Source organism: Saccopteryx bilineata, chromosome 2, assembly GCF_036850765.1.
Source record: "Saccopteryx bilineata isolate mSacBil1 chromosome 2, mSacBil1_pri_phased_curated, whole genome shotgun sequence".
NCBI lineage: Eukaryota > Metazoa > Chordata > Mammalia > Chiroptera > Emballonuridae > Saccopteryx > Saccopteryx bilineata.
In genome coordinates this window covers 360830845-360974488 of record NC_089491.1, presented here as the reverse complement: position 1 = coordinate 360974488, position 143644 = coordinate 360830845, and the positions used below count along the sequence as shown (strand labels likewise).

The following is a 143644-nucleotide window of genomic DNA, read 5'->3' as shown; positions in this document are numbered from 1 at the left end:
GGAGAGACAGTCAGACAGACTCCCGCATGCACCCGACCGGGATCCACCTGGCACGCCCACCAGGGGGCGACGCTCTGCCCACCAGGGGGCTATGCTCTGCCCCTCTGGGGCGTCGCTCTGCCGCGACCAGAGCCACTCTAGCGCCTGGGGCAGAGGCCAAGGAGCCATCCCCAGCGCCCAGGCCATCCTTGCTCCAATGGAGCCTCGCTGCGGGAGGGGAAGAGAGAGACAGAGAGGAAGGAGAGGGGGAGGGGCGGAGAAGCAGATGGGCGCTTCTCCTGTGTGCCCTGGCCGGGAATCGAACCCGGGACTTCTACACACCAGGCCGACGCTCTACCACTGAGCCAACCGGCCAGGGCGAAAGTTAAGGTTTTTAGAAGTTCAGAATTCTGATTAGTTAGAAAGAAATTGTATAGTTTTAATAATAAAAAGTATAAGTTATAGAGATACTTTTTTTAATGAAGAGGGTAACTTTTTTATTATTATTCACTTCAGACAGGAGAGAGAGAGAGAGAGAGAGAGAGGAGGGAGGAGCAGGAAACATCAACTCCCATATGTGCTTTGACCAGACAAGTGCAGGGCTTTGAACCGGCAACCTCAGCATTCCAGGTCGATGTTTTATCCACTGCACCACCACAGGTCAGGCTAGAGATACTTTTGAAAGAAAAAGGAAGAAAGAAAATAAGTTCTGAAAGCTAGTTATTTCTGAATAGATAAGAAGGTTTATGAAAGTTGTGGAAGGTTTGTGAGGGTTGTAGGTTTATTTGTACAGAAAAAAAAAAGAGAGAGAGAAGAAACTGAGAAAGTAGACAAAGGTGAGAAAAGGGAAAAAAGGAAGGATTTCTTAAAAGAAAAATAAAAAGGAATTTTAGGACATTCTCAGGGGCCTCAGGAGCTTGAGAAATTCACCCAAACTTACAGGTGCTGCAGAAAGAGCCAATAGCCTTCTTAAGCCCCAACTACACAAACAAAAAGGAGAAGTCGGGAGGAGAGACTCACCCCACAAGAACAATTGTACAAGGCTATTTTTGCTCTTAATTTTTTTAAACATTTTCTCATCTGGACTTACCACAGCTGAGAGGCATTTTATAAGCAAAGCAACGGCCTAAGCCTCTCATGTTGTACTGGGATATATTAGCTGCCCCTGAGTGGCAGAATCCAGTCAAATTACTAACCTGGGGATGAGGGTATGTTGCAATTTTGTCATCGACAGGTCCCCTTTGGATACCAGCGAGAAACGTGAAGTCTTATCATGAGTTGGCACCAGCCCCTAGAAAGCAGTGCAGTTCCAGAGATCCAGAAGCTGATAGTGAGTCCACCTCTGGAAATGAATCCATAAAAGAGAAGGACACCTAACTCACTCCCAAGCACTCAGGGAGCCCCTGACATCACCTGGGACACTTTAGAACATCTAACCAGACATGCTGAAAAGTTTTGCAAAATACACACTCACCTGTGACCCCTAAAAACCCATTTCTCTCTCCTCCCACTGCAACCACCTAACCATCTTACCCTTTGTTAATCTTTACTAAAACAAAAAAAGGGGGATATGTAGTAATATGCTCTGAAAATATGCAGTGTGAGGACAACAATTAGAAAGAGCAAGACACCCTAGGGTGAAAGGCCTGAGCAGACGAGAGTCCAGGGGCCTCTCTGACCCATACCGGAAACAGCAAAACAGCAGGATAAGATTCAGTAACAAGAAATACTTAGGCTCTCAGAATAGAGATTAGAAGTCAGCGTGTTCCTTGTCCTCACTCCATGAAAACTTCTGCTGTCTGCTTCCTTGAGTTATTTATACTGGCTAATAAATATCTGAGTAAGGCTGGGGACGGAGCTTCCGTCCTTCGGTCTGTCGATCGGGTCTGTTGCCTTCCCTCGGTCCCCAGAGCATTTCATCTGGTCTCCAAGTAGTTCGTCGTCACTGCAATAAGAAAGAAATGTAGATTTGTTGTTCTCATTTATGTATTCATTGGTTGATTCTTGTGTGTCTGTGTGTTTGTGTCAGAAACAGAGAGAATCAGAGAGAGGGACAGATAGGGACAGACAGACAGGAAAGGAAAGAGATGAGAAGCATCAATTCTTCGTTGCAGCACCTTAGTTGTTCATTGATTACTTTCTCATATGTGCCTTGACCGGGGGGCTACAGCAGAGCGAGTGACCTTGGGCTCAAGCTGGTGAGCCTTGCTCAAATCAGATGAGCCCGCGCTCAAGCTGGCAACCTCGGTGTTTTGAACCTGGGTCCTCCACATCCCAGTCCAATGCTGTATCCACTGTGCCACCGCTTGGTCAGGCCCTACTTTTTTATTGTAGTAAATATATATAACATCATGCTTACCATTTCAACCATTTTTAAATGTACAATTCAGTGGCATTAAATACATTCACAATGTTGTACAACCATCCCTGCTACCCATTTGAGAACTTCTTCATCATCCCAAAGGGAAACTCTGTACTCATAAAAAAATAGGCCCCCCCACCTCAAGCCTTGGTGATGTCTATTCTACATACTGTCTCTGTGAATTTGCTTATCCTTGGGGTTTTTTTTTAATGGGTAATATATACATATTTAGGGTAAAAATGCACAGAGCAGAAAAGTTTTTCTGTTTCCCAGCTCCCTTCCCAGATGAATTATTTTTTTATCAGTTTTCTGTTTATTCTTTCAGAGGTATCTTATGCACATAAAAAGACACATGCATGTATATGTTCTTTTTTATATATACAAAGGGACCATGCTGTCTTATGCCTCTAGCTTTTTTATTTAACAGTATGTCTGAGATGAAAATATTTTAGTTTGAGATGAAAAGATTTGGCAGGGAATGCCTGCCCTTAGTAGGAAAATAAATGCAACAACGCCCCATTCGCAAGAAGAACAAATTAAACACCGTATGCCCTTTCACACCTATCAATTCAGCAAAAACTCAAAGTCTGGCCCTGGCCAGCTGGCTCAGCGGTAGAGCATCGGCCTGGCGTGCGGGGGACCCGGGTTCGATTCCCGGCCAGGGCACATGGGAGAGGCGCCCATTTGCTTCTCCACCCCCCCCCTTCCTCTCTGTCTCTCTCTTCCCCTCCCGCAGCCGAGGCTCCATTGGAGCAAGGATGGCCCGGGTGCTGGGGATGGCTCCTTGGCCTCTGCCCCAGGCGCTAGAGTGGCTCTGGTCGTGGCAGAGTGATGCCCCAGAGGGGCAGAGCATCGCCCCCTGGTGGGCAGAGCATCGCCCCTGGTGGGTGTGCCAGGTGGATCCTGGTCGGGCGCATGCGGGAGTCGGTCTGTCTCTCCCCGTTTCCAGCTTCAGAAAAAATACAAAAACAAAACAAAAAAAAAACAACCTCAAAGTCTAGTGATACCAAGTGTTGAGGAGGATATGGAGGAACTGGAACTCTCAAATATGGCTGGTGGGAATGGAAACCATCGTAGCTACTTTGGAGAGCAATTTGACAATATCTGGTCAAGCTAAAGATGCAAATGTCTTCAACCCAGCAAGTCCTTGTCCAGAACGATGTAAAGAAACTCTCCCATATGTGGCACAGGAGACAGGAATATCAATTGCATCAGGTTTCTAATAGCAATGTATGGAAGTCATCTTCAATGTGCAAGAGTAGGGGAAAGGAGAAATACATTGCAATGTATTTAAAGTGGAATATTATATATACAGTGATGAAAACTATAGCTACATGAATTGGCAAGAGTGAATCACACAAACTATGGTAAGTGAAAAAAATCAGTTGAATGAGGATATGTACAGTATGGTACCATTTATATGAAGTTTTGTAACATGCAAAACAATACCATATGTCGTTTATAGATGCATACAAATGGAGTAAATGTAAAATTGAATGCATGGAGTGACAATCATAAAATTCAAGATAGTGCCTGCCGGCCTGACCAGGCAGTGGCACAGTGGATAGAGTGTCGGACTGGGATGCAGAGGACCCAGGTTTGAGACCCCGAGGTCGCCAGCTTGAGTGCAGGCTCATCTGGTTTGAGCAAAGCTCACCAGCTTGGACCCAAGGTCGCTGGCTCGAGCAAGGGGTTACTCGGTCTGCTGCAGCCCCACGGTCAAGGCACATATGAGAAAGCAATCAATGAACAACTAAGGTGTCGCAACAAAAAACTAATGATTGATGCTTCTCATCTCTCTCTCTGTTCCTGTCTGTCTGTCCTTATCTATCCCTCTCTCTGACTCTCTCTGTCACTGTAAAAAGAAAAAAAAGAAAAAGATAGTGACTGCCACCTAACCAGTGGTGGCACAGTGGGCAGAGAGCATTGACCTGGGATGCCGAGGTCCCAGGTTTAATACCCCAAGGTTGCCTGCTTGAGCGCTGGCTCACCAGGTTGAGCTCAGGGTCACTGGCTTGAGCATGAAATCATAGACATGACCACATGGTTGCTGGCTTGAGCCCAAAGCTTTCTGGCTTGAGCCTAAGGTCACTGGCTCAGCTGGAGACCCCCCAGTCAAGGCATGTATGGGAAACAACCAGTGAACTAAAGTGCCGCAGTTACAAGTTGATGCTTCTCATCTCTCTCCCTCTCTCTCTCTCTGTCTCAAAAAAAAGATAGTGATTTCTTCTGGGGAAAGCTGTGAATTGAGGAGGAGGAATATTGGGGGATGTCAAATGCATTTGTGATGTTTTGTTTTAATTGTAAAATATAACACAAGACTTGCTGTTTTAATCATTTTTAAGTATAAAATTCAGGGACATTATTTACATTTATAATATTGTGCAACTATCACTGGCATTTCTTTCCAAAACATTTTCTTCATCACACCTAATAGAAACTCTGTACTAGTTAAGCAATAACTCCCTATTCTCTCCTCCCCTGACCCCAGTCCCTGTCAACCACTCTTTCTGCCTCTATAAATTTGCCTGTTCTAGGTATTTCATGTAAGTGAAATAATATATTTGTGCTTTTATGTCTGTCTTATTTCACTTAACATGTCTTCTATTTTATTTTAATATATATATTTTTTAATTTTTTGACAGAGACAGAGAGAGAGTTAAAGAGAGAGATAGACAGGGACAGACAGACAGGAAGGGAGAGAGATGAGAAGCATCAATTCTTTCTTGTGGCACCTTAGTTGTTCATTGATTGATTTCTCATATGTGCCTTGATGGGGAGGAGGGGCTACAGCAGAGCGAATGACCCCTTGCTCAAGCCAGTGACCTTGGGCTCAAGCCAGTGACCTTGGGCTTCTAGCTATCGACCTTTGGGCTCTGGTTAGCGACCATGGGGTCATATCTATGCTCAAGCCAGCAACCTCGCGCTCAAGCTGGTGAGCCTGCACTCAAGATGGTGACTTTGGGGTTTTGAACCTGGGTTCTTCATGGCCCAGTCCAATGCTTTATCCACTGCACCACTGCTTGGTCAGGTTAAGCTGACCTTTTGAGAATCATGATGATCCTGGAAATTCAGAGAAGACAGTGCTGACCTCTGGAACAGACGGGGCTGCTGAGGAGCTTAAATGTCCCATGCTGATTTGGTAGGGGCAGAGCTGGGGAGCAGGAGGGCCATTTATATATATATATATATATATATATATATATATATATATATATATATATTTATATTTATATTTATATTTATATTTATATCTATCTATTTATCTATATTTTTTTAAGTGAGAGGAGGGGAGATAGTGAGGCAGACTCGCAGCCAGGATTAACCCAGCAACCCCATCTGGGGCTGATGCTTGAGTACCAGGCTATTTTTATCACCTGAGGCTGATGCTGTTCAATGGAGCTATCCTCAATGCCTGCGGCCATACTCAAACCAATGGAACCACTGTATGTGAGAAGAGGGAGGGAAGGGGAAAGGGGAAGGGGAGAGAAGAAGATGGTCGCTTCTCTTGTATGCCTTAACCAGGAATGAACCCAGGACATCCATACAGCAGGCCAATGCTCTATCAACTAAGCCATTGACCAGGGCTCATTTTAATATATTTTTAAATTTTAATAATTTTTTATTTTTCAATTACAGTTGACATACAATATTACATTACTTTCAGGTGTACAACCCAGTGATTAGACATTTCTATAACCCATAAAGTGATCACCCTGATATATATAGTTATACCATACATAGTTATTAGAATGTTACTGCCCATACTCCCTAAGCTGCACTTTACATCCCTATGACTATACTGTAACGACCAATTTGTACTTCTTCACCCTTTTCACCCATTCCCCCACCACACTCCCATCTGGCAATTGTCAAAATGTTCTCTGTGTGTATGAGTCTGTTTTTGTTCTGCTTGTTTATTTATTTTCCTTTTTAGATTTCATTATTGATAGATATGTATTTCTTGCCATTGTTCACATTTTTATCTTTTTTTTCTCTTTCTTTTTAAAGAAGACCCTTTAACATCTCATGTAATGCTGGTTTGGTGGTGATGAACTCCTTTAGCTTTTTTTTTTTATCTTTTAAATTCTTTATCTGTCCTTTACTCTAAATGATAATTTTGCTGGGTATGGAGGAACAATATAAAAAAATATATGAGTTTGAACTCAATTGAACATGAACAATAAGGGTCACAAAAAAAACATGCTTACAGGAATGATTGAGTCATTTACTCAGGGTGGGATGAGACATCCTGCTACAGGTTCCCCTGAAGCCAGAGAGGATGGTCTTAATCACTTGACTGCCAGCCTAGTTAATTACTCCGGAATGTGGTGACCTTTCTCTGTTCCTAGAGGCTATGCACGAAGGGCCCTTGTGCAATAGCCACCAGACAAAAATTTCCCATAAAAACAGATACAGTTGCCTGACCAGGCAGTGGTGCAGTGGACAGAGCATCAACGGAATGGAACACACAGGACCCAGGTTAAAAACCCCGAGGTCGCCAGCTTGAGCGCGGGCTCATCTGGTTTGAGCAAGGCTCACCAGCTTGGACCCAAGGTCGCTGGCTTGAGCAAGGGGTCACTCGGTCTGCTGAAGGCCCGAGGTCAAGGTACATATGAGAAAGCAATCAACGAACAACTAAGATGCCCAACGAAGAATTGATACTTCTCATTTCTCTCCCTTCCTGTCTGTCCCTATCTGACCCTCTCTCTGTCTCTTTAAAAAAGAATAGGTAGGGTCTCAGACTGCCCCTGCAACTCTAGATAACTCTTCCTCATTGTTGTGCATGGAGGGTAGCCCAGGCTGATGCTCCCTGGTCTGGTGATGTGTTCCTCCATGGTTTGGTAAGATATGTACACACTCATAATTCTCTCCCTTTTTTTTTTTTTTTTTTTTTTTTTTTTGTATTTTTCTGAAGCTGGAAACGGGGAGAGACAGTCAGACAGACTCCCGCATGCGCCCAACCGGGATCCACCCGGCACGCCCACCAGGGGCGAAACTCTGCCCACCAGGGGGCGATGCTCTGCCCCTCCAGGGCGTCGCTCTGCCGCGACCAGAGCCACTCTAGCGCCTGGGGCAGAGGTCAAGGAGCCATCCCCAGCGCCCGGGCCATCCCCGCTCCAATGGAGCCTTGGCTGCAGGAGGGGAAGAGAGAGACAGAGAAGAAGGAAGGGGGGGGGGTGGAGAAGCAAATGGGCGCTTCTCCTATGTGCCCTGGCTGGGAATCGAACCCAGGTCCCCCGCACGCCAGGCTGACGCTCTACCGCTGAGCCAACCAGCCAGGGCCTCTCTCCCTTATTTTTATCTATTGCTTTAACTAGCTTCCACTCTAAAACCCAGGCTGATGTTTCTTCATCTGGCGATGTTGTATAGCTCATCATTGCATTGATTCTTTTTCTTTATTCTACTTCAGGTTACGTAAGTTCAAACCCCTTTTGACTTTGCCTTATTTTTTATTGTTATTAGTCATAATAAATTTTCCCCTAAAATCAATCCATGAGTAATTGCAACACTGTATATTGCACCTCTTGCACAGCGCACTGAATAGAGTAATCTTGGTTGTAGGTCCTTGCTTTTCATCACTTTGAATATTCCTTGCCATTCCCTTCTGGCCTGCAAGGTTTCTGTTGAGAAATCAGCTGACGGTCTTAAGGGAGCATCCTTGTAGGTAACTAACTGCTTTTCTCTCACTGCTTTTAAGATTCTCCATTTGTTTTTTTGGGTTTTTTTATTTTTATTAATTTTAATGCAGTGACATTGATAAATCAGGGTACATATGTTCCGAGAAAACATCTCCAGATTATTTTGACATTTGATTATGCTGCATACCCCTCACCCAAAGTCAAATTGTCTTCTGTCACCTTCTATCTGGTTTTCTTTGTGCCCCTCCCCTTCCCCTCCCCCCCTCCCTCTCCTTCCTCGCCCCCTCCCCACCCCTCTACCCCACCCCCTGTTATCATCACATATCTTGTCCATGTCTCTGAGTCTCATTTTTATGTCCCATCTATGTATGGGTTCATATAGTTCTTAGTTTTTTCTGATTTACTTATTTCACTCCATATAATGTTATCCATTTGTTTTTAACCTTTTGCATTTTATTTTTTTTAATTTTTTTTTTTTTCTTTTACAGGGACAGAGAGAGAGTCAGAGAGGGATAGATAGGGACAGACAGGCAGGAACAAAGAGAGATGAGAAGCATCAATCATCAGTTTTTTTGGACACCTTAGTTCATTGATTGCTTTCTCATATGTGCCTTGACTGTGGGCCTTCAGCAGTCCGAGTAACTCCTTGCTCGAGCCAGTGACCTTGGGTCCAAGCTGGTGAGCTTTGCTCAAGCCAGATGAGCTTGCGCTCAAGCTGGCAACCTTGAGGTCTCGAACCTGGGTCCTCTGCATCCCAGTCCGATGCTCTATCCACTGCACTACCGCCTGGTCAGGCTAACCTTTTGCATTTTAATTATAATGTGTCTTGTTGCGGGCCTCTTTGGATTCATCTTGTTTGGACTCTCTGAGCATCCTGGATTTGTATGTCTATTTCTTTTACCAGGTTAGGGAAGTTTTCTGTCATTATTTTTCAAATAGGTTTTCAATTTCTTGCTCTCTCTCCTCCTTCCAGCACCCCCATGATGCGAATGTTGACACACTTGGAGTTATCCCAGAGGCTCCTTATACTATCTTCATTTTTTTGGATTCTTTTTTATTTTTGCTGTCTGATCAGGTGTTTTTTGCTCTCTTATAATCCAAATCACTGACTTGATTCTCAGCTTTATCTACTCTACTGTTGATTACCTGTGAATTATTCTCCATTTCAGTAGTGTATCCTTCATTTCTGACTGGTTCTTTTTTATGACATCTATGTCCTTTCTCATGCTGCTGAACTTCTAAGTTCCTTGAGCATTGTTATAACCCCTGTTTTAAACTCTGTATCTGGTAGTTCAATTGCCTGCATTTCATTTAGTTTCCTTCATCTGGGACAGGTTTCTTTGTCTCTGTATTTTGGCTACTTTGCTATGTCTGTTTCTATGTATTATATATTTAGAGCTGCTACATCTCCCAGACTTGGTAGAGTGGCCTCATATAGTAGATGTCCTGTAGGGCCCAGGAGAGGCCAAGCTGTGAACCAAAGTCAGCTCTTGCTAGGGCCACTTAGCAAGAGGTACAGGGTACACAGAGGTCAGATCCTGCTTGTTTGAGAGATTTTAGGAAAGTCCAAAGCATGAGGTAAGAGAGGCCATTTGTATGGAAAAGGCACTGGCTTGGGTGGGTCTGCAATTTGAGTGGGGCAGGGTCCAAGGGAATCACCTGGGCAGGGCCAACAGTGTGAGCCAGGTTGATAGAAATTCAGATATGACACCCACATACCAACTCTGTGAGGGGAGGGCTCAGAAAAGGAGCAATGGCCCCTATCAGCACTTTTGTCTGGCAGAAAGCTGCCCCCACAAGCTCTTCCCTGATGCCAAACAATCTGATTACTCCCACTATGTCCCTGTTTCTTTTCAAGCTGCTTCCCCAGTGCTGAGCTCAGAGGGAGTGAGTCCAAGTAAGTCCATGCAAAGGCCCATTTAAGAGGACTTGCCTGAGACTCTCACATACCTGTCTCACTCAGCCACAGTTATCATTGGTTTTTACAGCCAGAAGTTATGGGAACTTCTCTTCATGGCTCTGGAACCCTGGGCTGGGAGGCCTGGTGTGGGCCTGGGATCCCTCATTCCTCAGGAGCAACCTCTGCAGGCAAGATACTCATCCCATTTTAAGCCACCACATGTGGGTGTAGGACCAGCCTGTTCCGTATCTCTGCCCCTCCTACCAGTTTTGAGGTGGCTTCTTCTTTAAATCCCTAGTTATAGGACTTCCATTCAGCTAGATTCCAGGCAGTTCTGAATGATGGTTGTTCTGTAGTTTTGTTGTAATTTTTTTTTAAGTGGGAGGTTTTTATTTTTATTTATTTTTCTTTTAAAAATTTTTAAATTCATTTTAGAGAGGAGAGGGAGAGACAGAGAGAGAGAAAGAGAGGAGAGACAGAGAGAGAGAAGGGGGGAGGAGCTGGAAGCATCAACTCCCATATGTGCCTTGACCAGGCAAGCCCAGGGTTTTGAACCGGTGACCTCAGCACTTCCAGGTCGACGCTTTATCCCACTGTGCCACCACAGGTCAGGCCATTTTTGTTGTAATTTTGATGTGGTAATGGAAGGATTTGAGTACTGCAATTATGTATACTGCCATCTTGATCAAAGTCACTTAATATGTTTTAATGTCTATCTAGACTGCAGCATGTATCAGAACTTCATTCCTTCTTAGGGCTGAATAATAGTCCACTGTACTGATATACCTCATTGTTCCTCCATTTGCCTACTGATGGACACTTGGGTTGTTTCCCTTTGGGTCATTATGAATAACGCTGCAATGAACATGGGTGTACAAGTATCTGAGTCCCTGCCTCCAGTTCTTTTGGGCATATATAGGGGTGGAAAAAAGTAGGTTTACAGTTATTTGTATGGAAAGTAATACAATCATTAATAAATAATAATACAAAAATAAACTCTGGCCTGACCAGGTGGTGGTGCAGTGGACAGAGCATCGGACTGGAATGCGGAGGACCCAGGTTTGAGACCCCGTGGTCGCCAGCTTGAGCGCAAGCTTATCTGGCTTGAGAAAAAAAAAAAAGCTCACCAGCTTGGACCCAAGGTCGCTGGCTCGAGCAAGGGGTTACTCGGTCTGCTAAAGGCCCGCGGTCAAGGCACATATGAGAAAGCAATCAATGAACAACTAAGGTGTTGCAACGAAAAACTGATGATTGATGCTTCTCATCTCTCTCTGTTCCTGTCTGTCTGTCCCTATCTATCCCTCTCTCTGACTCTCTCTCTCTGTGTCCCTGTAAAAAATAAAATAAAATAAACTCTGCTTCACATACTCACAACTGTAAACCTACTTTTGCCCACCCCTGTACTTAAGAATGGAATTGCTGACTAACATGACAATTCTATGTTTAGCTTTTAGAGGAACATGTAATTTTTTTTTTAAAGTTGGCTGATGGATATGGGCAGTCTACATCATACCCTAGGAGTTTTTTATATGATAGAAATACTTCATAAATTTAAATAGTAAAATGAGTTAAAATTAGAGGCCACCGTTTGCAATGTTAATACCTTCTGAGTTGCATCAGTAATTCAAAGCTGTTTGAGGGAACACTTTCGGTTGTTGGCCTGCGTTTCAAAACTTTCAGTTAGGGCCCTGGCCGTTTGGCTTAGTGGTAGAGTGTCGGCCTGGCGTGCAGAAGTCCCGGGTTCGATTCCCGGCCAGGGCACACAGGAGAGGCACCCATCTGCTTCTCCGCCCCTCCCCCTCTCCTTCCTCTCTGTCTCTCTCTTCCCCTCCCGCAGCGAGACTCCATTGGAGCAAAGATGGCCCAGCGCTGGGGATGGCTCCTTGGCCTCTGCCTCAGGCACTAGAGTGGCTCTGGTTGCAGCAGAGCGACACCCCGGAGGGGCAGAGCATCGCCCCCTGGTGGGCAGAGCGTCACCCCCTGGTGGGTGTGCCGGGTGGATCCCGGTCGGGCGCATGCGGGAGTCTGTCTGACTGTCTCTCCCCGTTTCCAGCTTCAGAAAAAAAAAAAAAAAATGAAAAAAAAACTTTCAGTTAGATGTGCTTCCCCGGTCAGGGCACATGCAGGAGCAGCTCACTGTTCCTGTCTCTCTCACCCTGCCACTCTCAAAAAAACACAAACAAAATCTGCCAGTTAGAGCTCCTACCCAGCCTTACCCACTCATAACAGTGAGATGTTCACCCCAGTGCCAAAAACACTTGAACAAGACCCTGGGCTCTGGTGGGCCCCAGGTCTAACAGGGAGGGGGCCGGGGGACACACTGTCTCATTGATGCTGGTATCTAAGCCTCAGGCTAGACCCCTTGTCCTCCACCAGGTTATTTCCCCAGCTTCCCCGAACGATTCGGCATGATTCCTCCCTGGCACCTGGTCTCCGGTCAGAGGCAGCCTGAGCCTGGTCTGAGCCCCTCCTGGCAGGTGAGCCTCTCACCTTGGCTTCTTTTTGATCCATCAGCTTAGACTATGGCATGTGTAGTGGCAGAGAGAGCCATACGTAGTCCTTGCACTCGGCCCCTGAGTGTGAGTTCCAGGTCTTCCTCATATGACGTTGGGCCAGGTCCTCCATCTCAATAGGCCTCAGTTTCCTCATGTGGAAAGCCAGAGGGCTAGGGGAGGTAGGGGCTCACAGACATTAGATAGGTATCCCGGGGGGATAGTAGACTGGCATCCCTTGGAGCCATTTAATTCATCACAGCTGTTCCACAATCACTTGCTGTCTGCAAAATAGTGTCATTAGGTAAGTGTTAACTTCTCCCCACTGCACTGGTAAATGTAGTGTGACGAGTGTAATGCACATAATAAATTATCAGAAAGAGCTGCATTTTTAATATCGCTTAATACCTCATGTTTCCCTCTCAGCTGCCACAGGCTGCATTGCAAACTTTTACACTGACTTGCGGTGGTGTTCCGCCACGGTCTGCACCAAGGAAGAGGAGAGCTCCCATGTCCCCTCCTGATTTGCCCTTTGTCGTCAGAATCTAAAGGAAAATGGGGCTACATTCATCACCAGGTGCCCTGCAGAATACAGGACAGGGCTTGTCACAGTATAGATGCTCAATAAATACGTGTTAAATCATGGACAGGGTCTATGTTTTCATAAAGAAATGAGTGAACAGAGTCCTGTCTTCATTGGCCCCACCTTTGGGTTAGAAATTGCTGTTAAGCCCTGGCCGGTTGGCTCAGCGGTAGAGCGTCAGCCTAGCGTGCGGAGGACCCGGGTTCGATTCCCGGCCAGGGCACACAGGAGAAGCGCCCATTTGCTTCTCCACCCCTCCGCCGCGCCTTCCTCTCTGTCTCACTCTTCCCCTCCAGCAGCCAAGGCTCCATTGGAGCAAAGATGGCCCGGGTGCTGGGGATGGCTCTGTGGACTCTGCCCCAGGTGCTAGAGTGGCTCTGGTCGCAACATGGCGACGCCCAGGATGGGCAGAGCATCGCCCCCTGGTGGGCAGAGCATCGCCCCATGGTGGGTGTGCCGGGTGGATCCCGGTCGGGCGCATGCGGGAGTCTGTCTGACTGTCTCTCCCTGTTTCCAGCTTCAGAAAAATGCAAAAAAAAAAAGAAAAAAGACATTGCTGTTAATAGAGAAGGCTCTATCAGCACAGCACACTAAGAGCTCCGCCAGTAACCAGGGAAGGGTGGCAACTGGAGGTGCCCGTCAGGTCAGGGCAGGGAGGGCCCTTCCTCCTAGAGCACACAGACACCAGCCAAGTGCAGGGTAAAGGTCATTTCCTCTAATGCCTGTTGCCTACTGGAAGGAAAAGCTTTAACTGCTGGTTCTTAGCCAGGAAACAGGTCAGAATGCCCAAAGCGGGGTGTATCAGACTCTCCATCGGGACTTAGCCAGAGTGCTCTAGAGATACTGACTCACATGCCCCCAGGTGTTGCACATTAAACAGTGTGGAGACAGCAAAAGAAGTTAGAGTCACGGTATTAAACCATTAGCACCTTCTAGCCCAGTAATCTTTAAACATTTTTTTTTTAATTTTTTTATTTATTTATTTATTCTTTTTTTTTTTTTTTTTTTTTAGAGAGGAGGGGGGAGATAGAGAGAGAGAGAGAGAGAAGGGGGAGGAGCAGGAAGCATCAACTCCCATATGTGCCTTGACCAGGCAAGCCAGGGATTTGAACCAGCAACCTCAGTGTTTCCAGGTTGACGCTTTATCCACTGAGCCACCACAGGTCAGGCCTAGCCCAGTAATCTTTATAAAAATAATTGGGCATAAAAATAAGCCAGGGGTGGGCCCTGGCCAGTTGGCTCAGCAGTAGAGCGTCAGCCTGGCGTGCGGGGGACCCGGGTTCGATTCCCGGCCAGGGCGCATAGGAGAAGCGCCCATTTGCTTCTCCACCCCACCCCCCTCCTTCCTCTCTGTCTCTCTCTTCCCCTCCCGCAGCCAAGGCTCCATTGGAGCAAAGATGGCCCGGGCGCTGGGGATGGCTCCTTGGCCTCTGCCCCAGGCGCTAGAGTGGCTCTGGTAGCGGCAGAGCGACGCCCCGGAGGGGCAGAGCATCGCCCCCTGGTGGACAGAGCGTTGCCCCTGGTGGGCGTGCTGGGTGGATCCCGGTCGGGCGCATGCAGGAGTCTGACTGTCTCTCCCCATTTCCAGCCTCAGAAAAATACAAAAAAAATAAAAATAAAAAAATAAAAATAAGCCAGGGGTGCTTGTATGATGCTCCCAGAGTCTTCTTGAATATTTCTGAGTCGGTGGAAATGAGGTAGGGGTCTGAGATCTGCATTATTAATTGGTGTCCTGTTGGTACAGTTCCAAGGCCGTCCCTCCAGAACCCACTCCACTTCATTAGACAGGAGCCTTGCTGTGTTGGTGGAGGTGGGAGCTTAGAAGCCTGAGAGCAAAGCAAGTGGGGCCAGGAGGGAACAGGGCACAGAGTTCCTGAGGGCTCTGACCAAGGGCAGACTCTATCCACTCAACTTTGCCAAGGGCCGATCCAAAATGCCGTGCTGCCACCCAGCATGGGGACTAGAGGTGATATGATTGATGGGTTCTGGATATGTCCAACTTCTTAAAGATCCCCACACATGCCAGCTGGAGCCCCAGCGTTAGCAACTGCACTCACTTTCCAATGCACTTTCCCCCTGCTTCCTCACCTGGTCCTTCAGCAGACAGGGAGAGGGCAGCCAACTATACTTCACCAGTAGAGAAACTGAGGCAGGCACAGGGCATCTGTCGGTGTTTTGCACAAAGAAGGCAGAGGCAAGAGAGTTATAATTCACTGACTGCCTGTTGCATGCCAGGCACTGCGCAATGCACTTTCTATCCGTCTGCACCTCCAATTCTCATGAGGCTGTTCATCCACTTCACAGATGAGACTGAGGGCCTAGGGTAAGTGACTTGCCCAAGTCAGACACAGGAGGAGGGAGGCACTGGCTTTTGAATCTAAGTCTGCCTGAGTCCACAGCCGCATCCTTTCTAGAAACTGCATACCTGCCCAGATAACACCAATTCTACCCCTCCAGGGACCCTACCCCACCTCATCTGGGCTCAGCGCTAGATGAACTCAGACCTCAGTGTGACTCTCAACTCCACCACTTGCCAGAGGTTAGCCATACATATGCCCTGTGTTTCTCCAGACAGCATCCTAGAGTCCTCTGGCTCTATACTTTCGAGTCTCAGGCTTCTACTCCCCTTCTTCTAGACCCTCCCTAGAGTGAGCACCTGCAGAGCCAAGAGCCATGAGCTGATCTACCAAAAAGACAGATTCACAGGTCAAGAGGCCAGGATGGCTTTCAGCTCCCTTCTGTCCCCACCTCCAGTGAACATGGGCATAGCTTTTTACTTTTTTTTTTTTTTCCGAGAGAATAAAATAGAAATACCAATTTATTCCTGTATGTGCCTTGACTGGGGATCAAACCTACAACCTTTGCATATTGGGAGGATGCTCTTAACCAATCAAACTATCAGGCCAGGGCTGGGTATATATATCTTTGATGTCTAAAGAACACAGGGTCAGGGGCCAGAATCTGTGCTCTCACTTTCAGTCACTTAACATTCTAAAGTCTCAGTTTCTTCATCTGTAAGATGTTGACAATGTTCTCTTATGCCTCAAGTGAAAGAATTACAAAATGATGATTCAGTGTCTGTATTTTAATACCCTTTGTCATTACATAACCACTTAGTGATGCAGCCACCTCTGGCACAGAAGGAGTTATTCTGTGCCTATTAAAGGACTAATCCTCATAAGCATTCCTGGAAATGAGAAACTCATTGTGTTAGGTTTCCAGGCTCTCTGGTCCTTCCCTTGGCCTTTCACTCTTGGAAGACTGAATTTTTCTCCCATTAGGATCACAGATGGTCCTTAAGAATCAGGCTGGCTCATTTCCACTGTAACCCCTGAGCACTTGGCCCTTGCTCTACTCCCCTTTTCTTCCTCCTCAACTGAGCTTTCCCCATGCAAGAAGAATGTTTAGGAAACAAAGTTTTACCTGTTTCCAGCTGTGCTCTGATCCCTGAAGCTCTGTAGGGGTGAGGAGGGAGAGACCAGAGAGGGGGAGTGGAAGCCTCAAACAGGCAGTACACCTGGGTTTTAATACCAGCTCTACCACCAGCTAGCAGTCACCCCAGGCAAGTTACTGTATCTAAGCTTTCATTTCCTTAATGCAAAATGGGAACAGTAAACCCTGCCTACATCATAGGGCAGGATGAGGAATCGATGAGATGACATTATCAAACATCCTTGACACAGTGTACTGTAGTTTTCAACCACAGATAGTGACCATCACTGCCTAGTGCAGAACTTACCATGAAAGATACAGTTCATCATTCCACACCAGTGAGTCTCATCTCCCAAGGGAAGGAAGAGGAGACAGCAACCCTGTAGAGCATCTGTCATACTCTGTGATGGATGGGACCTCACCTTAAGGCTGTGAGGTTTGAATTAGCCCCGTTTCACAGATGAGGAAACTAAAATTCAGAGAGATCAAATGATCTTCCAGATGATGCAGCTGGAAGTGATGAGGACAAGGTCTCCTCTCCTTTCTCTTCACACCCCACCCCTCCACAGGGGTTATGGTGGAGAGAGGGACACAGGCTTGCAGCCCCTCATTCAGCCTCAAGGAAAGGACCCAGCCAAGAAGATAGGCATGTCTTATCTGTTAGTAGAAACCAGAGAGTAAATATGTCCTGTTTATATCCAGGGCTTTCCGGGGTCACACCTGTATAAGCAGCAGCCATTCCCAGCATTGCTCTGTTCCCGGAAAGCAGGACAGCAGCCAGGGCTGGGCTGTCTGGGATTTGTTTAGTTATCTGGCCGCGTGAGGCCTGAGCGGATGGGCAGTCCACACACCCTGCCACTCCACCTCTGCCTCCTCCATCACTCCTCTGGAAGGGCTTCTCTGGCCCTGGCCCTGCCTGCCCTCACCCACCTCCTGACCACAGCTTGTGATCGAGGTTCTTGTGACTCCATCTCCATGGGTCCCTTCAACTACTCACTAGCTAAGCAAGGGACTAAATTGAGTTTACAGTGTTTGTATGTGGCCTCAGAGGAAGTGTGAACAGACTGTGTCAGCAATGACCTTAGACAGCTAAGGACATATACGTCCTGTTAGTGTGTGAACAGCCTGTGCCCACACTCCTAGTGTGGCTGTGTATCCCACTGGATGTGTGTGTGTGTGTGTGTGTGTGTGTGTGTGTGTGTGTGTGTGTGTTGGGAGGGTGTCGGTGCAGAACCCCCTATCACTTCTATGGTGTGTTATTGTGTCCTGTTGGTCATGCTTGGGGCATGGAAGACTGTGCCCAATCCCCTGACTACCTCTATGCCTATGTGTTTGTGTATTGTTAGCGATGTACTCAACCAACCCTGTATAGATAGATATGTTTGGGTGTGTGTCCTGCAGATATGAGCCAGCAGACACTTCTACCAAGTGTCTACACGTTTGTGTGTGACTGAGGTGTCCCTTGCACAGCTGCATGTGTTCTGTAAGCGTGAACGGGACCCAGCAAGTGCTGGCACGGGCTGGAACGTGGGGAGTGTGCGCCCTGTGTGTCTCTGCTCAGCTCCTTGCTTGTCCTGCGACCGTGCGTGAGTGGAAAGCGCCCTGCCCTCCTGTGTGTGTGCGCGCGCGGGGTCCTGGGCCGGCGTGCGCGCGGGTGTGAGTGCTATTGAGTGCGGCGCTGCTCGGCTTGCTCGGTTTGCTCGGCTTGCTCGGCTTGCTGGGCTCCGCGCCGCCCGCGCAGCCCGCACACACACTGCTTGGTTGCTACCGGGTGACGCGGGCTGGGCCCGCCCCCTGCCTCCTGGCCCCTGGCACTCACTCGCGCCCGCTGCCGCGGAGCAGGTAGCAGTCGCGTCAGGGCCGTCCTGGGGGCGCCGCTGGCACTGCCCACACCCCCCGCCGCGCCCCGCCGGGCCTGCTGAGCCCCCCCCACCCCCGGGCCGGGGCTGCGCCAGACCAGGCCGGGCCGCGCCCGGGCGAGGCCGTGCTGCCTGCATGACCCTCCGGCGGCGCGGGGAGAAGGCGACCATCAGCATCCAAGAGCATATGGCCATCGACGTGTGCCCCGGCCCCATCCGGCCCATCAAGCAGATCTCCGACTACTTCCCCCGCTTCCCGCGGGGCCTGCCCCCGGCAGCAGGGCCGCGCGCTGCTGCTCCGCTGGACGCCCCCGCGCGCTCGGCTGTAGCCAGCGCTGGCCGCCGCAGCCCCTCCGACGGCGCCCACGACGACGACGAGGATGTCGACCAGCTCTTCGGAGCCTACGGCGCCAGCCCGGACCCAAGCCCCGGCCCAAGCCCAGCGCGGCCGCCCGCCAAGCCGCCCGAGGAGGAGCCGGACGCCGACGGCTACGAGTCCGACGACTGCAGTAAGTTTCCAACTCGCCGACTTCGCACCCCCTCCCGTGGCTCGGCATCTCGCGCCCTCCCCGAGGCGCTGGCCCCTTGGTCTCCCTACGGTCTCTCTTGCCCGTGGGCATGTACACCCTGCGGAGTCGCGGCCCCCTTGTCGGTTCCTCGCGCTCTCCGCGCGCCGTGCAGACCCAGCCCCACACCTCCCCCGACCTAAGCCAGAGAGGTGGGAAGTTTGGGGACGCCCCTGGGGGTGTCCCAATCTGAGGTCCAGCTCCCTAGAACCCACGCCGCACCCCCTCTCGGCCCGCCGCCTGGAGCTCCGGCGCGGGCGGCGGCTTTTGTTCCCGGGAAGGGCGGAGCTGCGCCCTGGGGAGACACCAGTTGCTGCCGCCCGCTCGGTAGCTCTCCGCCCGACCGCCGGCCGGCCTTTACGCCGAAGGTCGGAATGGAGCGGCACGGGGAGGGGGTCAGGGGCTGGGGCCGGGGCGGCCTCCGGGGTGGGCCCGGCGGCCCGCAGAGCGCAGTGGTTTTGCTGGCGCGCGGGCCGAGGACCAGAGGACTGCGGGGACGCTTGGCCTTTGGAAAAACCTTGGCGGTTCCTCCTCCCGTGCCTGTGGACCCCCAGCCACTGCACCCGCCGGGCCGCCGACCTTCCCCCACCTGTTACGTCCGATTTCCCAGACAGGAAGGGGCCCCAGCCCGCGCCTCCGCCTCCCGGGGCTGAGCCCCCAGCCCCAGTGAGTAGACGAGCCCCGGGGTCCCCTGGGGCCGAGGCCGGCAGGCGGGCGCTCTTTGGGCTAACCCTGTCCCTGAGGTTGCCTGCCCCGCCCGACCTGGGACTGGAGGGAAACGGGGGCTGAAGAGGATGCTTCCCGGTGCGGAATGGATTTGAGCGGGATGGGGGTGGGGAGGGGATTAAGCACTGCTTGCAAGGCCCCCAGACCAGCTGTAGCCCCAGCCGCGTCACTCTCAGACCTGGGAACAAGCGTCAAAGGCCAGCCCTGCCCGGGATGTTAACCTTTCGGAGCCGGAGTCACTCGCAGGCGGCGCCACGACTCATCCAGTCCCATCCCCCGCGCAGCGCAGCGCAGCGAGGTTGCCTGCGCTAGCTTTGAATACTCACAAGGGCCTCTGGCTGGAAGTCTGGAGTTACCCCAGCATAAAATGTGCCTCTGGAAGCTGATGGTGGAGTTATCAGCACCACTAGGGTGGGAAGGAGGGAGGGGGTAGCAGATCTCTCAACGCCCTACCTACGGAGGAGTGGGAGGAGGCCCATCAGCTGAGGTGGGTCATAGCCCAGGCCTGTGTGGGGAATCTGTCTGCTATGCACTTTCTCTGGGCCTGGACCACAGCCCTCTGGCCAGAGGCTGGCATACTGATGCCCTGCCCCCAGGGCATGGCGGTGGAGAGCAGTCCTCTCCCTCCACTTTCCTGCCAGCTTGGGGAAATTGGGTCAAGAGAAGTTGTTGGCCTCAGGGCTGTACCCTGGATCTTCCCCACCCCCGAGTTCCTGGGCCCCTGGGCAAATTGCACCCCCTCACTTGCTGTGCCTCTGGGCAGGCCCTAACTGGGACCTAAGTCACCCCTTTGGATGCCCTGGATCCAAAGTCACCTCCAGAAGACGGGATGGAGAACCTGCTCCTATTTACAGCATCCTTCCTTCTACTCCAAGGGAGTGAGGGGCAGGGCTTCTGCCTGAGCTTCAGGCAACCCTCAGAGTGCCACCAAGGGTCCTCTGGGTGACACACAACAAAGAGGTGAGAGATTTAGTGGTTTCTTTTGGCTGTCCCTGAACCCTTGGGCAAGCTGAGGACCAAAAAGTCCAAAACTCAGGCCAACTGCCACATCTCCAGTTCATCAACTCAGCAGTCCTTCGTGGAGCACTGTCCCAGCAAGAGAGAGCTCACGTGTCCTAGCAGGGGACAGACACACTTAGGGTCAGCAGTGTAAGACAGTCTGGGACACAGCCTTGCCTACCTAACTGTGGACTGGTCATGCCCCTATAACCAGGGCACTCTGCTGAAAAGAGCTAGGGAGGAGGGAGTGTGGCAGAGCCAGGGCCAGCTGGGGCCCCCTCCCCTCCTTCAAGCGGCAGGCCACGATGGGCTTGGGTCCCATCAGTGGCTGAGCAAACATCCTAGGCATGGGAGCACGGAAATCTTGGCACCTGCCCACAGGGGACCAAGTTCTGGGGCAGAACTGCTCTCCACCCAGTACCAGGCCACACCTCTCAGCTCTGACAACCAGATCCCCAGGATAAGCCTAAATGACTCAAGCCAGATGGTTCTTTACAGCTTTAGACAGGGTTATGCTATTTGCTGATTTGCTGCCCTAATTATTGGATTATCTCTCTTCTAACAAAAAGAAATTAGGGCGGTTGTTCTGTGGTCCAAGGCCAAGAGTGAAGTGCTGTTTATTTATTCAGACTTTTTTCTTTCTCTTAAAAGCTCTTTCTTATTAAGTCACCCCAGGGCACAAGCATGAAGTTGACATGTTTCAGACTGATCTAATAGAGGAGTAATGATGGGGAGAAAACACAGTGAATGTTAGAGTTAGAAGTATCTCGCCTGACCAGGCGGTGGCGCAGTGGATAGAGCGTCAGACTGGGATGTGGAGGACCCAGGTTTGAGACTCCAAGGTTGCCAGCTTGAGCGCAGGCTCATCTGGTTTGAGCAAAGCTCAGCAGCTTGAGCCCAAAGTCGCTGGCTCAAGCAAGGGGTCACTTGGTCTGCTGTAGACCTGCGGTCAAGGCACATATGAGAAATCAATCAGTGAACAACTAAGGAGCCACAACAAAGAATTGATGTTTCTCATCTCTCTCCCTTTCTAGTCTGTCTTTCTCTGACTCTCTCTGTCTCTGCCACAAAAAAAGGTACCCCCCTCTCCCACCAGTAGTCTACAATGCACCTGGCTAAGCTAAACTCTGAGGCTTGCTGCCCTCTAGATGGGCCCTAATACCCACCCTTTGCATGTACTACTCCCCTGCCTACCCACTCTCCACCTGTGGAGACCCAGTCCATTCTTCAAAGCTATAATAACTAGAGTGCTTTGGGTTGCAAATAACAGAAAACTCAAAGTGTGTTAAACACTGAGGACTGTTGAGGTCGGTAGCACTGGGATAGACTTAGGTAACAACTCATCAGTGACATCAATGGTGATGGTTCTGTGTCTCTTTCCACTTGGCCATGCTCCAGTTCCTCTTAGGCTGACCTCCATCATGGTCCAAGGTGGCTGCTGCAGATCCAGCCATCACATGTAACAATAAATCCTAACTTTGATAAGGATCAATTTCCTCTCCCATGACTGACTTTAAAAGTGAGGAAATTAGCCCTGGCTGGTTGGCTCAGTGGTAGAGTGTCGGCCTGGCATGTGGATGTTCCGGGTTCAATTCCCAGTCAGGGCACACGGGAGAAGTGACCATCTGCTTCTCCACCTATTCCCCCTTTCTCTCTCTTCCTCTCCCACAGCAAGTTGGCCCCGGGCGCTGAGGATGGCAGCATGGCCTCGCCTCAGGCACTAAAATAGCTCAGTTGCCAAGCAATGGATCAGCAGCCCAGACGGGCAGAGCATCACCCTATAGGGGGCTTGCTGGGTGGATCTGCCTCATTGACCAGAATTGCATCATTTGCCCATGTTGACACTTGCCCTGCAGGTTTCAGCCTGGGCTGGAGCAGGACTGATTCCCTGACGGCCTGGAGCAAGAAAGGAGTAGGAATCTCCTTGAGGCCTGGCCCCGAAGGCCCTCGGCTGGGGCCATTTCCTGGGCCCCAATAGCAGTGATCTCCCTTTCTCTGAACCAGTCATGTTCTGCCCGGGCCATACTTTTATGCACTGAACATTACAAGACCAACTCTGTTACAGGCACTGTGCTGGGCGCAGTGGATAGAGCATCGGACTGGGATGCAGAGGACCTAGGTTTGAGACCCCAAGGTCACCAGCTTGAGCACGGGCTCACCTGGTTTGAGCAAAGCTCACCAGCTTGGACCCAAGGTCGCTGGCTCAAGCAAGGGGTTACTCAGTCTGCTGAAGACCCACAGTCAAAGCACATATGAGAAAGCAATCAACGAACAAATAAGGTGTCGCAACGAAAAACTGATGATTGATGCTTCTCATCTCTCTTCATTCCTGTCTGTTTGTCACTATATATCCCTCTCTCTGACTCTCTCTGTCTCTGTTAAAAAAAAGAAAGAAAGAAAGAAAGAAAGAAAGAAAGAAAGAAAGAAAGAAAGAAAGAAAGAAAGAAAAGAATGCCCACAACACAGTTGCTGACAGCAAGAAATTCATGAAAATCAAAATGGCCAGCAGTGAGGACAGGGAGGCGGGCCCCCAGTGGAGAGCGCTGGCGTGCGGGGTTCACCCACAGAGCGGGCTCTGCTCAGAGGCTGCGGGGAGGGAGGAAGCAGACTGGTAGAGAGGAAGGAGGAAGGGAGGGGCGCCTAGCAGAGGGGCTGCCATGGGCACAGGTGCAGAGGTGTGGGCAACAACCAGCGGAGGCAGATCAGTCAAGTTAAGTGGCTGGAAGAAAGGGGAAAAAACTAAAGATGAGGCCGAAGCCATCATATCTCAGAGGAACTGAGGGCTTTGACTGCCACACTGAGGACGTTGAAATGAGTCCAGGAGGCCGTGGAGAACCTTTGAACAGTTTAAAGCAGGGGGACGAATACATTTATCAAAGTCCTAACCCTCTGCCTCTGAGCTCTTAGGAAGCAGGGGAATATGGCCATTCCCCTTGTATCCCCTGCAGTAAGTACCCAGCTCAGTGCCTCAGTTTCCCCAACAACAAAATAGTCTCTACTCAGGCTTGGTCATTTTTGTGGCTCCTGCCATAGATTTTTAAAACTACCTGAAGGGCCTCTGTTTTTCTTCAAAAAAAAAAAATTTAGAAAACAGTGTTGATTCCATATATCCAAGGGTGTGCGGGTGCCGAAAGTGCAGGTGCAAACCAAGGTCACAATGATACTGTCAGTCTTCAGCAGCAGAGCAGAGGGACGTTCAGCCACAGAGGAACCGACAGGGGCTTGAGCTTGATTTCCTCTGAATTAGCCCATTAAAGCTCTATAATTATCAACAAGCGGGTGACAACTCTCAAAGGCCCATTAGTGACCAAGTCTCATTATTTTTCCCAGGATGTAAACTTTAGCCAGGACATGTGATTTGAGGGACTCAAGGGCAGCACCCAGTGGCTCACACAGAGGAGCACCTTCACCTGCCCTGGGGGCCCTCCTCGCCTGCACCACAGCCCAGGGTGCATTTCCAACTCAGGGGCCCCTTGCAGGGCACGGCCAAGCCTTTCATGGTCCCCAAGAGCAGCTCTGCTTCTCTCTCCTTTGCATCCTCCTGAGATTTCAGCTAAACTAAATAGCAGAAAGGAAAAAAAGGAAGCCACTAGGCTTTATGGCAAGAATGATCAGGATGGAAATGAAGAGGCCTAGATTCTGTGTCCAGCTGTGCTGTGCCACCCTGACCAGGTCACCTCCCCTCTCTGAGCCTCATTTCTCTGAATGGGAAATGAAGGCTATTGGACCATCAGCTCCCTAAGCAAGCTCCACCACTGGCAAGTCTCTAAAAATGGTGACCAAGCTTCTATTTATAAACTATTATTTCTTACAAAACTGACATTGGAGTTCAAAGAAATTGGTCAGGCTCACCCTGGGGCGACAGTAAGCATGTTGTTCCTTCCTGGAAGGTAATAACAGGTGTCAGTTCCACTGAGCAGCCTCGGTTCCTTCTTAAACAGGGATGTCTGGAGACCCAGTGGAACAGTCTCTCTCCTCCGGGAGCTGTTTGTTTCCCAGTGAGAGGTGGGTAGCCCCTCCATCACACTGGCTTGGCCTTCTCTGGGAAACAGGGAGAGATCATGTAGTGTGCATTTAACATGCGGGCAGCACCGTACAGGGCAGCTGGAGAGAGAGTTGGTTTGAATGAACTGGCCGTGTGGATTGAATATCTGCTGATGTCCCAGGTGAGGCCGAGGCATGGTCCCTGCTCTCAGGAGTCTAATGTCCGGGGGGAACAAGCCACGGATAGGCCTGAACAGAACAGCAAAATAATGGACTGTTGTGTAAAGCCAACAACTTTGGAGAGTATTACTGTATTTCAAAAGCATGGAGAACCTCATTTAGAGCACCCCCACCTGTCCGCCTCCATTGGGAGTGAGGAACGCAGGCAGCCAAAAGCCAGACACAGTTAGCTTTAGAGCAACATAGTCTACTCAGGAAAAGGTCCTTTAGCATCCACTCAAGGCCTGTGGACTCTCAGCTTGGACACATTCGAACAAGAATTCTCACCTGGTTTCACAGAATAAACAAGGAACTACTGAATAGGAGGGAGAACTGTTTGTGCTCACAGAGGCAAGTACTCTAACAGGAGTTTCAAACTGATGGCAAAGCAGGCAGCAAAAAAGATGAAGAAAACCTCAAAAAGAGCAGCCCCCTAGGGTCACTGGGTGGAGGAATCATCTCACACCTCCTTTCGTGTCTGTGCTGTGATGGTGGCACAGGACAGTAATCATCTGCATGGCAATGACTCAGGTTACAGAAAAGTGTAAGGCACCGGTTGTGTGTTCTACTCACGGAGCCTGTGAGGGGAGCGATCCAGTTTGGAACGAGTTCATTCCAGAAGGTGTCTCAGAGGGCCAAGTACAGTTCTCTAGAAAAGTCACCTAAACAGGTCAACGCCGTCTATAATTATCTACTGAGCGCTTGCCGTATCCTGGGTGTGTTAGAAAGCAGGATGCTGTGGAGGGGATACTACTGCATCTCCATCTCGCAGAGGAAACTGAGGCAGAGAGATAAGCTGCCACAGGTCACAGCAAAGAAGGGCAGAGCTGGGATTTGAACCCAGGGTCATGTGCCCCAGGCAAGGACAGAGATGCTGAGCTGTGTGCCTTATCCTGTGTTAGAGCTGGGGAGCAAGACACACGTGACTTGGTGCCATCATGTCAGAAGAAAGGGCAGCTTCACATGCACATATTTTAATTTGCCCATTTCTCCGCAACCCCAGAACTTTGCCAGGCCTGGGCCCCAGGGATCATCGGGCGGTACTGTCCCTGTGACATCTACTCAGCTTTGCCATTGTTAAAAGTGAGAAGGCATCTGTGGTTCAGATGTGAATGGATGGGTGTGTCCGGACTTGGCCAGTAGTTTGATCTAGACCAGGGGTCCCCAAACTTTTTACACAGGGGGCCAGTTCACTGTCCCTCAGACCGTTGGAGGGCCGGACTATAAGAAAAAACTATGAACAAATCCCTATGCACACTGCACAAATCTTATTTTAAAGTAAAAAAAACAAAACGGGAACAAATACAATATTTAAAAGGAAGAACAAGTAAATTTAAATCAACAAACTGACCAGTATTTCAATGGGAACTATGGGCCTGCTTTTGGCTAATGAGATGGTCAATGTGCTCCTCTTACTGACCACCAATGAAAGAGGTGCCCCTTCCGGAAGTGCGGCGGGGGCTGGATAAATGGCCTCAGGGGGCCGCATGTGGCCCGCGGGCCGTAGTTTGGGGACCCCTGATCTAGACCCATGTTGGGTGCCCTGCCCTCCCCGAGCATCACTCCAGTTACTCAGCTGCCCACCCTCTACTTGGCCTGTGGTTGGAATGTCCCTTCCCTAGCCCCACTGTGCGCTAGCCAACTCCTACTGCTCCTTCATGGAGCAGAAGTATCACCTCCTCCAGGAAAGCCTTCCCTGATGGCCACACTTCACACCAAGGCCCGGCATCCACCCATCGCTTCCGGCTCACCAGACTCTGTTGTGGCACATTCTTTTCGTCTGTTTCTCCCATTAAGCTGTGCTTTCGCTAGGGCAGGAACCATGCCTTATTGCCGTCATCCCTACAGTCTGCATATTGTAGACACTTGGAAAGGAAGGAAGGAATTGGGTGCCAGTTGACCAGCCCAGCAGCCTGTGAGCACAATCTGGGCTCCTAATGGCATCCTGCGAATGTGCACTTCGCTGTCCAGAGACCTGCTCCAAAGGCTGCTCCCACCACAACTCTCATCTTCGTGCCGGGAGCCACGTTGACATGGGAGGCCACAGCTGCCATGTGTGACTGCCGCCAAGGGTAGCAGCTGCACTCAATTATTGCTGCTTTCTCTGCCCAGCCCTTGGGAATTGCCCGGTTCCCTTAAGAGGCTTGCTGGTAACAGCATGAGGACCCAGCTGACTCCTCAAAGCCTTCCCAGGCCCCCAGGGGACCAGAGACCAGGGAGCTGCACCCTGAGTGTTGCTGGAAGGTGGGTGAGTGGATCAGCCAATCAGCCTGCCAGGGCCTACCGCTTCCCAAAGCCCTGTCTCTTCTGCCTCCCCACACCATCCTTGTGACAGTTGACAGGTGAGGGAAACTGAGGCTGGAGCCCTGACTGTCAGTTGCTCAACAAGGGCAGGAAGTCCTTTAGCTAAATGCCCAGGACATGTGGGCACCACACTGGTCCAACCGCAGGTTAGGCACCAGAGTGCAGAGTTTAGAGGCCTGGGCTGTGCAACCAACCACCTACCTGGGTTTGACTCTGGGGTCTCCACTCATGGTGCCTGGAGGTGACTAACCTGTCCCCTCTGAGCCTCAGCCCCTCATCTAGAAAGTGGGGAGCATATTGCTCACTTCCCAGGTTTGGCAGGACTGGGAAGCTGGGTGGAGGGATGGGCTTGGAGTAGGTGCTCAATTAGTGGCAGTCACTGTGGGTATTGGCACCGTGTTCAACCTCACAGAGGTGGGTGACGCTTCTCCACCATGCAGCCAACGCATGACCTCAGACCTCCTCTGTCCACAGCCGCCCTGGGCACCCTGGACTTCAGCCTCCTCTACGACCAGGAGAACAACGCCCTCCACTGCACCATCAGCAAGGCCAAGGTAGGCCCCGGGCGCTCTCACTGTCCCCAGGCCCAGGGTCGTAGAGGAGGGGCTGAGGTCGGAAGGCCAGTCTTCCCTCTGTTTTCTGTCCAGGCGTGGTTGTGTCCGTGCTGTGCAGGAGCAGGGCAGAGGAGAATTTGTGCCTAAATCATCTCGGCTGCTCTCAGAAGCTCTGTGGAGAGGGGTTCTGGGGAAGGAGCAGAATGTCAGAGAGGGGAGGAGAATGAGAGGACGAGGGCCTGGGCCTGGGCGGGGCTTTCAGGGGACAGAGGCCCCCTGAGCCGGAGGGAGGTGCCACTGTCCCACTCTGGACGCCCAGGTCACTCCAGGCAGGGGATTCGTCTCTTAGAGTCAGGGCCTGAGCCTTGCTCTCTGGGTCGGGCCGTGAGTAGCCCTGTCCCTCGGGCTGGCACATGTCAGCTCTGTGTTCTCAGCCACGCTGTTCCCTTCATCCCCCACGTATCGCGCCCTCTGGGAGGAAGGTGCCGAAGTTGATGTTCTCTCGTGAGGTAAGGCCGACAGTGCAGCCTAGTAGAACCTCCCAGTAGAGTCGTGGGCCTGGCTCAGAGCAAGGAGCTGCCTGGCCCAGAACCCATCCCTAGTCCCCCAACCTGTGAGCTTCTCTGCCCCTCCCTCCCACCCTGCCGTGGCTCTGCCCACCCAGAGGGATAGGTTGTCTGCTATCGCCCCAGCTGTGCCCCACGCAGCGCGGGCCGCCACACCTGGACTGCCACGGCAGGGGTGAGTATCATCCAGGTTGGCCCCGGGCCGTAGTTGGGCACCTAGAGGCCTGCCCGTCCATCCTGACCCCTACCCCGTCCTCTGGGAGCTGCTTGGGCAGTGATGCAGGGCATGCCCTCCCCCGGGTACAGAGCTGAGAATCTGGTGACCCCCAGCTAAGCCAAGGTGGAGGGCAGACTGCAAAGTGCGAATGGATCCCTTCCCCTCTCCCTCCACCCAGCTTCACACAGGTCGTCCAGGCTTGAAGACAGAGTGGGCCCTGGCTGCCAGGTCCCTCTGACCAGAGCCATGCCTTCCCTCCCCATCCCAGACCCGGCGCCCTCCTGGGCTGTGTGCCGCAGAGGGGCTGTGTAGGAGTGGTGCGGTGTGGACACGTGTGTGCCTGTGTACAGGTCTCTAGGCACCTGTGTGTGCACACGTGTGCGTGTTCATTTAGGGATGTGTCCTCGAGGCATTGGGGGGGGGGTTGGAGGACGCTGAGCCTTGGCAGACCCCCCACTCTCCAGATCGTTCCCTGCTTGCACCCCATTCTGCAGAGGAGGGGGTGGCGCAGGCTGGGGAGGGGTGGGCTCTGGGTTGGGGTTTGGGGAGGAGCCCCAGGCATAAGGAGGCGGACAGGCAGGGCCCCTCAGAGGAGTCTAGGGGGAGGCCAAATGCCCTCGCACTGGACCCCAGTTTGACCACCCTCCCCCTGGGGAAGCAGAGCAGCCTCAGTTTGCTCATCCGTAAAAGAGGGTTGATCATCCCCACCTGTGTGGTGGTTGTGAGCATTGAATGGCAAGAGCTCAGTACCCAGTGCTGTCCTGGACGGTGCCAGGGGGCAGGCACCCACCCACAGGCGCACGGACACGTGGGCCCTCATCTCCACAGAGGATCTGAGGACACTGACAGACAACCAGTCTGGGCACATCTTGGGAGCAGGCAAGAGGCTGGATGAGGGGCTTGCGTCCGGAAGGGCCACGTCCTTGCCATGGTGCACACAGAGCCCCTGAGCCAAGCCTTGTCCCAGAGCCAGCCCCACGGAGCAGGGCAGGGCTCAGATGCCCCACTCCAGCCCTCAGCCATGTCTCCAGCTTCTTCCCAAGGGGCTAGCGTGTTGGGAAAGGGGAGCCAACCCCCCCCCCCCTCCCGCTGTCCAGGCCTTTGGTCAGCATTACCTCCTCAATTCTCACTCCAGCCCTGGGAAGTGAGAACTGTTAATCTCTTTTACATGATAAAGCTGAGGCTCGGAGGCCAAGGAACTAATCTCCTTACCCAACTCATAGGTGCAGGAGCTGACAGGCCAGGCTAGGCCAGGCCAGCCTAGCTCTAGAACCCGAGGGCCTCTTCGTGGAAGCGCCCCCCCTCCCCAGGAGCTCCTTTAAAAACCAAGGTGGGAGCGGGGGCAGGAGGGGAGCCTCAGCTCCCCTTAGAAGTGGGCCTGGTCACGTGCCACCAACTTGCAGTTCCCCTCTGAATGATGTCTCAGGGCTGCCAGCTCTGCCTACACACGCCATAGCTGCCTCCCTGCATCCCTGTGCACCGTCCTAGAAGAAAAAAATAGTTTTCAGAAGCAAGGGCAGGCATGAGGTCAGCTAAGTCCTGTCTGTTTACGGTTCCACTGGCTGCCTGGCCGTGCACACTGACTGCAGAGTGAGTGAGGGATGCCACCTTGTGGAGGTCCCCTCTGTCCAGCAGCTAGCTCTGTGGCCTCTATAGACACAGGGAGCTGTGACAGAGCCAGAGAGAGATCAGGCCTGGTCTCCTGGACATAGAACAGTCTTCTACAGCCACAGAGCGACGCAGGTGGATGAGCGGGCAGACGGGCATGTGGACTTAGGGTCAGTGAGGGAAGTTTCGCTTGGCGAGTGGGGGGAGGGCAGTCAGGAAGAAGGAAGGGCCTGACCAAAGCAGGATAATGAGGGCTCCGTTCAGAGAAAGGGGAGTCACCTAGTAAGGAGACTAGAAAGAGAAAGGCTGCTCTGACAAAGACGCCCCATGGCACCTGCCCTGGGCCAGGATATTTGGGGGAGGGGAGATTACACCAGCTCTGAGCCATCCTTACTCCCCCATTCTCAGAGTGTGGAGCCAGGGGTCTTCTGTGAAGAGGGTCTTAAGTGGACCCAGCCAGGCGGCCGAGGGGACAAGGGATGCCTGCTGAGCCAGGTGCCTAGAGGCCCTGGCTGCTCTGTGTCCCTGACCCCCAACTCATAGCCTTTGCTGTTCTCCTCTGCTCAGGGCCTGAAGCCAATGGACCACAATGGGCTGGCAGACCCCTATGTCAAGCTGCACCTGCTGCCAGGAGCCAGTAAGGTGAGGGGGTCTGCCCGAGGCCTGCTGACCCGCTCTGCCTGGGGTGACAGGGGCCCAGGCTGGGCTTGGGGGCACCCAGGGAGGCCCATACTCTCACTTCCCCTCAGAGCCCAGGCAAGCTGCTGGGACCTCAGCCATTGCCCTCCACCCAGAACACCCAGGCAGCCCCACACCCTGCAGACCTCCCAGGAACCTCAAGTCAGCACTACCTGCCTGCTGAGGCGGAGAAACCTGCCAGAGAATTTCCTGTCCAGCATTTTATAAGAAGCAGTCCTAGCTGGAGGTTCATATTATGTTTGAAAAAAACAAGAGTGGTTCTGTGGTCAAATAACATTGGAAAAGATTGTTAAACAGGTTTACTTTACTGCAGAACTTATCAGAGCCTCTTTCACTTTTAAAGACCCTGTGATTTCATTGGACCCACCCAGATCACCTAGATATTTCCCTAGTTTTAAATTTATTTTATTTTACTTTTTTAGCAAGAGAGACAGACAGGAAGGGAGAGAGATGAGAAGCATCCACTTGTAGTTGCATCACTTTAGTTGTCCGTCGATTGCTTCTCATATATGCTTTGACCAGGGGGTTCAAGCCAAGCCTGTGACCCCTTGCTGAAGCCAGCGATCTTGGGATTCAAGCCAGCGACCATGGGGTCATTCATGTCTGTGATCCCATGCTCAAGCTGGTGACCCCGTGCTCAAGCCGGATATGCCCACGCTCAAGCCAGTGACCTCAGGGTTTCGAACCTGGGACCTCAGCATCCCAGGCCGACGCTCTATTCACTATTCCACCACAAGTCAGGTGATAAGCTCTCTATTTTAAAGTCAGCTGATTAGGACTGACCTGTGGTGGCATCTGGAATGCTGTGGTCACTGGTCTGAAACTCTCATCAAGGGCACATACAAGAAGCAACTACAAGTTGATGCTTCCCACTCTCCCCCTTCTTTCTCTCCTCTCCCTAAAATCAATAAAGGAAATCTCTAAAGTCAGCTGCTTAACAACCTTACTTCCCCTTTGCCATGTAAGAACACATTCACACTTCAGGGGGATGAGGGCATGGTTGTCTTCAGGGACCGAATGCTGCCCACTGGACTCCTTCATGCTCAGAGGGTCGTTTTTGCTCTCTCCAGGCAAATAAGCTCAGAACAAAAACTCTCCGAAACACTCTGAACCCCACGTGGAACGAGACCCTCACTTACTATGGGATCACAGATGAAGACATGATTCGAAAGACCCTGCGGTGGGTGAGGGCCCCGGGCCGTAGGCTCCCTCCCCGCCCACACCTGCCCCCGTCCTTATGCACTCCCCAGCCCTTGCTTGCAAATCCCCACTGACTTTGGAAGCAAAGTAGGAGCACCTGGCATGTCTGAAGAGCTGGCCCTGGCGTGCCCTTGCCCCACAGGATCTCCGTGTGTGATGAGGACAAATTCCGCCACAATGAGTTCATCGGGGAGACGCGCGTGCCCCTGAAAAAGCTGAAACCCAACCACACCAAGACTTTCAGCATCTGCCTGGAGAAGCAGCTGCCGGTGAGTGGGCCGCAGTGTTCTTCTGCAGGTTACCCGGGTCCCTCCTAGCCATGAGCTCAGGCTAGCCAGCAGCATTTACTAAGCACCTACTATGTGCCTGGCATCATCGCAGGTACTGGAGAGAGGGACGAAACTGCCTGCCCTCCATAGAACTTGAGCAGGAGACAGACCCAAAAACGACATGTCACCCATTTAGATCATGTTAGACAATGATCAGGCCAAGAAGGAAAGCATGAGGGGTGTGGAGGGGTTAGATGTGTGCTCAGGGGAGGGCTCCCAGCTGGCTGGAATGTTCCAGGCAGAGAGCACAGCAGGTGCAAAGCCCTGTATGAGAAGTGCCCAGCCTGTAGGAGGCCTAGCAAGAAGCCCACTGGGTAGAGCAGAGAAAAGGAGGGGAGGGTGTCCTATGAGTTGAGAGCAGAGGTTGGGGGGTAGGGAGCTGGGGAGGACTCAGGCCTTCAGCCTGAGCAAGATGGGCTATGGGAGGGTCCTAGGCAGGGTTGGGCATCTGACTACATTTTAACACACTCTCTGGGCTCAGAGTGGGAGAAGAGAGGAGGGTGAGAGTGGGAAGCGCAGTGAGGAGATGAGTGTGACCCAGGCCTGGGCAGGGGCGGCAGGGGAGGGGAGGGGAGAGGTGCCGGGGCCTGGAGGAGTGTGCTGGCGGATCTGCATGCCTGGGCATGGGGGCCCAAGCCCCGGGAAGGATAAGGGTCATTAACTGTGATGCACAGGACCTTGGGAGGAGTGGCTGGGGACATGGGAACTCAACTGGAACGTGTTAGGCGTGAGGTGCCTGCGAGATACCCAGAGGAGACAGAAAATAATTCTTTCCTAGAAATTGCAATTGTTTGAAAATGATGTTGGAACTGATTTTGCCCCCGGGCCATGTGCAGCAGCTGAGCCCTCCCAGCCTTGGTCCATTTGTCTCTCTGCCCTGCCTCTCTCTATGGAGCCTCACCTTCCCCCAGTTCAGAGGGGCTGGGGGGGTTTGGCCAGGAGAAACCAGGGTCCTGAGAAACTAGGACCCTCTGACAGCCCTGTGTACAGGGTACAGTCCCCTTCCCGGGACAAGCCCCCCAAAGGCCTGGGTGAGGAGAAAGCCACAGAGGACAGAGTTCAGTGACTGTGCCTGATGTGCCCACCCCTGGTGGGCCCGGGGCCCTGGGCTGGGTCACACCCTGGGAACAAGTCAACCTGAGGCAGAGCTCCCCACCAGCGTCCAGCTGTTTCATAACTTGATCAAATTTTATTTCCTTGTCATGTTCTCTCCCACTCACAGACATTTGTGTGAAGGATATGACCTTTTTTATTATTAGTCACTAACCACAGGTAACCCAGTTTTTCCAAATGATCTCTGTCACTTGTAAAAGGCAGCGCCAACTCCTACCACACTTGTGCTCCTGGGATTTGATTCCTGGTATAAATAACTGTGTGGGGGCGTGAGCATGTGTGTGTGTGTGCATGTGAGTGTGAGAGCACTGTGTATACATATGTGTATGTATCCACATGTGAACAAGTGTACAAGTGTGGGCGCATTTGAGTGTGTGGAATGCGTGTGCGAGGATGCGTGTGCACATGGATGGGTGAAAGTGTGCGCGCCTGTACACGGGACGTGATTGGGGTTCCGCTGAGTTTTGCCTGAATTTGCTGGGAGCTCGTCAGTCCGGCGTCAGGGCCACAGGGTCACCACAGGAGTGCAGTTTGGAATCGACTGCTCTTGAAGTAAAGACACATTCTGATGCTACATTTTAGATTTTACATAATCTGAGAACTTACTTGTTCTCAGTAAATACTGAACAATACCCAGTTTAATGGTCTTCATATTAAATGACCCAAAGTACATACACCCCTGAAAAGACAGCTAAGAAGGTGCACGTCATTTATATTGTTTTGTTTTCATACATCAAACTAGCAGAAGAGCCATGGTTTAGTGAGGCCCTAGGCCTGAGTGGCAGACAGGTAACTCGTACACACCTAGTCTGGTCCCCACCCCTAGGCTGCCTGAGCGCTGTGTTGAGAAAGATGCTGAGGCTGCCTCTGAGCTCACGGTGAACGCTGGGTCAGTGAGCCTGTCGGCCCCGGGCGTGGGACTTGAGGAAGGTGGTCCTTCTTCACTTCACTGGAGCCCCATCTCCAAGGAGGCCTAGGCACGGCCCCTGCCTACGAGGGCCCCTGTGGGGCATCGCTTTAGGAATAGGCAGATTATACACGTGGACAAAGGGACATGGCTGAGACTTTGTGTGAGAGGAGCCTGGTCGGGAGACCCTTGGAGGTCATGGGGCTCCAGCTGGGCGTGTCTGGGTGGACAGAGGGTAAAGGAGAGGGGTTCACACGAGCTGCAGCTGGAATGTGGAAACAGGTGATCTCAAGAGGGGGAGGAGTGGAGGTGAGTTGGGCTGGCTGGGGTTGGGAAGCCAGCCATGGTGGCCTGTGGCTGAGGGAGAGGACGGGAGCAGGTGAGGACAGCCCAGTGACTGCCCGCCCCACAGGTGGACAAGACGGAAGACAAGTCCCTGGAGGAGCGGGGCCGCATTCTCATCTCCCTCAAGTACAGCTCGCAGAAGCAGGGCTTGCTGGTCGGCATCGTGCGCTGTGCACACCTGGCCGCCATGGACGCCAATGGCTACTCGGATCCCTACGTGAAAACGTGAGTGTACAGCCAGTCAGCCACCTGCGTCTTGCATTTCCTCAGGGGACAGCAGGTCCATGTGGCAAGATCAGTAGTTTATGTGGCCAGCACATGGGAGCTCCCACATCACAGTGGGCGTGGTGCCCACAGGCTGAATTCTCTTCTGTGTTCCTTTGGCAGCTCCATAGGTTGAGTCTGGCCAGCCCCATTTCACAGATGAGTAAACTGAGGCCTGTAGAAGTTGAGCGGCTTCCCAGGGTCATGCAGATAGAGACTAGTTATCTCCTGATGCCCCATTCAGGCCTTCCCAGGACCACAGCCCAGGAGGGGCCACAAGCAGATTGCAGGAGCAGGCAGGAAGGGGCAGCCTATGCCAAGAAGCTGGGGGATCCGGGGAAGGAACTCCACCAGAAATTAGTGCTGCCCACATGTGCCCAGCCCTGTGCTGGCGCCACAGGTGCAGATGAGGGTCCACCCAGGCCTACCAGCAGGGGCTCGTGGTCATGCTCGGGAGTGGCCTGGGCCCCTGAGTTGTGAGCCTGTGCCCAGCTAGTCTGTGATTCTAGCCCTGAGAGGCAGGAGGAGCTGGTGGCCCTTCAGGTAGGACGAAGCAGGTGTCACGGTGACTGCCATCATTGATTTGGGCCCTCCACAAACAAAAGACGGATATTAGTCTGCATTCCCAGTGAGACTCTCTTGAAGGGTGGGACTTGGGGAGGACTTTGGCTCAGCAGAAAGGAGGCGCTCCTCTTCAGTCGAAGGAACAGGAATTGAGATGGGTCTGGCCTCAGGGACAGTGAGGAGTGCCAGGTGACAGAGGCCACAGGATGTCTTGACACCACAGAGAGTCCTGGGCCAGTCACCACATGGCATAACTCTGGGGCCACAATTCCCACTGGTCACTGTCATATTTCTGTCAGGTTTTAAATCAGATGACAAAAATTGTGCAGATACTTTGGAAAACAGTCTGGTACTCAAAAGGTTAAGCATGGAGCCTGACCAGGTGGTGGCACAGAGGATAGAGCCTCGACCTAGGATGCTGAAGATCCAGTTCAAGGCTCTGAGGTCACTGGTTTGAGTGAGGGCTCATCTGGCTTGAGCACAACCTCACCAGCTTGAGCGTGGGGTCACTGGCTCAGCTGGAGGCCCCCAGTCAAGGCACGTGTGAGAAACAGCCAGTGAACAACTAAAGTGCTGCAACTATGAGTTGATGTTTCTCATCTCTCTCCCTTCCTGTCTTTCTCTCTTCCTTGCTAAAACAAAACAAAAAAAAAGGTTAAGCATAAAGTTACCATATGACCCAGCAGTTCCACTCCTAGGTGTATACCCAAGAGGACTGAAAACACATGTCCCCACAAAACACGTACATGAATGTTCATAGCAGCATCATTCACAACAGACTGGAGGTGGAAACAACCTAAATGTCCATCAGTCGATGAGTAAACAAAATGCGCTCCATTCACACAGTAGAATATTATTTGTCCATAAAAGGAAGTAAAATACTGTATGGACCTTAAAAATATTATGCTAAGTGAAAGAAACCAGTCACAGAGGGCCACACCTTGTCTGGTTTCATTTATATGACCTGTCCAGATAGGCAAATCCATAGAGACAGAAAGCAGATTAATGGCTGGGGGGTGGGGGGGCATTGGGGGAAATTGCTCATGAACTCTGGATTTCTTTCTGGAGTGATCAAACCATTGAATTGTATATTTTAAAAGGGTAGCCTGACCAGGAAGGGGCACAGTGGATAAAGCGTCGAACTGGGATGCCGAGGACCCAGGTTCGAGACCCCGAGGTCGCCAGCTTGAGCATGGGCTCATCTGGTTTGAGTAAAAAGCTCACCAGCATGGACCCAGGGTCGCTGCCTCAAGCAAGGGGTTACTCGGTCTGCTGAAGGCCCACGGTCAAGGCACATATGAGAAAGCAATCAATGAACAACTAAGGTGTTGCAATGCGCAACAAAAAACTAACGATTGATGCTTCTCAACTCTCTGTTCCTGTCTGTCTGTCCCTGTCTATCCCTCTCTCTGACTCTCTCTCTGTCTCTGTAAAAAACAAAAAAACAAAACTAAAGGGGTATCTTGTACAGCCTGTGAATTCTAGCTCAGTAAAGCTGTTATTATTATTTTTTAATCCAGCGCCACTAGGCTCTGGGAGCAGCACCCAGGTGTAACGGGAAGCTGACCAGGACCTTTGGGGAAAGAGGTTCCTGCAAATGGGGCAGGGGCTAAAACAAACAACAACAAAAAGTGAATTGGGCCCCCAGGTCATCTGTTAGCAAAACAATGATTTCCAGTGGATTAGAGACCACTGGGAGAGGGGTGCTGTAACTCCAGGTCAGAAGACAGGAGACTTGCTAACCGGCTGGAAAGTCAGCACTATCCAGTAAAAGAGGAAACTGTGCGCCCTGCGCAGCAGATTTCCCTTCTTCACATCCGAGAGACCTGCACGTGGGTGGAAAGCTGTTTATTGCAGCGCTGCTTGTTACAGTGATAACCTGGAAATGGCCAAGCATCCATCAGCAGAGGACTAGATTGATAAAACATAGCCCATGCATAGAATGGAGTACTGTGCCATTCAAATGAATAAATGAAGGCTGGATGAACATAGCTACACGAAACATGTTCAGCCCAAACGCAGACTGCAGAACAGTACACACACAGTGTGATAGTGTTTCTGGCCGTTTCTTGAACCCTGCAGAGTGTCTCACAGGTGGTGGTCCAAGGAGGACAGAGGGGCTGGGACTGGAAAGAGGAGCGCGGTGCCGCCACCTGTACCTGTGTTGCTAGCATTCTCTTCTGGCAGGAAACGCAGTCTGACGCCAGAATGGTGCATTTCAGCCCGGCTCAGTGGCTACTTGCCAGGTGGACAGGAACTCCAGGGTCCTGTGCTGGGTCATCCAGAAGTAGGGTCTCACCTGGCACAAAAGATAGTCCAGGCAACTCCCACAGCCAGGCAGAGGTGACCCTGGCAGGGCATGTCCACTGGGCCTGAGACGTCTCCTAGGGAAGTGCCAGGAATAGGCGCGCGGGGCAAAGCTGGCTGGCAAGGCCTTTCGTCGGCACCCTTGTTGCATTTTCTTTCTTGCTTTGTTTAGTGAGAAAGAGAGAGAAAGGGACAGACAGACAGGAAGGGAGAGAGATGAGAAGCATCAACTCGTTGCTTTGGCACTTTAGTTATTCACTGATTGCTCTTTCATATGAGCCTTGACTGGGGGGCTCCAGGTGAGCCAGTGACCCATTGCTGAAACCAGTGACCTTTGGGCTCAAGCCCGTAACCATGTGGTCATGTCTATGATTTCACACTCAAGCCAGTGACCCTGCGCTCAAGCTGGTGACCTCGGGGTTTCCAACCTGGGTCTTCAGTGTGCCAGGTCAATGCTCTTTCCAATGCACCACTGCCTGGTCAGGTAGCACCCTTGTTTTTATAAACCTCACCCCAGCCTGACCAGTAGTGGCGCAGTGGATAGAGCGTCGGCCTGGGATGCTGAAGACCCAGGTTCAAAACCCCAAGGTCTCCGGCTTGAGCAGAGGCTCGCCAGCTTGAGCGCAAGGTCACTGGCTTGAGTATGAGACTGTAGACATGACCCCATGGCCACTGGCTTGAAGCCCAAGGGTGCTGGCATGTAATTACTGTGTGTCAGGGGCTGTGCCAGGTCTCATTGAACCCTCTCAGTGGCCCCAACGCAGTTCCTTCTGTTACTGTCTCTGTGTTACACCTGCGGCACTGAGAAAGTTCCAACTAGCTGGGCCACCCGGGCAGTTCCTTCCTTCTCTGGCCTTCTGGATTCTCCTAAGCAGTAGTCACTGTGCTGAAGGGACCAGACGTGACATTGCTGGGGACACTGCCTGAGTCCTGCTGCAGGAGTCCCTGCCAGCCAGGGAGGGAGAGACCACTGGGCAGGCCTTGGAGACTTCGCCAGGACTCGCTCCGGCCTACACAGCTTGCCGTGTAAGAGCTTACCGGAGTGGTGAGGTGAGGCAGGAGGGTGCTCCAGGCACAGGACAAAGGCTGGCCAGGAGGCAGGACAGACGACAGCCCCTAGGAGAAAGAAGTGTTTGCAGCTGGAGGCTCTGAGGCTGGCGGCTGCCGTGGGGACCCGGGAGCCTGGTGAAGGGTCACTAGGTGGAAGGACACTGGCCATGCAGTATTGAGAACGTGGGGCTCCTGGAACAGCTTTCCTTCAAGGGGCTTCCAAAGGCAGGGATGGGGGACCCTCCCACTGTTTGGGGATCCCCTGTCCTTTCTCTTCACACCCAAAGAAAACCTGGCCAGTTGGCTCAGTGGTAGAGCATCAGCCCGGCATGTGGATGTCCCAGGTTTGATTCCTGGTCAGGGCACACAGGAGAAGTGACCATCTGCTTCTCCATCCTTCCACTTTCCCTTTCGCTCTTTCTCTCTTCCGCTCCTTCAGCTGTGACTTGATTGGTTCAAGCGCATCAACCCCAGGAGCTGAGGATAGCTCTGTGGAGCCTCCATCTCAGGCACTAAAAATAGCTTGATTGTGAGCATGACCTCAGATGGGCAGAGCATTGGCCCAGACAGGGGTTGCCAGGTGGATTCCAGTCGGGGTGCATGTCGGAGTCTGTCTCTCTATCTCCCCTCCTCTCACTTGGAAAAAGAAAAAGAAAAAAACAACAAAGCAAACAGGCAAAGGACAAGTCAGAAAACAAAATACCACTAAACAGCAAAATGGCCAACAAGCATATGGAAAACCTTGTAAGGAACTGAAGAAATTCACCATATCTGGGTAGGAGGTTTAAGGGAAACCCCCAACTTGTTTTTTTGTTTTTGTTTCTGTTTTCTTTTTCTTTTTTTTGTATTTTTCTGAAGCTGGACACAGGGAGGCAGTCAGACAGACTTCCGCATGCACCCGACCGGCATGCCCACCAGGGGGCGATGCTCTGCCCATCTGGGGCGTTGCTCTGTTGCGACCAGAGCCACTCTAGCGCCTGAGGCAAAGGCCACAGAGCCATCCCCAGCGCCCGGGCCATCTTTGCTCCAATGGAGCCTCAGCTGCGGAAGGGGAAGAGAGAGACAGAGAGGAAGGAGAGGGGAAGGGGTGGAGAAGCAGATGGGCGCCTCTTCTGTGTGCCCTGGCCGAAAATTGAACCTGGGACTTCCGCACGCCAGGCCGACGATCTACCACTGAGCCAACCGGCCAGGGCCCCAACTTGTTTTAAAAATCAAGTTTATCAAAGTATACTTTATACACAGTGAGTTTCTCCCCTTTTGAAGTTTGATTGATATATTCTATCTCGTTACCCATCACCATATTCAAAATAGAGAACTCTCACCCCAGAAAGTTCCCCCACCCTCGGCAACACTGACTTGTGTTCTGTCCCAATAGTTTTGCCTTTTTAGACCTTTGCATCAAGGCAGTCACGCAATGCTTCAGCTTTGGAACCCAGCTTCTTTCGTGTGGCACAGTACACTGGAGATTCAGCCACGTGCTTGCGTGGCTAGTCTCTTGGTCCTCTAGCTGAGCCACCATCTGTCGGATCACAAGCTGCTGACCCGTTCACGGGCTGAAGTGTCTGCAGTTTGTTTCAATTTTGTGTGGCTGTATAAAGCTGCTAGAGGACAGTGTTTTGTGTGGACATATGTCTTCATTTCTTTCCCCCACCCCCAGCTTTTGTCATTACATATTTTGTAAAGTTTCTATAATGAACCAGTATTATTTAGGTTAAAAAAATATCACAACCAAAAAAAGAAGTGCAAAAGAGAGCAACAATGAGATACCACTTTCCCTTTCAAACTAGCAAGGATTTTTTGTTATTAAATTTATGGGAGTAACACTGATTAATAATATTATATAAGTTTTGTGTACAGCTTTATAATATATCTGTTTACTGCGTGCTCTCCACCCAAAGTCTAGTCTCCTCCCGTCACCTTGTATTCAACCCCGTTCGTCCTCCTTGTCCTTCCCTCAGCCCACCTCTGGTAACCACCATTCTGTTGGCTGTGTCTAGAAGTCTGTATACTTTGTTAACTTGTTGCTTATTGTTTTGCACCCCACGTTGACTAAAATCATACCATTCTTGTCTTATTCATATGACTTATTTTACTTAGCATAATATTCTCAACAGCCATCCATGTTATCACAAATGGCAATTTTTCATTTTTATGGCTCAGTAGTATTCCATTACATACACACACATACACACACACACACAATCATCTGCTTTATTCAATCATCCATTGAAGGACATTTAGGTTGTTTCTATGTCTTGGCTACTTTACATAATGCTGCAATGAACATAGGGATATATATATTGATAGATCCTTTTTTATTTTTTTATTCATGTTAGAGAGAGAAGAGGGAGAGAGAGAGAGAGAAGGGGGAGGAGCGGCCAACATCAACACATATTTGCTTCCTGTATGTGCCTTGACCAGGCAACCTCAGGGTTTCAAACCAGCGACCTCAGCCTTCCAGCTCGATGCTTTACCCACTACACCACCACAGGTCAGGTTAGATCTTTATGAAAAAATGTTTTCAGTTTTTCAGATAGATACCCAGAAGAGAGATTGCATTTAGTAGCTCTATTCTTAACTTTTTGAGGAACCTCTATACTGTTGTCTACAGTGACAACAAATTTACATTCCCACCGGCAGTGTATAAGGGTTCGCTTTTCTCTACATCCTTCCCAAGATGTTTTTTGTCTTACTGATAATAGCCATTCTGATGGATGTGAGGTGGTAGGTATCTCATTGTTGTTTCAATTTTCATTTTCCTGATGATTAGTGATGTTGAACATAAAAATTTATCTGTATGTTGGCCCTGGCCAGTGGTAGAGCATCAGCCTGGTATGTGGCTGTCCCAGGTTCAATTCCTGGTCAGGGTACACAGGAGGAACAATCATCTGCTTCTCCCCCCACCCCTTCTTTCACTCTTCCCCTCCTGCAGCCATGGCTTGATTGGTTCAGCACATTAGCCCCAGGAGCTGAGGATAGCTCTGTGGAGCCTCCAACTCAGGTGATAAAAATAGCTTCATTGCAAGCATAGCCCCAGATGGGCAGAGCATTCATTGGCCTAGATGGGGGTTGCCAGGTAGATCCAGGTCTAGGATGCATGTGGGAGTCTGTGTATCTCCCCTCCTCTCACTTGGAAAAGAAAAAAATTTATCTGTATGTCTTCCTTGGAAAAGGGTCTCTTCAGGTCCTCTGCCTATTTTTTATATTGATTCATTGATTGATTGGTTTTAGAGAGAGGGAAAGGAGAGAGAAAGAGAGAGAAAGAAAACCATACACAAAATTAGATACCAGTCTAGTTTGTTCTTTTGCATATGGTTTTTCCGTTTTCCCAGCACCTTTTGTTATTTGTTGATTGATTTTAGAGAAAGAGGAAAGGTGGGGAGAGAGACATCAATTTGTTGTTCCACTTATTTATGCATTCATTAATTGGTTGACTTTTTAAAAATGTTTATTTTTTTTATTTTAGAGAGGAAGGGAGAGAGAGAGACAGGAACATCTGCTCCTGTATGTCTTGACTGGGGATCAAACCGGCAACCTCTGTGCTTCAGGACGATGCTCTAACCAACCGAGCTAATCAGCCAGGGCTCATTGGTTGATTCTTACATGTGCCCTGACTGGGGATCAAACCCAGAACCTTAATGTATCAGGACAGTTCTCTAGCCAACTGAGTTACCTGGCCATGGCACCTAGCACCATTTATTGAGGCGACTTTCCTTTGTATATTTTTGGCTACTTTGTCAAAAATTAATTGCCCATATGTGTGTGGGTTTATTTCTGGGCTCTCAATTCTGTTCCATTGGTCTGTGTATCTGTTTTTCTGCCAATATTATACTATTTTAATTACTGTAGGTTTGTAGAATAGTTTGAAGTCAGGTAGTGTGATTTACTGTATCTGGCTTTTTTTTTTTAATTATTGATTTTAGAGAAAGGAGAGAAAGAGAGAAAGGCAGGGGGGCGGAAGGAATAGGAAACACCAACTCACAGTTGCTTCTCATATGTGTCTTGACGGGGCAAGTGTTGGGGGGGTCTTGAACCAGCAACCTCAGCGTTCCAGGTTGACTTCTCCCCTGTGCCACCACAGGTCGGGTGAGGGTTCCTCTAGCTTTATTCTTTTTTCTCAGGATTGCTTTAGCTATTCAGTCTTTTGTGGTTCCATACAAATTTGAAGATTTTTTTGTTCTATTTCTTTGAAAAATGCCATTGGTTTTTTTTTTGTTTTTTTTTTGCATTTTTTCTGAAGCTGGAAACAGGGAGAGACAGTCAGACAGACTCCCGCATGCGCCCGACCGGGATCCACCCAGCACGCCCACCAGGGGCGACGCTCTGCCCACCAGGGGGCGATGCTCTGCCCATCCTGGGCGTCGCCATGTTGCGACCAGAGCCACTCCAGCGCCTGGGGCAGAGGCCACAGAGCCATCCCCAGCGCCCGGGCCATCTTTGCTCCAATGGAGCCTTGGCTGCGGGAGGGGAAGAGAGAGACAGAGAGGAAGGCGCGGCGGAGGGGTGGAGAAGCAAATGGGCGCTTCTCCTGTGTGCCCTGGCCGGGAATCGAACCCGGGTCCTCCGCACGCTAGGCCGACGCTCAACCGCTGAGCCAACCGGCCAGGGCGCCATTGGGGTTTCGATAGGGATTGCATTAAATCTGTAGTAGGTAATATGGCCAATTTAATCATGTTAATTCTGGCCCTGGCCAGTTGGCTCAGTGGTTGAGCATCAGCCCAGCATGTGGATGTTTCAGGTTCAATTCCCGGCCAGGGCATACAGGAGAAGCCACCATCTGCTTCTTCACCCCTCCTCCTTCTCTCCCTCCCTCTCTCTCTCTCTCTTTCTCTCTCTCTCTCTCTCTCTTTCCCACCTACAGCCAAGCCATGGCTCGATTAAAGCAAGCTGGCCTCAGGTACTGAGGATGACTCTATGGCCTGCCCCTCAGGGGCTAAGAAAAACTCGGTTGCTGAGCAACAACAGAGCAACACCCCAGATGGACAGAGCATCGCCCCTAGTAGGCTTGCTGGGTGGATTCTGGTCGGGGTGCATGTAGGAGTCTGTCTCTCTGCCTCCCCTCTTCTCACTGAATTTTAAGAAAAAAAAAGTTAATTGTTCCAATCCATGAACATGTAATATCTTTCCATTTCTTTATGTCTTCAGTTTCTTTGAATAGTGTCTTATAATTTTCAGTATACAGGCCCTTCATCTCCTTTTTAACGTTTGTTCCTAGGTATTTTATTTTTTCTGTTGCAATTGTAAATGAGATTGTTTTCTTGATTTCTCTTATAATATTTTGTTGATAGTATGTAAGGATGCAACAGATGCTTGTATATTGATCTTATATCCTTCAAGTGTACAGTATTTGTTTATTATATCTAATAGTATTTCTTTTTTGGTAGAGTCTTTAGGGTTTCCTTTAAATAGAATCATGTTGCCCTGGCCGGTTGGCTCAGCGGTTGAGCGTCGGCCTAGCGTGCGGAGGACCCGGGTTCGATTCCCGGCCAGGGCACACAGGAGAAGCGCCCATTTGCTTCTCCACCCCTCCGCCGCGCTTTCCTCTCTGTCTCTCTCTTCCCCTCCCGCAGCCAAGGCTCCATTGGAGCAAAGATGGCCCGGGCGCTGGGGATGGCTCTGTGGCCTCTGCCCCAGGTGCTAGAGTGGCTCTGGTCGCAACATGGCGACGCCCAGGATGGGCAGAGCATCGCCCCCTGGTGGGCAGAGCCTCGACCCTGGTGGGCGTGCCAGGTGAATCCCGGTCGGGCGCATGCGGGAGTCTGTCTGACTGTCTCTCCCTGTTTCCAGCTTCAGAAAAATGAAAAGAAAAAAAAAAAACTAAATAGAATCATGTTGCCTGACCAGGCGGTGGTGCAGTAGATAGAGCGTCAGACTGGGATGCAGAAGGACCCAGGTTCGAAACCCCGAGGTCGCCAGCTTGAATGTGGTCTCATCTGGCTTGAGCAAAAGCTCACCAGCTTGGACCCAAGGTTGCTGGCTTGAACAAAGGGTTACTAGGTCTGCTGAAGGCCCGCGGTCAAGGCACATATGAGAAAGCAATCGATGAATAACTAAGGTGTCACAACGAAAAACTGATGATTGATGCTTCTCATCTCTCTGCATTCCTGTCTGTCTGTCCCTATCTATCCCTCTCTCTGACTCTCTCTGTCTTGAAAAATAAATAAACAAATAAATAAGTAAATAAATAGAATCATGTTGTCTACAAATAGTGACAGTTCTACTTCCTTATTCTCAATTTGGATGCCTTTTATTTCTTTCTCTTGCCTGATTGCTCTGGCTAGGACTTCCAATACTATGTTGAATACCAGTAGTGAGAGTGGGCATCCTTGTCTCATTCCTGATAGTAGAGGAAAAGTCTTCAATTTTTTACCATTGAATATGTTAACTGAGAGCTTGTCATATATGGCCTTTATTATGCTCCTTCTGTACTTTTTTTATGAGTATTTTTTTATCATAAGTGGATGTTATAGCTTGTTAAATGTGTTTTTTCTGCTATGGCTATGATCATACGATTTTTATCTTTTCTTTTGTTAATGTAGTGTATCAATTGATTAATTTGAAGATGTTAGACCATCCTTGCACCCCTGGAATAAACCCCACTTGATCATGATATTTTTAACATATTGTTGTACTTGATTTGCTAATATTTTGTTTAGGATTTTTGCATCTATGTCCATCAGAGTTATTGGCCTGTAATTCTGTGTGTGTGTGTCTGCTGTCTTTGCCTGGTTTTGGTATCAGGGTAATGTTGGCCGTGTGAAATAAGTTGGAAAGCATTCCCTCTTCCTCCAGTTTTTGGAAGAGGTTAAAAAGGATTGGTGTTGAATTTTCTCTGAATATTTGGTAGAATTGACCAGTGAAGCCATCTGATCCTGGACTTTTGTTTTGGGGGACTTTTGTTTTTGATTATTGTTTCAATGCTCTTCCTAGTGACCAGCCTATTTAAATTTTCCACTTCTTAGTGATTAAGTCTAGGAAGTTTATATACTTCTAAGATTTGGTGGTGTATACCCTTTCATAGTATTCTCATATAATCCTTTGTATTTCTGTGGTGTCCATTGTTACTTCTCTTTGATTTCTGGTTTTACTTATTTGAATTGTCCTTCTTATTATATATTTGTGTGTGTGTGTGTGATAGAGACAGAAAGAGATAGAGAGAGGGACAGATAGGGACAGACAGGCAGGAACGGAGAGAGATGAGAAGCATCAATTCTTCATTGTGGCACCTTAGTTGTTCATTGATCACTTTCTCATATGTGCCTTGACTGGGATGGGAGGGGGTCAGCAGAGCAAGTGACCCCTCACTCAAGCCAACAACCTTCGGCTCCAGCCAGTGACCATAGGCTCATATCTATGATCCCACACTCAAGCTAGCGACCCTGCACTCAAGCTAGTGAACCCACACTCAAGTGGGATGAGCCCGCGCTCAAGCCGGCAACCTCGGAGTTTCAAACCTGCGTTCTCTGCATCCCAGTCCAATGATCTATCCACTGTGCCACTGCCTGGTCAGGCTCCTTAGTGATATTTCTATCTCTTTGTTTTCTATTTCATTTATTTCTGCTGTTTTTGTTATTTCCCTCCTACTGAGTTTAAGCTTCATTTGTTTTTCTTTTCCTAGTTCTTTAAGGTATAATGTCAGATTATTTGGGATTTTTTGTTTCTTGAGGCAGACTTATAAAGCGATCATATAAACTTCTCCCAGTACCATTTTTGCTTGGTTTCAAATTTTTTGATATGTTGTATTTTCATTTTCATTCATCTCTATGTATCTTTTGACCACTTCTTTTCTTTCTTCTTTGACCCAATAGTTGTTCAGTGTCGTGTTGTTTAATCTCTACATATTTGTGGCTTTTCCAGCTTTCTTCCTGTAATTAGTTTTCAGATTCATAGTATTGTGGTTGGAAAATATGCTTGGTATAATTTCATTCTTAAATTTAGTGAGACTAGAGTTGTGCCCCCAACATATGGTCTTTGCTTGACAATGTTCCATGTGCACTTAAGACTATGTATTCTGTTGTTTTGGGATGCAAAGTTCTTTAAGTACCAATTAAGCCATTTGGCCAAATGTGGCATTTATTGCCTTTCTGTCTGGACGAGCTATTCGTTGCTGTAAGTGGGGTGTGATTGGTGTCTCCCTTTAGGTCTGTGATTGCTTTATGTACTTTGGTGTTCCCAGGTCAGGTACATATATATTGGTAAGGGTTATGTCTTCTTGATGAATTTTCCCCTTTATCATTATAAAATATTCATTTTTGTCTCTTGTTACTATTTTATCTTGAAACCTATTTTGTCTGATATAAGCACTGCTACACCCACATTTCTCTGGATGCATTTGCTGGGAGTATCATCTTCCACCCCCTTTGCTTTGAGCCTCTGTTTGTCTTTGGAGCTGAGCCTCCTGCAGGCAACATATAGTTGGGTCTCGTTTTTAAATCCATGTCTCTCCTCTGTCTTTTGATTGGTGAGCTCAGTTCATTTACATTTAAGGTGAATACTGATATATGAGGAGTTACTACAGCCATTTTAACTTTTGTTTTCTGGTTGCTCTGTATCTCCATTGTTTCTTTTATTTAATATTTTATTTGTTGATTTTAGAGAGAGGAGAGAGGGGAGGGGAGAGGAGCAACTCAGTTGTTCTCGTATGTGCCTTGACCAAGCAAGCCCAGGGTTTTGAACTGGCAACCTCAGCATTTCAGGTCAATGTTTTATCCACTGCGCCACCACAGGCCAGCTGAGAATGGAGAGCTTTGTGAAAGTTAGACTTGCAGAAACCAGGAAAATCATCTTTCCTGGAGGGATGGGGGGATGTATGGTTAAGTCCAGGAAAGGGTATGTGAACAGAAGTCCAGGTGACAAAGGAACCACTTGCTTCTTTCTTGGTAGCTGACCACCCACATTGCCACTAAGTAGTGCTGGGGAATCTGATGATAAGGATGAAGGGAACTGGGGGGGGGGGGGCAGACACAAAGCTCTTCCAAGCCTGCGGGCTTTGTCTGTACCTGTGGCTTCTCCCCACCCTCAGCTTGCCTATCCATCGGTTATAATTCCAGATACCTGAAGCCAGATGTGGACAAGAAATCCAAACATAAGACAGCAGTAAAGAAGAAAACCCTGAACCCAGAATTCAATGAGGTACAAGGCACAGGAAACCCTCTCCCTCTCTCCTGGGACAGGGGACCCTGGGGGGACAGGGTTCTCAAGGGTCACAGCTTAGAGGGCAGGAAGGGCAGGGAGGGGCTGACAGGAGAGCCCCTAGCTGTGGGTGGCAGGGGAGAGGCTAGGGCCAAGCTGAACAAGGCCAAGGTGCTGCAAACAGAGGGGAGGGGGCAGCCGAGAAAGATCTTCAGAGGATGGAGCTGATGGGCTCATGGCCACAATGGATGTGAAGTTGAAAGTGGAGCAACCCAGCAACAGAAGTGGGAGGTATGAGGGAGATGGGGAAGCTCTGGTGGGACAGGATCAGGGCGAGGAGCAAGAGAAGTCAAGAAGCACAGGGACCTCAGGCAGAGCCTGAGCAACAGAGGAGACACTTCCAGAGAGTGAGAGTGTACCAGATGTGGAGCACCATGGAAGCCACTGGGAGAAAGGGTTCCCCAAAGAAGGGAGTAGTCAGCGGAGCCCGACCCAAGGGAGTCAAACACATCATGGCTGCCAAATGTGAGTTGATTTGGCAATAAGGAGGCTCTTGGGAATCTTGAGAGGCTTCAGTAACAAGGGGCCAGAGGGTTGGAGTGAAGGGGACCCTGAGACCCCAACCACACTCTCAGGCATACCTGGACAAGATGGATGAGAATCCACTATTGTCCACCTCCATGCACTGACCACCCTCCCATTCATTCACCCACTCCTCCCTCAGTTCATGCCCTCACCATTCCTCAGAGCCCTCCTGGCCATGTGACATTAGCCCTGACTCTCCCCTTCTGGCCACCAGGAGTTCTGTTATGAGATTAAGCATGGGGACCTGGCCAAGAAGACCCTGGAGGTCACCGTTTGGGATTACGACATTGGAAAATCCAACGATTTCATTGGTAAGGGGACATGACGAGAATGCCATTTGGCCACATGCCAGTCCTGACTTCAGTGAAAGATAGTTGCCCTCAGTCAGGCCATAGACCACCTGTCCCCACATGTGAGGGGTTGCAGACATTATCCAGCCTGACTGACTCCATGTGACAAAGGCCCAGAGATGAAAAGAGGCCGGTAGGGTCACATGGGAGTCTCTTGTAGAGCAGGAGGGAGAGGAGGTGATAGCACCTCGGGCTGGACTCGGAGCCCTGTGGCCCTGAATCCCTGGTGGGCTTGGTGGCTGTGCACAGCAAAGCTGTCCTGGCCCTTTCTTGCTCTTTTGTCCCCCTTCGTTGGCCCCTAACATGTGCCACTGCAGTCTACCCCAGCACTGCTCTGGTTCTGGTGAGAGGAAGGGCAGAGTCCCCAGGCCCTGCTCTGGGGAGGCAAGTGTGTGGCATGGTATAAAACCACGGTCCGCCCTTAGAGTCCCACGGGCAAAGTGAGGAGTCTGGCCTTGAAGCATGGAAGCTGGGAGGGGGTGGGCAGGCCCCAGTTCCAGAGGGATGGGCCTGTGGGAGCACCTGCCGCAAGGCCCCTGGCTGACCCTGCTTCCCCTCCTGAAGGTGGTGTGGTTCTGGGCATCAATGCCAAGGGCGAGCGCCTGAAGCATTGGTTTGACTGTCTGAAGAACAAGGACAAGCGGATTGAACGCTGGCACACGCTCACCAACGAGCTCCCTGGGGCCGTGCTCAGTGACTGACTGGCCCTCACCTGCCGCTGCACCTGCCCTTGCCTGTCACTGGGCCCAACACAGACCTGGCCCTGGGCTTCCTCAGCTGCCACCAAGGGCCTCTGCCCCCACCTTGGGGGAGATCCAGGACACCTGCTCAGACACAGAACCACTGCAGCTACCCGCTCAGAGGCCTAGAGGACCCAGACACTCTGAGGGACAACAAGGGCAAAGGGCCGGGCCTGCTTTCAGCTCCTGGGGCCTGTTAGGGCCAGAGGTAGGAGGAGAGGAGCTCAGCCTTAGCACCCAACCTGGGGCTGGGGCTGGGGCCGTCACGAGTGAGGACCCTACTAGAGGTCAGCAGTAAGTCACAGGGGATCCAGGCTAAGAGAACAGGAGTGCAGGGGCACCTTGGTGGAGCCAGTGAGAACTCGAGAGGGATATTAGGAAGAGGGATTGGGTGGGGGGGTGAGATTGGGAACAGGACTCTGACTACACATCCATTCATCTCTGGAATTACTGGGCAGGTGGGAAAAAGTTGACCTGAGAGCCAGGAGTCTAGTGAAGTTTTCAGAAACTCCCAGTGAACATGAGCACTTGGCAAATGCTTCACTCATTGATTTCACAAGCCCCAGAAGATGAATGAAACCCAGGGTGTGCCCTCAGGGAGTTCCCTATCTAGTCAAGGAGCCAGAAACAAACCATTACAATGGTGAGTGAGGAATGTCAAAGCCATCCAGGCCCACCTGAGTCCTATGGATTCTGCTAACTCTGCTGGAAGGGCAGGGAGGGCTTCCCAGAGGAGGTCATTCTTCAGCGAGGTCTGGAAGGGTGGTGGAGTGTCCAGGCAGACAAAGGGGAAGGGCAGTGCAGGCTGTGGAAATACTCTGCCAAGGCCTGGAGGGGGAGAACAGTGATTGGGCTAAGGGCACTATGAAGGACTCAGGATTTCTCTGGGGGCAGGGCTTGTTAGGACAGTTATGGGGCCCGGGAGTGAGGCACCCAGCCCTGCTCCCTCCCCATCTCTGGCTGTCAGGCCAGCGTGGGCTCACTCACAGCTGTGGGGGAAGTGATGGGCCCCTGTAATGAAACTAATGGTGGTGCAGAGTCTCACTCACAGCTGTGGGGGAAGTGATGGGCCCCTGTAATGAAACTAATGGTGGTGCAGAGGCTCACTCACAGCTGTGGGGGAAGTGATGGGTCCCTGTAATGAAACTAATGGTGGTGCAGAGGCTCACTCACAGCTGTGGGGGAAGTGATGGGCCCCTGTAATGAAACTAATGGTGGTGCAGAGGCTCACTCACAGCTGTGGGGGAAGTGATGGGTCCCTGTAATGAAACTAATGGTGGTGCAGAGGCTCACTCACAGCTGTGGGGGAAGTGATGGGCCCCTGTAATGAAACTAATGGTGGTGCAGAGGCTCACTCACAGCTGTGGGGGAAGTGATGGGCCCCTGTAATGAAACTAATGGTGGTGCAGAGGCTCACTCACAGCTGTGGGGGAAGTGATGGGCCCCTGTAATGAAACTAATGGTGGTGCAGAGGCTCACTCACAGCTGTGGGGGAAGTGATGGGCTCCTGTAATGAAACTAATGGTGGTGCAGAGGCTCACTCACAGCTGTGGGGGAAGTGATGGGCCCCTGTAATGAAACTAATGGTGGTGCAGAGGCTCACTCACAGCTGTGGGGGAAGTGATGGGCCCCTGTAATGAAACTAATGGTGGTGCAGAGGCTCACTCACAGCTGTGGGGGAAGTGATGGGCCCCTGTAATGAAACTAATGGTGGTGCAGAGGCTCACTCACAGCTGTGGGGGAAGTGATGGGTCCCTGTAATGAAACTAATGGTGGTGCAGAGGCTCACTCACAGCTGTGGGGGAAGTGATGGGCCCCTGTAATGAAACTAATGGTGGTGCAGAGGCTCACTCACAGCTGTGGGGGAAGTGATGCGCCCCTGTAATGAAACTAATGGTGGTGCAGAGGCTCACTCACAGCTGTGGGGGAAGTGATGGGCCCCTGTAATGAAACTAATGGTGGTGCAGAGGCTCACTCACAGCTGTGGGGGAAGTGATGGGCCCCTGTAATGAAACTAATGGTGGTGCAGAGTCAAGGTCAGTCCTCAGACCCAGGCTGCTCACCTTCATTCTCTTTCTCCTGAGGAACCTGAAGGAGGGATCCCGCCTCTCATTCTTTCCAGCAGAAGCATCAGTTCCGCTATAGTCAGGACAGAAAGGGGCCCCTTGTCTTGCATGAAAAGAAGAAAAATTCCTTCTCGTCCTCACTCTCTTCTTCCCTTTCTCTGCCCACCCCCCCAATTTAGGCCTTCTGGTTTGGGATTGGATAGGGTGTAGGGCCTCAGGTGATTGCCCATGCACCCTGGCCCTACGGTAGCCACTGATGTCCTTCTCAGGAATACTGGGCAGCAGTCCAGGACCTTGTTTCTGGGAAAGCGAAGAGGGAGACACCCTGCCTGGTAGGCCTGTCTGTACCCTGAGTCAGGGCCTCCAAAGAGGGGTTGAAGGGTTGGGGCCCAGGTCTGAAGCCCCAGACTTTTCCTGCCTTCAGGAATCCTGAATGAGCAAATATATAACCAAGGAATTTGGGGGTTTAACCCATCACTGCTCTGATGGGGAACAGAACCCAAGAAGGGAAGTGACCTGCCCAAGGGCTTGCAGCCTTACTGCAGCTGGAGTGGACCAGGCTCCAGGACCCTGCCCAGAGCTCCGCACCACACTCCAGGGGAAGTAGGGTGCTGGACTTACACACACAGGAATTGCTAGCAGCCTGCCTAGGGCTCTCTTCTGCCTGCTGCCCACACACACCAACAGCAGGCCTCACAGGGGCACAGGGGTGGGACCCTCTGCTGCAAACACAAAGCACACCACCATCTGAGGCCTGGGGTGATGATGTGAATCCCACCAAGTGCCCATCAGCCCTTTCCCAGTTTGCAGGGAACTCGGGACTCCAGCCCCCACACAGTACCTGGCAACCTTTGCTGGGCATGGAACCTTGGTTTTCCCATCGTTAAGAAGGCTTTGTGTGTGTTAAGAGTTTTACATGAGCTGTCTTAATGCATCTTCACACCCTTGTGTCTGGGTGAACTCTGGACATCTTCTTAACTTTGCCTTTTGGAGGGCCACATTCAGAGAGGAGATTCACAGCTTCTCTGTGAAGACATGGAAATGCTGAATGGCAAAGCTAGAAGAGGCTGTGAGCCCACCTGGTACAACTTCCTTATTAGATACACAGGGAAACAGAGGCCCAGCTGGGACAAGAACCCAGGACTCCTAGCACCCAATCCAGGGCCCTCTACTGCCCCAGGCTGTGCAAGTGTACACTTGGCCCTGAAAGATGGTCCCAGCTGACCACAGGCTGGGAAGCAGGACTTCTGCACAGCCAGCCCAAGTGGAGAATGAGGCACTTGGGCAAGAGGGCCCCCCAGGGAGTGAATGACAGAACCTTCACCAGAACCCTGGCATTGTTCTAGACCACTTGCAGATTGTATCTCTGTTAAAGAAAAAGCTCTTCGAGAAGCCGCAAAGTTCTGCCTTTGACCCCAAATTGGCATCAGACCCACAAAGATGAGAACTTTCACACACACACACACACACACACGCAAGAGATTACAAAGTCAGGTAGGTGTCAGTAACCAGGGCGTCTTTCCGATGCTCTATCCACCACCGCCTCCCTTCCTGGTCTCCGCCCCACCCACCACCACTAGCCAATCCCGGACGGGCTCGTCTTCCAACCCTGAAGCGGTAACCTCCTGACCTCTGGTGGCGAGAGCGAGGAACTGCGCCGCCTGGCCCGGCCGTGCATGTCCAATCTTTGTTCCTTCCCAACCGAGAAAACCTCCCAATGCATGGACTCTGGCTGTCGTCGACGCAGACTCGTGCACTGCTTAATACTGTTTTGCTACCATGTGACGGCTGCAGAAATCGTCCTTAAAACTGCAGCCCCCACACACAATTTTTGTACTTTCGTCTGACCTACCCGAAGATATCCTTTTTAAGTCTTATTTGTTAATATTTATAATGACATATAATCCAAAGTAAATGGAAACATTCATTGCGATCATACTGGCTTGAGAGACTCGTTTAATAGATTTGAATGGGTGGGCAGGAAAGAATGAGAGAATGGTAGCTGGGGCTTATTTAGTGCATTTTCTCATTTACTCTTCATCAAAAACCCGTGTTACAGTTGAGAAAACAGGTTCGGTGAGGTTGAACCTCTGGTAAGTGACAGAACCAGAATTCAACTCATGCCTCCCAAGACTTTTTTACACCAGAAACAGCATACCATGCTATGAACCACCTAAACCACCCATTCAACAAATAGCTGTGGAGTATTGACTTTTTTATTTTTAATCAGGAGAGACAGGAAGGGAGAAGAGAAGCATCAACTTGTGGTTACAACACTTCAGTTTTTCACTGATTGCTTTCTCATACATGCCTTGACCTGGGGGCTCAGGCCAGCGACCCTGCACTCAAGTTGGTTAGCCTGTGCTCAAACTGGCAACCTTGAGGTTTCAAACTTGGGACCTCAGCATCCCAGGTCGACGTTCTATCCAGTTTGTCACCACTGGCAGGTTAGAGTATTAACTCTAATGCCAGGCACTAATCTAGGTTTTCCAGGGCAGATTCATCAGCAAGACAGTCAATAAATAGTAAATATAATGATATGTTAAGAAACTTAAAAAAAAACAATGGGTATAAAGGAACCATGTGGACCAGGCTGGTTGACTTTAATAAGAAGATCAATCAGATGGACTTCTGGAAAAAACTACATCGTTTATTTGTTTGTTTTTTGAGTGAGAGGAGGGGAAATAGTGAAACAGACTCCCACAAGCACCCCGGCCAGGATACACACAGCAACACCCATCTTGGACCAATGCTCGAATCAACCGAGCTATCCTCAGCACCTGAGGCTGCCTGGGGCAATGTTCAAATGGAGTTACTGGCTGAAGGAGGGGAGAAGAGAGAGGAGAAGGAACAGGAAAAGTAGATGGTCGCTTTCTTGTGTGCCCTGACCAGGAATCGAACCCAGGATGTCCATGCCAGCAACCTTTGGGCTCAACCAGCAATCAGGGGGTTATGTCTATGATTCCATGCTCAAGCAGGCAACCCCACACTCAAGCTGGTGAGCCTGTGCTCAAGCCAGCAACCTCGGGGTTTTGACCTGGATCCTCAGCATCCCAGGTCAATGCTAAGTTAAGACTTGGAAGGGGTGGGGTAGGAGCTAGGGGGATACTTGGGGAAGAATGTTCCAAGTGAAGGGGTGGGGTCAGGCGTGGAGTCAAGGAGGCTCATGTGGCTGGAGCAGGGTGGGGCTAGGAAAAAGCAATAGATGAGTGCAGAGGCATACAGGACACCAGACCCAGAAGGATTTTATAAAGGCTGGCTTTCATGCTGCATGAGATGGGAGCTGTCTTTATTTCCAAAAGGCCATCCCAGTAAAGAACAAACCTGTGGCTCTTGGTTCCTGAGATTAGCATTGGAAGAGACAGCGGAGGACGGAGAGCAGGGAGAGGCCACGTGGAGGAGACCAGGAGAGGCAGCCAAGATGGCAGAGTGCTGAGGGAGGGGCTGGTTTGTGCAGAGTTTGTGCAGGGAGAAGGAAGAAGATGGGGAACAGAGGTGAATGGGTCTGGTGAGCTGGAGACCTTTGATTCTGGGAAACTCAGAGTCAGTGGCTTTGTGGGCGCTGAATGGGTGGGTTTTGGAGCCCAGTGCGTGTTTTTGCTTGCTCGCCGGATGCAAGCTAGGATTGAGGGTGGTGGCCCACCAGTTTTTGGCTCCGTTGTTTCTTTGCCATCTGTCCAAATCCAATGCAAACCTGCATGGGCTGGGCTGCTGCGATGGTGGCCCTGGCTACTGGCTTCACATCAGGTAATTTCAATTAAGTGACTAAGGAAGGCCTGTCTTAAAGATCTTTGATGGCAATGACAAGAGGGAAACTGGTATATGAAAATCAGAAGGGAAAATATCCCATGAAAAAAAGAAACTTTTCCTGTATGAGCTCCTAGGAAGAGGGATCCAGTTTGGGAATTTGAGAAACTGAAAGGGTACCACTGTAGCTGGGCAGAGCAGCTGGGACAAATAGTGCAGAGTCAAGTTTGTGCAGGTAAGCAAGAATAGAATCTTTGGACTTTGTCAGCAGAACTGTAAAGCCAGTGGCCACGGCCACCATCGCAGCCTCCTGGCCCGTGCAGGTTCACATTGGATTCGGACAGACAGTGGTGAGGCAATGGAGCCAAGAACTGGTGGGCTATCGTCTTTGATCCTGGCTTGCACCCGGCGGGCAGGTGGGAACACGCACTGGGCTCCAAGGCCCACTCATTTAGTGCTCACAAAGCCACTGACTTGTCTGAGTTTCCTAGAATCGGAGGTGTCTACCTCACAGGTCTTGTTCACCTCTGTTCCCCATCTCCTTCTCTCTACACAATTGGCTTCTCCTTCGGTGCTCCACCATCTTGGCTGCCTCTCCTCTCCTCCATGTGGCCTTTCTCTGCTCTCCTTTCTCTGCTCTCTCCTCTAACGCTAATCTCAGGAACTGAGAGAGAACAAGCTCCAGGTCTGCCCCACTTTATAGTGTAGAAATCAAAACCTTTAAAAAAAAAAAAAAAAGAAACCTGTGGGTCTGGGGTAGGTAATCAGTCCCTGTTTAGCGGTGCCTCTCATGGTGGCATGCCAGTGAGTCCAGGGTTCAAATTCTAAAAAGTCTCTGGTACCAGAGCAAAGGCAGCTGGGTCCTAACCAGAGTCAATGAGATATGACTTTGATCAAGGTTCTGGCCACCAGCCTCCCTTAGCAATCATCTCTGTGCTGGCCTAATTTTCCAGGCCTCCTGCCCATTCTCTGAACTACCTGATACCTTTCCAGCACATTCCCTTTCTGTTTACATTAAGCAATCAGATCTTACTATTTTCGACAAAGAACACAGCCTGGTATTCTGATGCAATCTGACCATCTAGGGCTCAAATGTAAACCTCTGTGTGAGACCTGCTCTGATAACCTCAGTCACTCTCTCCCACACCTCCCTGCTTTTTTTTCTTCATGGAACTTATCAACAAAATCATCCAGTGTATATGCTCATTCCTTTCTCCCCTCACTAACCTTCAGGAGAGTCAGGGATACATCTTCCTTACCCCAGTACCTCCAGACCAGAACCGAGCATGGAATAGCCCCACTGAATGAATGGATGAAAGCTGCTACCAAGGCCACTGTTTGAAAGGAGCGAAATCCATGTGTCTGGAGCATGTGATTCTGATATTTTGGGTCTAAGCCCAGATAAGTGCAAGAGACTCCTAATCAGCTCCAAATACCCCTGGGATGGAAATGAGGGCAGACCTCAGGCACCACAGGATTACCATGAGTCGAGAAAGGGGGAGAGTGAGAGGAGGAGGGGGAAAGAGGAGAAAGAAAGATGGAAAGGAGGGGAAAGAAAGAAGGCAGGCTGAGGGGACTGAGGAGGAAAGGAAGAAACGGGATGTCAGGAATGGGCCTGGGAAAAGCTGCGGAGGCGGGCGGGGTCAGGAAAGCCAGCCACTGCTCCACTGCACACTCAGGGCTCCAGGGGAAGTGACATCCCAGGATGACCAAAGATATGGCTTTCTGTAGTCCCAGAGAGAGTGTTCCTGGCAGGGGCTGAAGGTGCTCCACTGGTCTAGAAACAAATGACATCAGGAGGGGCATGTCCCCACATCCAGGGCCAGCAGCAATGGGACAGAGAAGCAGATTCATTGTCCGGTGGAGCCAGTGTTGTAGTATTAATCCCGATCGCTAAGATCCGTCGGTGCATAACCAAGCACTGTGAGACTGTTAAACAATCATCTCCCAGCCAGGAAAACTGTACAGAACAAGTGTAGAGATGGGTGTAAAATAAAGTGGTGCACTAAGGGCAAAACTGAAGAAGGCTCAGGGTTCAGCCCTCAGGCTGTGAAAGGCCTCAGATAGTGAGGCAGGGACAGGTGAGGAGCAGGTGGGCACACGTGGTTTCTGGGAGCGGCACCACCCTCTGTGGACAACTGAGGCCCGGCCAGGGCACTGCTTGTTTGCAAGGATACCCTGGAGCAAGGCCCGACTCCCAGGGATCTCTTATCTAGAGAAGATGTGAAACTGAGGTGCACCTGGACGGCTTCCCAGGGGCCAGGTGTGAGCATTCTATTTACTGCATTATGGGGATCACAAAACTGAGAAACCAAGATCTCTCAGAGCCTCCTGGCTCTCCTCTCCACTGCTCGGACCCTCCTCCACCACTTTGTCTCTCTCAGCACTCACTTTCCAGCTGATTCATTAGCACACAAATGATCCAAAATGGTGGCCTCAGCGCCAAGTCTGTGTGGCCTTTAGCTTGGCCCCCCACACTTCCCTAGGGATGTTCTCTGACTCTAAGTGTAGCTTCTCCAGAGAGAAATGGTTCGTTCCAGGTTATGACTCCCCTCCTGGGGTAAAAAGGCCAGGGAATGAGGTCACATGGTGAAACCAGGGCTGTGGGCAAGGCACACAGGATCAAATATGTCTTTCACATTAAGTCCCTGAACGGCTTTGGCTGCATCAATTGAATTTTTTTCCGCTTCATTCTATTAATGTAGAGTATTACATTGATCAATTTTCATATATTGAACTATCTTTGCATTCTGAGAGTAAATCTCACTTGGTCATGGTGTATAAACCTTTTTAGTGTGCTGATATTTTGCTAAGTATTATTGCATAAATATTCATAAGATATATTCATCTTTAGTTTTGTCTGACTTGGTATCAGAGTAATGCTTTCTCATAGAATGAGTTAGGAAATATTTCCTGCTCAACTTTTTGGAAGGTTTTGAGGAGTGGTGTTAATTCCTATTTAAATCTCTAGTAAATTTTACCAGTGGAGCAATGTGGTTCTGGACTTTTCTTTATTGGTAAGTTTTTGATTACTGACTGAATCTCCTTAGAAGTTCTATGGATCTATTTAGATATTCTATTTCTTCATGAATCAGTCTTGGTAGGTTGTATGTTTCTAAGAATTTGTCTATTCCAACTAGATTATCCAATTTGTTGGTGTATTATCATTCAAAATACTTTTATAATCCATTTATTTCTGTAAAATTAGTAATGTCCCTTCATTTAAGATTTTAGTTGAGTTCTTTCTTTCTTTTTTGAAAGAGAAGTGTGACAGGCAGGGGTCGAGAGCAGGAAGCATCAACTCATAGCTGCTTCTCATATGTGTCTCAACCAGGTAAACCTGGGGTTTCGAACCAGCAACCTCAGCACTCCAGGTTGACATTTTATCGACTGTGCCACCACAGGTCAGGCAGCCTTCTCTTTGTCTAAATGTGGGTAAAGGTTTGTCAATTTTGTTGATCTTTTCTAAGAAACAACTCATGGTGTCATTTTTTTTTTTTTTTTTTTTTTTAGTGAGATAGACAGGAAGGGAGAGAGATAAGAAGCATCAACTTATAGTTGTCTTTTTCTTTTTTTACAGAGACAGAGAGAGGGATAGATAGGGACAGACAGACAGGAACGGAGAGAGATGAGAAGCATCAATGATCAGTTTTTCATTGCAACACCTTAGTTGTTCATCGATTGCTTTCTCATATGTGCCTTGACCGCGGGCCTTCAGCAGATGGAGTAACCCCTTGCTCGAGCCAGCGACCTTAGGCTCAAGCTGGTGAGCTTTTGCTCAAACCAGTTGAGCCCATGCTCAAGCTGGTGATCTTGGGGTCTCGAACCTGGGTTCTTTTGCATCCCAATCCAACGCTCTATCCACTGCGCCACGGCCTGGTCAGGCTAGTTGTGTCTCTTTAGTTGTTCATTGATTGCTTCTCATATATGCCTAGACTGGGGCGCTCAATCCAAGCCAGTGACCCCTTACTCAAGCCAGCGATCTTCAGTTTCAGGCCTGCGACCTTAGGGTTCAAGTCAATGACCATGGGATCACATTAATAATCCCACACTCAAGCCAGCAACCTTTTGGTTTTGAACCTGGGACCTCAGCGACCCAGGTCAAGGCTCTATCTACTGCACCACCACTGATCAGGCTGCTTGATTCTTTATTATAGTTTTAATATCTCTGCTAAAATTTCCTTTTAATTTGTCAAAAACATATTTTTCTTTCATCCTTGAACAGTTATAATAGCAACTTAAAATTCTTGTCTGCTATTGTGTGGGAAAACAAAAACAATAAAACTCTTTTTGCTAATTTACAGGTCCAGGTCGCTGCAGGGACAATCTGTGATAGTCTCTTGAATATGGGCCACGTTTTCATGTTTCTTCTGATGAGAAGTTTGGCACTGTATCTAGGTTATTGTAAATGTTGAGACTCTAGTCATGGGTCTCAAACTCGCGGCCGTGCGGCCCGCCCACCAATTTTGTGCGGCCCGCAGACTAATCAAATTTCGTGGATTAATCTGCGGGCCAGTCTGCGGGCCGCACAAAATTGGTGGGCGGGCCCATGCGGCCCGGGGGCCGCGAGTTTGAGACCTCTGCTCTAGATTCTGTTATGTTCCTCTGAAGACACTTTATATCAGACAGTTACTTGGCTGAAATAAAAAATTCTGTCTCACCAGCAATAGGTAGCAGTTAAAATATGTCAGTTCATTCAGCAAAAATGATTATTAAATGAAAAAATTATTTGGGCATATTTTTAAATGCTGACTTTACTGTTTCAAAACCACATGACATAATCTGCAGAACAATTCTATGAATTCCACAGATGATTCATTTCCAAATGTTAGCCATCGCCTGCCCTATGGTGGTGTAGTGGATCAAGCGTCGACCTGGAACATTGAGGTCGCTGGTTCAAAGCCCTGGGCTTGCCCGGTCAAGGCCCATATGGGAGTTGATGCTTCCTGCTCCTCCCCCCTTCTCTCTCTCTCTCTCTCTCTCTGTCTTTCTTCTCTAAAAAAAAAAAAAAATGAATAAGTAAAAATAAATTTTAAAAAACAAAGAAAACAAAAATAAATGTTAGCCATCATAAAACAAAAGCTCCCAACTAACAAAATTACATCTTATTGCCTGACCTGTGGTGGCACAGTGGATAAAGCGTCGACTGGAAATGCTGAGGTCGCCGGTTCGAAACCCTGGGCTTGCCTGGTCAAGGCACATATGGGAGTTGATGCTTCCAGCTCCTCCCCCCTGTCTCTCTCTCTCTCTCTTTCTCTCCTCTCTAAAATGAATAAATTTTTAAAAAATTACATCTTATTGAGCGTTCAACCTCCTTGAAAGAAGAAGTGGCAGCCTCTCCTGACTTTTCTTGGATTAATTTTTTTTTTTTTTACAGAAACAGAGAGAGAGTCAGAGAGAGGGATAGACAGGGACAGACAGACAGGAATGGAGAGAGATTAGAAACATCAATCATTAGTTTTTCGTTGCACATTGTGACACCTTAGTTGTTCATTGATTGCTTTCTCATATGTGCCTTGACCGTGGGCCTTCAGCAGACCGAGTAACCCCTTGCTCAAGCCAGCGACCTTGGGTCCAAGCTGGTGAGCTTTGCTCAAACCAGATGAGCCTGCACTCAAGCTGGCGACCTCAGGTTCTCGAACCTGGATCCTTCCGCATCCCAGTCCGACGCTTTATCCACTGCACCACCGCCTGGTCAGGTGGATTAAATATTTTTTAGAATTCCATTTATATACATATTTTAGCTCTGCTTCTTGGCATTATTTCTATATTGTGCCTGCCCTAAGTATGACCATATATCTCTAATCTTTCAAGGTCTTCTTTGAGTTAATATTGCATTACTTCAAGTAATATTTAAGAAACTTGCACTCAAAAAGATCCATTTACCATCTCCTAGCTGCCTCTTATGCTATCATTACCATATATGTAATGTGCCTACAGGTCTAATTTTTGATTAAGCACTTATAAGACTTTTAAAGAAACTGGGAGAAGTAAGTCTTTTTTTATTTACCTTCATATTTACCATTCAAGTGTTCTTCTGTTCCTTCTTGAAGATCTATCATGAATGTCAACTGTTCTATCTTGTCCTTTAGCACCACAGAGGGGGAAAAAGCTTTTGGTATTAATAACATTTCATTACTTCAGAAATTTCAGGCATAGACCTATGAACATCAATGCAAAAATTTTTTAAACAAATTTTTAGTAAATCAAATCCAAAAATAATTTAAAGGATAATATATAACAGGTTTATCCCAAAAATGCAAAATTGGTTTTAATATTTAATCTATGTTCATTATATTAATAAACTAAAAATAAAAACCCATATAACCATTTCAATAGATGCAGAACAAGCATTTGATAAATCCAAGTTCCATTCCTGACAAAAACTCTCAGCAAACTAAAAATAGCAAATGAACTCCTCAACCTGATAATGGGCATCTGTGAAAAACTTGCAGCTAACATCATACTTAATAGTGAAAGACGATGCTTTTCTCTGTAAGATCAGGAACAATACAAGGTGTCTGCTCTTACCACCTCTAGTCAGCATTGTTCTGGAGGTTCAGACAAGATAAACAAAGAGTCTCCAGACTGAAGAAAAAAAGAGTTAAACTTTATATTCACAAGCAATACGATTCTCTATGAAAAAAATCTGATGAAATCTATAAAACAAACTACCACTACTAGAACTAACAAGTGAGTTTAGCAAGGTTGCAGGATACAAGATTAACACATAATTATTAATTTTATTTCCATATACTAGCAATAAGTAATCAAAAACTTAATCTTAAAAAGCAGGAATTTTACACAAACATCTAAAAGTATAAAATATTTAGGAATAAATCTAACAAAAGTGAAAGTACAAAATATTATTGAAATTGAAGAAACCTAAACTATTAGATACTATTCATGAATCAAAAGACTCATTATAATACACTTCACAAAATAAGATATACAGATGGCAAATCAACACATAAGATGTTCAACATATGAATCATTAAAAAAATAAAATGAGATGCCACCATACACCTATTAGAATAAAAATTTTTAAAGGATTGATCATACCAAGTGCTGTAAAGTATGTGGAGGAACAGGAGCTTTCAGACACTGCTGACAAAAATGTAAAATGGTACAATTACTTTGTCAACCAATTTGAATTTCTTAATGTTAAATATATACCAACCATACTACCTAACCATTCCACTCCTACTTATCCACCAAAATATATACATGTGCCCACATATCAAGACTTGTATGCAGGCCCTGGCTGGTTGGCTCAGCGGTAGAGCGTCGGCCTGGCGTGCAGGGGACCCGGGTTCGATTCCCGGCCAGGGCACATAGGAGAAGCGCCCATTTGCTTCTCCACCCCCACCCCCCACCCCCCTCCTTCCTTCTTCTCTGTCTCTCTCTTCCCCTCCCGCAGCCAAGGCTCCATTCGAGCAACGATGGCCCGGGCGCTGGGGATGGCTCCTTGGCCTCTGCCCCAGGCCCTAGAGTGGCTCTGGTCGTGGCAGAGCATCGCCCCCTGGTGGGCAGAACGTCACCCCTGGTGGGCGTGCCGGGTGGATCCCGGTTGGGCGCATGCGGGAGTCTGTCTGACTGTCTCTCCCCGTTTCCAGCTTCAGAAAAATACAAAAAAAAAAAAAAAAAAAAAGACTTGTATGCAAACATTCATAGCAACTTTATTTGTAACAAATTAAAAACAAGAAACCCAAATGTCCATCAGTAGGTGAATGGAAAAACAAATTATAGTACATCATAACAATGGAATACTTCCCAACAATAAAAAGAATGAACTATTGATATACAAAAGATAAATGAATCTCAAAAGAATTATGTTGAGTGAAAGGAGCCAGGCTCCATTTCTAATAAAAAGGAATGTACTATGTGATTCCTCGTATATAAAACTCCAGAAAATGCAAACTAAGGTATAATATCAGAAAGCCAATTAGAGGTTGCTTGGGGGTTAAGCAAGGAAATTACAAAGTACAATAAGGAAACTTTTGAGGGTGATGGCTGACTGTCTTGATTATGATGGTTTACAGGTGTACATATTCTAAAACAGTTTATATACAGTTTATATACATGCACACCACAATACATATTTTTTAAATTAAAAAGTTCTTGCCTTACCAGGTGGTGGCGCAATGGATAGAGCATCGGACTGGGACACACAGGACCCAGGTTTGAGACCTCAAGGTCGCCAGCTTGAGTGCGGGCTCATCTGGTTTGAGCAAGGCTCACCAGATTGAGCCCAAGGTCGCTGGCTTGAGCAAGGGGTCACTTGCTCTGCTGTAGCCCCCCACCCCCCACCCCTGTCAAGGCACATATGAGAAAACAATCAGTGAACAACTAAGGTGCTGCAACAAAAGAATTGATGCTTCTCATCTCTCTCCCTTCCTGTCTGTCTGTCCCTCTCTCTGACTCTGTCTCTGTCACACACACACACAATAGTTCTTTCAGAAATAGAGAATATATAGTATATATAGAAAGATGTACAATTGATGGGCATTTAGGTTATTTATAACTTGCAATTATAATACCAAAATGAAAATATATATTTTGTATATATTTGTGTGTATACACACACAAGCAAGGGGTGCATGCATTTAAAACTTTCGTTTATTGTCAAATAATCCTCTTTAAAACCATCTCAGAACCTACATCAAACTTAAAATAAATTAAATTAGCAAGGTCACAAATACAAAGTCAATATACAATAAAATCAATAAATATTACTATGAATAACAATTTGAAAATTTAAAAATCTAAATAATAGTTAACAGAAAAAAATCAAATACCTAGAAATAAGTCCAACAAAAGGCACCAGACCTCTCCAGAAAAACCTACAAAACATTACTGAAAAAAAATTAAACATCTAAATAACCTGGAACGCTGAGGTCACTGGTTTGAAACCCTGGGTTTGCCCAGTCAAGGGCACATATGGGAGTTGATGCTTCCTGTTCTTCCCCTGCTTCTCTATGAATTTTAAAAAATCATTAAAAAAACGGCCTGACCTGTAGTTGCACAGTGGGTGGAGCATCGACCTGGAACACTAAGATAGCCAGTTCGAAGACCAGGGCTAGCCTGGTCAAGGCACATATGGGATTCATGCTTCCTGATCCTCCCTCCTTCTCTCTCTCTCTCTTGCTCCTCTCCAAAAATGAATAAATTTTTTTTTAAATTTTAAGATCTAAATAAATGGTAGGGTATACTAATTGATTAAAGAACATAATTATATAAAGATAATTCTCAAATTTATAGTAAAATCAATAAAATCCTAATCAAAATCCCAACAGGTTTTGTTGTTGCTGTTCTATTATTAAAATTGATAAGTTGGCCCTGGCTGGTTGGCTCAGCAGTAGAGCATTGGCCCAGCGTATGGAAGTCCTAGGTTTGATTCCCACTCAGGGCACACAGGAGAAGCAACCATCTACTTCTTCACCCCTTCCCTTCCCGCTTCTATCTCTCTCTCTCTCTTTCTTCTCCTCCCACAGCCATGGCTCGAATGAACAAGTTGGCCCCTTGTTGCTGAGGATGGCTTTATGACTTCACCTCAGCAACCCAGATGGGCAGAACATCAGCCCCAGATGGGAGTTGCTGGATGGATCCTGGTCATGGCACATGCGGGAGTCTGTCTCTCCACCTACCTGCTTCTTCTGATTTTAAAAAAATTGCCTGAGCCTGACCAGGTGGTGGCACAGAGGATAGAGCATTGGACTGGGATGCCGAGGATCCAAGTTCGAGACCCCGAGGTCTCCAACTAAATTTCCGATGGCTTTAGGCGACCCCTGTGTTTTGGTCGTTCGACACCCGCCGGGGTCGTGACCCACAGGTTGAGAACTGCTGATCTAGACAATTCCAGATCTAGACATGAGAGGTCAGACAATGCTTTTAGAGAAATAATATAAAGATTAATAATCTTGGGGTAAGTGTTTTTTTTTTTAATTTTCCATTGATTTGAGAAAGAAAAGAGAAGGGAGAGAGGGAAAGCATCAACTCATTGTTTCACTTAATTGTGTACACATGCTTCTCCCACGTGCCCTAACCATGATCTCTGGCATACCAAGTCAACACTTTATAAACTGAGCCACCTGGCCATGGTGGGAAGTAATTCTTAAAAAGAACATATAAAGCACTGCATAAGCCTGACCAGGCAGTGGTGCAGCGGATAGAGCGTCGGATTGGGACGCAGAGGACCCAGGTTCAAAACCCCGAGGTCGCTAGCTTGAGCGCAGGCTCATCTGGTTTGAGCAAAGCTCACCAACTTGAGCCTAAGGTCGCTGGCTCGAGCAAAGGGTCACTCAGTCTGCTGTGACCCCCAGTCAAGGCACATATGAGAAAGCAATCAACGAACAACTAAGGTGCCGCAATGAAGAATTGATGCTTCTCATCTCTCTCGCTTCTTGTCTGTCCCTCTCTCTAACTCTCTCTGTCACTAAATAAATTTAAAAAAAAAATTTAAAGCACTGCGTAAATACCACACGATAACCAATTGTGCCACTGAAGCTCCTAAAGCACTTACCTTAAAGGAAAATATGGATAAACTGGACTGTATCAAAATTAAGAACCCCTGTTCCTCAAAAGACATCATTAAGAAATGAAAAATCAGGGTACAGAATGGAAGAATGTAATTGCAGTAACAACTCCAAAGATATACTTTCTAAATTATAAAGACTTCCTAAAAATCAGCAAGAAAATGACAACCCTACAGAAAAACAGGCAAAAGTGGGTATTTAACACAATATCCAAATGTCCAATAAATCTATTAAGCCTGACCAGGCGGTGGCGCAGTGGATAGAGCATCAGACTGGGATGCGGAAGGACCCAGGTTCGAGACCCCGAGGTCGCCAGCTTGAATGCGGGCTCATCTGGTTTGAGCAAAAGCTCACCAGCTTGCACCCAAGGTCGCTGGCTCGAGCAAGGGGTTACTCAGTCTGCTGAAGGCCTGCAGTCAAGGCACATATGAGAAAGCAATCAATGAACAACTAAGGTGTCACAATGAAAAACTGATGATTGATGCTTCTCATCTCTCTCTGTTCCTGTTGTCTATCCCTATCTATCCCTCTCTCTGTCTCTGTAAAAAAAAAAAAAAAGTGCCCAGTCTCATTAATCATCAGGAAAATGCAAATTAAATTCAGAATGAGATACTACTATATAAAGTCACCAGAATGCTACAGCTAAAAATAGTGAGCTGATCAAATGGGATTTTCATACACTACTGGTAGCACTGTAAAACAGTACCACTTTGGAAAATGTTTTGCAGTTATCTATCAAAGCTGAACACATGTATTCCCTACTACCCCGTAATTCCATTCTTAGGTATATATGCAACACTAATGTAAACATGCATATACCAAAAGACATGCACAGGAATGTTCAAAATGTTATTTGTAACATCTAAAAATTGAAAATAAGAGTCCATCCATAGAATTTATAGTGGTATCCTAATACAACAGAATACTATAAAGCCATGAAAATACACTATTATTAGGCAATGACATCGACTAACCCCACAAATATGTTGAGAGAAAGAAAGTTGCCTGATCTGTGGTGGCGCAGTGGATAAAGCGTCGACCTGGTAACGCTGAGGTTGCCGGTTCAAAACCCTGGGCTTGCCTGGTCAAGGCACATATGGGAGTTGATGCTTCCTGCTCCTCCCCCCTTCTCTCTCTCTCTCTCTCCCCCCCCCCCCCGGCTATAATGAATAGATGAAATTTAAAAAAAAAAAAAAAAAAAAAAGAATTATTAGGCCCTGGCCGGTTGGCTCAGTGGTAGAGCGTCGGCCTGGAGTGCAGAAGTCCCGGGTTCGATTCCCGGCCAGGGCACACAGGAGAAGTGCCCATCTGCTTTTCCACACACACCCCCTCCTTCCTCTCTGTCTCTCTCTTCCCCTCTCGCAGCCAAGGCTCCATTGGAGCAAAGATGGCCCGAGCGCTGGGGATGGCTCCTTGGCCTCTGCCCCAGGCGCTAGAGTGGCTCTGGTCACAACAGAGGAACGCCCCAGAGGGGCAGAGCATCACCCCCTGGTGGGCAGAGCGTCACCCCCTGGTGGGCGTGCCGGGTGGATCCCGGTCGGTCGCATGTGGGAGTCTGTCTGACTGTCTCTCCCTGTTTCCAGCTTCAGAAAAATACAAAAAAAAGAAAAAAAAAAGAAAGTTGTAGGATTCCACTTATATACCAAGTTCAAAATCAGACAAAACTAACCAATGTCAAACAATATACGGGTTTTGTTGCAGGGGTAGTAAATTACTCAAAGGGAACATAAAGGAGTTTTTTAGATTGATTCTTCTTTTTTAAGGGAGGATTGGTTTTTAGAGACAGAGAGAGGGACAGAAAGAGAGAAGCATTAATTTGTTGTCCCACTTAGTTGTGCATTACTGGTCACTTCCAACATGACCTGACCAGGGATGGAACCCGCAACATTGGCATTTCAGGGTGATGCTCTAACCAGCTCTGAGATAACTGGCCAGGGCTCTGTTCTTTCTTGGTATGACTGGTAACTAAATGGTGTGTTCCCTTTGTTAAAATTCATGAATAAATTGTACAGTTTTTATGTACTTTTTTTTTTTTCAGAGAGAGAGAGAGGGATAGATAGGGACAGACAGGAACGGAGAGAGATGAGAAGCATCAATCATTCATTAGTTTTTTGTTGCAACACCTTAGTTGTTCATTGATTGCTTTCTCATATGTGCCTTGACCGCGGGCCTTCAGCAGACCAAGTAACCCCTTGCTCAAGCCATCGACCTTGGGTCCAAGCTGGTGAGCTTTTGCTCAAATCAGATGAGCCCGTGCTTAAGCTGGCGACCTTGGGGTCTCGAACCTGGGTCCTCCGCATCCCAGTCCGACACTCCATCCACTGCGCCACCGCCTGGTCAGGCTATGTACTTTTTAATAATTAAATAAAACTTACTTGAAAATAAGCCAGCCCTAGCCAGGTTGCTCAGTGGATAAAGCCTCATCCTGGTGAACTGAGCTCACAAGTTCAATTTCCCATCAGGGAATGTATGAGAAGCAATGAGTGCACAAATAAATGGGACAACTAAGTGGAACAGTAAGTTGATGCTTCTCTCTCACTTCCTCCCTCTCAAAAATCAATGGGAAAAAATAAAGCCCAACAATGTATGTTTCTGCACATCTTCACAACATAATATAAAGCTGTTTGCCAAGCTGGAAGTATAATTTCTTGATTTGGCTTACATTTTTTAAATGCAAATGAAGTTGTATTTTTTTTTAATGTTTTTAAAGGTTGGTTGTTCCTACAATTTGTTGAAAGCAAATTCTGAGAGTTCTACAGGTATTACAGCCTGTTTAGCATGGCTACTAAAATGCCATTAATTAATGGGAAAGAAGTCTTCGATGCTGAAATAGCCCTATCCAAACCTATACCATATAGCATCAGAATTTTAAATGGCAGAGGGCCTTTGTAGAAAGCCCCAAAAGAAGCAATATAGGATGGAAGCATGAGTGCCAAGTGTTTTCAGCCTAACTGGAAAAATAGTGACAGCTTTAGACAGGGAAAGAAAACCCCTGGACATGATCACTGCCCAGATTGTGCAAGTACCATTCTTTTTTTTTTTTTTTTTTTTCTGAAGCTGGAAACGGGGAGAGACAGTCAGACAGACTCCCGCATGCGCCCGACCGGGATCCACCCGGCACGCCCATCAGGGGCGATGCTCTGCCCACCAGGGGGCGATGCTCCGCCCCGCCGGGTTGTCGCTCTGCCGCTACCAGAGCCACTCTAGCGCCTGGGGCAGAGGCCAAGGAGCCATCCCCAGCGCCCGGGCCATCTTTGCTCCAATGGAGCCTTGGCTGCGGGAGGGGAAGAGAGAGACAGAGAGGAAGGAGGGGAGGGGGGTGGAGAAGCAAATGGGCGCTTCTCCTATGTGCCCTGGCCGGGAATCGAACCCGGGTCCCCCGCACGCCAGGCCGACGCTCTACCGCTGAGCCAACCGGCCAGGGCCACAAGTACCATTCTTAACTTAGACAATTCATAATCACTGATTACCTACTTGTCCAGGATAACTTGTTGCTCCAACTGTAAAAAATTACTCTTTTTTATTTTTTCTTTTCTAAGTGAGAAGAGAAAGACATACTCCCACATGCACCCCGACTAGGATTCACCATGCAACCCCCATCTGGGGCCAATGCTTTGGCCATTTTGGGCCGTGTTTGTAAACTGAGCTATTTTTAGCACCTGAGGGAGGCTCCATGGAGCCATCCTCAGTGCCCAGGGCTGATGTGCTCAAACCAATGGAGCCACAATTGTGGGAACAGAAGAGAGAGAAAAAGAAAAAGAGAAGGGGAGGGGTGGAGAAGCAGATGGTCACCTCTCCTGTGTATCCTGGCTGGAAATTGAACCCGGGGCATCCACACGTCTGGCCACACTCTAGCACCAAGCCAAGCCTCCAGGACCTAAAAATTTACAAATTAAGCTACAGGATTTTTTAAAGAAATGCTTTTTTTTTCTTTTTTTTTTTCATTATTCTGAAGCTGGAAACAGGGAGAGACAGTTAGACAGACTCCCGCATGCGCCCGACCGGGATCCAACCGGCACGCCCACCAGGGGCGACGCTCTGCCCACCAGGGGGCGATGCTCTGCCCATCCTGGGCGTCGCCATGTTGCGACCAGAGCCACTCTAGCGCCTGAGGCAGAGGCCACAGAGCCATCCCCAGCGCCCGGGCCATCTCTGCTCCAATGGAGCCTTGGCTGCGGGAGGGGAAGAGAGAGACAGAGAGGAAAGCGCGGCGGAGGGGTGGAGAAGCAAATGGGCGCTTCTCCTGTGTGCCCTGGCCGGGAATCGAACCCGGGTCCTCCGCACGCTAGGCCGACGCTCTACCGCTGAGCCAACTGGCCAGGGCTTTTTTTTTTTTTTTTTTTTTTTTTTTTTTTTAATTTTATTTATTCATTTTAGAGAGGAGAAAGAGAAGGAGAGAGAGACAGAGAGAGGAGAGAGAGGGGGGAGGAGCTGGAAGCATCAACTCCCATATGTGCCTTGACCAGGCAAGCCCAGGGTTTCGAACTGGCGACCTCAGCATTTCCAGGTCGACACTTTATCCACTGCGCCACCACAGGTCAGACCAGGATTTTTTAAATTGCAAAAACAATTTATGCGGTAAGCCTTTCTGACTCTTCCTTTTTTGACAGTAGCCACCTCAGAGCTCTAAATATATTTATCACATATTCTAATTCAATTCTAATGATTAACACACATTACAGCTTTGCATAAGCTTACCTCAGAAATGTTAAAAAAAATGGGTTTTTTTTAGTGAAAGAAACAGAAAGGGGAACAGATAGAGACAGACAGGGAGAGAGATAAGCATCAATTCTTCATTGCAGCTTAGTTGTTCTTTGATTTTCTCATATGTGCTTTGACCAGTTGGCTCCAGCCAAGCCAGTGACCCCTTGCTCAAGCCAGTGATCTTGGGCTTCAAGCCAGTGAACCAGGCTCAAGCTGGCGACCTCAGGGTTTCAAACCTGGGTCCTCTGTGTCCCAGGCTGATGCTCTATCTACTGGGCCACCGCCTGGTCAGGCAAAAAAATATGTATCTTAAATGGCTACTTTAGGATAGAGAAAATAGTTTCAATAAAACACTGAGTTCAACTCCCTATTTCAGTTTTCCTACTTGCAAAATGCAGGTGAAAATTCATGTATTATCACTTATATGCTACACTGCAGATACACTTAATAATGAGCACATTGCCTGGCACACAGCTAATACTCAGTGTGAGCTAATTATTGTCAATATCGTTTACAAGCCCAGTAACTCTGGGATGTAAAACAAAATAGGCTTTAATTTTGCTTATCTGGTTTGATCCAGCATTTTGATCCAGTATCACTTCCTCCAAAAATCACAATTCCTTTAATCATACATTTTAAAATTTTATTTATTTTTTTGTATTTTTCTGAAGCTGGAAACGGGGAGGCAGTCAGACAGACTCCTGCATGCGCCCGACCGGGATCCACCCGGCACGCCCACCAGGGGGCGATGCTCTGCCCATCCGGGGCCTCGCTCTGTCGAGACCAGAGCCACTCTAGCACCTGGGCCATCTTTTTTTTATTTTATTTTATTTATTCATTTGAGAGAGAGAGAGAGAGACAGGGGAGAGAGAGACAGGGGGGAGGAGCTGGAAGCATCAACTCCCATATGTGCCTTGACCAGGCAAGCCCAGGTTTCAAACCGGCGACCTCAGCATTTCCAGGTCGACGCTTTATCCACTGCGCCACCACAGGTCAGGCCACCATCTTTTGCTCCAATGGAGCCTTGGCTGCAGGAGGGGAAGAGAGAGACAGAGAGGAAGGAGAGGGGGAGGGGTGGAGAAGCAGATGGGCGCCTCTCCTGTGTGCTCTGGCCGGGAATTGAACCCGGGACTTCCACACGCCAGGCCGACACTCTACCACTGAGCCAACCGGCCAGGGCTCATACATTTTAAAATTTTATCAGGAATCTGTTAACTATCACTTGTAACAATTTTCAAAACAATCTTTATGCCAGTTTTTCAGCACACTCACTCTCCTCTCTGTTGTAAGATCAATACCACAGCAGCTAATTTATAAACTATTAAGTGGCATTTATCTGGGGCAGGAGCCAAGACAGATGTTTACATATTATTTCCTGACTTCCCCTTAGAATAATCTATTCTAAATTCTTTCTCATCTTCCTAGAAGCAAAATGTAACATTGGAGATTTGTTTTTCTGGCCATCCATCCCAGAACCCAATCTATTCACTGGTGCAAACATTTTAGGAAGTATCTGTGTTTAAAACTTTTTACAAGTCAGCTCTCTGGTCAGGTTGCTTAGTTGTTAAAGCGTCGTCCCAATATGCCATGGTTGTGGATTCAACTGCAGTAAGGGTACATACAAGAATCAACCAATAACCCTGGCCAACTGGCTTAGTGGTAGAGCGTAGCCCTGGTTGTGTGGATGTCCCGGGTTCGATTCCTAGTCAGAGCACACAGGGCAAGCACTCAACTGCTTCTCCACTCTCCCCCCCTCGCTTTCCCTCCTGCAGCCATGGCTCAATTGATGTTGGCCTCTGGTGCTGAGAATGGCTCCATGGCTTCCGCATCAGATGCTATGAGCTAGGTTGCTGAGCAATGGAGCAATGCCCCAAATAGGCAGAGCATCGCCCCCTAGTGGACTTGCTGGGTGGATCCCCACTGGGGAACATGTGGGAGTCTCTCTGCTTGCCCTCCTCACTGAATTTTTAAAAATAACCAGTGAGGGCCCTGGCCGGTTGGCTCCGCGGTAGAGCGTCGGCCTAGCGTGCAGAGGACCCGGGTTTGATTCCCGGCCAGGGCACACAGGAGAAGCGCCCATTTGCTTCTCCACCCCTCCGCCACGCTTTCCTCTGTCTCTCTCTCTCTTCCCCTCCCGCAGCCAAGGCTCCATTGGAGCAAAGATGGCCCGGGCGCTGGGGATGGCTCTGTGGCCTCTGCCTCAAGCGCTAGAGTGGCTCTGGTCGCAACATGGCGACGCCCAGGATGGGCAGAGCATCGCCCCCTGGTGGGCGTGCCAGGTGGATCCCGGTCGGGCGCATGCGGGAGTCTGTCTGTCTCTCCGTTTCCAGCTTCAGAAAAATGAAAAAAAAAAAACAAAAAACCAATGAATGTACAATTAAGTAGAACAATCTCTCTCTTCTCCTCTCTAAAAATCAATAAAAATTGAACTTTTTACAAATCAAAGATTTAAGAATTATACTTAAAACAAATTAACTGCATCAAATTATAATAGTAATTTGAATTTTTTTTTTAGAGAGGGACAGATAGGAACAGACAGGAAGAGAATGAGATGAGAGGCATCAATTCTTCATTGCATCACCATACTTGTTCACTGATTGTGTCTTCGTATGTGCCTTGACTGGGGGACTACAGCTGAACCAGTGACACCTTGCTCAAGCCAGCAACCATGGGGTCATGTCTATGATCCCACGCTTAAGAGTAACCCTGTGCTCAAGCTGGTGAGCCAAAGCTCAAGACAGCAACCTCGGGGTTTCAAATCTGGGTACTCTACATGCCATGCTGATCATCTATCCACTGCTCCACCACCTGGTCAGGTGTAACTTGAATTTCTGTGTAAATCAATTGATCCTCAAAAATGACTAAACTAAGAGCTAAAGAACACCTTTCCTGACCAGTTACAGGAAAGTGGGAGTGACACTGTCCTTACATCCCTTTCTGCAACCTTCCAATCTTTGACAGGGATCTTTCTGAAGACCAACCATCACTCTCTCTAGTACCCCACTGGTTTCTTTGGGGGGCAAGTTTTCTCTCAATACCAAGATTGCCACATCCTTAAAAATCCTCATAGCACTGTTTGCTGAATAGTCTACACAACCAAGGAACCCTTTCACACTAAATTCCTGATATAGATTGATCTCAACTAAAATATCTAAAAACGGGGTCCTTGGGTTATGACAGTCTCTACGTTTCGAGTCTACGACACTCACTCCCATAAAAACTTTTAAAAATTGAGACGTTTCGGCTTACGCCATTAGCATCATTACAGAACAGTGTACAATACAGTATGTATTTATGTCCTTTCCCTTTTTCTGTGGCTTAGTTGTATTTTTACGTTCTACGTTATGATTTTACAATTGTGTTAGGCTAGGTGAGTGATTTATGCTAGGGTGTGTTTCAACTTAAACCAAAATTCAGGTTACATCACTGTCGTAGGAACGGAACTGTGTTGTAACCTGAGGACCCCCTATACGTTGATGTATAGACAATCTCTGGAAGAAAACATGTTTCTAGTAAGAGGGTCCCAGTTATACTACTGTTTAACCATGAGCACATGAACAACTGAGAATTTAATTATCTTCTTCTCTGTCCCTGCCATGACCTTGACAGTGACAGCAAGGGAGTGTGGGGTGGGGTTATTTCTACCTCAGCTTGAGGATTACTCTGAGATATTCAGCTATATTTGGTTATTCAACCCAAAACCTCATGCTAGAAAATAATCCATAATCATACTGTGCATTTAATACACGTTTGTGCTTTAATGATTAAAATAAATTCTGTGTTGCTACCTGGTTTAGAAGACAGGACAGGTAATAAATTGACCTGGACTACTTCAGTGTTCTTCAGAGCCAGGTTACAGGTCGTCTTTCTTTTTTTCCAAAAACATACATCATCTTTGGGAAACAGACAAGCATATATAAAAAAGAGATCTGATCTTTTCACATTCAGGCAAATAATACTATCAATGTGTTTAGACTAAAGCTTTTATTTTAGAAAGATAAAAGATGGAGGCACAATAATATTTGGCATTTTTAATTTAGGTTTGTTTTTATTTAAGTTTAATGTTAATTCCATGCTGTGTTTCAGTAAGAACAATACAGATTCTGTATCTGTGGCTCCAGTCAGATATCCAGTAGTACAAATTAGCTTCAAGTTACACATACTGAACAAAAGAGGTTGAGCGAGCGAAGGAGGGGTGAAGGGAAAGGGAAGGAGAAGAAACAAAGAATTGAACACGCATGCAGGCTTTTCCATACCACCTTCAATGCTAAACCTGCTTCAGAGGGAGAGTAAAAGTAGGCAAGAATGAGCAGCCACGGACTATTGAACTGTTACCAGCACCATGCTTTTCAGCAACATTTCAGCAGAGTTTGAAACACTTTTTACAGCAAAACCATTACAACAAACTCCCCAAACAATCTCTCACAACCTCAAGGTAACGCCCAATCAATTTTAAACATTGGTATAAAATTCAATTTAAACAATTAGAAAAAGGAAAGATGATATCATGTGTGCCTCTATAGTGTGATTAACCTCTCTTAGATGCTTGCTTCACCTAGAAGTCTAATGGCTTTCAAATGTAACTCTCAGTTCTAAGGTGACCTTGCCACATCTGGCAGGAGACAATACAGTAATGCTGAAAAAGCCTCTATGCAGTCCTGTTAGTGTCTTAAAGAACCTAAAAGCTGGGACCAGTAAAATCCACAGAAATTCACTCTTGCCTTTAAGAACTTTTGAAAACTGTTTTAAAAAAAACCAACAGGGCAGGAACCTAAATTCTGAGACCAAATGTAAAAGTCAGATTTGGTGGTTCTCAGTGACAATGGGGAAATTTCCAAGGGGGGGAGGGATGGAAAGGAGTAGGGTGGTCAGAGATGGTTTCTCTTGTTGGCTTTTATGTCTCACTGATTTTCATCTTCCACATCCTGCAGCGCTTCTTTATTCTGCTCTTCACCTGCAAAGAAGGGTGACAGTTAATTACTTCATATTGACTAAATTAAGCTGTCATGGTCACAAGCACAGGTATCATTTCAAGCATAAAGATTCCTTGTATTTGCTACAACTGGTATTAAACACAGACAAGAAAAGAACTTCTACCGTCCTTGACACCTGAGATGCCTAAGTCAAGAGGTATTGCTGATCAAGGTCCTATATACTCAAAAGTCAGAATAAAAACAAAAGCAAACCAAAGAAACTGACACAGTAACAGTCAGTGTTTTTATGCTAAGTAAGCTCTTCAAGTTGAAAGCCAGGGTAACTATATTATTAAAATGATTTTCAAGCTTTCGTGTATATTGTGTCAAAATACCCTTTGTCAATAACGTTACCTTATCAAGCATCAGGAATATTATACTATTATTTACAAAATCTAATTTACTCAAAAGCTTCGTAACAGAAATACTCCAATCAAGATAACTGAGCAGTAAAATGCTCCAAAAGACTTCTACAGTTCAGAAGAAAGGGTTCTGCTTTTATAAATATTTTATATTTTGTCTCTTGGCCAGTCACACCAAACCATACCCAGATTTTTCACTCCAGAGTGAAACAAGCATGCTCAAAGTAAACCAGACCGTTGAGGTTATTAAAGAAGGGCATTTGGACGTGTTCTCTCATGCTATTTTTTTTTCTTTCTGAATATGATGAATTAACCTGAAGAGGTTTAACTGCACTATGACATGCAACAGAAAGCCAGCCTATTCATCTACCTATTAATAAGCGCATTAAATAAGTCAGCCATAATAAAGAAACATGCAGGCTTTTACTAAAAATTAAAGCACGTAAAAGTTACATTCTGTTGTGCTTTTAACAAACCACTAATAATCCCTACATATTACTAGTTTGAATCAAAATTATTGAAAAATTTCAATAAATTCAACATTCATAAAATTCAAGTTCAGACCATCCATCCATCCATTCATATTGCTTGTTAAAATTACTTCATTAGGATGGACAATGGCAGTAAGTCTGGTTGCCTACAGACTTAAAGCATTTAATTTACCCTGAGGAATGCTTTTCAACAGTCTTAAAGACCTTGGTATGCTGAACGTTCAATGCTGTCATGGCAACAAGGGTTAAGTAAAGACTAGTTTGTCATTTTAAAATTTCCTTTGTGATAAAAACATCGATATGTGACTCTAAAAAGTATTTGAGGTAAAGATTTTTGATTCATATACAGAAAAAGATACACAAAGACAAAAATACTCATTTAATGAGAAAAGAAATGATGGACCACCCAACTATTATTCCCCAAAGAACAATAATGTATTCAAACGTAGGAAATGACAGGAACATTCACTCTCATTTTTTACAGCAATATAACTGCCAAAATATGGTTAAACATAAACAACATTACAGCACACTCTAATTCACTCATAAGCAAACATCAGGTTTGCCAAAAGTTCCAAGTAACTTTGGCATAAAAATATTGCCAGATATATCACACCCAACCAAAGGTGATGGGTGGGGTGGGAAGTGGGGGGGAGAAACACATCATCAATGTCTTGGGTTTTACATCCTGGAATGTAGAACAGGCAGTTTTGTAAGTGACAGGATGATGATATGCAAGCATGATTAGTGAAGAACCAAAACTAAAAGCAGAATTCACTGTGCCATGATAATGACTTACAAAGTAGTTTTTAGGAAAGGAAGAGTTGGATTTTCCTTTAGGAATCTATATTGCAAGGAGAAAGGGAGGGAGAACAATCACATGAAAGCAACATTACAAGAAAAATAAAACGAGAGCAGACAAAGGAAAACATCAATGATTTAGAGGAGTCAGATTTTGGTCTTTTTGTTAAACTTAGCTCTAAGAAATACTCTATTTCTTTTACCTTGAAGAGGATGAAATAACATCCTGAAAAAACTGGCAAATAATTTCCCAGTACCCACAATAATGTATAAATACAGATTAATTTTACTAAAAAATATTAAGAAAGTGCTTGAATTTTCAAGTGTTATCCTATGTTTCATAATTCCAAATATTTTATAACAAAGCTCATAAATGAAAATTACTTTGTTTCAACCAAATTTAACCAACTCTTCAATTTACAAAGTAAAAAGGAATTGAAATAACTAGATTTCACTAGATTAAAAGAAAACAAAAATCTTTCAGTATTACTCTGTGCTAATGTAATAAAATGTCTTTGAATAAAGAGACTTCCCAACTATAAAAACACAAGCAGTTTGTTTATAAAGAAAATATCCTATTTGGCCCTGGCCAGTTGGCTGTTTTCAGAGTATTGGCCCAGAATGAGAATGTCCTGGGTTTGATTCCCGGGTCAGGGCACACAGGAGAAGCAACCATCTGTTTTCCTACCCCTCCCCCCTTCTCTCTCCTTTCTCCTCCCACAGCCATGGCAGCTGTGGCTCAATAGGTTCTAGCTCATTGGCCCCCGGCACTAAGGATGGCTTCGCAGAGCTTTTCAGCACCTCAGATGCTGAAAAACAGCTTGACTGCAGGCACGGCCCAAGCTAGGCAGAGCATTGACCCTACATGGGGCACATGCAGAAGTCTGTCCTCCCCTGCTCTCACTAGGAAAATAAAAAGAAGAAAAAATATATATATATCCTTTTATAAATGATCCATTTTATAATATGACCAAGAAAAAGAGTGCATGGTTCTATATAAAAAATTGACATTTAATTAATCTGTGATTAATAAATTTTTGGTTATCAGTGATAATAAACAATACTCTACCACTAGAAAATATAAGCTTTATTTCTATTTTTTAATTTAACAACTTAGTTATAAGAGCTGGCATCGAGAATCTTAAGAAAGAAAAAAAAAAAGAAAGACTCGAAAAACAAAAAACAGCATTTCCCTCAACTGGTGGTGGCGAGTGGCTGAAGTATCGACATGGGATGCAGAGGTCCCAGGTTTGAAACCCTGAAGTCTGACTTGAGTGTGGGATCATTAACATGATTCCAAGGTCGCTGGCTTGAGCCTAAAATTGGTCACTGGCTTGACTTGAAGCAATCAATGAACAACTGAAGTAAAGCAACTATAAGTATATGCTTCTAATCCCTCTCTTCCTTCCCTCTCAAACCATCTAAAAAAGAAAAGAAAAGGAAAGAAAAAGGCATCTCAACCCAAGTCACCTTCTTTGTTAACTTGAGTGCCTGCCCTGTGGTGGCGCAGTGGATAGTGTCAACCTGGAACACTGAGGTCCCCAGTTTAAAACCCCAGGCTTGCCCAGTCAAAGCACATGCAAGAAACAACCACTATGAGTAGATGCTTCCTGCTCATCCCAAATACCACCTTCTCTCCCCTCCTCCTCCTCCTCCCTCCTTCCCTTTCTTTCCAAAACCAATGAATTTATTTTTAATCTTGGGGGAAAAACAAAACTGTCCCCAGGTCAGAGAAGTATAGTTTACTTATTAGGTCAATACCGCTAACCAAACTTTCCTCAAGCTTTCCTTTTACTCCCACAAACAGGCAGATATATTAGTTTACTCTGAGCTGAGTGTGACTATGAAGAGTCCACAGCTATTTGGCCAATTCTTAGAAGTTATTGTTAGAATAATATAGAATTTTACAATTAGAAGAAACCTAAGTCATTAGTTCAAAGATGGTAAATTGGTCTTGAGTCCCACAGATTGGTGGTACTGGTTGTCTAAAGTGCTGTGTTGAAAAATAATTGGTGCCCTGGCCAGCTGGCTCAGTAGTAGAGCATCAGCCTGGCATGTGGATGTCCCGGGTTCGATTCCCAGTCAGGGCACAAAGGAGAAGCAACCATCTACTTCTAGCCCCCACCCCCCACCCTCGCCCCCACAACCATGGCTCAATTGGAGTGAGTTGGCCCTAGGCACAGAGGATACCTCCATGGCCTCAGCCTCAGGTGCTAAGAACTCAGTTGCTGAGAAATGGGGCAATGCCCCAGATGGAATAGCACAGCCGTCTAATGGGTTTGCCGGGTGGATCCGGTTGGTGCACATGCGAGACTCTGTCTCTGCCTCCCTCCTCTCATGGAAGAAAAAAAAAAAAAGTAATCAGTGACTCCATCTGGCTTTGTTGGAAAAGTATGCAAGTCAGTCACATAAGCTACGTATCTCAAGCCAATCCCTGTCATTTAAATACTTCACAGAGCTGGTAAGCTCTAGAAGCTGAGTCACTCAATTCTCACTTTAGCACCATAACCCAAGATAAGTCTAAAAGCTTCCTCTATCCTACTAGAGTTAAGGAAACTGACAATTTATTATTACATGCCTTGAGAACCATTCTAAGGAGCACCTTTAAAAAATATAATGTGGCCTGACATGTGGTGGAGCAGTGGATAGAATGTCGACCTGGAACACTGAGCTCATCAATTTGAAACCCTGGGCTTGCCTGGTCAAGGCACATATGTGAGTTGATGATTCCTGCTCCTCCCCCCTTCTTTCTCTCTCTCTCTCTCTATCTCTCCTCTCTAAAATGAATAGTCTTTAAAAAGTATATACAGTAATGCTTCTAAAGACACTAAGCTATGTCGGGTCAAACGAGACTATACAGCTAGCCTCATGAAATGCAACATATGCTTCAATTTGGAGAACATACCCTTAAAAGGGCTGCAGCTAAAGATGCCAACAAACTTTTTGCTTCTGCTTCCTATCATCACCTCCACCAACTGTAAAACTATCTATAGATACATCATATGATGTAGTTTGTCCTCCCCTGTTCAATGATCTGAGAATGAAAATGACTCTTTGGAAATAGGCAGAATAGAATCAGCTTTAAAATTTTAAAAAGTCTGGCCGTACTGGGGGTGACACAGTTGGCATCAGCCTGAGTGAGACACTGAGGAACCAGGTTCAAAACCCCAAGGTTGCCAGCTTGAGTGTGGGATCACTGAAATGATCCCATGGCCACTGACTTGAGCAAGGGGTCACTGGCTTGGCTTGAGGCCCCCAGTAAGGCACATACAAGAAGCAATCAAAATGCCTAACCAACATGGGGGGTGTTATATTGTGTGAGACACTTGAATCCATGTAAACAGAATAAATTAAAATTAATTTTAAAAAAAGTCTGACCAGGCGATGGGGCAGTGGATAGGACATTGGATTGGGACGCAGAGGACCCAGGTTCGAAACCCCAAGGTAGACAGCTTGAGCATGGGCTCATCCAGCTTGAGCGTGGGCTCATAGACATGACCCCATGGTTGACGGCTTGAAGCCCAAGATTGCTGGCTTGAGCAAGAGATCACTCTCTCTGTTGTAGCTCCCACCCCCTGTGTCAAGGCACATATGAGAAAGCAATCAATGAACAATTAAGATGCCGCAACAAAGAATTGATACTTCTCATCCCTCACCCTTTCCGTCTGTCTGTCTCTATCTGTCCATCTCTCTGTCTCTATGCTTTATAAAAAATTAAAAAATAAAATAAGCCTGGCCTGTGGTGGCTCAGTGAATAGAGCAGGGGTCCCCAAACTACGACCCGCGAGCCACGTGCGGCCCCCTGAGGCCATTTATCTGGCCCTCCACCACACTTTCAGAAGGGGCACCTCTTTCATTGGTGGTCAGTGAGAGGAGCACATTGACCATCTCATTAGCCAAAAGCAGGCCCATAGTTCCCATTGAAATACTGGTCAGTTTGTTGATTTAAATTTACTTGTTCTTTATTTTAAATATTGTATTTGTTCTCGTTTTGTTTTTTTATAGTCCGGCCCTCCGATGGTATGAGGAACAGTGAACTGGCCCCCTGTGTAAAAAGTTTGGGGACCCCTGGAATAGAGCATCAATCTGGAACTCTGAGGTTTCCCATTCAAACCTCAGGGCTTGCCCAATCAAGGCACATACAATAAGCAAGCAATGAACAAGTAACGTGGAACAACTAAAGTGAAGCAACCATGAGTTGATACTTCTCACTAACCCACCCTTCTCTATAAAATCAATAAAATCTTTAAATAAATAAAATGAATGTAAACTATTTGGGCTTTTACTACACTTAGAAAAAACAGCAAAGCCTCCACCCTTTCATAACATTCAAGTTCTATAAACTACTCTAAACTGTTTACTACTGAAAACTATAAAAAATAAAAAGACTTGTCTGACCTGTGGTGGTACAATGGATAAAGCATCAACCTGGAATGCTGAGGTCTCCCGTTCAAAACCCTGGGCTTGCTCGGTCAAGGCACATACAACAAGCAACTACTGTGAATTAATGCTTCCCGTTCCTCCTCTCTTTTCTCTCTCTCTCTCCTCTCTCTAAACTCAATAAATATTTAAAAAAATAAAAATAAAAAGACTATACCAGACCTCTTAAACAGGACCTAAGAGTAAGACATTCCATTTGCTATACAGAATCAATAAAAAAAAGATTTTGAGAAAATGTTCCATAAATATCTACTGATACCATCTAGTTGTTTGTTTTTTTAAACGAGGGGGTGGGCAGGCAAGAACGGAGAGACAAGAAGCACCAACTAATAGGTACAGCACCGTAGTTGTTCATCAATTGCTTTCTCATATGTGCCTGGACTGGTGTCCATGGGGTCATGTCTATGACCCCACACTCAAGCCAGCAACCCAGCACTCACGCGGAATGAGCCTGTGCTCAATCCTGCAACCTCAAGAGTTCTGAAACCAGGTCCTCGGCCGATGCTATATTCATTTTTCAAAACATAATGTGAGAGAAGGTAAACTAAGTTTAGTAAACATTAACTAGGGGTAAAACTTAAATCTTTAAGTGTAAATAAAAGATCTCCTTTTCCAAACAGGTCTTTTATCATCTATGGAAAACTGCACTTTATCATTTCATGAAAATGTAGTAATTAAACTTTGGTATCTTGATAGTTTAGAGAAAATTGTAGCTTGATGTGAAGAAATACCAGGAATTTCTTCTAAGAGTAAGAGATTCAGTAACAAAGAGAGACGTATTTAACTTCAGTTTCCTTACCATCACCCTGCATGTCTGAAGTCCATAGTGTCAGATTATCACGTAACAACTGCATGATAAGTGTAGAGTCCTTATAGCTTTCTTCACTCAGCGTATCCAGTTCTGCAATTGCATCATCAAAAGCTGCTTTTGCCAACCTACAAGCATTTACATAAATGTATTACAAAAATAAAGTCCAAAAACAGAATTAAGAAATTGTTAAATTAGATACTGCTTTATTCTTTAGTTATCCCACAATATGTAATAGTGACACTCAGTACTTAGATTTACGTGCTGAAATAAAGGAAAAGCATGTAACTAATCAAAATTAACTTTTTTTCTTTTTCCATGTGAGAAAAGGGGAGATAGACTCCCACAAGCGCCAACCAGATCCACCCGGCAACCCCCATCTTGGGCCATGCTTGCAATCAAGCTACTTTTAGCATCTGAGGTGGAAGCTTCATGGAGCCGTCTTCAGCAGCCCAGGGCCTATGGGCTAGAACCAATAGAGCCATGGCTGCAGGAGGGGAAGAGGGAGAAAGAAAAAGAGAAAAGGGAGGGGTAAAGCAGATAGATGGTTCCTTCTCCTGTGTGTCCTGAACGAGAATCGAACCCAGGACATCCACATGCTGGGCGACACTTTACCACTGAGCCAACAGGCCAGGGCCCAAAATTAACTTTCTACTTAAGTCTGTAATCTAGCAACTTTAGGAGCATCACTTCTTACTGCACTTTCAACGAGCCTATCAGTATATAGACCACATTCCAAACAAAAGCACCACCAAAATATATACAGCCCTGGCCAGTTGGCTCAGTGGTAGAGCATCGGCCTGGCGTGAGGAAGTCCCGGGTTCGATTCCCAGCCAGGGCACACAGGAGAAGCGCCCATCTGCTTCTCCACCCCTCCCCCTCTTCCTTCCTCTCTGTCTCTCTCTTCCCCTCCTGCAGCCGAGGCTCCATTGGAGCAAAAGATGGCCCAGGCGCTAGGGATGGCTCCTTGGCCTCTGCTCCAGGCGCTAGAGTGGCTCTGGTCGCAACAGAGCGACGCCCCGGATGGGCAGAGCATCGCCCCCTGGTGGGGGTGCCGGTAGATCCCGGTCGGGTGCATGCAGGAGTCTGTCTGACTGCCTCCCCGTTTCCAGTTTCAGAAAAATATAAAAAAGAAAAAAAAAAAAAATATATATATATATATATATACACATAATAAAGGCATTTCCAAGTTCCAGTCAATAGCTCTCTTTAATAGTTTTTTTTTTTTTTTTCTGAAGCTGGAAACAGGGAGAGACAGTCAGACAGACTCCCGCATGCGCCCGACCGGGATCCAACCGGCATGCCCACCAGGGGGCGATGCTCTGCCCATCCTGGGCGTCGCCATGTTGCGACCAGAGCCACTCTAGCGCCTGGGGCAGAGGCCACAGAGCCATCCCTAGCGCCCGGGCCATCTTAGCTCCAATGGAGCCTTGGCTGCGGGAGGGGAAGAGAGAGACAGAGAGGGAAAGCGCGGCGGAGGGGTGGAGAAGCAAATGGGCGCTTCTCCTGTGTGCCCTGGCCGGGAATCGAACCCAGGTCCTCCGCACGCTAGGCCGACGCTCTACCGCTGAGCCAACCGGCCAGGGCCTTTAATAAAGTTTTAATGAGAATAATAATTTTTAGACAGTACCTCAGTTTAATTCATAGAATTAAATGTTACTAGAAGCCAAAAAGGGGTCAAACACAAACTCATGTACATGTAATCATTAAGGTCATTTACTATTAATTTAATATATTTATTTTTTGTGGCAGAGACAGATAGGACAGAAAGGCAGGAAGGGAGAGAACTTTTTTTTTTTTTTTTCTTTACAGAGGCAGAGATAGACAGGGACAGACAGACAGGAATGGAGAGAGATGAGAAGCATCAATCATCAGTTTCTCTTTGCGCATTGCGACTTCTTAGTTGTTCATTGATTGCTTTCTCACATGTGCCTTGACCGTGGGCCTTCAGCAGACCAAGTAACCGTTCCGCATCCCAGTCCGATGCTCTATCCACTGCGCCACCACCTGGTCAGGCTCATTTACTATTAATTTAAAAGAAATCAAAAACATGAGCAAAGGCATGGAGGTAACTTAATATGAAGCCATGTATGGGATACCTAGACTTAATAACAAAGATTTAACTAGTATTATCAGCTGAACAGATATCTATAGTCTTCAGTTAAAACCTATCTGTTTTGCCTGACCAGGTGGTGGCGCAGTGGATAAGAGCGTCAGACTGGGATGCGGAAGATCCAGGTTCGAGACCCTGAGGTCGCCAGCTTGAGCGCGGGCTCATCTGGTTTGAGCAAAAGCTCACCAGCTTGGACCCAAGGTCGCTGGCTCGAGCAAGGGGTCACTCGGTCTGCTGAAGGCCCACAGTCAAGGCACATATGAGAAAGCAATCAATTAACAACTAAGGTGTTGCAATGCACAACGAAAAACTAAAGATTGATGCTTCTCATCTCTCCGTTCCTGTCTGTCCCTGTCTATCCCTCTCTCTGTCTCTGTAGAAACAAAAACAAACAAACAAAAAATATCTGTTTTGACAAAACTAACTGGCCACTTAAAGTATTTTTAAAGAAGAGTTTGCATTCAAATGAATCTATCTTATGTCAGGAAAAATCTCTCCTTTCATGAACTATTTGGTTCCCAGATACTCAAGAATACTAAAGTTACAAAGGACAAATATAGATGGCCCTTGAACAACATGGGTTTGAACTGCATAGATCCACTTACACACTTTTTATCAATAAACATATTGGAAATTTTTTTTTAGATTTCCAACAATTTGAAAAACTTACAAACTGCATAGCCCAGAAATATTAGAATGCATTTAAGTTTATCATAAATACATGTATTTTCTCTTCCTCATGATGTTCTTACATTTCCTTTTCTCTAGATTACGGTAATACAGTATACTTACATATATATATAAAAATGTAGAAAACACATGTTAATCAACTGTTTAGGTTATTAGTAAAGCTTCCAATCAAAAGTAGGCTATTCGGGCCTGACCTGTGGTGGCGCAGTGGATAAAGCATCAACCTGGAAACGCTGAGGTTGCTGGTTCAAAACCCTGGGCTTGCCTGGTCAAGGCACATATGGGAGTTGATGCTTTCTGCTCCTCCCCCCTTCTCTCTCTCTCTCTCTCTCTCTCCCCTCTCTATAATGAATAAAATCTTAAAAAAAAAAAAAAAAGGCTATTCGTTACATTTTTGAGACATCAACAGCTATATGCAGATTTTCAACAGTGCAGGGGGATAATCAATGCCCATAAACCCCTGCACTGTTCAAAGGTCAAACATGCTTATTATTCTAATTATATGAGGTGCCTAAAATAGGCAAATTCATAGAGAAAGTAGAAATTACCACAAGGTAGGGGATATAGAGTTATTGCTTAGTAGTTACAGTCGATTTCAGATGATGAAAATGTTTTCAGAGGTATAGGGGTACTTGTGCCAACAAAATTGTACACTTTTTTAAAAAAAAGACTTTATTTATTGATTTTACAGAGATAAGGGAGGGGAGTGAGAAGTATCACTCATAGTTTCTCCACTTTAGTTGCTCATTGGTTGCTTGTTGTATGTGCCTTGACCAGACAAGCCTAGGGGTTTCAAACCTGTAACCTCAGTGTTCCAGGTTGACGCTTTATCCACTGCGCCACCACAGGTCAGGCTAAATTGTACACTTAAAAAATGATTACAACAGCCTGATCAGGAGGTGGCACATTGGATAGAGCGTCAGGCTGGGACACAGAGGACCCAAGGTCGCCAGCTTGAATGTGGGATCATAGGCATGACCACTGTGGTCACTGGCTTGAGCAAGGGGTCACTTGCTCTGCTGTAGCCCCCCAGTCAAGGCACATATGAGAAAGCAATCAATAAACTAAGAAGCTGCAACAAAGAATTAATGCTTCTCATCTCTCTCTCTCCCTGTCTGTCCCTATCTGTTCCTCTCTGCCTGTCATACACACATACACAAGATTAGAATAAACTTCATGTTATATATATTTCATTAATTTTTAAAAAGTGAAAAGCTATGTACAGAAAAACAAATTTTAAATTGGTATGTATATAAAAAATTGGAGACAGTTAACATACATCAATGAGATGGAAAACATTAAACTAGAAAATAACAAAACTATATAGAGCATAAGCATAACTATATTAAAAATATACCTACAGGCCCTCGCCAGTTGGCTGAGCTGATAATAGAGCATGGGTCTAGTGTGTGGACACCCCGGGTTCAATCCCTGGTCAGGGCACACATGAGGAGCAACCATCTTCCCCTCCCTCACCCTCTTCTCTCTCTCTTCCCCTCTAGCATCCAGCGGCTCAACTAGTTCAAGCATCAGACCCAGGCACTGAGGACAGCTCGACTGATTCGAGCACCATCCCCAGACAAGGGCTGTCAGGTGGATCCCCGGATCCCGGATAGGGTGCACACAGGAGGTCTAGCTCCTTCCCTCTCAGTTAAAAAAAAAAAAAGACTACAAGTATTGAAAGCTTATATATAAAAACAAAGATAATTTTATTATAATTCCTCATTCCTTTTTTCTTATTGTATAATAAGAGATTCTTTTTAATCCACCAACAAAAACTTTCCCCATCAATCTAATTATCCTAACTGCTCTCCTAGTGAAATGAGGTAGGTTTGTCTTGAACTGAGATATGTGTGGCTTTATATTATCCAAAGCATTTTCCTTGAGAGCAAAGAGACTGCTGTACTACATGGTCAAGCCTACAAAGGCAGCACCAAGTAAGACAGAAAATCAAGTAATTATTCTCCTTTGTAACCTTTTACACTTTCATAGTGAGAGGTTGTTTTCCTACCATAGCTTACCTGCAGGCACGGTCAGGGGAATTAAGAATTTCATAGTAGAATACTGAGAAATTGAGAGCAAGACCTAAGCGAATAGGATGCGTTGGTGGAAGTTCTGTCATTGCAATATCACTAGCAGCCTTATAAGCCACTAGACTGTTCTCTGCAGCTTCCTTCCTGTCATTCCCTGTGGCAAATTCGGCCAGATACCTGTGGTAGTCCCCTTTCCTAAAATAAAAATAAATAAATAAAAAGGCAAAAAACAATTAGAAATAATGCTTTTTAAATGAAAAATTAACAAAATTTTTCTATCTAAAAAAATGTATTAAACTGGTATACTTTAATAATTTTTAAATGTCTTTCAGTAATAACTTACTTGCTTACAATTTTTACCTCCTTAGAGATTTCATATTGTCAAATATAAGCACAAACCTAGCAAAATTCACTAAAAACGTCGAAAAAAATTTCAACAAACATCACTTAATTGACTAGAATATCAAAAGTGGTTCTAAAATATAGCACAACAGTTTGTTAATCATGAAGTAAAACTTCCATATAAAAATGTTCACACTGAACTATACAATGCATTGCAACAGTTTAGGAGAAAACCTCACACAGGCAAATAAATGTAAATAAGCAAAACCTAGTGCATTTTTATAATAGTCTAACCATCTTAAATGAAGTAATATTAATATTTCATTTGCAGTGAGTTAGCATATGAAAACTAAAAAAATTAATTTGTTTTGAGAATCATGCCTCTCGTGTAGTTTATCCTATTAACATTTAAAAGTATTCTTAAAAATTGAAAACCTACATAGAGTAGGTGATGATTCTAAGAGGGCCAACATTTAATCTGACATTTTCCCTTCTAGTATAGAACCTACATTTTATAATAGAAAACCTTGGACTCGCCAGTGTTAGCTGCTGGAATGAGGTGTTTGTCCAGTACATCCAGAATATCACAACAGATTAACTTTAGTTCAGTCTCAACCTGAAAAAAAAGTCGAAAATTGTTTAAGTCTAAGAAATTACAAATTATCACACATTCTACCTCAGGTTTTGAAGAAGAGAGCCATATTAAACAGAATATACATCCCTTTCCAAACTCCCTTTCTCCTCTTGATAAAAAAGCATAGAAAAGTTTGTCTCCAGGTTATAAAAATTATTTCTATGTGTTATTAGTCAAGTGCTTTTAAAAAATTCAGACAACCCCAGTTGGATAGCTCAGTTGGCTGGAGTACCGTCCAGGAGTGCAGAGGTTACCAGTTTAATCACCAGTCAGGGCACATACTGGAACAGTTCAATATTCCTGTCTTTCTCCCTTCCTCTCTCTCTAAAATTAATAAAATAAAACATTAAATTTTTTTTCTTTAAACAAACAAATACATAGTTCAGGTACAGAGGAGTAACACTGATTACTACTTACTAAAAGCTGTACATTTATATTAACTTTTTTTTAGAGAGAGAGGGGGACAGAGACAGGCAGGGAAGGGAAAGAGATGAGAAGCATCAAGTCTTCTTTGCGGCACCTTAGTTATTCATCGATTGCTTTCTCATTTATGCCTGGGGGGGGAAGGCTATATTAACTTCTTTTTTAAATTATTTATTCAGATTTTATTTGTTTTAGAGAGAGGAGGAGGAACAGGAAGCATTAACTACCACATGCTTTGACCAGGAAAGCCCAAGGTTTTGAACCGGTGACTTCAGTGTTCCATGTCGATGCTTTATCCACTGCACTACCACAGGTCAGGTCTAAAATTACTTATTGATTTAGAGAAAAGAAGAAGAGGAGGAGAGAGAAACATCAATTTGTTGTTCTACTTATTTATGCATTCATTGGTTGATTCCCCTAAATGCCCTAACCAGGGATTAAACCTGCAATCATAGTGGTGTATGGTAATGATGTTCTAACTAACTGAGCTACCCAGCCAGGGCTTTCAATTAACTTCTTTAATGAGAAAGCATTATCTCAATTTCCATGGGAAAAGAAAGATTACAATATTTGCCCAACAGAGCTAGGATCTGAATCAAGACAGACTGCATGCTTACCATCACAATTTCTAAGGGAGAAATTAAAAATTGAAACCGAGGCTAACTGCTTGCTTCCAATGCTCACATTCCTAACCACTATGTTCAATAGCCAATCACTTTAGCAGTAAACATCCATAGCTGGTTATGACACCAAATGTCTATATGCCCCCCAAATTTATATAATATAAATACGTGGCCTCTCAATTCACTTACTATGCCAAAAAAGTACACAACCCTTAAACACATCTACATATCTTGCACTCCATTTTATATTAATTCACAGTGACACTGTTAACCTCTTCAAGTTTTTCTCATACCTTCTGTAACCTTCTTTCCTTTGCAAATAATTCTCCTGCTTTCTCCTTTCCTATCAGCTAGCTCATCCTAACCCTAAGTAAAATTAGCTCTTTCCTGAATAATAAAATACCTCCCCTTCTGGCTTTGTTAGATTGTTCTATGAGAAAAACGATTTCTGAATCCTCTTAGATACATACTCACTGACTTGGTATGACTGCTCTTTTATTACTACAAATCCTTGAAGTTCATCCTTCTAAGTTCCAATTTCTCAATTTTTATAATCAACAGAATCTATAGCCCCTTAATCCACATTCACTGAGTATCTTTTTTTTTCTCCAGAGACAGAGAGAGAATCAGAGAGAGGGATATATAGGGATAGACAAACAGGAACGGAGAGAGATGAGAAGCATCAATCATCAGTTTTTCATTGTGCCACCTTAGTTGTTCATTAATTGCTTTCTCATATGTGCCTTGACCGTGGGCCTTCAGCAGACCAAGTAACCCCTTGCTCGAGCCAGCAACCTTGGGTCCAAGCTGGTGAGCTCTGCTCAAAGCAGATGAGCCCGCGCTCAAGCTGGCGACCTCGGGGTCTCGAACCTGGGTCCTCCGCATCCCAGTCCGACGCTCAATCCACTGCATCACCACCTGGCTGAGTATCTATAGCCTGCTTCTCTAATTCCAACCATCATACCAACATATCACCCATGTTCCTTTCAACCCAGTTCCTTGATCTCAAGGTCCATGATCTTCATTTGTCAATATCACTAACTGTGGCTGCTATCCCAGATGTCTTAAATTCTAATATTTCACTACTGAAATAATAACTTCATTTTTTAGTTCCTTCACTCCCTAATATTCCTACTTAGGGACACATCAAGACATCCAGACTCTTGAAGACTTCACCTCCCAATTTATCAATCCCTCTCTTTGCTTTCTGCTTCCTTTCTTACTTAGCCCCAATCTGAATTCCAGCACACAAGGCCTCTCTCTCTCTCTTTACTTTCAACTTTCTCATTTCCTCATCCCTAAGGTATCAAACTTGTCTACTGACAACCCATATTCTTTGTCCCAACATATTTGACGGTAATGGTCACACTGATAACCAGCTTATTACCTTCATCTACATGACCCCAGATAAGTTAATCACTCAGAACCTCAGCTTTCCCATCTATAAATCAAAATATTACTTTCCAATTATGCAGGGCCATTTAAAGATTAAATAAATGCACTATCTTACACAATTACCCATCCCTCCACTCAAAACAGTGCCCAGAAGAGCTGAAAATAGCCCATAAATGTGGCTTCCCCTCCCTCCCCTTAATAAACTCACTCCCAATGCCACTTTGTGAGTGCTTCAATAATTTCTCTCGCTGTACTCTGTTACATGCCCCTCTCTTCCACCAGAATCAGTTTCTTAGCAGCACTATCAACATTTTGGCCTAGATAATTCCATGCTGTGGGAAGTGGTCCTATGCATGGAAGGATGTTCAGCAGCATCCCTGTCTCTACCCATTATATGCCAATAGCAGCCTCCAAGTTTAACAACCAAAAAATGTCTCCAGTGATTGTCAAATGTCCTGAGAAGCAAAATCAACCTCTGGTTAAGAATCACTACATAAATGGCTAACAAACATCTTTGACTAAAACCCACAGTAAAAATGTTACATTTTTTAAAAATTTACATAAATATATGTATGCATATATAATATCTGAAATAATACCTTCATGAAATAATGTCCAATGCCCTCTGATGGGGTTGGAAGGCTAGGTGAAAAACGTGAAGGATTTAAGCAAAGAAAGTAAAAACTCAGATACAGACAACAGTATGTAGGGATTATAGGAGGAAAGGAGGGTAAGGGGAGGAGGAAGAAGGTAAAGGGGGCATAAATGGGGATGGAAGGAGACATGACTTGTGATGAACACACAATACAATATATGATACATACAATATAATACAGAAGTGTACACCTGCGACCTATAAATTGTACACCTGAGACTCAGTAAATTCAATTAAAAAACAAACAAACAACCAGTAACTAGACTGAGGATACATAAAGACAGTACTATCAGTCTCATCTTTGCACCCACAGCACCTAGCAAATTGTGTGGTGCAGAAGAGGCACAAATATTTGTTAAATTGCCCTGGGTGGTAATTTAATTCACTCTATAAAATATCTTGCAGTTACCACACACACACACACACACACACACACACACACACACACACACAGAAAAACAGAGATTAAATTCAAATTAGTTCTTTACTTGTGTGGTCCTCAAAATTGAACATTACTCTCTGCAGCTTCCAAGGAAAAAGTTCACCTCTATCTTGAAATACTGAATAGCATATACTTCCTAATCCAGGTAAGCAAAAGATGCAAGTAAATTAACATACAGAATGTTTATTAAACACATATATACAACACATCTGTGTACTAGGCTGGCATCTAAAATACCCAAAATCTAAGACACCATTCTTCAAAAATGTGTACGATATAAGAATCTCACCATTTGCCGATATTCCCGAATCATTTTTAGTTTGTCTTCTCCTCCTTTGTTTTCTTCTTTCTGTTCAATGCTGCTGATTATTCTCCAGGAAGCTCTTCTAGCTCCAATCACATTTTTATATGCAACCGATAGAAGGTTTCGTTCTTCAACTGTTAACTCCACATCCATCCCTGCTACTTTCTTCATTGAGTCCACCATTTCTGTAACAGAAAAGTAAAATCAGACCTTACGAACTTTTGTTTATACTTCACAGGTCTTTTCAAGCTAATGTAAAATAAAAAAAAACATTTAAATTAAAAAAAATACCTTTGCAATCATGAAAACTAATCTGAATAAAAAACTAAAAGCAAATGAAAGTAAATAAACTAAGCCTAGAACAAGAGTTTGTTGTATGGAGTCAGAACAACTTCAAACTCTACCTAATACAGTTATGGTTTGAAGGAATTCCTCTCATATTAATAAACAAGGTAACTAGAACAGATATCTACCCATTTCCCAGTAAGAATAATTAAGCTGGCAAAGATTAAAACAAAGATTAAAAATCGACAGGCTCTGCCTGACCAGTCAGTGCTGCAGTAGATAAGTGTGTCAGCCTGGGACGCTGAGGAAATCAGGTTCAAAAAACCTGAGGTCTCCTGGCTTGAGCACAGGCTTATCTAGCTTGAGCATGGGATCAGAGACATGACTCCAAAATCAATGGCCTGAGCCCAGCGGTTGCTGACTTAAGCAAGGGGTCACCGGCTCAGCTGGAGCCTCCTCCCCAAATCAAGGCACATATGAGAAAGCAATCAATGAACAACTAAGGTGCTGCAATTATGCGTTGATACTTCTCATCTCTCTCCCTTCCTGTCTTTGTCTACCCTCTGTCTCTCTCGTAAAAAAAAGGCTCTGAAGTATATTTTCTTACAAATAAATTTCCAAATAAAATAAATTATAATACCCAAATAACAGTCCTGAGAGAGAGGGGAATTCATCCAAATAGCAAACATCAACGAATATTTCCATCCATCCTAAGGATACTGTCGACTATATGAATTCATTCACGGGCAAAACTTTTGATGGTTCCCATTTACTACCACTAGGTGGCAAGCAAAGAAAAGGGACAGAGATAAACCTTGGGAGAGCCCAACCAAGTCAGGAAAAAATAGGTAATATAATGCATGGTGAATGAAAATGAAGAACCAGAAACAGCTCAATAAACAGTAAATAAATATATTAATAAAAACTACTTTTAGAAAAAAACTAAATGCCATATTACCATGTAGCTCTCCAACTTTACTGATTCAGATTTTGGTGATAAGACTCACAAATCTGTATTTTTTTTAAAATTATTTTTATTTATTCATTTTAGAGGGGAGAGGGAGAGAGAGAGAAAGGGAGGGAGGGAGGGAGAGAGAGAGAGAGAGAAGGGGGAGGAGCCAGAAGCTTCAACTGCCATATGTGCCTTGACCAGGCAAGCCCAGGGTTTTGAACTAGCGACCTCAGAGTTCCAGGTCAACACTTTATCCACTGCGCCACCACAGGTCAGGCCAAAAATCTGCATTTTTATCAAGAACTCCTAGTATACACTGACACTCTAAGCCAGGCGTCCCTAAACTGCAGCCCCCTGAGGCCATTTATCTGGTCCCCGCCGCACTTCCGGAAGGGGCACCTCTTTCATTGGTGGTCAGTGTACTGGAGTACTGTATGTGGTAGCCCTCCAACAGTCTGAGGGACAGTGAACTGGCCCCCTGTGTAAAAAGTTTGGGGACCCCTGCCTAAGCAAAAGCATACCTTAAGGAACGATGCAGATAAAAATACATCTTCACAAAGATTTTTTTTTTTTACAGGGACAGAGAGTGTCAGAGAGAGGGATAGATAGATAGATAGATAGATAGATAGATAGATAGAGATAGGAACAGAGAGAGATGAGAAGGATCAATTAGATCGTTGTTCGCATCCTTCACCAAAAAAAAAAAAAAAAAGGATCAATCATCAATTTTTCGTTGTGACACTTTAGTTGTTCATTGATTGCTTTCTCATATGTGCCATGACCGTGGGCCTTCAGCAGACCAAGTAACCCCTTGCTTGAGACAGCGACCTTGGGTTCAAGCTGGTGAGCCTTGCTCAAAGCAGATGAGCCCACGCTCAAGCTGGCGACCTCGGGGTCTCGAACCTGGGTCCTCCGCATCCCAGTCTGACGCTCTATCCACTGCGTCACCACCTGGTCAAAGATTTTTATACAAGGTGTTAACAGCAACTTTCTTCCCAATACTCAAAGGATAAAAACCACCCAAATGTTCATTTATATGATGGACTAAAACTCAAGAATAAAAAAGAATAAACTACTAGTACTTGAAAGTAACAACATGGATAAATTTCAAAATCATCATACTAACTGCCTGGCTGGGTGGTGGCACAATGGATGGAGCGTTGGACTCAGATGTGAGGAACCCAGGTTTGAGGCTCCAGGGTTGCTGGCTTGAATGTGGGCCCATCTGGTTTGAGCAGTGCTCGCGGGCTTGGCTCAGGGTCGCTGGGTCTGCTGTTAGCCCCCCAGTCAGGGCACATATGGGAAAGCAATCAACGAGCAGCTAGAGTGCTGCAGCAAGGAGATGGTGCTTCTCGCCTCTCTCCCTTCCTGTCTGTCACTGTCTGTCTCTCTCTCTGTCACCAAAAAAAAGAAAAATAAAAACACATCATACTAACTGGAAAAAGCCTGACAAAAAAGAAAAGTCTTTGCCTGACCAGGTGGTGGCGCAGTGGAAAGAACGTCGTCGGACTGGGATTCAGAGGACCCAGGTTCGAGACCCTGAGGTTGCCAGCTTGAGCACGGGCTCATCTGGTTTGAGCAAAAGCCCACCAGCTTGAACCCAAGGTCGCTGGCTCCAACAAGGGGTTACTTGGTCTGCTGAAGGCCCGCAGTCAAGGCACATATGAGAAAGCAATCAATGAACAACTAAGGTGTTGCAATGCGCAATGAAAAACTAATGATTGATGCTTCTCATCTCTCTCCGTTTCTGTCTGTCCCTGTCTATCCCTCTCTCTGACTCACTCTCTGTCTCTGTAAAAAAAAAAAAAAGAAAGTCTTTTTCCACTTAAATCAAGTTATAGAAAACACAACTATAGGCCCTGGTTGGTTGGCTCAGCGGTAGAGCGCCGGCCTGGCGTGTGGTAGTTCTGGATTCGATTCTAAGTCAGGGTACACAAGAGAAGTGACCATCTGCTTCTCAACCCACCCCCTCATCCACTCCTACAGTCATAGCTCAAATGAATGGTTAGAGCAAGTTGGCCCCAGAATTGCTCAGTTGCCAACTAACAGAGCAGCAGCCCCAGATGGGCAGAGCAACTCCCAGTAGGGAGCTTGCCCCTGCATCCCCGTCTTGCACATAAGTTTTAAAAAAAGAAAAAGAAAACACAACTATAAAGACAGAAAGCAAATTAAGTGGTTACTAAGGTATGGGGGTGAAGTGAGAGGCTTGTGTGCAGACAGTACAAAAGAAATTGGGAGAGGGGGACAGAATTAAATGTTCTATGTTGGTGTTTATACAACTTAGTACAATTATCAAACTTATAGAACTGTACGTTTAAAAGTGGTATCTTTTATCATGTATAAATTATACCTCAATAAAGCTAAATTTTTTTTATTTATTTTATTTTTTCTTTTTCTGAATTTGGAAACGGGGAGGCAGTCAGACAGACCCCTGCATGCACCCGACCGGGATCCACCCAGTACGCCCCACCAGGGGATCATGCTCTTGCCCATCTGGGGCATCACTCTGTTGCAACCAGAGCCACTCTAGCACCTGAGGCAGAGGCCACAGAGCCATCCTCAGCACCCGGGCCAATTTGCTCCAATGGAGCCTTGGCTGAGGGAGGGGAAGAGAGAGACAGAGAGGAAGGAGAGGGGGAGGGGTGGAGAAGCAGATGGGCACTTCTCCTATGTGCCCTGGCTGGGAATCGAACCCGGAACTCCTGCACACCAGGCCGATGCTCTACCACTGAGCCAAACGGCCAGGGCCAATAAAGCTAATTGTTTAAAATGCAGTTGTGAAACAATAAAAATAAAGAACTATTAGGGAGTATAATGGTAAGATCATTAGTTTGTGAAAGCCTAAAGGCATTCATTCAAAACATCCAATTTTTTAAACCCCAGTCATGAAAAAAGACTAAATTTAGGGGCAGTAAAGTGAAAAGGTACATTTCAAACTCACTTCTATACTTACTAGTTTTTTTTTTTCAGAAACTAACAACAGGCTTTGACTAGATAGCTCAGCTAGTTTGAGAGTCATCCCTACATGCCGAAGTTACAGGTTCTATCCCAGTCAGGTACATACAAAACCAATGACAGCATAAATAAGTGGACCAACAAACTGATGTTTCTCTCTCCCATCCACCTTTCTCTTAAAAACACACACACACCCAAAAAACCCTAACAACAAGCAAATCAAATATGCCTCAGAAGTAAAACAAACTCAGATGCAGAGAACTGATGGCTGCCAGATGGGAGGAGATTTGGGGGCTGAGTAAAAAGGGGCAAGAAATTAAACAGCACAAACAGGCAGTTACAAAGTAGTCACAGAGATGCAAAGTGCATACAGGGAATGGTCAATATTGTAATAACTACCATACTTCCCCATGTGTAAGAATGCATCCTTTAACAAAAATTTTGGGGTCTAAAAACTGCGTGTGTCTTATACAGTAATTGTAGTTTTTTACTTGCATTTACCGCTCTTTTGTGCTTGTTTTGTCTTTGGGCTCATTGTTTAACGATGAATAAACGAGTTCAATAACTACGTATTTTGGGGGGTTTTGTTTGTTTTATGGCAGAGACAGAGTCAGAGAGAGGGACAGACAGACAGGAATGGAGAGAGAAGAGAAACATCAATTCTTCGTTGTGGCTCCTTAGTTGTTCATTGATTGCTTTATCATATGTGCCTTGACCAGGGGGCTACAGCAAAGTGAGTGACCCCTTGCTCGAGCCAGCGACCTTGGCCTCAAGCTGGTGAGCCCTGCTCAAACCAGCTGAGCCCGCGCTCAAACCAGCTGAGCCCGCGCTCAAGCAGGCAACCTCTGGGTCTTGAACCTGGATCTTCCACATCCCAGTCCAACGCTCCATCTACTGCACCTCTGCCTGGTCAGGTGAGTTCAATAACTTTATATAATACATCCCTCCTACCAAAAAAAATTTCGGGTCCCAAAATTAAGGTGTGTCTTCTACATGGGGAAATACAGTATGTATGGTGCCAGGTGGGTAGTGGTACTAGACTTACGGGGAAATCATTTCATAAATTATCTAAATGTCTAACCACTATGCGTAAGTACCTAAAACTAATACTGAATGTCAACTATAACTGAAAACTTTTAAATTCTTTTTAAAAAAGTGGACCAGAGCTCTGGCTGGTTGGCACAGTGGTACAGTGTCGGCCTGGCATGTGGATGTCTCAGGTTTGATTCCCAATCAGGATACAAAGGAGAAACAACCATATGTTTCTCCACCCCACCTCTCCCTTCTCTCTCTTTCTCTCTCTCTCTCTGCCCCCCTGCCACAGCCATGCACTGCCGAGGATGGCTCAATGGAAGTTCTACGTCAAGTGCTAAAAAATAGTTTGGTTTCCAGCATGGTCCCAGGTGGGCAGAGCATTAGCCCCAGACAGGGTTTGCCAGGTGACTCCCAGTTGGGGCATACACGGGAGTCTATCTCCCATCCTCTCACTTGGAAAAAGAGGGGAGGAAAAAAAAAGTGAACCAGTAATTTACTTTTCCAAATTGTTCCTAATAAAGAAATGGGGGGGCACCCAGCTACACAAAAAAGAACATTAATTCTTTGGCCCTGGCTTGGGGGCTCAGTGGATAGAACCAAGGTCACAGGTTTGATCCCCCAACAGGGCACATCTGAAGAGCAACCAGTGAGTGCACAACTAAATGAAACAACTAAGAGGAACAAGCCGATGCTTCTGTTTCTTCCCTCCTGTCCCTCAAATCAATTGGGGGGGGGGGATATTTTTAATAAAACAAAATGGTAATAAGGGTTTGCAACATTATATATGAAAAACCTATATACAAATATCTAAAACTATCAAAAATTTAACAGTAAGCCTGAGCAGTGGTGGTGCAGTGGATAGAGATTCAACCTAGGATGGTGAGGACCCAGATTTGAAACCCTAGGCTGCTTGATTGAGTGCAGGCTCATCTGGCTTAAGCGCAGACTCACCAGCTTGAGCACAGGGTCACCGGCTTGAGTATGGGATCACAGACATGACCCCATGGTCATTGGCTGGGCTGGAGCCCCCCAGTCAAGAACACATGAGAAGCAATCAATGAACAACTAAGTGGCGCAACTAAGAATTGTTGCTTCTCATCTCTCTACCTGCCTGCCTGCCTCTCTCTCTTAAAAAGAAAATTAACACCCTAGCCAGTTGGCTCAGCGGAAGAGCACTGGACTGGTGTGTGAAGTACCGGGTTCAATTCCTGGTCAGGGCACACAGGAGAAGCGCCCATCTGCTTCTCCACCCTTCCCCCTCTCCTTCCTCTCCATCTCTCTTCCCCTTCAGCAGCCAAAGCTCCATTGGAGCAAAGTTGGCCCGGGTGCTAATGACGGCTCCATGGCCTCTACCTCAGGCACTAGAATGGCTCTGGCCGCAACGGAGCAATGCCCCAGCTGGGCAGTGTCACCCCCTGGTGGGCATGCCCGGTGGGTCCCGGTTGAGCACATGTAGGAGTCTGTCTGACTGCCTCCCCGCTTCAAATATAGGAAAAATACCCCCCTCAAAAAAGAAAATTAACAATGATGTATCTGGGTAGCATTCCAGATGATTGAGATTTTCTTCATATTTTATGCTTTTAAATCTTTCAACAATGAATATTCCATATTTTTACGATATGATGGGAGAAATATATTTCAAACACTCAATGATCTAATCCAGATTCTACTATATATAATCCCCTTCATTTAGAAAACCACAAAACAATGCACAAAAACAGTCGTACAACTACAGAAACAGCATCTATCCACTTTTATTAAATAACAGCTTTGCCTGACCAGGCGGTAGCACAGTGAATACAGCATCAGCCTGGCACGCAGAATACCCAGGTTCGAAACCCCGAGGTCTCTGGCTTGAGTACAGTCATATCCAGCTTGAGTGCGGGCTCACCAGCTTGAGCAGGGATCATAGACATGACCCCATGGTAACTGGCTTGAAGTCCAAGGTTGCTGGCTTGAGCAAGGGGTCACTGGTTCAGCTGTAGTGCCCACCCCACCATGTCAAGACACATATGAGAAAGCAAACAATGAACAACTAAAGTGCCACAACAAAAAACTGATGCTTCTCATCTCTCTCCCTTCCCATCTGTCCCTATCTGTCCCTCATTTTTAAAAAAGCCAACAAGTTTCAGCATATTCACAGGACTGTGCAACCATTACCACAATCAATTTCAGAACATTTTCATCACTTGATAAAGAAAAGCTCTAGCTCTTTCCAGACAGCGCCAAGCCATCAGCATCTCTCAGGACAACTGGCACAAGACCGGGGCAAGAGAAAGATCTACCTTAAGAAGCAAAAATATGAGCTAGGGTGCCCTGCTGCCAACACTAAAATTGGCCCCCATGAAAGAAAGCCAGAGACAGTGCCTTGAAGCTGGATGTGGGGAACTTCTGGGAGTCATGGGTGATATACAAAACAAGGATTACTGATGCATCCAACAAAAAAAACTGGTCTGCATCCAAGACCCTAGCAAAGAATTGCATCATGCTCACTGACAACTCTTTGAATCCCACTAGAACCTGACACAGAGCTGCAAAAAGAAGGCCAAGCTGACTCCTGAAGGAGGAAAAGACTTTATTTACTGATTTTAGATAAAGAGGGAAAAAAGCATTTATTTGTTTTTCCACTTAGCTGTGCATTCATTGGTCCCATATGTGCCCTGACTGGGGGGTCAAACCCTCAACACCTTGGTGTTTCCAAACAACGCTCTAAGCTAATTAGCAAGAGATTTAAAACAAAACACAATATAAGAAAATTCAGAAGAGGCCCTGCCCTGGCAGGTTGCCTCAGCGGTAGAGTGTCGGACCGGTATGTGGAAGCCCCAGGTTTGATTCCAAGTCAGGGCACAGAGAAGTGACTATAGGCTTCTCCCCACTCCTCTCTCTTTCTCTCTCTTCCCCCTTTCCCCACCCCTTCCCACAGCCATGGCTGAATGGTTCGAGTCAAGTCGGTCTAGGCGCTGAGGATGGCTTCATGGCCTTGCCTCATGCACTAAACTCGCTTGACTGCCAAAAAACAGAGCAGTGGCACCAGATGGACAGAGCATCAGCCCCAGACGGACTTGCTAGGTGGCTCCTGGTAGGGGCGCATGTGGGAACCTCTCTGCCTCTCACTTTAAAACAAACAAACAAAAACTTTCATAAGAAATATGAGACTGCCTGACCTGTGGTGGCGCAGTGGATAAAGCATCGACCTGGAAATGCTGAGGTCGCCGGTTCGAAACCCTGGGCTTGCCTGGTCAGGGCACATGTGGGAGTTGATGCTTCCAGCTCCTCCCCCCTTCTGTCTCTCCTCTCTCTCTCCCTGTCCCTCTCTTTGTCTCTCCCTCTCCTCTCTATAATGAATAAATATAAAAAAATAAAAAAAATTAAAAAAAAAAAAAAAAGAAATATGAGACTGACCAGGCAGTGGCACAGTGGATAGAGCGTCGGGCTGGGATGCGGAGGACACAGGTTCAAGACCCCGAGGTCTCCAGCTTGAGCGTTGGCTCATCAGCTTGGACCCAGGGTCGCTGGCTTGAGCAAGGGGTTACTCAGTCGGCTGCAGCCCCACGGTCGAGGCACATATGAGAGGGCAATCAATGAACTAAGGTGTCGTGAAGAAAAACTAATGATTGATGCTTCTTATCTCTCTCCGTTCCTGTCTGTCCCTATTTATCCCTCTCTGACTCTCTCTGTAAAAAAATAAAAATAAATAAATGAAAGACCTTTCATCATGCCCATCTTTAAAAGGGAGGGGAACCCCACGCCCATTAACAGTCACTCCCTAGTTATCCCCAACTATCTCAGCCATAGAACACCACCTAAGTACTTTGTCTCTATGGATTTACCTAGTCTACACATTTCATATAAACTGAACCATATAATACAGTGTGTCCGTAAAGTCATGGTGCACTTTTGACCAGTCACAGGAAAGCAACAAAAGATGATAGAAATGTGAAATCTACACCAAATAAAAGAAAAACTATCCCAGTTTCATACCTATTCAGTGGAGTTCGATGTGAGCTCACGCACAGATTTTTTTTTTTTGTATTTTTCTGAAGCTAGAAACGGGGAGAGACAGTCAGACTCCCGCATGTGCCCGACCGGGATCCGCCCGGCACGCCCACCAGGGGGCAATGCTCTGCCCCTCCGGGGCGTCACTCTGTTGCGACCAGAGCCACTCTAGCGCCTGGGACAGAGGCCAAGGAGCCATCCCCAGCGCCCGGGCCATCTTTGCTCCAATGGAGCCTTGGCTGCAGGAGGGAAAGAGAGAGACAGAGAGGAAGGAGAGGGGAGGGGTGGAGAAGCAGATGGGCACCTCTCCTGTGTGCCCTGGCCGGGAATCGAACCCAAGACTTCTGCACGCCAGGCCGACGCTCTACCACTGAGCCAACCGGCCAAGGCCACGCACAGATTTTTTAGGGCTCCTTAGGTAGCTATTCCGTATAGCCTCTACAGACTCATCACTGAATGATGGCCTACCAGAACAGGTTTCTCCACCAAACTGCCCATTTCCTTCAACTGCTTATCCCACCAAGTAATGTTATTCCTATGTGGTGGCGCTTTGTTATAAACGCGCCAATATTCACGTTGCACTTTGGTCACGGATTCGAATTTAGCGAGCCACAGAACACACTGAACTTTCCTCTGTACCGTCCACATCTCGACTGGCATGGTCATGGGCCACTCCGCTGTATAAATGGTGTTACGTCATCATCTACGCATGCGCACATGCTGCCACTTCATCCTACAGAAACTGGGGGGGGGGGGGTCCTTTTATTTGGTGATTTCACATTTCTATCGTCTTTTGTTGCTTTCCTGTGACCGGTCAAAAGTGCACCATGACTTTACGGACACACTGTATATTGCTCTTGTGATTGGCTTCTTTCACCTAGCATGTTTCAAGATTCACCCATAGTGCAGCACCTATCAATACTTGCTATAAAATATACATTTGAATTATTCATCACTTAATAGACATCTGAGCTGAACTTCCTTTTGTCTATTATAAATGCTATTATGAACATTGATATATTATTCTTTTGAGTCTCCACTTAGGAGTAGAAATGCCAAACTGTTTTTAACAGGGGCTACACCGTTTTTACATTTCCACCAGCAATATATGAGGATTCTAATTTCTCCATACTCACACCAACACTTCTTAAGTATCCCTTTTTTTAAAAATAGTCATCCAGGCCCTGGCTGGTTGGCTCAGTGGTAGAGCATTGGCCTGGCGTGCAGGAGTCCCAGGTTCCATTCCCGGCCAGGGCACACAGGAGAAGCACCCATCTGCTTCTCCACCCCTCCCCCTCTCCTTCCCCTCTCTCTCTCTCTCTCTCTCTCTCTCTCTTCCCCTCCCACAGCCAAGGCTCCACTGGAGCAAAGTTGGCCCGGGCGCTGGGGATGGCTCTATGGCCTCTGCCTCAGGCGCTAGAATGGCTCTGGTTGCAACAAAGCAACGCCCCAGATGGGCATAGCATCACCCCCTGGTGGACATGCCGGGTGGATCCCAGTCGGGCGCATGCAGGAGTCTGTCTGACTGCCTCCCTGTTTCCAACTTCAGAAAAAATACAAAAAAGAAAAAAAAAAAGTCATCCAAGTGGGTGTGAGTGATATCTCATAGAAACATAAAAACAGAGGGAGAGAAAAGAGGGGAGGGAGAAAGGAGGGGGAGAAAGGAGAGGGAGAAAGGAGGGGGAGGAAAGGAGGAGGAAAGAGGAGAAGGAAAGGAGGGGTAAAGAGATGAGAAGATGATCAACTCTCAATTGCTTCACTGTAGTTGTTCATTGACTGATTCTCATGTGTGTGGGATGGAGATCTCAGGCAGAGTCAGTGACGCTTCTACCTCAGTCTCGGTCTCTGGTTCAAATCCTTTGAAGTCCCTGTCTGCAACAACATCAGGCCATAACTTTTTCCATGCTGAGTTCAAGGTTCTTGTAACCTCTTGCCATGCCAAGTCAATAATGTGTAAACATTTCACGATGTTGTAATGATCTTTCCAAAACTCTCGAAGGGTTAGAAATGTATTCTCAGTCACCTCAAAGCAGGGGCGGAACAAGTGCTTTGTGTAAAGCTTTTTAAAGTTGGAAATGACCTGCTGATCCATAGGTTGCAAGACTGAAGTTGTGCTGGGTGGGAGGTAGAGGACTTTCACGAATTTGAACTCATCAAGAATGCCATCTTCAAGACCAGGTGGGTGGGCTGGGGCATTTTCAAGGATTAGTAATGCTTTCACCGGGAGTTTATTTTCTTGAAGCTATTTCTTCACTGAAGGACCAAAGACCAGATTTACCCATTCAATAAAAAACTGCCGTGTAACCCATGTTCTAGCATTGGCACGCCACATAACCTGCAGTTTTTCTTTAAAAATCTTGTGAGTCTTAAAGGCTCGAGGATTTTCGGAATGATACACTAGCAGTGGCTTTACTTTTACAGTCATCGCTAGCATCTGCACACAATGCAAGGGTCAGACAGTCCTTCATGGGTTTATGGCCTGGCAGCTTCTTCTCCTCTGTGGTGATGGAAGTCCTCCGGGGCATTTTTTTCCAAAACTATCCTGTTTCATAACAGTTGAACACTTGTTGGGGGATGTAGCCTTCCTTCGTGATAAGCACAGCAAAACGTGCAATGTACTCCTCAGCTGCCGTAACGTCAGCACTCACAGCTTCACCATGCCTCACCACTGAGTGGATGCCAGATCTCTTCTTGAAATTTTCAAACCGCCATGACTTGCCTTAAACGTATCTTCTGCTGCCTTTTTTGAGGTTGATGGTTCTTTCTTCTTCAAGTCACCGAAAATAATACATGCCTTTTCGCATACAGCTAGTGCTCGACTTAAGACCACGATTGGTTCCAACAGACCGGTCATAACACGATTTGGTCGTAAGTTGAGAAGGCTATATGTACAGTACTGTGAAATGATGTTATAAAAATCTTTAAGTCAAAGACAAAGACAATTTCCTCTTGGGAGGGGTCTGATGAAAAATATCCAAGACACAAAACACAAATTGCTGTACCGAGTCTGGGATAACAGTTGAAATGGTGCACGCAGAGATGGTAGTAGTGCTGGAAGCTGGTCCACACTGGCATACGCCCAGCTGGGCAACACTTGCGCTGCCAGATGCGGAGCAGTCGTGGCTAGCGATTGTGGTCGTCAAGTCGAATGGTCGTTAAGTCGATCAATATTTGTATTACAATCTCCATCACTGTATCTCCTGCCAGCTCTTTCTCTTTCACCCACACCAGCAGAAACTTCTCCATTTCTTCATGGATATTTGTCCTTAATTGGGACAGAATTGTAGTTCCTTCGCTGGATTTGCACTTTTGAGGGCATCTTTCTGTTTAAGGATGGTACAAACTGTAGATGTATTGCGGTCATACAGCCAGCCTTGCCAGATCAATCACCCATACAACACACTCATGGTTTTTTTTTTGGTTTTTTTTGTTTTTTTTGTTTTTTTTTACAGAGGCAGAGATAGACAGGGACAGACAGGAATGGAGAGAGATGAGAAGCATCAATCATTTCTCGTTGCGCGTTGCAACTTCTTAGTTGTTCATTGATTGCTTTCTCACATGTGCCTTGACCACGGGCCTTCAGCAGACCGAGTAAGCTGGTGAGCTCTTTGCTCAAGCTGGCGACCTCGGGGTCTCGAACCTGGGTCCTTCCGCATCCCAGTCCGATGCTCTATCCACTGTGCCACCACCTGGTCAGGCGGTTTTCTATTATTTCTTGCTTTACTTCTTTCGACATCATTCTTTTCTTCTCATCACTGTCATTTACACTCACTTTCTTCGGCCTCATGATAGCACACAAAACAAGATAGTAAAAAATGCAAAAATGATGCAAGAACAAGTACAGCACACGAGATTCGACTTGATTCTGCGGGTAACACATGAGAAAGAACGAGATGCTGGTGTTGTGCTGTCAATACTGGACCTGTGCGCCAACTAGGGGCAGCTTCCCGAATCATTTGTATCTCGGAATTTTGCTCAGATCTGGAACAAAAGTACGAATTGAGTCGCAGCTCATATCTTAAAAAAAAATTTTTATGTTGGTCTGCTCATATCTCAAGGTACCACTGTTTATGCTTTGCTAATTTTAAAACTGAATAATTTGCCTTTGTATTAATGAGCTGTAGGAATTATTCAGAAATTATTGGGGGGTGGAGGGAGGGGAGGGACATAAAACCAAAGAAAAGGTGATGAGGACGATTTGACTTTGGGTGATGGGTATACAACATACTAGAATGTCAAAATGACCTGGAGATTGTTTTCTCTATATCTATGTACTCTAGTTGACCAATGTCACCCCATTAAATTATCTAAATAAAAAGTTAAAAAAATTTCCTTTTAAAACCCCAACTATGCCTGACCAGGCGGTGGCACAGTGAATAGAGCGTTGGACTAGGATGCCGAAGACCCAGGTTCGAGACCCCAAGGTCGCCAGCTTGACCGCAGGCTCACCTGGTTTGAGCAAAAGCTCACCAGCTTGGACCCAAGGTCGCTGGCTCAAGCAAAGGGTTCCTCGGTCTGCTGAAGGCCCGCAATCAAGGCACATATGAGAAAGCAATCAATGAACAACTAAGGTGTCACAATGCGCAACAAAAAACTAATAATTGGCCCTGGCCGGTTGGCTCAGTGGTAGAGCGTCGGCCTGGCGTGCAGAAGTCCCGGGTTCGATTCCCGGCCAGGGCACACAGGAGAAGCGCCCATCTGCTTTTCCACCCCTCCCCTTCTCCTTCCTCTCTGTCTCTCTCTTCTCCTCCCGCAGCCGAGGCTCCATTGGAGCAAGGATGGCCCGGGCGCTGGGGATGGCTCTTTGGCCTCTACCTCAGGCACTAGAGTGGCTCTGGTCGCAACAGAGCGATGCCCCGGAGGGGCAGAGCGTTGCCCCTAGTGGGCGTGTCGGGTGGATCCCGGTCGGGCGCATGCGGGAGTCTGTCTGACTGTCTCTCCCCGTTTCTAGCTTCAGAAAAATACAAAAAAAAACCAAAAACTAATGATTGATGCTTCTCATCTCTCCATTCCTGTCTGTCTGTCCCTGTCTACCCCTCACTCTGACTCACTCTCTGTCTCTGTAAAAAATAAAATAAAATAAACCCCAACTACTCAGCCTCTCATCTTCAGAAATTTCTCCATTCCCATAAGTAGTAGATTAAGGGATAGTATCACGAGCCAGAAGAGGAAAGAGCCTTCCTACTACCCCTAAAAGTTCTATACAATCAGTGCTTAGTGCCAATTATAACTATAACAACACTATTATAACATTGGTGTCACCTTTAATCTTTTAATACCAGCAACAGAAACATAACCTGAACTATAACATACCCTAAAACTATGTAAAAGTGCTGATTTATCCAAAAGTTTAGACCAACCACACTCTCAAAACCTCCATCAGCAAAGAATTCACTTCAATTATAGTCACATAAATTTCACACTAGTTTTTTTGTTTTTTTACGAGAGACAGAAGGGAGAGAGATGAGAAGCATCAATTCTTCACTGTAGCACCTTAGTTATTCATTGATTGCTTTCTCATGTGCCTTGGAAGGGGGAGGGGGCAGCCTCCAGCCGAATCAGTGACCCCTTGCTCAATCAGCGACCATGGAGTCATGTCTATGATCCTGCGCTTAAGCCAGTAACCTCGGGGTTTCAAACTTGGGTCTTCAGCATCCCAGGAAACACTCTATCCACTATGCCACCACCTGGTCAGGCAACTAGTATTTCTTTAAATCATCTTTGCAGCAACTGTTTCATGTGATCCAAGCATTTCTCAGATGGAGAAAACTATCAAACTCATTTAAAGCAGGTATAACTATAACTTACGAAGCAGAGAACTGCAGTGACTCATACTCGAATCACTACTTGTGGATTCAGAGGCAGTTTGGTACATGAAATCTGGACAATAAAACAATTTATGGGACTCCTGATAGTTTGGGGCGAATGAGTAGCTGGCTGAAAATCACTATTGTTACAGATAAAGCCAGTCTGATTCCAAGTCAATTTTTCTTCATTGTGAGATAATACACTAGTCAGACATTCATTACATTACACTAACTTGCCTCTGTTAGTGAGCTACCAAAAAAAATTAAATGTTTTTCACCCTTACTTTAAATTTTGGTTCTTGATTTTGCTCTTCAAAGTATTCAGACATTCATTCAATAAACTCATTCACAGATAAAACACCTCATGCCAGGCATTGTTCCAAATGCTTTTCATGTACCAATGTACTTAATCGTCTCAACAGATCTTTGAAGCAGGTACCAATATTATCCCCATTTTATACAAGTAAAACTAATGAATTAAACTTGCTCAAACATCATAAATTCTGTAGATTACAACTCAGGCAATCTGACCTCAGTACTGTGCTTTGATTTAATCATATTGCCTCCTATTTTAATTCATTTTTATGGGGATGCCTTTGAGTGCGTAACTTGTATAAGAACAGATGCAAGATAAATGGTTTCAATAACAAACACAAAAGCTTAAACTATTATCATGTGGTTTGTTTGTGCTTAGAACACATCCTCCACCTCCAAAACGGTTACTACCACTGCCAAAAAGAGAATAAATACTTGAATGCCACTAATATCTCTACATCAACATCCCAGTAAACTTGATTCTCCCAATATTGTCCGTCAGCTGGTAAAACAAGTATCTGCAGAGTTTCAAATCTTTTTAAAAGAGTACAAGATTTAAAAAAGGAGCACATTTCCACCTGACCAGAAGTTACCACAAGGCCCAATTCTATAGTTCCTAATAATATCCAGGATCAGGATGAAAGCAAAATGTTCAGAATAGTGGTAAAGGCAACAGGCTCTGTACAAGATTACAAAATTAATGTACCTTGTCTGTACCAGAGCATACTGGGTCATAACCACAATCTCTCCCAACATGAAAAAAAAGTTTGGCAGTTGTTACAAGTAATCCAGACTTAAAAGACAAAAAACTGCCCTGGCCAGTTGGCTCAGCAGTAGAGCGTCGGCCTGGCATGCGGGGGACCCGGGTTCGATTCCCGGCCAGGGCACATAGAAGCGCCCATTTACTTCTCCACCCCCCCCCTTCTTCTCTCTCTCTTCCCCTCCTGCAGCTGAGGCTCCATTGGAGCAAAGATGGCCGGGCGCTAGAGTGGCTCTGGTTGCAGCAAAGCGACGCCCCGGAGGGGCAGAGCATCGCCCCCTGGTGGGCAGAGCTTTGCCCCTGGTGGGCGTGCCGGGTGGATCCCATTCAGGCGCATGCGGGAGTCTGTCTGACTGTCTCTCCCCGTTTCCAGCTTCAGAAAAATACCACAAAAATAATAATAATAATAATAATAAAAATAAAAAGACAAAAAACTGAAGCTAAGAATAACTTTCCTGAAGTCACACAGAAAATCAGTGTGGTAAAACCGGAACTCAAAGTTAAGACAATCAAACTTAGCCCTGGCCAGTTGGCTCAGTGGTAGAGCGCTGACCTGGCGTGCAGGAGTCCCAGGTTCGATTCCCGGCCAGGGCACACAGGAGAAGCGCCCATCTGCTTCTCCACCCCTCCCCCTCTCCTTCCTCTGTCTCTCTCTTCCCCTCCCGCAGCCAAGGCTCCATTGGAGCAAAGTTGGCCCAGGCACTGAGGATGGCTCTGTGGCCTCTGCCTCAGGTGCTAGAATGGCTCTGGTTGCAAAGGAGCGGCGCCCCAGGTAGGCAGAGCATTGCCCCCTGGTGGGCATGCCGGGTGGATCCTGGTCGGGCATATGTGGGAGTCTATCTGACTGTCTCCCCGTTTCCAGCTTCAGAAAAATACAAAAAAAAAAAAAATCAAAAATATCCAGGCAAAAAAAAAAAAAAAATCCAGGCAGGGGCATCATGGATAGAACGTCAGACTGGGATGCAGAGGACCCAGGTTTGAGACCCCGAGAGGTCACCAGCTTGAGTGTGAGCTCATCTGGTTCAGTAAAACTCACCAGCTTGGACCCAAGGTCACTGGCTCAAGCAAGGGGTTACTTGGTCTGCTGAAGGCCCAAGGTCAAGGCACATAATAAGAAAGCAATCAATGAACAACTAAGGTGTCACAACAAAAAACTGATGACTGATGCCTCTCATATCTTTCCATTTCTGTATGTCTGTCCCTATCTATCCCTCTTTGTCTTTGTAAAAAAAAAAAATCAATAAAAATAAATTCTTTTTTTTTGAGAGAGACAGGGACATCAAGTTGCTCTTACATGTGCTCTGACCGGGAAATCAAACAGGGATGAAGCTCCAAGCTCCAACCAACCCAGTGATCCAGCTATGGCTCTTTTTTTTTTTTTTAAGACATAGAAAAAGAAAAGGGGGAGAAGCATTCACTTGTTGTTCCACTCAGTTGTGCATTCATTGGTTGCTTTCCATGTGTACCCTAACTGGAGAACCAAAATGCAACCTTGTCCTTTCAAAGAACAATGCTCTTAACCAACTGAGCTAATGCCAGGGCCAAAAATAAAATAACTTTTAAAGATCAGAGATACACACAGGAACTATGGGCAGATAACGCATACCACAGAGACAGAGAAAGGAACAGACGTGAAGGGAGAGGTGAGAAGCACCAATTATTCTTTGCAGCACCTTAGTTGTCTATTGATTGCTGTTTCTTATGTGCCTTTACCGGGGGACTACAGCCGAGCCAGTGACCCCTTGTTCAAGCAAGCAACCCTGGGGTTTTGAACCTGGGTCCTCCATGTCCCAGGCCAACACTCTATCCACTGCGCCACAGCCTGGTCAGACCACAATTTTTTTTTAATGGTTAATGACATTGAAGCAAGACCTTAAAATATCCCAAGTTAGGCCCTGGCCAGGTAGCTTACTTGGTTAAGAGCATCATCCCAATCAACCAAGGATGTGGGTTCCCCAGTAGGGGTATGTACAAGAATCAACAAACAAAAAAGAATCAACCAATGAGTGCATAAATAAGTGAAACAACAAATCTCTGTTTCTTTCTCTCTCCTCTCTCTCATTCTCTAAAATAAATGTTTTTAAAAATATGCCCCAAGTTAATAGTTTTAAATTCTATATATTTAGTGATATTTTTAGAAAGAGGATGGGAGACAGAGACAGAGAAAAACATCAATTCATTGTTGCACTTATTCATGCAGCCATTGGTTGATTTTTGTGTGTGCCCTGATCAGGGATCCAACCTGCACCCTCACCTCAACATGTTAGGATGACACTCTAACCAACTGAGTTACCCAGCCAAGCCAAGTAAAATTTTTATTTTTATTTGATTAAAAGGTATAATAAAAGTGCCTGACCAAGTAGTAGCACAGTGGATAGAATGTTGGGGCTGGGACACAGAGACCCAGGTTCAAAACCCCAAGGTCACCAGCTTGAGTGCAGGTTCATCTAGCTTGAAAGCAGGCTTGCCGGCTTATGTGTGAGGTTGCTGGCTTGAGCAAGGGGTCACTAGCTATGCTGTAGTGCTCCGCCCCTGGTCAGGCATATGAGAAGGCAATCAATGAACAACTAAGGTGCCGCAACAAAGAATTGGTGCTTCTCATCTCTCTCCCTTCCTGTCTGTCTGCCCCATCTGTCTCTCTCTCTGTCTCTGCCACAAAAAAAAAAAAAAAAAAAAAAAGACCATGTCTGGACTGGCCTGACCTGTGGTGGTGCAGTGGGTAGAGGATAGACCTAGAATGCTGAGGTCACCAGTTTGAAATCCCAAGTTTGCAGGGTGAAGGCATATATGAGAAGCAGCTATGAGGTAATGATTCTTGCTCCTCTCTTCATGCCTTTCTCCTTCCCTCCCACACTCTTAAAAAAAATCAATTAATGAAATCTTTAAAAGTAAAGTTTTGTGGTTTTTTGTATTTTTCTGAAGTTGGAAACGGGGAGGAAGTCAGACAGACTCCTGCATGCGCCCAACCGGGATCCACCCAGCATGCCCACCAGGGGCGACGCTCTGTCCATCTGGGGCGTTGCTCTGTTGCAACCAGGGCCATTCTAGCGCCTGAGGCAGAGGCCATGGAGCCATCCTCAGCGCCCGGGCCAACTTTGCTCCAATGGAGCCTTGGCTGCGGGAGGGGAAGCGAGAGACAGAGAGGAAGGAGAGGGGGAGGGGTGGAGAAGCAGATGGGTGCTTCTCCTGTGTGCCCTAGCCGGGAATCGAACCTGGGACTCCTGCACACCAGGCCAACGCTCTACCACTGAGCCAATTGGCCAGGGCCAAAAGTTTTTAAAACAAAAAGTCCAAGCCTGACCTGTGGTGGCACAGTGGATAAAGCATTAACATGGACTGCTGTGATCACCAGTTTGACACCTTAGATTACATAGTCAAAGAACATACAAGAACCAACTATAAGTTGATGCTTCCTGCTTCTCCCCATCACATTTCTCTCTCTCTCTCCTTGCTCTAAAACCAATAAATAAAATCTAAAAAAAAAAAAAAAAAAAAGGAAAAGTTCAAGAATGGACTTACCAGAGAAATCCTTGGAAACACTTCTGAAGGGGACATTGGAATTCTTAATCATATCAGCTAATCAAAACAGAATATAAAAATACAGAGGCAGATACAAGAAAAAGTGAAAGAAATAAATAAGCTACAGTAAACAAAAGGAAGAAAGACTTAAAAAAAATCCATAAGGTATTAAGTGCGGTGCAACTCTAAACCAAGACAGTGTTGTTTTCAAAAATCAGGTTAAATCTGATTAACATTTATAAATTTAAACCTAGAGTTATGTTAAATACTTAATCATCTGCATTTGGGCAAATACATCCATATAATCATTAACCATTGTTTGTTAAAAGTTTAACAGAGAAAAACTAGAAAAGAGAGCCTGAACAGGCGGTGATACAATAGATAGAGCATCAACCTGGGATGCTGAGGACCCAGGTTAGAAACCCTGAGGTCACCAGCTTGAGCACAGGTTCATTTGGCTTGAGCACGGGATCACAGACATGACCCCATGATCGCTGGCTTGAGCAAGGAGTCACTGGCTCAGCCAGAGCCCCTAGATCAAGGCGTGTATAAGAAAGCAATCAATGAACAACTAAAGTGCAGCACCCACAAGTCGATGCTTTCCACCCCCTCCTTCCTGTCTCTCTAAAATTAAAATAAAACAAAACAAACAAAAAACTAGAAAAAAAGACTATTCAATATTGCCATACAGATTCAAATACAATATTCTCAAAGTTAAATCCCTGGCAATTCCTTGACAGCTAAAAAAAATAGCTGATGGCCACTAGAGAGGAGCTTTACAAGGTCAGCTGGTCAAACCCAGCTGTATACCCATACATATACATTAAATTTAGAGTACAGACCAAAAGCCTATTTATTTATGAATGAGAAACAAAAAGAGGGACAGATAAGGACGGACAGACAGGAAGGGAGGTAAGCATAAATTCCTCACTGTGGCACCTTAGTTGTTCATTCACTGTTTTCTCATATGTGCCTTGACTTGGAGGCTACAGCAGAGCAAGTGACCCCTTGGCTCAAGCCAGCGATCTTGAGCTCAACCCAGGGAGTGACCTTTGGGCTCAAGCAAGCGACCATGGGGTCTTGTCTATGATCCCATGCTCAAGCCGGAGACCTCGGGGTTCCGAGCCTGGGGCTCTGCATCTCAGTCTCATGCGCTATCCACTGTGCCACTGCCTGGTCCAGCCAAAAGCCTAAATTTTTAATAAGCACACATAGTAATTCTAATTCAGTCCATCATCTTTTGAGAACCAATGATCTATTCCACTGGTTCTCCACTCTAATTACATACTAGAATACCTTGGGAAGGTTTTCTTTTCTTTCTTTTTTTTTTTTTTTAAACAGAGACAGAGAGAGTGTCAGAGAGAGGGATAGACAGGAACAGACAGGAATGGAGAGATGAGAAGCATCTATCATTAGTTTTTTGTTGCACATTACGACATCTTAGTTGTTCAATTAACCCCTTGCTCGAGCCAGCGACCTTGGGTTGAAGCTTGTGAGTTTTGCTCAAACCAGACAAGCCCGTGCTCAAGCTGGTGACCTCGGGGTCTCGAACCTGGGTCCTCGGCATCCCAGTCCGACGCTCTATCCACTGCGCCACCGCCTGGTCAGGCGGTTTTCTTTTTTAAAGTTAGACTGAGCCAGATGAACAAATGCCATGTTTCGAAAGTTTTCATGTTAGTTTGGCTAAAACCATCATCCAATTTTAAAGGTTTTTTTTTTAATATTCATAGTTTTGTTGAGAAAAGGGCATGTTGTTCAATAATATTTATTTCTATGAAAAAATACAGTACACATTATCCATACTGGGAAATTTTTTTCACATTAACATCTCTGAAATCCAATTTTCTTAGTCTGTGATGTGTCATGGTGCTATTGGTAACATTTATTTTTATTAGTGTTATGTAAAATGATGATGCATGGCCTGACCCATGGTGGTACAGAAGCGCCGACCTAGAACGTCGAGGTCACCAGTTCGAAACCCTGGGATTGCTTGCTCAAGGCACACAGGGTCAAGGCACATACAAATTCTTGCTCCATCTCTCCCTCTAAAATCAATAAATAAAATCTTTAAAAACAAATAACACATGTTATACCAACAACATATTGGAGTCAATAATATCAGATATCTTTGGGTTTTTAAATGCACTGTCATTTGAACAAATACAGTAGTTGTTCTGAAAGTATACTCTAAACCATCAATAGTTATTTCTGGAAGGACAGAGTAGCTGTCAGTAATCACTTGACATGGCTGTAACTTTGTTTTAAGATTTTATTTATTGATTTTTTTTTCTGTATTTTTTCTGAAGCTGGAAACCGGGAGAGACAGTCAGACAGACTCCCGCATGCGCTGACCGGGATCCACCCGGCACGCCCACCAGGGGCGAAGCTCTGCCCCTCCAGGGCATCGCTCTGCCGCGACGAGAGCCACTCCAGCGCCGGGGCCATCTTTGCTCCAATGGAGCCTCGGCTGCGGGAGGGGAAGAGAGAGACAGAGAGGAAAGAGGGGGGGTGGAGAAGCAAATGGGCGCCTCTCCTATGTGCCCTGGTCGGGAATCGAACCCGGGTCCCCTGCACGCCAGGCCGACGCTCTACCGCTGAGCCAAGCGGCCAGGGACATATTTATTGATCTTTAGAGAGAGAAAAGCAAGTTAAAGGGGAGAAGACCAGGACGCATCAACTAGTAGTTGCTTCTCATATCTGTCTTACTGGACAAGCCCTGGGTTTCAAACCAGCGACCTCAGAATTCCAGGTCAACATTTTATCCACTGTACCACCCAGGTCAAGCATATGGCTGTAACTTTTTTTTTATTTAATTTTCACTTTTGTAATAAAAAAACAAAAGTGAGAACAAGTGTACACATTTTAACCAAAGTTTTGTGTTTTTTTTTGACAGAGACAGAGAGTGAGTCAGAGAGAGGGATAGACAGGGACAGACAGGAACGGCGAGAGATGAGAAGCATCAATCATTAGTTTTTCATTGCGCGTTGCAACGCCTTAGCTGTTCATTGATTGCTTTCTCATATGTGCCTTGACCGCGGGCCTTCAGCAGACCGAATAACCCCTTGCTGGATCCAGCGACCTTGGGTTCAAGCTGGTGGGCTTTTTGCTCAAACCAGATGAGCCCACGCTCAAGCTGGCGACCTCGGCGCCTCAAACCTGGGTCCTCTGCATCCCAGTCCGATGCTTTATCCACTGCGCCACCGCCTGGTCAGGCCAAAGTATAAATTTTTTTAAATTTATTTATTGCCCAAAGTCTGTGGTCAGTAAACCGCAGCTCATGAGCCACATGCAGCTCTTTGGCCAACTTAGGAGTACCCCAATTAAGTATGATAATAACAATGTACCTACCTATATAGTTTAAGTTTTAAAAATTTGGCTCTCAAAAGAAATTTCAATCGTTGTACTGTTGATATTTGGTTCTGTTGACTAATGAGTTTGCCGACCACTGCGCCTAATTGATAGGCTCAGTGGATAGAAATGTCAGCCCAGTATATGGATATCCCAGGTTCAATTTCTGGTCTAGGAAACAAGAGAAGCAACCATCTGCTTCTCTCCCCTCCTCCTTCTCTCCCTCTTCCTCCCCTGCAGCTACTGGCTCAAGTGGTTTAATAGGGGTTGTTGGGTGGATACCCATCAGGGTGCATGTGGGAGTCTATCTATCTCCCTTCCTCTCAATAAGAAAAAAAAAGAAAAAAGAAAAAAGAGGAAAGAGAAAAGGAAAGGAAGAGAGCTGTACTGTCGTATCATTAAGTTCCTAGAGCTTCTTTCTTATCCAGCCCTTTATCAAAAGCTTTAGTCACATCAGTGAGTTATACAAGCAGTGGTATTTTTCTTCTGCAACATTGTTTAATTTTTCTATTTCTTTTTTTTTTCTTTTGTGGCAGAGACAGTCAGAGAGAGGGACAGACAGGAAGGGAGAGAGATGAGAAATATCAATTCTTTGTTGTGGTTCCTTAGTTGTCCATTGATTGATTTCTCATATGTGCCTTGAAAAGGGGGGGGGGCCTACAGCAGACCGAGTGACCCCCTTCCTCAAGCCAGCGACCTTGGGCTCAAGCTGGTGAACTCAGGGTCTCGAACTTGGGTCCTCCGCATCCCAGTCTGATGCTCTATCCACTGCACCACCGCCTAGTCAGGCTCTATTTCTTGATTAAACAGAGTAACACTTGAACATACTCAATGGCCATGTGGAAAAGCTAGGAGTTTGAAGAATAAGGGTCAGGTACATTTCAAAGCTAAAAAGAAATAATCTCATGCTGAGGGAGGGACAAGGATAGTTCTTTTTTTTTTTTTTTTTAATAAATTTTTATTAATGGTAATGGGATGACATTAATAAATCAGGGTATATATATTCAAAGAAAACATGTCTAGGTTATTTTGTCATCAAATTATGTTGCAAACCCCTCGCCCAAAGTCAGATTGTCCTCCGTCACCCTCTATCTAGTTCTCTGTGCCCCTCCCCCTCCCCCTAACTCTCTCCCTCCCTCCCTCCCATGTCCTCCCTCCCCCCACACCCTTGGTAACCACCACACTCTTGTCCATGTCTCTTAGTCTCATTTTTATGTTCCACCAATGTATGGAATCATGTAGTTCTTGTTTTTTTCTGATTTGCTTATTTCACTCCTTATAATGTTATCAAGATCCCACCATTTTGCTGTAAATGATCTGATGTCATCATTTCTTATGGCTGAGTAGTATTCCATGGTGTATATGTGCCACATCTTCTTTATCCAGTCTTCTATTGAAGGGCTTTTTGGTTGTTTCCATGTCTTGGCCACTGTGAACAGTGCTGCAATGAACATGGGGCTACATGTGTCTTCACGTATCAATGTTTCTGAGGTTTTGGGGTATATACCCAGTAGAGGGATTGCTGGGTCATAAGGTAGTTCTATTTGCAGTTTTTTGAGGAACCACCATACTTTCCTCCATAATGGTTGTACTACTTTACAGTCCCACCAACAGTGAATGAGGGTTCCTTTTTCTCCACAGCCTCTCCAACATTTGTTATTACCCGTCTTGTTGATAATAGCTAATCTAACAGGAGTGAGGTGGTATCTCATTGTAGTTTTGATTTGCATTTCTCTAATAACTAATGAAGCTGAGCATCTTTTCACATATCTGTTGGCCATTTGTATCTCTTCCTGGGAGAAGTGTCTGTTCATGTCCTCTTCCCATTTTTTTATTGGATTGTTTGTTTGTTTGTTGTTGAGTTTTATGAGTTCTTTGTATATTTTGGATATTAGGCCCTTATCTGAGCTGTCGTTTGAAAATATCAGTTCCCATATAGTTGGCTGTCTGTTTATTTTGATATCAGTTTCTCTTGCTGAGCAAAAACTTTTAATTCTGATGTAGTCCCATTCATTTATCTTTGCCTTCACTTCTCTTGCCATTGGAGTCAAGTTCATAAAACGTTCTTTAAAACCCAGGTCCATGATTTTAGTACCTATGTCTTCTTCTATGTACTTTATTGTTTCAGGTCTTATATTTAGGTCTTTGATCCATTTTGAATTAATTTTAGTACACGGGGACAGGCTGTAGTCGAGTTTCATTCTTTTGCATGTGGCTTTCCAGTTTTCCCAACACCATTTGTTGAAGAGGCTTTCTTTTCTCCATTGTGTGTTGTTGGCCCCTTTATCAAAGATTATTTGACCATATATATGTGGTTTTATTTCTGGGCTTTCTATTCTGTTCCATTGGTCTGAGTGTCTATTTTTTTGCCAATACCATGCTGTTTTGATTATCGTGGCCCTATAATATAGTTTAAAGTCAGGTATTGTAATGCCCCCAGCTTCATTCTTTTTCCTTAGGATTGTTTTGGCTATTCGGGGTTTTTTATAGTTCCATATAAATCTGATGATTTTTTGTTCCATTTCTTTAAAAAATCTCATAGGGATTTTGATGGGAATTGCATTAAATTTGTATATTGCTTTGGGTAATATGGCCATTTTGATTATATTGGATAGCAGTTCTTTACATTTAAAACACAGTAGCCTGACCAGGCGGTGGCGCAGTGGATAAAGCGTTGGACTGGGATGTGGAAGACCCAGGTTCGAGACCCCGAGGTCGCCAGCTTGAGTGTGGGCTCATCTGGTTTGAGCAAAAATTCACCAGCTTGGACCCAAGGTTGCTGGTTCAAGCAAGGGGTTGCTCCGTCTGCTGAAGGCCCATGCTCAAGGCATATATGAGAAAGCGGTCAATGAACAGCTAAAATGTGGCAATGCACAACAAAAAACTAATGATTGATTATTCTCATCTCTCTCTGTTCCTGTCTGTTCCTATCTATCCCTCTCTCTGACTCTCTGTCTCTGTAAAAAAAAAAAATTTTTTTTTAAATAAAAAACACAGTCAAGGCCTGGCCAGGCAGTGGCACAGTGGATAGAGCATTGGACTGGGATGTGGAAGAACCCAGGTTTGAGACACCGAGGTTGCCAGCTTGAGCGCAAGCTCATCTGGCTTGAGCAAAAGCTCACCAGCTTGGACCCAGGGTCGCTGGCTTCAGCAAGGGGTTACTCAGTCTGCTGAAGGCCCGCAGTCAAGGCACATATGAGAAAGCAATCAATGAACTAAGAAGTCACAACCCGCAACGAAAAACTAATGATTGATGCTTCTCATCTCTCCGTTCCTGTCTGTCTCTGTCTATCCCTCTCTGTCTCTGTAAAAAAATAAAATAAAATAAAACACAGTAAAGGCCTGACCAGGTGGTGGCGCAATGTTGGGCTGGAATGCAGAGGACCCAGGTTTGAAACCCTGAGGTTGCCAGCTTGAGGGCAGGCTCATTCAGCTTGAGTGCGGACTCATCCGGCTTAAGCACGGGTTCACTGGCTTGAACATGGGATCATCGATATGACACCATGGTCGCTGGCTTAAGCATGGGGTCACTAGCTCCGCTGTAGCCCCCCAAGTCAAGGCACATATGAGAAAGCAATCAATGAACAACTTAAGAGCTGCAACATGCCTGACCAGGTGGTGGCGCAGTGGATAGAGCATCGGACTGGGATGCGGAAGACCCAGGTTCGAGACCCCGAGGTCGCCAGCTTGAGCATGAGCTCATCTGGGTTGAGCAAAAAAAGCTCACCAGCTCGGACCTAAGGTCCCTGAGCAAGGGGTCACTTGGTCTGCTGAAGGCCCGTGGTCAAGGCACATATGAGAATGCAATCAATGAACAACTAAGGTGTCACAACGAGAAACTGATGATTGATGCTTCTCATCTCTCTCCGTTCCTGTCTGTCTGTCCCTATCTATCCCTCTCTCTGACTCTCTCTGTCCCTGTAAAAAAAAAAAAAAAAAGTAAAAAAAAAAAAAAGAGCTACAACAAATAATTGATGCATCTCATTTCTCTCCCTTCCTGTCTGTCCCTATTTTTCTATCTGTCACACACACAAAAAAGAAAGCTTATTAGTACTGAATACTCTAATAAATCCTAACATTTTGTTAGAGCTGCATTCTACCAACTCTAAGTACAGGGTGTCCTTGGGTTATGACACAGCTGCAATCCTACGACAGTAACGTAAGCTGAATTTTGGTGTAAGTCGAAACACCCTAGCCTAAATTTTCACTTACCTATCCTAACAGTTATAAAATCATAATCTAAAATATAAAAACACAATGAAACCACAGAAAAATGAAAAGGACATAAATATACTGTATTTCCTATTTTTCCACTGCGCACAACCAAAGTCCGCCCATGTAGTCTATGAGTACAACACTAACAGCATAAGCCAAAATACATCTCAATTTTAAGTTTTTCTGGAATTGAGTGTTGTCAACTTGAAACATCATATGTAAAAACTGTCATAACCCAAGAAAAGAACCCCCTGTAAACCACAGAGACCAATTCTCTTCTGAAAAGAGAATAACCAGGGTCTTTTCCATTCTCTTTATTCTGAAAACTAGTCCCCCAAAGAGGTAAATTCCATTCATTTTATTTTGGGGGGAAAACAGCATTCTATGTACACCTTTTCTCCAAGATGATCAAAATATCTGGGGTCTCTATGTTACACAGTTCCAAAAGAAAATGAGCTACCCAGTAATTCTAAATGTACATACGGATTCAGAGCAAATCTGAATCCCTAACTCTGAAACAAAGAAAAAATAGACCTAAAAAGTAGATACAGAAATTTCAAAAAAAAAAGTAGAACATGAATAAAATCAATTTAGGTTAAGTACAAAAAGCAAAAACAACCTCAGGGAAAGTATTCACGCACAACCCTGCAATAATCTGGGTGCTTCCTTAAAAGCTTGAGACCACCTGACCTGTGGTGGCGCAGTGGATAAAGCGTCGACCTGGAAATGCTGAGGTCGCCGGTTCGAAACCCTGGGCTTGCATGGTCAAGGCACATATGGGAGTTGATGCTTCCAGCTCCTCCCCCCCTTCTCTCTCTCTGTCTCTCCTCTCTCTCTCTCTCCCCCTCTGTCTCTCCCTCTCCTCTCTAAAATGAATAAAAATAAATAAAAAATAAAAAAGCTTGAGACCTTCCAAACACCTCTTTTTTTTTTTTTTTTAAATTTTTATTTATTCATTTTAGAGAGGAGAGAGAGAGAGAGAGAGGGGGGGGGGGGAGGAGCTGGAAGCATCAACTCCCATATGTGCCTTGACCAGGCAAGCCCAGGGTTTTGAACCGGCGACCTCAGCATTTCCAGGTCGACACTTTATCCACTGCGCCACCACAGGTCAGGCCCAAACACCTCCTAACATTAGGTTAAACCACATGAAGTGATCATTTTTGCCAGAGCATAAATACTAAGGCTTTTCAAAACACAATAACCTTGACCTGGCTGGTTAGCTCAATCCATTAGAGCAGGAGTAGGGAACCTATGGCTCACGAGCCAGATGTGGCTCTTTTGATGGCTGTTTCTGACTTGCAGACAAATCTTTAATTTAAAAAATGTTAAAAATATAAAACAGCCTGACCAGGCAGTGGCGCAGTGGAAAGACCGTCAGACTGGGATGCAGAGGACCCAGAGGTTTGAGACCCCAAGGCCACCAGCTTGAGCACGGGCTCATCTGGTTTGAGCAAAAGCTCACCAGCTTGGACCCAAGGTCGCTGGCTCCAACAAGCGGCTACTCGGTCTGCTGAAGGACCATGGTCAAGGCACATATGAGAAAGCAATCAATGGCCTGACCTGTGGTGGTGCAGTTGGATAAAGCGTCAACCTGGAAATGCTGAGGTTGCCGGTTCGAAACCCTGGGCTTGCTTGGTCAAGGCACATATGGGAGTTGATGCTTCCAGCTCCTCCCCACCTTCTCTCTCTGTCTCTCTCTCCTCTCTCTCTCCCACTCTGTCTCTCTCCCTTTCTCTTTCTTCTCTAAAATGAATTAAAAAAAAAAAAAGAAAGCAATCAATGAACAACTAAGGTGTTGCAACACACAGTGAAAAACTAATGATTGATGCTTCTAATCTCTTTCCGTTCCAGTCTGTCTGTCCCTGTCTATCCCTCTCTCTGACTCGCTCTGTCTGTTTAATATATATATATACATATACATATATATATATGTATATGTATATATATATATATATATATATATAAACATTCTCATGTATTACAATCCATTCATTTCCTATCGCTCATGTTCATGGCTGTGGGTGGCTGGAGCCAAACACAGCTGTCCTCCGGGACAACACCAAATTTTTATTGGATAATGCCGTAAGGTACACGAGTCATTGTATGGCTCTCACGGAATTACATTTTAAAATATGTGGCATTCATGGCTTTCTCAGCCAAAAAGCTTCTCATCCCCTGCATTAAAGCATGGTCCCAAAACACCGAAGTTGCATTCATCCCTAGTCAGGGCACATATGGGAAGCAATCAATGAGCACACAATTACGTGGAACAACACTTCTCTCTCTTTTGCTCCTTACCCCTTCTACTCCCTATAAAATCTTTCAATATTTTTAAAATTAGACTTATCCATTTCTTCTAAATAATAATAATAATAATCTTGCCTGGCCTGTGTTACACAGTGGGTAAAATGCCAACCATGAACACTGAGTTCACCGGTTCAAAACCTTGGGCTTGCCGCATCAAGGCACATACGATAATCGATAAGCAAGCAATAAACAACTAAACTGAAGCAACTATGAGTTGATACTTCTCGCTCCCCTCTCTGTAAAATCAATAAATAAATTCTGCCCTGGCCAGTTAGCTCAGTTGGTTGGAACATCGTCCCGAAGCACAGAGGTTGCCGGTTTGATACCTGGGTCCAGGCATATACAGGAATAGATTGATGTTCCTGTCTCTCTCTCTCTAAAATCAATAAATAAATATTTAAAAATAAAATCTTAAAAAATAATCATCTTGCCTGACCAAGCGGTGGTGCAGTGGATAGAGCGTTGGACTGAGATGCAGAAGGACCCAGGTTCGAGACCCCAAGGTCTCCAGCTTGAGCGCGGGCTCATCTGGTTTGAGCAAAGCTCACCAGCTTGGACCCAAGGTCACTGGCTTGAGCAAGGGGTTACTCGGTCAGCTGTAGCCCCCCCCCCCAGTCAAGGCACATATGAGAAAGCAATCAATGAACTAAGGTGTCGCAACAAAAAACTAATGATTGATGTTTCTCATCTCTTCGTTCCTGTCTGTCTGTCCCTATCTACCCCTCTCTCTGACTCTGTCTCTGTATAAAAATAAAAAAATAGCCCTGGCCGGTTGGCTCAGTGGTAGAGCGTCGGCCTGGCGTGCAGAAATCCCGGGTTCGATTCCCAGCCAGGGCACACAGGAGAATCGCCCATCTGCTTCTCCACCCCTCCCCCTCTCCTTCCTCTCTGTCTCTCTCTTCCCCTCCCGCAGCCAAGGCTCCATTGGAGCAAAGATGGCCTGGGTGCTGGGGATGGCTCCTTGGCCTCTGCCCCAGGCACTAGAGTCGCTCTGGTAAGGCAGAGCGACGCCCCGGATGGGCAGAGCATCGCCCACTGGTGGGCATGCCAGGTGGATCCTGGTCGGGCGCATGCGGGACTCTGTCTCTCCCCGTTTCTAGCTTCAGAAAAATACAAAAAAATAATAATAATAATAAAATAAAATAAATAAAATAAAAGAATTGATGCTTCTCATCTCTCTCCCTTCCTGTCTGTCTCTCTTTGTCCCCCCTTTGTCACAATAAAAAGAAAAAAATAATCATCTTGACACTCAAACATGCACAAATTTTCCTTTTCTCGTATCAACCTAAACAGAGACTCTCTAAAATCAACTTTTATCTTACCTAGAAAGAACAAAAAACAAATTGCTTAGCCTTCTAAAGAAATTAAATACCTTCCCAATTAGCTTCTGCTAGATGAAAAACCAAGACCTATTATTCAGATTCTACAATTCTGAATGCAGAAAAGTCTTTTCCCCGAGTCTCAAAATGGAGAATGGGAAAATTCCCCTTACTACATTCAAAATTAAGAGATTTCTCCTCTTAGAATTTAAGATACTCCCTCAGGCAGCTGAATAGACTTATCTGTAGTAGAACCAAAAAAATAAGGTACAGAGGAAGCATAGGTAAAAAGTAAGAGACTAGGAAGGTTAACAACTTAATACACTGACATGGGGAGGGGGTCAAAGTCTGTATCCCAATTTTTGTAGAATGGGGGGGGTCTTAAAATTTTGTTTTGGAATACATCAGGGAAAAAAATGACCAAAAATAACCCTTATACTGATACAATTTGGAAGAAATTTTATACTAGTCAAATATATATATATGTATTTTTTAGATTTATTAATTTTTAGAGGAGGGAAGAGAGAGACAGATGGGAGAGAAGCAGGAAGCATTAGTTGGTAGTAGCTGCTTCTTGTATGTGCCTTGACTGGGTAAGCCTGGGGTTTCAAACCAGCAACTTCAGCATTCCAGGTCAATGCTTTATCCACTGTGCCACCACAGGTCAGGCTATTCAGATACATTATTAATTTGACTTATTTCCCTAAGTCTTTGAACAGCTCAGAGACCTCTATTAAAATTTCAGCACTTTCAGGCCCTGGCTAGCTGGTTCAATGGTAGAGTGTGGGCGGGCGTGTGGATGTCCCAAGTTCAATTCCCAGTCAGGACACAGAGAAGAGATCATCTGCTTCTTAACCACCTCCCTTCTCTCCCCTTCCCACAGCCAAGGCTCAATTGGTTCAAGCTCAATTAGTTTGAGCTCATAGACTCCGGGTGTGGAGGATGGAGCCTCTGCCTCAGATGCTATAAAAACAGCTTAGTTGTAAGCATGGCCCCAGATGGGCAGAGCATCAGCTCCACAAAGCATTGCTGCATGGATCCTGGTTGGGGCACATGCAGGAGGTCTATCTCCCTTCCTCTCACTTGGGAAAAAAAAAAGAAATCTCAGTACTTCCATAGTAATACATTTGAAAGTTGTAGGAAGCCTGAACTGTGGTGGCACAGTAGATAAGGTACCAACCTGGAACGCTGAAGTCGCCAGTTTGAAGCCCCGGACTTACCAGGTCAAGGCACATATGAGAAGCAACTATGAGTTGATGCTTCCGGACCCTGCCCCAGCCTGCCTCTGTCTCTCACTACCCCCCAAAAGTCAATAAATAAAATCTTTAAAAAAAAAAAAAAAGTTGTAGGAAATGCCTAATGTGGTGGTGCCATGGATAGAGCTGGGTTGCTAAAATCCCTCCCAGGTTTGAAATCTCAAGGTCACTGGCTTGAGCAAGGGGTTACTGGCCCAACTGGAGTCACTCTTCCCCTCCTGCCATCAAGGGACTTATGAAAAGCAATCAATGGCCCTGGCCGGTTGGCTCAGCGGTAGAGCGTCGGCCTAGCGTGCGGAGGACCCGGGTTCGATTCCCGGCCAGGGCACATAGGAGAAGTGCCCATTTGCTTCTCCACCCCTCCGCCGCGCCTTCCTCTCTGTCTCTCTCTTCCCCTCCCGCAGCCAAGGCTCCATTGGAGCAAAGATGGCCCGGGCGCTGGGGATGGCTCTGTGGCCTCTGCCTCAGGCGCTAGAGTGGCTCTGGTCGCAACATAGCGACACCCAGGAGGGTCGCAACATGGCGACGCCCAGGATGGGCAGAGCATCGCCCCCTGGTGGGCAGAGCGTCGCCCCATGGTGGGCGTGCCGGGTGGATCCCGGTCGGGCGCATGCGGGAGTCTGTCTGACTGTCTCTCCCTGTTTCCAGCTTCAGAAAAATGCAAAAAAAAAAAAAAAAAAAAAAAAAAAAAAAAAAAAAAAGCAATCAATGAACAACAAAGTGCCACAACTACGAGTTAATGCTTCTCATCTCTTCCTCTGCCTGTCTCTAAAAGGAAAAAAAGAAACCATTAAAAAAAAAAACTTCTAAAAGTTGTAGAAAAAAGTTTATTCTGCAAAGAAAAGTATTTTGTATTAATACCTTTTGAAAAAATCTAGCCCTGTCAGATAGCTTGGTTGGTTAGAGCATTGTCCCAAAGCGTAGAGAGAAGCTGTCGGCTCAATCCCCAGTCAGGGCACATACAGGAACAAACTGATGATGTTCCTGTCTGTCTCTCCCTCCCTCTCATTCTAAACATCAACAAAATAAACATTAAAAAAAAAAAATTAAAAAAAAAAAAAGCCTGACCTGTAATGGAGCGAGCAGTGGATAAAAGCATCAACCTCGTACTCTGAGGTCGCCAGTTCAAAACCCTGGGTTTGCCTAGTCAAGGCACATATGGAAGTTGATGCTTTCTGCTCCTCCCCTTCTCTCTCTTTAAAAATGAGTAAATAGCCCTGGCCGGTTGGTTCAGTGGTAGAGCGTTGGCCTGGCGTGCGGGGGACCCGGGTTCGATTCCCGGCCAGGGCACATAGGAGAAGCACTCATTTGCTTCTCCACCCCCGCCTCCTTCCTCTCTGTCTCTCTCTTCCCCTCCCGCAGCAGAGGCTCCATTGGAGCAAAGATGGACCAGGCGCTGGGGATGGCTCCTTGGCCTCTGCCCCAGGCGCTAGAGTGGCTCTGGTCGCGGCAGAGCAACGGCCCAGAGGGGCAGAGCATCGCCCCTGGTGGGCGCGCCGAGTGGATCGCGGTCAGGCGCATGCGGGAGTCTGTCTGACTGTCTCTCCCCATTTCCAGCTTCAGAAAAAATAAAAAATAAAAAAATAAAATAAATAAAAATAAAAATGAGTAAATAAAATCTAAAAATAAAATCTATACAAACTAAATTACAGCTGTTATATTTCCTAGTGAAAGAACATACAATGGGCCAGACCAGGAGGTGGCGCGGTGGATAGCGCAGCGGACTGGGATGCTGAGGACCCAGGTTTGAGACCCCGAGGTCACCAGCTTGAGCATGGGCTCATCTGGTTTGAGCAAAGCTCACCAGCTTGGACCCAAGGTCGCTGGCTCGACCCAAGTACTTGGTCTGCTGTAACCCCACGGTCAAGGCACATATGAGAAAGCAATCAATGAATAACTAAGGAGCTGCAACAAAGAATTAATGTTTCTCACTCTCTCACTTCCTGACTGTCTGTCCCTATCTGTCCCTCTCTCTGTCTCTGTAACAACAACAACAACAAAAAAAACACAATGGCCCTGGCCGGTTGGCTCAGCAGTAGAGCGTCGGCCTGGTGTGCGGGGGACCAGGGTTCGATTCCCGGCCAGGGCACATAGGAGAAGCGCCCATTTGCTTCTCCACCCCCCCTCCTTCCTGTCTGTCTCTCTCTTCCCCTCCCGCAGCCAAGGCTCCATTGGAGCAAAGATGGCCCGGGCGCTGGGGATGGCTCCTTGGCCTCTGCCCCAGGCGCTAGAGTGGCTCTAGTGGCGCCAGAGTGGCTCTGGTGGTGACAGAGCGATGCCCCGCAAGGGCAGAGCATTGCCCCCTGGTGGGCGGAGCGTCGCCCCTGGTGGGCGTGCCGGGTGGATCCCGGTCGGGCGCATGCGGGAGTCTGTCTGACTGTCTCTCCCCGTTTCCAGCTTAAAAAAAGGAAAACAACAACAAAAAAAAAAACAAAACAATGTCTTGAATATCCATGGTAATCCTATTACAAACCTTTACTAATTGTAATTTACCGTAACTTATTTTGATTGAATAAAATCAATTACTGTTATGTCCCCCTGTATAAGACGCACCCTTTCCCCAAAAAAATTGGGGTCTAAAAACTGGGTGTGTCTTATACAGTGGTTGTAGTGTTTTTTTTTTAAACTTGCATTTCCCACTTTTTCACGCAGGTGAGTTATATGAATCTATGATGAATAAAACTTCAACTCAATAACTTTATGTAATTTTTTTTTTTCAAATTTCAGGCCTCAAAATTAAGGTGTGTCTTATACATGGGACCATCTTACACATGGGGAAGTACAATAATATCACAAATTTCTTTTTTTCTGAAGTGAGAAGTGGGAAGGCAGAGAGACTCCCGCATGCGCCTGACCGGGATCCACCCGGCATTCCCACTAGGGGGCGATGCTCTGCCCATCTGGGGCATTGCTCCATTGCAACAGGAGCCATTTTACCAACTGAGGCAGAGGCCATGGAGCCATCCTCAGTTCCTAGGCCAACTCTGCTCCAGTGAAACCTTGGCAGCAGGAGGGGAAGAGATAGAGAGAAAAGAGAGTGGGAATGGTGAAGAAGCAGATGGGCGCTTCTCCTGTGTGCCCTGACCAGGAACTGAACCTGGGACTTCCACACACTGGGCCGATGCTCTACCACTAAGCCAACCAGCCAGGACAATATCACAAATTCTTTTTTTTTAAATTTAATTTAATTTTATTTTATTACAGAGACAGAGAGAGAGAGTCAGTGAGGGATAGACAGGGACAGAGACAGGAACGGAGAGATGAGAAGCATCAATTATTAGTTTTTCGTTGCGCATTGCGACACCTTAGTTGTTCATTGATTGCTTTCTCATATGTGCCTTGACCATGGGCCTTCAGCAGACCAAATAATCCCTTGCTCGAGCCAGCGACCTTGGATCTAAGCTGGCGAGCTTTTTGCTCAAGCCAGATGAGCCTGCGCTCAAACTGGCAACCTCGGGGTCTCGAACCTGGGTCCTCCGCATCCCAGTCCGACGCTCTATCCACTGCACCACCGCCTGGTCAGGCTCACAAATTCTTAAATAGGATACTTCCCATTTCTACAACACAAAGGTGTTCACAACAACCACTCCAAGGTGCTAGAAAATCCTTAAATGACTAATCACCAAGGATTATAGTACTAACTGGTAGCTTTCTATTAATCAGAACCCATTTACTGTCCAGGCTTACACTAAGCCTCTAGAATCACATTTCACAAAATCAGTTCTGTGTACAGGTATCCCTCACTTTTCTAAAGTTCAAGTTAATGCCACTTCAATTTTAAGACCTACATTAGTAGGAACTTTTCACTGAATAACAAACTAAATAGGAGTTTTTTTTTTCTTTTAGGAAAAAGGTGAAAAGCAAAAATAGCGACACCAACAAGGTCCTTCCTGGGAACTAAACTCAGCTTCAAACCGCCATACCTTTGAACCTTGTCAGTGAACTTAAGTGCTTTATCTCATTTTGTGCAACCCTTACCAAAATGTGTCCTAAGGTAATAACTTCTTCACAATTCTATGAAGTTTAAACCAGTTTGGCTTACAAAAGGTTTCATAAGAATGCTACTTTCAAAAAAAAAAGAATGCTACTTTCAGGTAGGGGAGGAGGAAAACCTGTACTATCATTTTCCTAGTCAGTAATCTAAGACTGCTGGTATGCAAATATTTTAAGACTAATTTATTTTTGCATTTCCATACCATAACACCTTCCACCTCAAATCCATAGACAAGTGTTATATTCCCCCATAATTAATAGCAAAAGAACTACATACCAGCTCAACATGGCCAAAGTATAATATAAATTATACTACTTGGAAATAAATTTAAACATTCACTTTCTGGGTATGCAAATTACCAGGTATGAGTTAAGATTAAGGACCTCATTTTGAAAAGATCTATATTTATGTAAATTTAGAGACTAAACCCATGAAAGTATGCATACTAAGAATATACCTCTAAAAAGGCAGGTTATCATTCCTGGCCAGGGCACACAGGATAAATGCCCATCTGCTTCTCCACCCCTCCCCCTCTCCTTCCTCTCTGTCTCTCTCTTCCCCTCCCGTAGCGAGGCTCCATTGGAGCAAAGATGGCCCGGGCGCTGGGGATGGCTCCTTGGCCTCTGCCCCAGGCGCTAGAGTGGCTCTGGTCGGGGCAGAGCATCGCCCCCTGGTGGGCAGAGCGTCGCCCCCTGGTGGGCGTGCCAGGTGGATCCCAGTCGGGCGCATGCGGGAGTCTGTCTGACAGTCCCCGTTTCCAGCTTCGGAAAAATACAAAAAAAATAAAATAAAATAAAATAAATAAAAAGGCAGGTTATCAGTCCTGGCCAGTTGGCTCAGTGGTAGAGCGTCGGCCTGGCGTGCAGGAGTCCCAGATTCGATTCCCGGCCAGGGCACACAGGAGAAGCGCCCATCTGCTCCTCCACCCATCCCCCTCTCCTTCCTCTCTGTCTCTCTCTTCCCCTCCCAAAGCCAAGGCTCCACTGGAGCAAGGTTGGCACAGGCGCTGAGGATGGCTCCATGGCCTCTGCCTCAGGTGCTAGAATGGCCCTGGTTGCAACAGAGCAACGCCCCAGATGGGCAGAGCATTGCCCCCTGGTGGGTATGCCAGGTGGATCCCGGTAGGGCGCATGCGGGAGTCTGTCTGACTGCCTTCCCGTTTCCAACTTCAGAAAGATACAAAAAAAAAAAAAAAAAAAAGGGCACGCTATCAGCCTGATCTGTGGTTGCTTCGTGGATAAAGCGTTGACCTGGAAGGCTGAGGTTGCCAGTTCAAAACACTGGGCTTGCCTGACCAGGCGGTGGCACAATGGATAGAGCGTTGGACTGGGATGCAGAGGACCCAGGTTCGAGATCCCCGAGGTCGCCAGCTTGAGCACGGGCTCATCTGGCTTGAGCAAAGCTCACCAGCTTGGAACCAAGGTCGCTGGCTTAAGCAAGGGGTTACTCGGTCTGCTGAATGTCTGCAGTCAAGGCATATATGAGAAAGCAATCAATGAACAACTAAGGTGTTGCAACGCGCAATGAAAAACTAATGATTGATGCTTCTCATCTCTCTCCGTTCCTGTCTGTCTGTCCCCATCTGTCCCTCTCTCTGACTCTGTCTCTGTAAAAAAAATAATAAAAATAAAAATAACACACAAAAAAAACACTGGGCTTGCTTATTAGTCAAAGCACATATGGGAGTTGATACTTTCTGCTCCCTCTCCGTTCTCTCTCCTAAGTCTTAAAAAACTTTTAAAAATAGCCTAACCGGCCTGACCTGTGGTGGCGCAGCGGGTAAAGCGTCAACCTGGAAACGCTGAGGTTGCCGGTTCAAAGCCCTGGGCTTGCCTGGTCAAGGCACATATGGGAGTTGATGCTTCCAGCTCCTCCCCCCTTCTCTCTCTCTGTCTCTCTCTCCTCTCTAAAAATGAATAAATAAATAAATAAAAAATAAAAAATAAAAAAAAAGCCTAACCAGGAGGTGGCACAGTGGATAGAGCATCGGACTGGGATGCAGAGAACCCAGGTTTGAAACCCCGAGGTCTCCAGCTTAAGTGTGGGCTCATCTGGTTTGAGCAAGGGGTCAGTCTGCTGCAGCTCCCCCACCCCTGTCAAGGCACGTATGAGAACTAAGGTGCCACAACAAAGAATTGATGCTTCTCATCTCTCTCCCTTCCTATCTGTCCTTCTCTACCACAAACCAAAAAAATAATTTGGGGGAGGGGTATTTTTCTGAATTGAGAAGCGGGAGGCAGAGACAGACACCAGCATGCGTCTGACCGGGATCCACCCGGCATGCCCATTAGGGGGCGATGCTCTGCCCTTCTGGGGCATTGCTCCACTGCAAATGGAGCCATGAGGCAGAAGCCATGCATGGAACCATCCTCAGCTCCCAGGCCAACTCTGCTCCCATGGAGCCTTGGCTGCAGGAGGGGAAGAGAGAGAGACAGAGGAAGAAGAAGGGGAAAGGTGGAGAAGCAGAGAGGCGCTTCTCCTGTGTGCCCTGACTGGGAATTGAACCCAGGACTTTCACATACCGGGCCAACGCTCTAACGCTGAGCCAACCTGCCAGGGCTAAAAAAAAAAAAAAATTAAAAAAAGTAAAAAGGCAAGCTATCTTTTTGTTTTGTTAATGTGCACACGAGAGAAAGAGAGGTAGGGAGGGGGTGAAAGGGGGGGGAGAGAGAGAGAGAGAAGGACAGACAGGAAGGGAGATGAAAAGCATCAATTCTTCATTGTGGCACCTTAATTGTTCATTGATTGCTTTCTCACGTGTGCCTTGACGGGGGGGGGGGGGGGGGGGGGGGGAGGGGGGGGGACGGGTCCTGCAGCTCAGCCAGTGACCTCTTGATCAAGCCAGTGACCATGGAGTCATGTCTATAATCCCACACTCAAGGTGGTGACCTCATGCTCAAGCTGGTGGGCCCACACTCACACTGGTGGACCCACGCTCAAGCCAGCAAGGGTAAGGTTATCTTCATCTTCTAATATGACCATAACAGGTCAGCAGCAAAGACATTTACTTCATCATTCACATTGAATAGTTATCTCTCATAAATACTACTACTACCTGGCAATTATTATTCTTTGCATTTTACAAAATCCCACAATTTCATGAAAACCCTGTAAATTAGCAGGCAAGGCAGGCATCATTAATCCCCTTTCTACAGACAAGGAATTCAGATGCACAAAATATGAAATAGTCATAACTTTTTTTTTACTTTGAGAGAGAAAAGGGAAAGACGAGAAGCTTTAACTTGTAGTTGAGTCACATTAGTTGTTCACTTATTATTTCTCATACGTGCCTTGATGGGGAAGTGGAAGTCAAGCCAGCAACCTAGGGATCATGTTGATGATCCTGCAGTCAGTCAGATAAGCCCATACTTAAGCCAGTGACCTCAGGGGTTTTTTCTTTTTTGGTTTTTTTTTACAGAGACAGAGATAGACAGGGACAGACAGACAGGAATGGAGAGAGATGAGAAGCATCAATCATCAGTTTCTCGTTGCGCGTTGCGACTTCTTAGTTGTTCATTGATTGCTTTCTCAAATGTGCCTTGATCGTGGGCCTTCAGCAGACCAAATAACCCCCTGCTGGAGTCAGGCAAGCTGGTGAGCTCTTTGCTCAAGCCAGATGAGCCCGTGACTCAATCTGGCGGCCTCGGGGTCTCGAACCTGGGTCCTTCCTCATCCCAGTCCGACGCTCTATCCACTGCACCACCACCTGGTCAGGCAGTGACCTCGGGTTTTTAAACTGGGTCACTCAACATCCCAGGTTGATGCTCTCTCCATTGCTGGTCAGACCAAAATAGTCATAACTCTTTTTTTTTTTTTTTTTTTTTTACAGAGACAGAGAGTTAGAGAGAGGGATAGATAAGGACAAACAGGAATGGAGAAAGATGAGAAGCATCAATCATTAAGTTTTTTGTTGTGGCACCTTAGTTGTTCATTGATTGCTTTCTCATATGTGCCTTGACCACGGGCCTTCAGCAGACCAAGTAACCCCTTGCTCAAGCCAACGACCTTGGTTCCAAGCTGGTGAGCTTTTGCTCAAACCAGATGAGCCCACGCTCAAGCTGGCAACCTTGGGGTCTCGAACCTGGTTCCTCCACATCCCAGTCCAATGTCTATCCACTGCGCCACCTCCTGGTCAGGCAGTCTTAACTCTTATTCAAAATGTTACTACATGTCTTTAAATATTATATATAAATATGAAGTTAAACACATTTTCATACTGCTTTAGAGCTAGGTCAAATTCTGACCTCTTTACAAATCAAGCCTACCAATGACAGACAGATCTGTTCAGCTATTGTGATGATCACTGGAAGAAAAGCAATAAAATCAAGATTAAATTTCAAAAAAGAGCCTGGCCTATACTGGCTCAGTGGATAGAGCATCAACCTGGGACCCTGAGGTTGCCGGTTCAAAATCCTGAGTTTGCCCGGTCAAGACACATACAACAAGCATCCGAAGAACAATTGAAGTGAAGCAACTAAAAGTTGGTATTTCTTGCCCTACCACCACCACCTCTGTAAAATCAATAAATAAAATCTTTTAAAATAAATTCAAAAACGATAAACCAGGCTTGACAAGGCGGTGGTGCAGTGGTTAGAGTATCAAACTGGGACGTGGATGACCCAGGTTCAAAACCTCATGGTTGCCGGCTTCAGCATAGGATCATAGATATGACCCCATGGTCACTGGCTTGAAACCCAAAGTCACTGGCTTAAGCCCAAGGACGCTGGCTTGAGCAAGCGGGCAATCACTCTGCTATAGCCCCCCCACCCACGTAAAAGCACATACGAGAAAGCAATCAATGAACAACTAAGATGCTGCAACCAAGAACTGATTGATGCTTCTCATCTCTCTCCCTTCCTGTCAGTCCCTATCAGTCCCTCTCTCTGCTCTGTCAAAAATAAAATCATCATAGCAAGATGTAGGTAAGAATGTAAAAATGTATTTGGTGAGGAAAGTTCTGAGCTGAAGATAGATACTTGCTGAGACCTAAGTCAAGTATTTTTAAATACAGATTTAGCTCAAGGTAGACACACATAAAACCAACATACTTGGCTTTGACACTATCACTCAGATTGACTAGTTCATATGCCAGCAAGTTCTATTTTCAGCAACTATCATATCCTTGTCTTTTCCCGTTTCCATTTGGAGAACTGAGAGGAGGAAATCTTTCCCTTTGCCTTTAATTCGTCTAGTATTCTGCCAAATGTTGACTTAATTTGAGAAAGAAAAATAACAAACTGAGTACTTAGATCTAAGGTATCTCTGTGGTAGATGAACAAAGCTTAGGAAACTTCTGTTATGAATCTCAATGAGACAACTAGTAGTAAATGGTCTTAAAGTGGGACGACTATAGGGGCAAGTTTTCAGCTCAGGACAAGCCCTGTTTATGCATACAGTGCCAACTATAAATTGGTACCCCTTCATTTCAAGGTATCCTTATTTGGATGATAAATTATGATGACCCTTTTATTACTATGACAGTTGTTACTACAATTTAGTAATTAAAATGAGCTTCTGAATTAGTTCTAGGAATTTGACTAGCATGAAGTTCATGAGTTCAAACCATAAAATTATGTTGACGAACCAATTTGTCAACCTGGGTATATCAGTATTTAACTATCAAACTGTCAACTGACTCCTTCAAACACAGTAAACATAACTACTTTCTGTAGCTGTTCCTCATTATCCTTCAAGATGAATTGTTTGACAGCTATCTAAGCTACTACTCAGAACATTTGTAAATCATTCCCTAACCTTTCTCCCCTCCTAAAAGTCTTACAATTTATATCAGTAACTTAAGTCAGTGATTTTCAATCTTTTCACACTTGGAGACTGTGAAAATAGGAGAATTAGCCTGACCAGGCAGTGGCACAGTGGATAGAGCGTTGGAATGGGATGCCAAGGACCCAGGTTCGAGACCCCGAGGTCAACAGCTTGAGCGTGGGCTCATCTGGTTTGAGCAAAAGCTCACCACCTTGGACCCAAGGTCACTGGCTCAAACAAGGGGTTACTCAGCCTGCTGAAGGCCCGCAGTCAAGGCACATATGAGAAAGTAATCAATGAACAATTAAGGCAGGGGTCTCAAACTCGGGCCCGCGGGCCACATGAGGCCCACCCACCAATTTTGTGCGGCCCGCAGACTGGCCCACAGACTAATCCACGAAGTTTGATTAGTCTGCGGGCCGCACAAAATTGGCGGGCGGGCCGCGAGTTTGAGACCCCTGAATTAAGGTGTCGCAATGTGCAACAAGAAACTAATGATTGATGCTTCTCATCTCTCCGTTCCTGTCTGTCTGTCCCTGTCTATCTCTCTCTCTGTCTCTGTAAAAAAAAAAAAAAAAGAAAGAATATAGGAGAATTATATTTCAGGGGTGCTAAGGCAGAAATCACCGTGAGTATAAGCAAATTAAACTGAGATCCTTTGGTCTATAATCTTCATACAACATCAGCGTGGTTATTTCTTTCACAGATGGGTGTGAAATTTCTGGCATTAGGCAAGAAATTTAAGGGCTGATCCATTAAGGGCTACATCCATTAAGAAAAAGGTAAAGCCCTGGCCGGTTGGCTCAGCGGTAGAGCGTCAGCCTGGTGTGCGGGGGACCCGGGTTCGATTCCCGGCCAGGGCACATAGGAGAAGCGCCCATTTGCTTCTCCACCCCCCCTCCTTCCTCTCTGTCTCTCTCTTCCCCTCCCGCAGCCGAGGCTCCATTGGAGCAAAGATGGCCCAGGCGCTGGGGATGGCTCCTTGGCCTCTGCCCCAGGCGCTAGAATGGCTCTGGTCGCAGCAGAGCGACGCCCCCTGGTGGGCTGAGCTTCGCCCCTGGTGGGCGTGCCGGGTGGATCCCGGTGGGCGCATGCTCGGGCGCATGCGGGAGTCTGTCTGACTGTCTCCCCCCGTTTCCAGCTTCAGAAATATACAAATAATAATAATAATAAATAAATAAAAGAAAAAGGTGAAGGAGGAAATGGTTTTGTTTTTTTAGTGAGAGAGAGGGGCAGACAAGAAGAGAGATGGGAAGCATCAATTCCCAGTTGCAGCACTTTAGTTATTCACTTTTTTCATACAGGCGGGGGGGGGGCCCCTCCAGTTGAGCCGGTGACCCTTTGCTCAAGTCAAGCAACCTTGGGCTCAAGCCAGTGACCATAGACATAACCCTACACTCAAGCTGACAATCCTGTACTCAAGCCAGATGAGCCTGCATTCAAGCAGGTGATCTCAGGGTTTCGAACCTGGGTCCTCAGCGTCCCAGGTCAACACTCTAGCAGCTGTGCAACTGCCTAGGCAGAAGGAAAATGTTTTAAAAATACTTTATAGCCATGGCCAGGTTGGTTGAAGCATCATCCCAATATGTCAAGAGTGCGGGTTTGACTTCCAGTCAGGGCATGTACAAGAATCAACCAATGAATGCGTAAGTAAGTGGAACAAATCAATAACTAAAATTTTTTAAAATAAAACTACTTTATATACATGACCTTAGCCATACCCCAATACAGAAACTATGATAAACCAAGGAACATGTATGCAAACATTCTGAAATTACCTAAAATCGTCATTCTAACTTCACTGTGCCTTGAGATGTTTTTCTGAAAGCACAAGGTTTCTTTTCTTTTTCTTGTTTTATTGATTTTTTGAGAGGGAAGGAATGATGGGGGAAGAAGCAGGAGGCATCAAATTCATAGTAGTTGCTTCCTGTATGTGCTTTGACCAGGCAAGCCCAGAGTTTTGAACCAGCAACCTCAGGATTCCAGATAAATACTTGATCCACTGAGCCACCACAGATCAGGACAAAGCAAAAGGTTTCTTTAGAAATGAAAATATTTTATCCACTATTTCAATAGGTACTAGTCAGGTCATACACCAAGACATGTTATCTGAAGTAATTTTTAACGAAAGATGCATGAACACCCCTGCTCCAGGACACCACCTTAATTACATATAGGTCTTTTGTGAGTGGCTCAGGGCAAGAGTACTGGTCTAAAAGTTAGACATTTCTGGTTTTGTTGTTCCTAATCAACTAGTCACATGATATAATGGAAAACAATAAATCACTAAATATTCTCAAATTCACTTTTCCTGAAACAAAATGGAAATGACTAGTCAATGTTATATAAAGTAAAAATTTTTCTGAAAGTGGTCTGTGAAAAGATCTACACACAGGCCCTGGCCGGCTGGCTCAGCGGTAGAGCGTCGGCCTAGCGTGCGGAGGATCCGGGTTCGATTCCCGGCCAGGGCACACAGGAGAAGCGCTCATTTGCTTCTCCACCCCTCCGCCGCGCTTTCCTCTCTGTCTCTCCCTTCCCCTCCTGCAGCCAAGGCTCCATTGGAGCAAAGATGGCCCGGGCGCTGGGGATGGCTCTGTGGCCTCTGCCTCAGGTGCTAGAGTGGCTCTGGTCGCAACATGGCGACGCCCAGGATGGGCAGAGCATCGCCCCCTGGTGGGCAGAGCGATGCCCCTGGTGGGCGTGCCGGGTGGATCCCGGTCAGGCGCATGCGGGAGTCTGTCTGACTGTCTCTCCCTGTTTCCAGCTTCAGAAAAAAAAAAATGAAGAAAAAAAAAAAGATCTACACACACACACACACACACATATATGATCATTATGTAATTATAAACTTTTTTTTTATCCCGTGCCTGCCATTACTATTTAAATACACACTCTTGCCCTGGCCGGGCAGCTTGGTTGGTTGGAGCCTCATTTCAATGTGCCAGAGTTGCGGGTCAGGGACATACAGAAACAGGTAGGTCGGTTTTTCTCCGTGCCCCTACCTCCCTGTCCTTGCTCTCTAAAATCAGTAAATACATAAATTTTAAAAATAAAATAAACAAACACCCTTTTCTTAAATATAAAAGTCTGGCAAAATCAGCTTAACAGTCCTCTTTCTTTTAGTATGATTTTTAGAGAGAAAGTGAGAGAAAGAAAATCATAGATCTGTTCCTAAATATATTAGGAGAAAAAATGCACTCTAAATAAAGTTAACTCCATTAACTAAAATAGCAATAAAAGTTATTACTAGCGTACAGTCAAGAATGGATAATTAGGCCCTGGCCAAGGCTCAGGGCATAACAAAGAGTGTCCACCTGGCATATGGATGTCCTGTGTTCAATTCCCTGTCAGGGCACACAGGAGAAGCAACCATCTGCTTCTCACCCTGTCCCATCTCTCTCTCTTCCTCTACCACAGCTAGTGTGGCTCCATTGGTTAGCACATGGCCTGGGCACTGAAGATAGCCAGGTTGGTCCCAGCATCAGCCTTAGGCACTAAAAATGTTCGGTACCCCAGCATGGCCCCAGAAAGGGGCCAAACACATTACCTATTTTTTCCTTAACAACAGGTTAAGGAATTCAAAACCCCTCACTGACTATAAGTTAGAGATGTGACTGGTATTTTTTTTTTTAATTTTTTTATTTATTCATTTTAGAGAGGAGAGGGAGAGACAGAGAGGGAGAGAGAGAGGACAGAGAGAGAGAAGGGGGAGGAGCTGGAAGCATCAACTCCCATATGTGCCTTGGCCAGGAAAGCCTAGGGTTTTGAACCGGCGACCTCAGCATTTCCAGGTCGACGCTTTATCCACTGCGCCACCACAGGTCAGGCACGACTGGTATTTTAAAAGGACAGCTCTCTAGGAACTCAGAACAGATATATTCATGGTGCTGATGAATTCACACAGAGCGAATCAAAATGACCATTAAAACTTTACCTTATTGCCTGACCTGAGGTGGGGCAGTGGATAAAGCAACGACCTGGAATGCTGAGGTCGCCGGTTCGAAACCCTGGGCTTGCTGGGTCAAGGCACAGCTTCCTGCTCCTCCCCCCTTCTCTCTCCCCTCTCTAAAATAAATAAATAAAATCTTTTTTTAAAAAAACCCACTTTACCTCATCATTTGGAACCAATCATCAAAGAAGGTAAAAACACAAAATCAGCAACTACCCCACAAACCAAAATGTAGTAATATGCTGACCCCCTCCTCTCAAAAAATATGAAAGTATGCACTTTTCGTCCTCTATATTCCCCCACTTTTCTGTACTATTGTGGTTCCTGAAGATGGGGCAAGAAGAATTAGTTCGGGAGCCTGACCAGGCAGTGGCGCAGTGGACAGAGCGTCGGACTGGGATGTGGAGGACCCAGGTTCAAGACCCTGAGATCACCAGCATAAGCATGAGCTCATCTGGTTTGAGCAATGCTCACCAGCTTGAGCCCAAGGTCGCTGTCTCAAGCAAGTGGTCACTCAAGTCTGCTGTAGCCTCCCAGTCAAGGCACATATGAGAAAGCAATCAATGAACAACTAAGGTGCAGCAACAAAAAATTGATGCTTCTCATCTCTCTGCCTTCCTATCTGTCCCTGTCTTTCTCACAAAGGAAAAAAAAATTTAGTTCAGGAATGCTAAAAGGTCACAAACTTCCTTAATATGCCTATGAATGATAGAAATACTATTCCACAGACTACAAACTTAAGTGATGGGATGCTAGATTTAATATTCAAGAACATTCCTAGCCCCACACCTCAGTATTTCCTAGCTGCAACCTAAATTGTTCTTTTTCTGAACACATTTTAGCTCTTCCCCCAATACCTTTAAATAAATCAAATAAATTGATTCCAATTCCCCAGACAGAGTTAAATGATGCTACAAAGAAATGTAGGCCCTAGCAGGGTACCTCAGTTGGTTAAAGCATCGACTTGATAAACCATGGTTGCAGGTTCAATGCCAGGTCAGGGTATACATACAAGAATCAACCAATAAATGCATAAAAAGCTTGACCAGGCGTTGGCGCAGTGGACAGAGCATCAGACTGGGATGCCGAGGATCCAGGTTCAAGACCCCGAGGTCGCCAGCTTGAGTGCGGGCTCATCTGGTTTGAGCAAAAGCTCACCACCTTGGACCCAAGGTCGCTGGCTCGAGCAAGGGGTTACTTGGTCTGCTGTAGCCCCAGGGTCAAGGCACATATGAGAAAGCAATATGAACAACTAAGGTGTTGCAACGAGAAACTAATGATTGATGCTTCTCATTTCTCCGTTCCTGTCTGTCTGTCCCTGTCTATACCTCTCTCTGTAAGTAAATAAATAAATAAGTGGAACAACAAGTCAATGCCTCTTGATCTCAGCACCCCCTTCCTCTTTCTCTAAAACTCAATAATTTTCTTTAAGTAATATGTTTAAGATTTAACACAGCAACGCAAAATAAAAGTAAAGGTACTGCAGGAATGAGAAAAAAAGTTTATAAGTCCAAGTACCCAAAACCAAATTATTCAAAAAGACTCTCACCTTCTTCTACTTCCCACACTTGATAAATTGGTAACTAAAACTATGGATCATTTTTTGCCACAGCACTGAATTCTTGTACCCAATAAAGGAGGGAACACAGGAAGTCTGATTCTGAAGTCTTCCTCTTCTTCCTTTCCAATGAATCCCTTTTTATTTTGTGCCCAACGTTCACAAGAGTTCCTCTCCACCTAGTAGACCCTATCTCCTTCACGCTATATTAGATTCTGAAAGAAATGACAGAAGTGTACATATGTGGCTCTATCTTGAGAATGTTATGTTGAATAACCAGTAACAGAGTTGGTCAAAAATCCTCAGCACTCAACTCCAAAAATATTACCACTGAAATGTCGCATATTTGGAAACTACAATCATGAACCTTCAAATCAGTTCTTAAAACAAATTAAAAAAAAAAAACCTCCATCCATGTCCTCTTTGGCTATCATAGCAAGTTCACTCAAGAGTCTAAAATTCCCACAGAACAGAACAGAAAGCATTCAAATATAATTTCAAGTTTCCTCCCAAGGGCACTCACTGGTAGATTAAAAGAGGAACCTATTTGGAGCATGGGGGGGGGGGACCTTCTATTACTAACACAGCTACATGTGTTTGACTTTTAAACACTGAAATAAAGACAAATCTGACCTTGAGTTGTACTTCCCATCTTATTTTCCTCCCCCTCCAACAGGAAACGTGTTCAATACAAACAGCAATTTAAGGACTTATAAACGAAATTTAGTACAGTCTCCTTCCTGCGTTCAAAGCGTTTTCTGATAATTTTCAAATTCCTGAATCCTAATGTATGGGACTACCCATGAGGCTGACATGACAAATAGGCATTCAAGGAAAGCAATGGTCCTACATATAACATTTTGAAAAATAAAGGTTTAGTAATTTAGAAAAACCTAAAAATCAATGGCACTCAATTTCAACCATGTCTCACCTCACAACAGCATTAACACCAAAGAAACCACATATTTAATTTTTTTTGTTTTTATACTACATTTTAATGGATGTGGGGGTAATTCAAGTACCCAGGTCCGACATGGGGGGAGGGGCAATTTTTAAAAAACAGAAGCCTGGAACTGACTAAACATACAATGGACAATTCGGTCAAGTTCTGGAAAATGACGAAAAGAGCCTTTATGGCCAAAGGAGTAATGAACAAAGAAAAACTGTCCAACTCTGTACGTAAATCCATTTATTCAAAAATGGAGAAACGAATACAGGATCTGCTGGGACCCCCCTTACCCAAGTCTCAGCTAAACGCTTGTGTTAAGACCCCCTTTGATTTACGAACACGCATTCTAAGCCCCGGCAGTCAACCAAAAGGCAGTTAGTTACTAAACATTTCAAATAACTTTATTTCTCAACAGGTCCTTCTCCACTTGTCACAATGGTGCATATAACAGCAAAGTCATAATTTTTACAAACTGGTAGAATAAGAGACACAGGCATTGAAGAGGACTAAGAGTCACGGACTCCTTGCTTCCTAATCAATGTTTTTTTTATCCACCAGAGCCCACAGCTTACCGAGACAAAAAAATTATTACAGAAACTTCGAGCTCTCTGGGATTAAACCCCAGGAAAGGGAGCGTGAGGTTTTTCCAGAGTTCCCCAGAAAAAGGCGAGGTTGGACGTAAAACCTAAAAAACCCTCACTACAAGGTGTGCCGGCCTGCGGAGAAGAAATACGATCGCAGCATCCCAGCTGGCCTCCGCCCAAGGATGAACTGCAGTGATTCCCACCCTCTCCCCTTCCCCGGCCTCATTCAAAACTGCCCCCCACTACAAGCTCCAAGAAGACCTCCGCTCGCTACACTTCTCCTTTGTGAGACTCCAAAGCCGCCGCCCCACATTGGGCCTCCGGGGAAAAGCCACCGCCCCCACCCGCCATATTTCCCTGAAAGGCACCCGCGCTACAGTTCCCAGTCGCCACCGTCCCCCTTGTGGCGGGTGTTTCTTCCCCCACCACCCCACTCAATTGTTCTCTACATCCCAACCCTGACCGGAAGCTCCCCGAGGACTGCTTGTTGGGAGACAGCACCCGCCATCTCCTCCCCCTCCCCCGTCCTGGGACTCGCCCTCCCCCTAGCCGCCATTTTACAACCAACTCCTCCACCCTATCGCCTTGGCCTCTTGGCTGGCAAGTATCTGCAGCTGAGGACACTGAAGGGGTCAAATTCCTAGGTCTGAAGCCTCCCAGCGCTCCAGGAGACCACAGGACATTTCCTGCCTCCCGAACCCACGTCCCCGGGCCAGACTCGGAGACGATGCCGCCATTTTGTCTCCGGTTCCCGGCCTCTGTGGGCGGTGGCAAAGGGTCCGAGAATTCCAGCCTCCGGTTGACCCCTCAACTCACCGTCGTATCGCTCAGCCTGCTCGGCCAGCTTCGCCTGGTACACCAGATCCTCCCGATCGTCCATAGCGGCAGCGGCTCCGGCAGGGTCTGCGCGACGGATGGAAGCGGATAGCGTCTCCGACTCTCTCAGCCTCTCGCTCCGCGTCCGAGCAGCAAAAATGGCGGCGCCTCAATCCGGGACTTCCGCCTGCGCAGGCGGACAACTGCTCAGCTCTATGGCAACCGCTCCCTGGCAACTGGCGCGGGGGGCGGTCCAGGAGCTCCGCGCCCGAAGAGGCTGGAACCAGCTAGAGTAGACGCCCCTCCTCTGTGGACTCAGCGGATGAGGGAGCTACAAGGCGGGAACTGCGATTGGCGGAAGAAAGAGCGGCCGCCAGGGAGGCCTCAAGCGAGGACGGCCTGTACTGCTCCCGAAGAGAGGGAACGCGAGAAAGCTAAAGGATGTAACGGTTTTTTAACGGCAGGCTTTCCTCCCAGAGGACAGATTCCCATCCACCTTAACCCCTGTGTTATCAGCCAAGCCCAGCTTGGTCCCTGCTATAGTAGGTAGGGGAAGAGGAACTCCAGTTTTCTTTTACACCTCAGCTTCATCCTGGCACTTCAACCTTCTTTTTCTGTTTACGCCCACCATGAATAGGAACGGAGTAGTTGTTAGAGGAGCCTAGTCTGGAGTGCAAGGTGCACAAGAGTGGGACCAAGATCAGATTGAGATTGAGGAGGAATGGGAAAGGACCTGATCTGTTTCACTTCTTAGTCACTCCTAGCACCTTGTACTTGATAGATATGTGTATTCCAAACTGCCCTCTTAATGTTCCGCTTATCTGTCAGACCTCACCCTTACTGGACTCCTGAGACAGAGGAATTCCAAAAAGCTGACAAGCAGCCCCAAGGAGGGCCTCCGGACATACCAGGACTTTTGCCTCAGTATCCCCTCAGGCTCTCCCAAACACTATATATACTTGCCCCTAGTCTGTAACCCGGTGCACTTCTCCTGGAGGAGTGCCCCAGCAGGTGTTTCTCCTCTAATAAAGCCTGCACATCTGGTGATTGAGTGCCCTCTCACTCTTACAGTACTCAATACAATATCTGTCGCAAGACTCAAGCTTATGTAACTAGAACCATTAGCTGTGTGGAATAAAAAGGTTGGAGTCAAATTCTGAAGAGCCTTGAATGGAAAGCTAACAATTTTGCACCTCATTCAGTGGGCACAAGAAAGCTATTTTTTATGGTTTTGCATGGAGGATGACACCATAATCGTTTATCTAACAACATATACTTCAGAAAAAATAACTGATATAGCAGTGATCAAAGAAGAGGATCAATTATCAAACTATTACACTATAGGCCCTGGCCGGTTGGCTCAGCGGTAGAGCGTCGGCCTGGCGTGCGGGGGACCCGGGTTCGATTCCCGGCCAGGGCACACAGGAGAAGCGCCCATTTGCTTCTCCACCCCTCCCCTTCCTTCCTCTCTGTTATTCTCTTCCCCTCCCGCAGCCAAGGCTCCATTGGAGCAAAGATGGCCCGGGCGCTGGGGATGGCTCCTTGGCCTCTGCCCCAGGCGCTAGAGTGGCTCTGGTCCGGCAGAGCGATGATCCGGAGGGGCAGAGCATCGCCCCCCTGGTGGCGCATGCGGGAGTCTGTCTGACTGTCTCTCCCCGTTTCCAGCTTCAGAAAAAAAAAAAAAAACTATTACACTACACAGGTGAGAGATAATAGATGATAGCAGTGAAATAAGAAGGGAAAGAGCCCTGCTGGGTTAGCTTGGCTGGTTAGAGCATCGTCCAGAAGTGCAGAAGTTGCTGGT

At 46.4% G+C, this 143644-nt stretch overlaps 2 protein-coding genes and 1 non-coding gene across 5 annotated transcripts; 2 read left to right on the top strand and 1 right to left on the bottom strand.

The window, feature by feature from the left end:
- The first annotated feature begins 18187 nt into the window (after nucleotides 1-18187).
- Nucleotides 18188-53579, top strand: DOC2B (double C2 domain beta). 2 transcript variants are annotated; one of them, XM_066263105.1, is made up of 10 exons: nucleotides 18188-18758; nucleotides 27522-27601; nucleotides 28084-28110; nucleotides 30560-30634; nucleotides 31762-31871; nucleotides 32034-32160; nucleotides 34653-34810; nucleotides 47821-47902; nucleotides 48702-48798; nucleotides 49402-53579. In XM_066263105.1, the coding sequence occupies exons 1-10, from the start codon at nucleotides 18386-18388 to the stop codon at nucleotides 49536-49538; spliced, it is 1266 nt and encodes a 421-aa protein (XP_066119202.1). In that variant the 5' UTR covers nucleotides 18188-18385; the 3' UTR covers nucleotides 49539-53579. The 2 variants fall into 2 exon arrangements, with proteins under 2 accessions (XP_066119202.1, XP_066119204.1); XM_066263107.1 differs by lacking the exon at nucleotides 28084-28110 and having other exon boundaries at nucleotides 18192-18758.
- A 13560-nt stretch (nucleotides 53580-67139) lies between these two features.
- On the top strand, nucleotides 67140-67215 carry TRNAS-GGA (transfer RNA serine (anticodon GGA)). Its single transcript has one exon. It is a non-coding gene; the product is annotated as a tRNA-Ser (tRNA).
- A 7435-nt stretch (nucleotides 67216-74650) lies between these two features.
- Nucleotides 74651-142027, bottom strand: YWHAE (tyrosine 3-monooxygenase/tryptophan 5-monooxygenase activation protein epsilon). Of its 2 annotated transcripts, XM_066263088.1 has the most exons (7): nucleotides 141841-142027; nucleotides 92144-92343; nucleotides 88192-88298; nucleotides 87329-87535; nucleotides 82496-82632; nucleotides 77255-77299; nucleotides 74651-75583 (listed from the first exon to the last, which is right to left on the bottom strand). In XM_066263088.1, the coding sequence occupies exons 1-6, from the start codon at nucleotides 141902-141904 to the stop codon at nucleotides 77292-77294; spliced, it is 723 nt and encodes a 240-aa protein (XP_066119185.1). In that variant the 5' UTR covers nucleotides 141905-142027; the 3' UTR covers nucleotides 74651-75583; nucleotides 77255-77291. The 2 variants fall into 2 exon arrangements, with proteins under 2 accessions (XP_066119185.1, XP_066119184.1); XM_066263087.1 differs by lacking the exon at nucleotides 77255-77299 and having other exon boundaries at nucleotides 141841-142026.
- Nucleotides 142028-143644: the final 1617 nt, after the last annotated feature.

Excerpts from the sequence above, each read along its gene's own strand:
- YWHAE (XM_066263087.1), bottom strand. The coding sequence starts at position 141,904 with ATGGACGATCGGGAGGATCTGGTGTACCAGGCGAAGCTGGCCGAGCAG. Across the intron at positions 87,536-88,191 it reads AAGGTTTTCTATTATAAAAT|GAAAGGGGACTACCACAGGT; the intron begins GTAGGTTCTATA and ends TTTTTATTTTAG. Across the intron at positions 75,584-82,495 it reads TTCAGACATGCAGGGTGATG|GTGAAGAGCAGAATAAAGAA; the intron begins GTAAGGAAACTG and ends CCTTCTTTGCAG.
- DOC2B (XM_066263105.1), top strand. The coding sequence starts at position 18,386 with ATGACCCTCCGGCGGCGCGGGGAGAAGGCGACCATCAGCATCCAAGAG. Across the intron at positions 32,161-34,652 it reads GCCTGGAGAAGCAGCTGCCG|GTGGACAAGACGGAAGACAA; the intron begins GTGAGTGGGCCG and ends CCCGCCCCACAG. Across the intron at positions 47,903-48,701 it reads TGAACCCAGAATTCAATGAG|GAGTTCTGTTATGAGATTAA; the intron begins GTACAAGGCACA and ends TCTGGCCACCAG.